The 122,780-nt window shown below is 41.8% G+C and overlaps 2 protein-coding genes across 5 annotated transcripts; both read right to left on the minus strand.

Moving 5' to 3' along the window:
• Window positions 1–35,171: 35,171 nt before the first annotated feature.
• Window positions 35,172–91,160, minus strand: DHX35 (DEAH-box helicase 35). 4 transcript variants are annotated; one of them, XM_060230922.1, is made up of 23 exons: window positions 91,032–91,160; window positions 83,555–83,688; window positions 83,037–83,129; window positions 79,759–79,836; window positions 72,929–73,033; window positions 70,799–70,860; window positions 70,061–70,130; window positions 69,349–69,408; window positions 68,246–68,358; window positions 67,800–68,021; window positions 66,429–66,525; window positions 64,822–64,980; window positions 63,750–63,960; window positions 61,959–62,083; window positions 61,172–61,226; window positions 58,631–58,726; window positions 56,940–57,034; window positions 56,163–56,240; window positions 54,690–54,819; window positions 52,744–52,825; window positions 50,929–51,000; window positions 49,709–49,847; window positions 35,172–36,966 (listed from the first exon to the last, which is right to left on the minus strand). In XM_060230922.1, the coding sequence occupies exons 1-23, from the start codon at window positions 91,069–91,071 to the stop codon at window positions 36,922–36,924; spliced, it is 2,361 nt and encodes a 786-aa protein (XP_060086905.1). In that variant the 5' UTR covers window positions 91,072–91,160; the 3' UTR covers window positions 35,172–36,921. The 4 variants fall into 4 exon arrangements, with proteins under 4 accessions (XP_060086905.1, XP_060086906.1, XP_060086908.1 ...); XM_060230923.1 differs by having other exon boundaries at window positions 49,736–49,847; window positions 91,032–91,095; XM_060230925.1 differs by lacking the exon at window positions 67,800–68,021 and having other exon boundaries at window positions 49,736–49,847; window positions 91,032–91,095.
• A 10,850-nt stretch (window positions 91,161–102,010) lies between these two features.
• On the minus strand, window positions 102,011–121,674 carry FAM83D (family with sequence similarity 83 member D). Its single transcript, XM_060230927.1, has 4 exons — window positions 121,000–121,674; window positions 108,073–108,240; window positions 105,384–105,508; window positions 102,011–103,433 (listed from the first exon to the last, which is right to left on the minus strand). The coding sequence occupies exons 1-4, from the start codon at window positions 121,462–121,464 to the stop codon at window positions 102,371–102,373; spliced, it is 1,821 nt and encodes a 606-aa protein (XP_060086910.1). The 5' UTR covers window positions 121,465–121,674; the 3' UTR covers window positions 102,011–102,370.
• Window positions 121,675–122,780: the final 1,106 nt, after the last annotated feature.

A 122,780-nucleotide genomic window follows, 5' to 3' on the forward strand; every position in this document is an offset into this window, starting at 1 on the left:
ATAACCACAGTCCCAACTCCCCACAGGTGTGCATCTAGCAGTACCCCATTCCTGCTGTTTCGATACATCCCCGATTCTTGGCCAGTTGAGGGTCCCCTTCCCCATAGTCCTCGTTTGTCGCCATTGGAGCCTTCCTTGAAGACTACGATCAGTAATTATCACCCTGTTTGTCCATCCTTATCTTACCTCTATGCATTTCTCTCTATTTTTATTAGGTCTGTATGTATGTTATATGAGTCTATTATCTTGTATGTGTGTGTTCTATATTTTTCTGTAATAAAATCATAATTGTTTTACTTAATTAGTGTTCTTGGTAAAGTTAGCAATAAATTCTGGAAGTAGAATCCTGTATACATAGATTCTAGATCCTTTTTAAGCCAAAGGTGCCCACCTGTTAATTCCCCAACCTCTTTTGAGGGCATTTTGGCTTACAATAGTATGTGGAACTTTATCAAAAGCCTTACTGAAATCGATAAACGATGTCTACAGCATTCCCCCGATCCAGCAAGGTAGTCACTTTCTCAAAAAAAAGAGATCAGGTTAGTCTGACATGACTTGTTCTTGTGAAAACCATGCTGGCTCTTAGTAATCACATCCATTCTTTCTAAATGTTCCAGGACCGACTGTTTGATGATTTGTTCTAAAACTTTTCCAGGTATAGACGTCAAGCTGATGGGTCGGTAGTTACCCAGATCCTCTCTTTTCCCCTTCTTGATGGGGACAACATTCACCCGCCTCCAATCTTCTGGCACCTCTCTTGTTCTCCAAGAATTCTCAAAAATAATAGCCAGAGGCTCAGAAATCACATCCACAAGCTGTTTTAGAACCCTTGGGTGCAATTCATCTGGCCCTGAGGACTTATTTATTTAAAGAAATTAGGTGTTTATGTACTACCCCTATGCTGATCCTAGGTTGGAACTTCATACCCTCCTTATATGTTCTGTTTTTGCCATGTTGGGCACCGTTCCCCTCCGAAGAGAAGACTGAGGAAAAGTAGGAATTGAGCAGTTCCACCCTCTCTTCAATACCTGTTACAATTTCACTTTTTTGCCCTCACAATGGGCCTACCATGGCCTTGCTCTTTTTCTTACTCTGAACATAAGAACCCTTTTTTGTTGTTTTTAGCATCTTTGGCCAGCCTAAGCTCATACTGAGCTTTAGCTTTCCTAACTTTTTCTCTACAAGCACTGGTGATTTGTTTAAATTCATCCTTGGTTATAAGGCCCTCCTTCCAATCCCTAAAGGATTATCCAAGCAATAGCCAATCACCACAGAGAGTAACAGTATCAATATTGGTCTGGCACAGCTGCAAGAGCTAGAACATTGGGTGTATGGGAAAGGCAAGGCATCGGTCATCTAGAAACACCTTCAGCAGCCTTGCTGTCATTGTTGTGAAAGGCATTGAGGTGTGGATAGGCTTGCCAATCCCCAGGTCCCAGCGGGGGTTCTTCCACTTTCCCAGACTCCTTCCTGCCCCCAGTCAGCTGGCTGGTGGGGGGAAGCCCCGCCCCCAGAGGACCATGTGCCTTTCTACCTCCAGAGGCTTCAGTCTCCGATTGAAAGGCTTCCTCTTGGGATGATGTGTCTGTGTTACTTTGAAGAAGTTGACAGCAACTCGTGAGTAGAGAGGCCAATCCCTCGCTTCAGAGTCGCCAGAAAGGGGGGGGGGACATCTGCTGAGCACTTCATTATTCCCTATGTGGAGATCGATTCTCATAGGGAATAATGGGGAATTGATCTGGAGGTTTCGGAGGCTCTGGGGGAGCTGTTTTTGCGGTAGAGGCACCAAATTTTCAGTATAGTATCTAGTGCCTCTCCCCAAAGTACCCCCCAAGCGTCAAAATGATTGGACCAGAGAGTCCAATTCTATGAGCCCCAAAAGAAGGTGCCCCTATCCTTCATTATTTCCTATGGAAGGAAGACATTTTAAAAGGTGTGCTGTCCCTTTAAATGTGATGGCCAGAACTCCTTGGAGTTCAATTATGCTTGTCACACGCTTGTTCCTGGCTCTGCCCCAATGTCTCCTGGCTCCACCCCCAAAGTCCCCAGATATTTCTTGAATTGGACTTGGCAACCCTAGTTGTGGAACTCCCCTGATACCAGGCACACATGATACCAGCTCACATGATACCAGGCACACAAGATTTCATGTTCTAAGAAAAGACATTTTTATTTTCAAACCTTTTCAAACTTCTATCTTGTGGAGTTCTATCAGCTGACAAGTTTTTGCACTGCAGTTGTTTTAGAAGGCTCTTTTTTGGTCTCATTTTAAAGAGTTTGAATATCTTTTCCCATTTTTTTAATATGCTGTTTTACCTTAATTTTATCCACCATTTTAATTTTGTTCTTGCTGTGCTGTAATTTGACTATAATACTTTGGGTTGTTTTGTTATTCATTGTTTTAAGAAGCCTCAGAGATATTTACTCGGAGGAGCAGGTACATTTCAAAATAAATATTTATTATCAATTGCAATAGGACATGCATAATCCAAAGGCTCAGATATACTGAGGAAAATAAATCTGTTATGAGATATTGATGATGTTTGGCTAGAGATGAGTGATAAAGCTGAGAGCAGCAGGGCAGCCACCACAGTTGAGGCCATCCTACTATCACTCTACTATAAAGGGGGTTTGTGGGGCTTGGTTCTGCATGAATAAATAGAATAGGCTAAAACTTTATACAACAGATGCCAGAATAACCCCATCATACCATCTTCAAATCATGGGAATACTTTTTGGATGTTTCTGGATACAAATTGAGAAGGTTTCCGCCCTAAATTCCAGAGCACAGTATATATATTTTCGACCACAGAAATACAAGCATTGCCTTGCTGGGACTACAGAGAATCATGGCTAAAGGTGGCTTTTAAACCTAAAGTCCAGGCTATTTATGGCCCGAGTCTTTTTCTATCTGTGTGTCAATTCTTAAGAAACTATTGTCTGTCTCTGTTTTTTGGAGACAATAGCAAAGAGTCATTGGTATTGGTGGTGCAAAACAGGGTATTGTGTGGACTAACTTTTGCTTTTATGCTATTATTTTATTTATTAGTTATTTTTAAAAGTGCATATCTTTTAATTTCAAGTTGGCTAACAAAAATCTCAAGACAGTGCCAGTGAAACCAGTAATAATAAAATTGCAACCACCACCATCAGTAATCACATATACAGTGCAACAGGATAAAATAACACCCATTAGGAGAAGATATTTCATTTAGAAGTGGGGAGGGGGGTGGGGAGACACTCTATACACTCACATGCACATACACACATAGCAAAATAAATCAGCTCAAAGCCTGAGTGAACAATAATGCTTTGACCTTGTAACAAACATTTAGCAAGACAGGCACTGGATATGGAGTTGTGAGGAGGGAGCCCAAATATGAGGGTCACTAGCGAAAAGGACAATTTCTCTACTAACCCTCCACCATACCTTGGCAGGTACATATACACGAGGAAAGGCCTCATTAAAAATTGGCACACCTAACAGGAGTATGATCTCCAAGTGAATGTACCTTGCTGAAATGCCCGCAATCATCTGCAAGGCAATGCTGATTGGATTAGCTCAGAGGTCATAACCAAAATTTGTCTTGATTTGCTTTGTACCTTCAAGTAGCTACAGGGTCAAAAAACTGCAACTTGCAGCTGGTTTTATTTTAGAAGATTTGAAGAAGAAGATGATGATGATGATTTTGGATTTATATCCCTCCCTATACTCTGAATCTCAGAGTCTCAGAGCGGTCACAATCTCCTCTACCTCCCCCCCCCACAACAAACACCCTGTGAGGTAGGTGGGGCTGAGAGTGCTTTTACAGCAGCTGCCCTTTCAAGGACAGCTTCTATGAAAGCTATGGCTGACCTAAGGCCATCTCAGCAGGTGCAAGTGGAGGAGTGGGGAATCAAACCCGGTTCTCCCAGACTCTTGTCCACACACTTAACCACTACACCAGACTGGCTCTAGGGATGCCAGATTCCCTGTCAGGGGTGGGGATCGCCTGCTGTCAGGCTCCCCCATTTCAGCAATGTGCCTGTGTGACTTGGAAGTAATGTAGTCACATTAGAGACATCAGGGGTAATGTTCTGGTTTTTGGGCAAAAATTCTATGATAGAAGCTAAGTCTACCATAGAATTTTGCCTCAAAACCGCAGCATCACCGCCAACATTCCCAATATGCCTATGTCACTTCTGGGTCAGATAGGAATGTTGCTGAAATGCTCCCTTCTCCCAATAAGTACATTCTCCATCCCCACCAACTGCTCAGAACAACCTGGCAACTCCATTTTAGCTAGGTCATACACTGAATCTTCACTTGACCAAGAAGCAGCATTTATCCCTCAGGGTCATTGTCAGGCCATTAAAAGCCTTTAAAACATGGGATCATCCTTTAAATGTGACATTGGCTTTGACTGTATCACCCAATTTTTGCACATGGGCAGTTAGCAGCACCTATTTGAGAGATGATCATAAGAACTGATTGCCAGAATAGCTGGGTTTATCATGGGCAGATTCTGGAGGTACACAGAGACTCCTGAGTAGTAAATCTCAACTGAAAAGTATCAAATGCATTTTTTTTATACCATGTCTTACAAAAATTGAAAAATGAGGCAATGGCAAATCTGTGGCACAGTGGTGGTGGTGAAAAAAGCAGCATAATCCTGCAAAACAGATATATCAGAATTCATTCAGACCCATTTGAATAGCTTACCAAACAGGATATGAGCTGAACCAGCATACTTAACTAGCAAATCTTAACTGATGGTCTGGTTCATATGGAAGCAAAGTCCCAGGCTACTTAGACCTTCAAAATAATCACCAGCGCTTTGTCTTGGATCATCATCAGGGCTTTTTCTGAGCAGCAACACACAGGAACACAGTTCTGACTGACTTGGTCTTGGGGGCATGGCCTAATATGCAAATGAGTTCCAGTTGGGCTTTTTATTTTAAAAAAGCCCTGTGTGAAACAATTGTAACATCAGGGATATGTCCTAATATGCAAATGAGTTCCTGCTCAGCTTTCCCCCCCCCCCCCAAAAAAGGCCCTGGTCATCATAGATAATAATTCCCCTATGGTGGTGGCCAAATGGAGCTCTCCCATTGGCTTAGAGTTCACAGGACAAACAATTGACCCATCATGGCCTCCCATTCGCTGACTCCCCTGCCACCACCTACTGCAGACGCAGCAATGTTGAACAAACTGCCAGAACAGATACATCTCTGATGCTTCTCTGTGTCCTCTCTGTTCTTTTGCTCAATTCAAACAATTTTTATTCACAAGGGGCAACCAATTAGTCCCGGCAGCAATTAAAGTGTTCAAAGTTAAAACACTAGCCCAAATTCTCTATGGTATCCCTATATGGATCTCTGCATTTAATAGGAAAGTGGAGGACACTCGAGCCTCATTCTTCAGACAAATTCTTGGTTTGCCAAAATGTGTGTCCTACTTTGCTCTCGGCTCTGAAATGGGTCAGTCTTTGGTGGAGAAAAAAGCCTGAATTGCAACATTTAAATTTTGGCTCAAAATTCATTTTTGAACAGATCCTAACAGCCTTTTTGATTGTCTGAAAAGTAATCCATATAGCTCATCTTGGTCAGCAGTTCTTATGTCCAAACTTAACCAGTTGGGGATAGCAGTTGGCAATTTTCTTACATCTGATGAGCCATATATCTTCAGATTATTAAACTGAGATTGCTGGAGCTGGAGGAAATGAAACTAAACCCAACAGACCCTTATGCCTGCTCCCCAGCATCCTTAGGTCTCAATGTTTTTTGTGGTAAAATGCCCCATTATTTATCAGACTTAACCATTCCAAGTCATCGCAGGACATTCCTGTTGGCTAGATTAAACGCAATCCCCTCCAAAGTCTTACAGGGGAGATAACATTACCTTTATGTGATAGGCTCTGTACTTGTGGAGTGAATATTCCCGACTCAATTCAGCATATATAAGGAACTATCTTGCAAGCTTTCTTTGTCCCCAGATCCATCTACTCTGTCACCCTGTCATTATCTACTGAATGACACTGAGTGGGAGGTTACTGAGGCTGTGGCAAAATTTCTGGCTGACATTCTTAAATGTAAATCTGATCTTGAATAAATGCACATATAACCTCTATTTCTTTTTGATTTTATCTCCTATGTTTAACTTTTTACATTCTGCGTACTCTTATTTGCAATTGTTATGCCATTAAAGATTTGAAATTCAACTGGCCTCAGAAAGGGCTGCTACTCTACTGCAGCCTCACAAAAAGTGTCTGCCCCATCAATAGTGCTGCCCCACCAATAGACTTCCAGCACACTCAGCCTCTAAGGGCCACTGAAATAGCCAGGCAGCTGCTACCACTGCTGTAATGCAACTAGGGGTATTTCCTCAGAGGCCATGGCTGCTGCCTCTTTACTATCACTCCCTCTCTTCTCCTCCCCTCAGCTTTGCCCCAGGACAGACAAGGATTGTTGGGCGTTCAATTGTGGAGTTCAGTTGTGATCCCAGGAAATCTTCAGGCTCCACCTGGAGGTTGGCTACCCTAGGCCTTGCTGCTTGCTACTCTTCAGCAGCAGCCCCCTATGACAGTGTGATGTACTGGTTACTGCTTCAGAGCAGGGTCTGCCAGCCCCAGATTCTTGCTGTGGAAGCTGACTGGGTGATTTCAGACCACTCTTGGATTTTCAGCTTCACAGGGTTATTGTACAGATCAAAAGAGGGAAAGGAGACTGATGTAAGCTGCTTTGATTCCCCCACATGCACACTGTGGAGAAAAACTGTCCTTTTCCTAGGTAGAGAGTTCAGAGAGGGGGGAAGAAGATGGAAAGTTGAAGTCAGATCAGTTCCCCTAAAGAAAACAACCACCATGAGGTGCATACTCTATGGTATACCATAACACAACCAAGCCCTGCCCAAAAAACCCAGATCAAGTCACAAGTTCACACCAATACTAAATGCCTCAAGGCTGAATATGACAGGGAAAAGTGGCAAAAATGCACTGCAAACAAAACAAATGCTGAGTTTCAGCATCTGTGTGACTGTCATCATGCCCCTCACATACCCCATAATTATTCTTCCTTATCTCAATTCTAGACTTCTTTCAGGGCTTTGAGCCATCACAGACACAGAGACACATGCACACACATAGTGTGTGGTGGGAGGAGTCAGCATCTGATTCAGCTGTGGGGTGGGTGGGAAGATAGCAAGGGTGCAGATAAATGAATGTCACAGGTGGGGGAGTAGTGACATGCCAAGGGTGTGGGGGTAGTTGAGAAGAAGAGGTGGTTGGGGTAGGTGGTATTACGATGGGGGGTGAGCATGGAAAGTTGGGGGATGGGAAGACACCAAGGGTTGGGATGGTAAATACCTTGACTTGGGTGGGTGGTGGATGGATGGGAAGATAACATGGGTGGGGGGCACTCACCCAGATCTTCTTTCTAGAGCCTGTTGTATTTTTCCTCACAACGGGCCTTATTCCTAGTAAGAACATAAGAATGTAAGAAAAGCCATGTTGGATCAGGCCAGTGGCCTATCCAGTCCAACATTCTGCATCACACAGTGGCCAAAACCCAAGTGCCATCAGGAGGTCCACCAGTAGGGCCTGGAAACAAGAATAAGCAGCTATCACCAACATCCAGTTCCAACTTGCCACAGGAAGACCATACTACAGTTTTGGAAAGATGGCAACAAAACAGGAGAAAAACACAGAAAGTGGATGATTAGGGGAAATCATCATGTGGATGCTTCCATAAAAATCTGTTGTGATGGAGCAAAACCTCAGTGCAGAAGCATCCTTAACATGCTTTTTGAACCATCTTTTCACTGTTGGTGTATACATAAAAAATAAAGAGATGGTTTTAAATGTGTTTTCATTTTCTGATTTATGAATTGATAGATTGCTATGTACAAAAGTTGATTCACAACTGCATTTCAACTGTCCTGAGCTTTATGAGGCAAATGGGACTTTGGTGCAGAAAATTCAGTATACCACGAATTGAATTATTCTACAAATTGAAACACTCATGGCTAAATTTACAATCCAGTCTTTTTCTTTTTCTTTTGCATGTTCCCACTCTATCCAGCATGAGAAGAGTTTGGTGCCTACCCCTTCTTTCTATCAGTAGCCCTTCAGCTGGATGAATCCTGGCTTTTAAATATAGAAGATAGAAGCTAAAATAAATGAGCAAGTATCCACCATTGTAAAGATGGTATAGATGCCATCTTTACAACAGTGGGTATTTGTTCATCTTCAACCCACCTTCTTGCAAGACCACCTTTCATAACCTGGCACTTAACAAGACAAAGGAGATGGTTGACAAGAACTTTCACAGCTAAGCTGTGAGTGTGTGTGTATGTCCTTAGTTTTTAAGACCTTCGCAAACCAGCTCAATCTGCTCTTACAGGCTTCTTGCTGATATGTCTCACTTTATTGGTGAGTTTGGCCTTGGGTGTCTCAGCTGTTTGATCAATATTGCAGGGGGTCAGTGATATTTTCTCCCTTTTAGTGTCTAGCTGCCTTTAACTTTGTCACCTGATGAACAGCGCTACCCCTGGAACGCTTATCTTGTATCGATTTTCTCCGCTCTCCTCCTGCATTTCTAGCTGTCCCACCATTTCCTCCCCTGTCACCGGATGCCCATTTAATGTTAACTTATCCCCTTCTACACAAACTCCTTGTTCTTGCTGGGGAATTTTTTCCCCCCACCACAGCAGATTGTCAAAAAACAATTTCCTCATTTTTTTGGAGGCCTGACTCATTGATATCCTTCAACCATTTATTGTCTGTCAAATGGACTCTTGCTTTTCTCCTTGCCCCAGTCATGATCACTGCAATTTCAAAGGCAGCTATAAATTGAGCTTGTCTTCCACATTTTCATAAATCCAGCCCTGCATACACTACCAGGTTAAAGGACACAAGGCCATATGCATATCCATGGTGGAATTGACACAATCTGTGCTCAAATCTAGATATTTTCAATATTTATATCCCCTTTTTCAGCATGTGCCCAAAGAGGCTAACAGCAGAGAGGAACTATCTCTACTATCTTATGAACTGTGTAAGAATAGACAAGAAACAAAAATCAAGTGGCCAGGCTTGCAAAAGAGTCAGTGTGATGTAATAGATCAGATGCTGGACCAGGATCTGAGACCTGGGTTCAAATTCCCACTGTACAGTGAAATTTACTGAGTGACCTTGGGTCAGCCACACTCAGTCTAATATGTCTCCTTAGATTGTTTTGAGGATAATATGGAGAAGGAGAAAAGTATATACACTGCCCTGAGCTCCTTGAAAGAAGGGTAGGATAAAAATGTACTAAATAAATGCAGCAGTCCCCAAAGAGCTATTTGCAGCAACAAGACCTGGTGTGATGCTGTGGTGGTTAGTCATGGAAAACCCTTTCCACAAAATGTTCTGGATAACCTTGGAGCAGTCACATACACTGATCTTACTTACCTTACCTCACAGGGATATTTCTGAGGATGACATTTAGAAGGAGTTACCATAAAGTCATTATATACTACTTGGAGAAAGGATAAAAGTAGAGTACATGGGCCTTCAGAAGGAACAAGGACTTTTGTCAACTTTGACCCATCTTCTAACAACACAATAAAAAGAAGAAGAGCAGCTGGAATTAATGTAGGAAGAACTCCTCTGCTGATATGTTGCTGAGGTTGTTCAGAAACTCCGTCAGTGGTACCCACTTAGCAACCCATATAGAAACAGTGGCTGCTGCATCCTAATTAAAAATATATCTTTTAAAACACAGATTTTTAAAATATTTATGAACTATTGCTCCTCAACAAGTAGGCCAAAAATATACAATCAAAGATCCAGAAACCTCTTGGCAATAAATCAGCCAACAAGAATTTCAGGTTGTGACCAGTCTTGTTGAAATACCTGGCAGAAAAATGGTAGATTTAACCTATTCCCAGACATTACTAGAGAGAAGAATAATTCAATTCATCAACAAACCCAGGAAAAACCAAAAAAGCAAAGGGGAACATAAATGTTTTAAAAAGGAAACCCCATTAACATAATGTCCCAAGGTTTCATCCACTATTATGCAGTCTGTGTAGCAAACCCAGTAAGGTGGCAACAGCAGCACAAGAAATGCATGCAGTGGGACAGGAGAGGGGGTAGAGACAGACAGACAATGAGAGTGGGGTAGGAGTGAGTTGGGGAGGGACAGACAAGGAGAGATACTCTTATCTCTGAGGTGGAGATGATGGGACAAATGGAAAAGAAAAGGGCTCTCTGGCCCCTATCCCATTGGTGGTTTCTCTCCCTGTTTCCCTTCCCATTCCATTCTCAAAGCCTCTTGCTGTACCACTTGGTTGATGAGCGTTTTCCCCTTCTATCCAGCCCCATCAACTGACATGCAGCAGTGGCAGTTTCAAGCACAGAGAACACAGAACACACTTTTCATTCAGCTTCCTGCATGTTCTCTGTCCCAAGTCCCTGGCTTCTGAGAAAGCACAAACATGTGAGAGTAGAAAGAGAAAAAGCAGCAATGTGAGGGTGCACAAGAAGGGAGGTGAAATGGATGCCCCCTTACCCAGGAGTTCTTGTGGGTCATTCAACATTACCATCTTGTAGTGTCAGGCAATGTTAGTTTATAAAAGCCCTACAGCTCAACAGAGAAGGAAGTTAGGAATATAATATTCTCAACCAATACAAGGAAATATTTTAGCAGAGGGTGATAGGTAGTATTAGGAAGATCTAAGAATCTCAGCTTCCATACTGAAAAAGACTGTGACTACCTGTACCAGGACTTTTTACAGTGACAATCCCAGAACTCTGAAATGGCTTACAAGTAAAGGTTTGGGTTACACCTTACCCCAGGTTTATCAGCTTTTATATTATTGGGATGTTATAGTTTAGAATTATTGAAGTTTGGGCACCGTCTTATATTGGTGTCATTTTTTAAAAATGTAAACCAACTGAAATGGAAAAGGGTGTAAAATATTTAAATAACTAAATACAAATTAATTTCAAAACCTTGCATTACACAAAATTCTATTGTTGCACAGTCATTTAACCAAAGAATATTTCAGCACTGAGCACTTTAATAGAAATTAGGTGCAATGCTTTGAAATGCATGACTACAGTCTGATTCATTTCCTACAATTAATGGGACATTAATATACATGTGTGTGTGCATTATATACATAAATGTATATAATGTATATATATTATATACATCAACCAAATATACATTCACACCAAATGCCATTCACATCAATGGCAGTTACAGTTCTGCATAAGCACCCCTTTGGTGCACATGGAGCTGCTCATGAGTTCAGAAAAAGAAACCTATAGCAAGGGGAGAGCTATAATTGTACTACATATCTACCTTCCTTGGTATTTTCAACAAAAGGTTACATGCCAGTTGAGAATGTTTTATAAATGATGGAGAAAATATGCTAAGTTAAACCAGCTGAGCAACTAGATTCTTTCTGGGCCTGGGCCAGTTCCCACAGGAGTCCTCTAAAAAGCTCAGTGGAGCATTTTTGGGACTTCCGGGGTTGGAAAATGCCAAGCTGAATTGCTTCTCAGAAGGGGAGCAGGCTGGGGCTTCTGTTCGGGGTAGTGGAGGGCAATTTAATGCCTACTGCCTACTTTTCTCAGTCAGAGATCAGTCCAAGATATGCACAGGAAACTCTGAGGAGATTTACCTTGGCTAAAAGGGAATCCCGGGGTGGGGCTCCTTTGAGGCTTTGAGGGGTCTCCGGAGACGAGTTGCATATTCATCATCTGCAGAAGTTTCCAGAGTCATTTATTTGACATAAGCTCGACAGGATTCTAACCTTCTTTGAGACTGCTAAACATCTAAAGCTATACAAGACCAGTGTTGGATCTGGATAACTACAGAAAAAGGTACTGATGACTATCTTCATTCCGGGACTATTTTTAAAGTTAAACAAAATAAAATCAGAAGGTGGGAAATAGAGATTCAGAAAGCTTGAAAGAAGAAGGGGAGAAGGGGCAAAATGTGAATTTGGTAAATTTAAAGGACAGTGCTAAAAAGTGGGAAAGAATGTATTGTTTTGTCTACTTGCGGTTTTGGCGAAAAAGCCCCATTGTCACAGATTTGCAGCTCTCACAGTCAACACAGGAAATACGTCAAACATCGCGAGATCTTTTTACCAGTGAAAACGGGATTTGGTGGCAAGAAAAGCAGGAAGTGTCGGATGGAAAAGGGAAATCATTGAAGCAGCTAGCCTACTCTAGGACTATAATATCATAGAAAAACATCGGCGGCCATTGCTAGGAGGTCAAAATTTAAACAAAGTTTTTAAAGTGTTCGGGACATTAAAAATTGGTGAAGCTGACAGAGGTGACAATTATAAGGTAAATAGTATTGGACATTATCGCTGATAATTATTTTAGAAGCCTTTTGAAGGAAAGTGTCATGGGTGCTGGGGACCCTGCAGAAGAAGCTGAGCCTGCAGAAGAAACTGTGCCCCTGCCACCTGCACCAGTGCCCCTGCCTCCTGCTGGAGAAGATCCAAGCCCCCCTGCCTCGCCCTCTCGGGTGGCTCATGTGCGTGACCGCCTTCGTCAGGACCTCAGGGATCGGAGGAGGCGGCACGCTCACGAGCAAGACGCTCCCTGAGCCCTGAGTTTTGAAAGGATTCTGGCCCTTCTGGAGTGAGGATGCTTGAGTCTCAGCAGGATCCTGGCTGCCTCTCTGAGCCAGCAATTAGCCCAAATGGGCAACAGCCAGCAGAGGGCTATATAGCTGTGGGCTTTGGGAGGAGGCTTTGTGGAAGCAACTAGTCACTTACCTGACGTTCTAGCATCCACTTCGGCTTTTGACTTTGGCTTCTGGACTCCCTGACTTTGGCTTTGACTTCTGGACCCCCTGACTTCGGCTTCTGAACCTCTGACCTGTGGTACCTGGACTGTGATTCCGTTTTGGCACCTTGGACCCTCTTTGCTCACCAGCTACAGACCTTGGACTGCCCCTGGACTTTGCCTGACCCGGCCACAGCCCGTGACAGAAAACATTTTTTAAAGGGAAGCAGAAAGTGGCGACCGCCATTTTGGAAGAAATAAAAACTTTAAAAATTAATATCTGAGCCCAGGAGGCTCTAAGGGTGGCGAAATTAGGCTTATTGAAAAGGGCAAGCCTTACTCTATCAAACCTGATAGTTTAAATTTAATTTGGAGAGGTCAAAATTTTTGGTGTTTTTTTAAATGTCAGAGCATAAGTTAACCCGTGCAAGGACTGCCTCAATGGAGAAAATGCAAGAGCAATTCGAAGCAATGGAAGCCAGGATGATTAAAGGGGTGAGAGACGTGATAACTGCTTCTAAAAAAGAAATTAGAAAAGACATTGAAGAGCTAAGGAACAATATAGAAGATCTCAGAAATGAGACTGTGGTAACATCAAAGAAAGTGCAAGAGGTGGAAGAGAGAGTGAAAGTACATGATTCCACCTTGCTAAAAATGCAAGAAAAGGTGGCAATTCATGACTGCAAATTGATGGAAACCCAGATACGTCTGAGAGGAGTACCTGAGGATGAAGAGATTGATTTGAAAGGATATATAATAAGAATAACTGCAGAAGGAATTAGAAGCATGTATGACTATATGTATAGAGTGAACTCACTATATGCCAAGAAAAATAATCTACCAAGGGATGTGGTTATAAGATATATGACAAAAGAAATGGTGGGAAAAATCTTGAATAAAAATTTTGAAAAGACATTGATAGTGGGAGGCAGCAGAGTAAGAATCATGAAAGAATTGCCAAGACAAGTGATAAATGACAGAAAAGCATACAAAAATTGACAGAAAAATTACATGACAATGAAATGAGGTATAGATGGATAATACCTGAAGGTCTGAGCTTTGAGCTGCAAGGAAAAAGGATTACAATTACAAGCACACAGGAACTGCGTAGGTTTTATGAAGAACATAAAGAATTTGCACCATGATGGATTACAAATTATTATCTTGGAATGTAAATGGACTAAATTCACCACAAAAAAGAAAGGCAATGTTTCATTGGATTAAAAAGCAAAATTGTAATATAGTTTGTTTACAAAAAGTGCATATCAAACAAAAGGATTACAAATTTTTATGGAATACACAATTGGGACTAGAATGTTATTCATTGGCTGAACAGAAGAAAAGGGGAATTATTTTCTATATTAAACAAGAATTGGAGCCGAAATTAGTGTTTAAAGATAAAGATGGAAGATTTGTAGCGGTAGAAATAATATTAAATGCAAAAAAACCGTTATTGGGACTGTATGCACCAAATGGTTCAAAGGATGCTTTTTTAAAAGACATTATACAACAATTTGATGAACTGACTTATGACCAAGTTTTGATAATGGGGGACTTTAATGGAACAATTAACACACTGGATAGGTCTGGGGGTAAAAAAAATAATAAGGAAGGAAAATTGCCAAAGTCTTTCTTTAAATTGGTCAAACAAGAAAATTTGGAGGATATATGCAGGAAATTTAATCCTGAAGTGTGGAACTATACCTTTTTCTCAGCAAGACATAAAACTTTTTCCAGAATTGACATGTTGGCTGGTTAGGAAACCAGCCAGGGAAGCAGTGGGGCCCTTGGATGACCATGGGGTAAAAGGATTACTGAAGGAGGATGGGGAAATGGCTGAGAAGCTGAATGCATTTTTTGCCTCCGTCTTCACCGTGGAAGATGAGAAGTGTTTGCCCGCCCCAGAACCACTAATATTGGAAGGGGTGTTGAAAGACCTGAGTCAGATTGAGGTGACAAAAGAGGAGGTCCTACAACTAATAGACAAATTAAAAACTAATAAGTCACCGGGTCCGGATGGCATACATCCGAGAGTTCTGAAAGAACTCAAAGTTGAACTTGTGGATCTTCTCACAAAAATCTGTAATCTTTCATTGAAATCTGCCTCCGTTCCTGAGGACTGGAAGGTAGCAAATGTCACCCCCATCTTTAAAAAGGGTTCCAGAGGAGATCCGGGAAATTACAGGCCAGTCAGTCTGACTTCAATACCGGGAAAGTTGGTAGAAACCATTATCAAGGACAGAATGAGTAGGCACATTGATGAACACGGGTTATTGAGGAAGACTCAGCATGGGTTCTGCAAGGGAAGATCTTGCCTCACTAACCTGTTACATTTCTTTGAGGGGGTGAACAAACATGTGGACAAAGGAGACCCGATAGATGTTGTTTACCTTGACTTCCAGAAAGCTTTTGATAAAGTTCCTCATCAAAGGCTCCTTAGAAAGCTTGAGAGTCATGGAGTAAAAGGACAGGTCCTCTTGTGGATCAAAAACTGGCTGAGTAATAGGAAGCAGAGAGTGAGTATAAATGGGCAGTCTTCGCAGTGGAGGACGGTAAGCAGTGGGGTGCCGCAGGGCTCGGTACTGGGTCCCATCCTCTTTAACTTGTTCATAAATGATTTAGAGTTGGGAGTGAGCAGTGAAGTGGCCAAATTTGCGGATGACACTAAATTGTTCAGGGTGGTGAGAACCAGAGAGGATTGTGAGGAACTCCAAAGGGATCTGTTGAGGCTGGGTGAGTGGGCGTCAACGTGGCAGATGTGGTTCAATGTGGCCAAGTGCAAAGTAATGCACATTGGGGCCAAGAATCCCAGCTACAAATACAAGTTGATGGGGTGTGAACTGGCAGAGACAGACCAAGAGAGAGATCTTGGGGTCATGGTAGATAATTCACTGAAAATGTCAAGACAGTGTGCGTTTGCAATAAAAAAGGCCAACGCCATGCTGGGAATTATTAGGAAGGGAATTGAAAACAAATCAGCCAGTATCATAATGCCTCTGTATAAATCGATGGTGCGGTCTCATTTGGAGTACTGTGTGCAGTTCTGGTCACCACACCTCAAAAAGGATATTATAGCATTGGAGAAAGTTCAGAAAAGGGCAACTAAAATGATTAAAGGGCTGGAACACCTTCCCTATGAAGAAAGGTTGAAACGCTTAGGGCTCTTTAGCTTGGAGAAACGTCGACTGAGGGGTGACATGATAGAAGTTTACAAGATAATGCATGGGATGGAGAAAGTAGAGAAAGAAGTACTTTTCTCCCTTTCTCACAATACAAGAACTCGTGGGCATTCGATGAAATTGCTGAGCAGGTTAAAACGGATAAAAGGAAGTACTTCTTCACCCAAAGGGTGATTAACATGTGGAATTCACTGCCACAGGAGGTGGTGGCGTCCACAAGCATAGCCACCTTCAAGAAGGGGTTAGATAAAAATATGGTGCAGAGGTCCATCAGTGGCTATTAGCCACAGTGTGTGTGTGTGTGTGTGTGTGTGTGTGTGTGTGTTATATATATATATATAATATATATATATATATATATATATATATATATATATATATATATATATATATATATATATATATATATATATATATATATATATATATATATATTGGCCGCTGTGTGACACAGAATGTTGGACTGGATGGGCCATTGGCCTGATCTAACATGGCTTCTCTTATGTTCTTATGTTCTTATGTTGTGGGGCACTAAAGACTTAGGCCTTATAACAAAGAAAATAGAGATTTTACCTAAAATTGGGCTGACCATAACCCAATAATGTGGATTACAAAATTGTCTAAGAAGTTGAGAAGATGGAGATTGAATGAAGATTTACTACAGAATAAAGGAATAGTGACATCTCTAGAAAATGAAACTAAAGCTTTCTTCCAAATAAACGATAAAGAGGATATAGAATTTCAGATGGTCTGGGATGCTTATAAAGCAGTAATGAGAGGAATATTGATTACATTGAATAACAAAGATAAGAGGGCAAAAGAAAAACAGATGTTGGACATTCAAAATGAAATAAAGAAAAAAGAAGGTGAACTGAGAAAAAAGCCAGGCAAAAAGGAAATTATAAGGGTGATTACAATATTACAAACGCAAATGAGACATTTGTTAAATAAAGAACTGGAATGAATCTGAAAAGACTGCAGCAGAAATCTTTTGAGGGAGCAAACAAACCCGGAAAATATTTGGCCTGGCAATTGTAAAAAAAGAGAGAAAGTAAAATTATTAATAAAATTGTGGTGGATGGAAAAGAGGTGGTAGATCAAGAAGGAATAAAAAGAGAATTCTTTAATTATTATGCCAAGTTATTTAAAGGTGTTAAAATAAGGGGGGGAAAGATGGATGAGTACTTACAAAAGATAAAAATAACACCCTTAGCAGAAAATATGCAAAAAGTTTTGAACGATCCAATTGAAAAAATAGAAATTGAAGCAGCAATTAATGCAATGAAAAATGGAAAAGCACATGGGCCAGATGGATATACAGCTAATTTTTTTAAAACCTTCAAAGGGGAGTTAATCCCGAAACTTCAGAAATTGATGACTATGATAAGAACAAAAGGGAAAATACCAAATACGTGGAAGGAAGCTGTTATTTCATTGACTCCAAAGAAAGATAGAGATGTTACAAATGTAAAAAATTATAGACCAATTTCATTATTAAATAATGACTATAAAATATATACAAGAATTGGCAGAATGGTTTAAACAATATTTGATAAATTTTATAAAGGAAGATCAAGCGGGGTTTCTTCCCAAAAGGCAAATAAGAGACAATATCAGAACTGTTGTAAATATTGTAGAATATCATGAAAGACATCCAGAAAAGGAAGTAGCATTATTCTTTGCGGATGCAGAGAAAGCATTTGACAATTTAAACTGGGATTTTATGTTTGCAGTAATGGAGAAAATGGAGCTGGGAGAAAGCTTTATAAGAATGATAAAAGCAATATATACTGAACAACGTGCAAGGCTATGTATAAATGCTGATCTTACAGAAGACATGATAATTAGTAAAGGTACAAGACAAGGTTGTCCACTTTCCCCACTGTTGTTTATAATGATTCTTGAAATATTACTGATGCAAATTCAAGAAGATAAAGAAATAGAAGAATTAAAAGTAAAAGGATTTACTTACAAATACAGAGCATTTGCAGATGATATAATGTTTATAAATGAAAACCCCATACAAGTCACACCTTTGTTGTTAGCCAAAATACAAGAATATGGGGAGTTGGCGGGACTTTGTATTAATAAAGAAAAATCAAAACTTCTATTTAAAAATATGCAAATAAATAAACAACAAGAATTGCAGAGACTAACGTGCTGTGAAGTTACCTCCAAGGCAAAATATTTGGGTGTGGAGATAACAATGAAGAATATTGATTTGTTCAAAAATAATTATGAGAAGCTATGGCGTAAAATGGATGAAGATATGTTAAAGTGGAATAAACTTAATTTGTCACTGTTGGGTAGAATAGCCACAATTAAAATAAATATTCTACCAAGAATAATGTGTTTGTTTCAAACTATTCTGATTGTGAAAGACAGTAAAAATTTAATAGATGGCAAAGAAAAATTTCAGAGTTTGTGTGGGCGGGGAAGAAACCAAGAATTAAAATGAAAATTTTAACAAATGCAAAAGAGAGAGGCAGATTTCAATTACCAGACTTAAAATTATATCATGAAGCAGTATGGATATGCTTAGTATGGATAAAAGAATGGATAATGTTGTTAAACAAAAAACTCTTAGCGCTGGAAGGTCATGGAAATAAATTTGGCTGGCACGCTTATATGTATTATGGGGGGGGAAGATAAACGGCTTTTTCTCTCACCATTAACATTATAAATATAAGAAATATGGAGATGAGAGAAAACCGTTATGGATAGTGCCAGCCGAAGTGATAAAAATAACAGCTGAGACAGGTGAAGAAAAGTGGTTGTCATATAATCAACTATTAAAAATACAAAGTGGCAAAATAGAATTGAAAACTGCTGAAGAGCTGAATAATAAATATGATTGGTTTCAAATGCAACAAATAAAGAGCTTGGTGGAGATTGATATTAAAACGGAAGGAATAAGAAAAGAGCAAACAAAAATGGAAAAAGTTCTGCTTGGAGACAATGAAAAATTAATTTCAAAATTATATAAATTGCTTTTAAAATGGTCTACGGAAGATGAAGTAGTGAAATCTCAACTGATTAAGTGGGCAATTAATGTAAATTAAAAAATACAGATGGAAACTTGGGAATATTTGTGGAAGAACTCTATGAAGCTTTCGACGTGTCATAGTATTAAAGAGAACTTGTTTTAAAATGATGTATAGATGATATATGATTCCAAAGAAATTGGCAAAGATGAATAATAAGATGCCAGACAGATGTTGGAAATGTAAAAAACATGAAGGTTCTTTCTACCATATGTGATGGACTTGTGAAAGAGCAAAAAAGTATTGGCAGATGATTCAACAAGAAATTTCTAGGATATTGAGATATGAATTTAAGAAAGTTGCAGAGACTTTTCTGTTGGGTTTACAAATGGAAAAATTTGCAAAAGAAGATAGAACTATAATTTGGTACTTGCTTTCAGCTGCTAGGACATTATATGCGCAGTTGTGGAAGCAAGAAAAAATACCAGAGAAATGGGATTGGATTGTAAAAGTTATAACATGGAGTGAAATGGACAAATTAACAAGAATTTTAAGAGACTATGATTTAGAAGTTTTTAAGATGGAGTGGAAAAAGTTCAGAAGATATGTAGAAAAAGAGTGGAAAATAAAAGGACATTGGACAATTTTTGATAATGATTAAGTCTTAGAAAAAAGAAGAATATTAATTTTGGTTTTTATTGGTTAAGGGTACCTTTAAACATTAGTACTTTAAGTAAATAACACCGGCGGGGGTCAAGTAATGGGGGGGGGTAGAAAGTAATATATGGGATAGATAAAAGAAGTCATTAATGATCCAAGAAATATAATTTGTTACCATATGTTACCAAATAAAATTGTTTTAATCATAAAAAGCTCAGTTGAGCATTTAACTCTGTCTGATGCGCCTTAATTTCACCTTTCTTCCAAGGAGTTCAGGGCAATATACATGGTTCTTCTGTTCCCACTGCTTCCTCACAACAGCACTGTGAGGTAGATTAGGTCAAGGGAATATGGCTGGCCCAAGATCACCGGATAGGGTTGCCAATCCCCAGGCGGGGGCAGGGGATCCCCCGGTTTGGAGACCCTCCCCCCCGCTTCAGGGTTGTCAGAAAGCAGGGGAGGGAAATGTCTGCTGGGAGCTCTATTATTCCCTATAGAGATTTATCCCCATAGAAAATCATGGAGAATTGATCCACGGGTATCTGGGGCTCTGGGGAGGGGCTGTTTTTTGAGGTAGAGGCACCAAATTTTCAGTACAGCATCTAGTGACTCTTCCCAAAACATCTCCCAAGTTTCAAAATGATTGAATCAGGGGGTCCAATTCTATGAGCCCCAAAAGAAGGTGCCCCTATCCTTCATTATTTCCTATGGAAGGAAGGCATTGAAAAGGTGTGCTGTCCCTTTAAATGTTATGGCCAGAACTCCCTTTGGAGTTCAATTATGCTTGTCACAGCCTTGATCTTGACTCCACCCCAATGTCTCCTGGCTCCTCCCCCAAAGTCTCCTGGCTCCACCTCCAAAGTCCCCAGATATTTCTTAAATTGGGCTTGGCAACCCTATCACAGGAGAAGATTGTGGAAGAAACCAAGTAAGCTAACAGGGATGTTTCTGATAACCCATACGCAAATTGGAGGGAGGCCCCAGGGTCTTGACAATGTTTTAAAATAAGGAAAGTCAGGGGAATCTCTGGGAAGAAAAAAGGTCTGTTGGAAGTAGTCTTAGTTACCTCGTGGACTGGAAATTTACATTAGATGAATGGAAGCTTGCAATATTCATGAAGGGGGGAATCCCATCTTCCTCCCCACACTTTCTCCCTGGGCATGGTGTGGCCTGTGAGCTTCCCTGCAGCTGACAGGCCCACTGCCTCCCCAGCCCTTGCTTTTGGTGGCTTGCCCAGAGCTGCTCTGGGTCGGTTCAGCAAGGCTTCCTTCCTCACAGAATTGATCCAGGCAGGTTTGCTAAGGCTTCCTTCCCTCCTCCCTTCTCTCAGTGGCTTGCATGGAGCTGCTGAGGTGGGCTTCTTGAGGCTTTCCCCCCACATACACTCTTGGTAGCTCACCCAGAGGTGCTCTGGATGGGCCCACCAAGGCTTCCTTCCCCACCCACAGTGTTGTCTAGCATGGGCCTACGACACTCATGAGGAGATTCCACTCCCCCCACTTTCACCCTAGGCCCAGTGGGACTCCCAGGCTAAGCAGCCTCCAGATACAGCATGAGTCATGGATTGTGCTGCTGACGGCAACATTTCTTATGAGGCTTCTGAGTTGCGTGCCAGCCACAAGGCCCAGTGGGACTCCTGGTCTGCACTGCCACTACTTCTGCCAGACCCAGTGGCTGCACCACTGTTGCTGAACTCAGTGCAGCTCTTCTGTACCACCAATGAACACTGAAGATAAGTGCATTATCTGTGCTTATACAAAGAATGCTACTTTAGTTTGGGGGAAATTACTCCCCCCATGTAGTTTCTTTAAAAATTCACATTTTTCTGCAAACCTGGGGAGTGCCCCAACAGATTTCTGAAAAATCTGTTTAGCCTCCATGAGGCCCTGATCTGTGAATATAGCTAACTGCAGATGGGGCCACAAGTGGCTAATAGTACATAGACAAGTGGTAACCCACAAGAAACCTGTGGGTAGGCTTCCCAAACCTCCCGCCCTGGCGGGGGACCCCCGAATTTTCAGCCTCCTCCCCCGCTCTTAAAAAATCTGGGGGCGGGGGGAGAGAGAACATACCTGTAGGCATCATGTTGTTTTACAGCTTGGGATCCATTTTTAAAATGTGTCCCTTTAAGGCTGCACAGGAAACAGGAACGGCCCCTCCCTTTCTTTTCCTGTGCAGCCTTACTTTCGTTTTCACAGCGAGCAAATTCTGCTGGAAGAAGACCAAGTACGGTAAGTATTTGTGTGTGTGTGAGAGAGAGGGGGGGGGCAGGGAGGGGGGATTCCCTGGTATGGAGGCCCTCCCCCCCCCTTTAGAAAGCATGGGGGGAGGAGGGAAATGTCTACTAGGCACTCTATTATTCCCTATGGAGAACGATTCCCATAGAGAATAATAGGGAATTGATCCATGGGTATTGGGGGCTCTGGGGGGGCTATTTTTTGAGGTAGAGGCACCAGATTTTTAGTAGCAGCTAGTGCCTCTCCCCAAAATACCCCCCCCCAAGTTTCAAAATATTGGACCAGAGGGTCCAATTCTATGAGCCCCAAAAGATGGTGCCCCTATCCTTAATTATTTCCTGTGGAAGAAAGGCATTTAAAAAGGCGTGCTGTCCCTTTAAATGTGATGGCCAGAACTCCCTTGGAGTTCAATTATGCTTGTCACATCCTTGTTCCTGGCTCCACCCCCAATGTATCCTGGCTCCACCCCCAAAGTCCCCAGATTTTTCTTTAATTGGACTTGGCAACCCTACCTGAGGGGCAGCTATCCCATTCCCATCTTTGCTTTCTCCCCTCTCTTCCTACCTCTCTCACATTCTTTCTCCCTTCTGCTACCCCTTTTCTTTCTCTCTCTCTCTCTCTTCCCCCCAATGCATGTCACTTCCTCTCTTTCTGCCTCTTGTCCCTCTGTTTTTCTGCCTCCCCACCCCATCACTCTCTCACTTTCTGCCCCATCACTTTCTCACAAAGATTTCCACCAATAAGGGGCAGTGATTGAGAAGGTATGTTGTCATGTGTTGTTTTCAGTCTTGCCTCCCTCAGCCTGGGGATCGATGACAGTTTTGATTTCCTGATCTAAGTACCATCTGGAGAACATGTGGGGAGAGGTGGTCCCTAAGGTGTTCAGGATCTTCCCATGTTGGAGTTGGCAAAACTATCTCCTCCCCACCCAAAAGCCAACCTACCTTTATCTGCCCCTCTGTCTTCAGCTATTCATCGCTACCCCCTTCCTCCGCAGCCTCTACCTAGGAAAACTACAGTCTTTCTCCATAGTGGGGATCAAAGCAGTTTACATTATTCTGGCCTCCTTTTTATCTGCACAACAACCTTGTGTGGTAGGTTAGGCTGAAAGTATGTAACTGGTCAAAATCACCCAGTCAGCTTCCACAGTAAAATGGGGATTTGAACCTGGATCTCTCAGACCCTACTCTGAAGCTCTAACCACTACACTCTACTGGCTTTCATGGGGTGGCTGCTGTTGAACAGTAGCAAGCAGCCAGGCCTTGTTCAGTCATGCAAGTTGGGTGATATCGGTTGTTTCCAGGCCTAGGGTTGCCAATCTCCAGGTGGGATCTGGCTGTCTGAAATCCAGACAACAGATATCTTTCCCTTTGGAGAAAATGACTGCTTTTGAGCGTAGACTCTGTGGCATTATATTCAGCTGAGCCTTAGGCCTCCTGTCCCCAGACCATATCCTCTTCAGACTCCCCCACAAAATTCCCAGGAATTTCTCAACCTGGAGCTTGGAGCCCTAGCCAGGCCTGGTCCCAGTGCGTTCTCCCTCAGAGGCCAGAATAGGGCTGGAAAGGGCCCTGCCTCCTTCTCCTGCCCTTTTCTGACAGAACCAAGCTTGGAAAATTATGGCTGCTTAGCAACAGTCACTGAGGGAATCCATTTTTTAAACGTACTCCTTTTATCATTTCTTCAAACTGCCCAGTGTATTTTTTTTTTATTTCACATTTCTCTGCAAACCTGGGCCCCTTTTCAGACTTGTAGAATATTCTGTATTGCCTATTCACAGCTCTGTCACTGGATATAAAGATATCCTGACTTGGCTATTAGAAAATAAAATATCTCAGCAATCCAGATTAGGTCACTCAGGAGTGAGAACCTCATAGTGGAACATGCCAGCATAGACTTGGTTCTTTTTTATAGTGGAATGTTAAGAGGGCGGAATTCTTTTGTACAAAATGTGTTCTTAGTAATTCCTGAGAGGTTTTGATTATTATTATTGTTGTTGTTGTTGTTATTAATTAAATTTATATATTGCCCTCCTCCCCCAAAGGGCTCTTAGTCACATAAAGGGAAAAATTTGGTTTCTATCTGAGCTGAGTCTGCTCTTTTTCACAGCTCTCTCTTCTCAGTTTTAATTGGCTGTTGTCTTAAATTATTTACCTGAACGTTTTTCATGAGATGCTTTTAAAAATAGTTTTTATTCTGCTTTTTATTTTGAGTTTGTTTGTAATAGTCTATCATTATTTAATGTGCTAGGCTGCCTTGCAGCTATTCACATGGAGTGATGGGATGTAAATGATTTAAACAAACCACCATTGGGGGTAAAAGTAACACATCAGTGTCTTCTGAACTTCTGATATCCACAGAACACTTTATCTTCACTTTTGTTCCCCACAAGATTTAGCTTTCAGGGATTATTGTGCATAAATTATTCGCCTCAGAGGATTCCTCCCATGTCTCTGCTCTGAATATACATCTTGCTTGAAAAGAGGCTGGCCCAGATCAATGACTTATGTAGAGATACAGCAGACAACCTCCCCTAAAGGTAAGTCATTCTGTTGCATCTAAGTATTGAGTGTGACTGAATTATACAATTGCACTCAAATGCAAACTCACAAGAAATTACTTTCCCCCAGTGTAGGAAAGACTAGGTCATTCACTCTTACAGAGACACGGCAGGTACCCTCTTCTATGGAATGATGTTTTAGGCTTATAGGCTTATTTAATATAACACTAGCAGTTCTGTCACTTGCACTTTCCAGGAATTAATGTCCTACATAGCTTCCAGTCACTGACCTGCAGCAATTCAAAGGGTACAAAATTCAGCAGATTCTCTTAAATGGAGCATTGAAGAAAACCATTATTTGCCCTTTGTTGAAGAAAACTATCCTAGATAAAAATTATGTGGTGAATTATAGGCCTGTTTAAAACCTGCTTTTTCCAGGGAAAGAAATGATTGATATAGTAGTGGCAGAGCAACTCCAACATCTGCACAGAAGTTTCTCTCAGACTTTCCTTGCCTCAGCCCTCTATGACTGCCCTTTCCCCACCACCACTGGAGAGCCTTTTCAGTTTGTCTTAAATAATAATAGTCATAAAATTATAACACTACAAAATCTAGCTATCCATTGCACCAATGTAGGAGCTCCCAGCTTTCCTTCTTTTTAAAAAAAGGCAGTCTCTAGTACCTTTCATTGTGGTGAAATGTGCAGCCGGTACCTTCCCTTTGTAACTCCCACAATGAAAAGGTATACAGTCTTTTTAAAAAGAAAGCTCATAACTATCACATTGTTGCAATAGATTACAATGTTTTAACACTATAACCAGGGCTTTTTTTGTAGCAGGAATTCCTTTCCATATCAGGTCACACACCCTTGATGTAGCCAGTCCTCTTGGAGCTTAGAGTAGGCCCTGTACTAAGAGCCCTGTAAGCTCTTGGATGATTGGCTACATCGGGGGTGGGTGGGGGTGCCTAATATGCAAAGGAGTTCCTGCTACAAAAAGAGCCCTGACTATAGCAATCTGTCACCTATTTTTAACCTCTCCCCCCCGCCCCCGAAAAAAAAAATCTCTCCCAGTGGAGAAAATGATGGCTTTGGGGGATGGGGTAAATGGCTGCAATGCAGATGGGACCTGCAAAAATGTGTCTTCCCATTCACATAATCTCCTTAGGCACTTTGACTAAATTCTTTCCAAAAAGATAATATCAAACCAAACCTGGATTGGGAAAGCAGTGGAAAATACAGAAATAGAATGTATAGACAACGGCATTACATGGATGTTTTAAAAACTGTGCTATTATAATGAAGCCAAAGCAGAGCAAAAAAGCTGTGTTGAAGCAGCTCAGTAAGTAAATGATACTCTGTCTTTGCTTATCTAAACCACCAGAGGCAGAGGTCTCTGTCCTAGGCCATCTCCTGACAGCTGTAGTCCAGAGGCTGGACAAGATAAAGTTGAATTCAAACAGGTAACACTGGTCACAAAGGCAGATGTCCTGGGGGGCACAGTCTGCCAGGCTTTGGATGGAGTAAAATTGTTTCTGTCTGAGGGTCATATTGGATTCTACTTTTCTGATGGAAAAACAGATCAGCTAATAGTGTGTTTTACTATCTTCATTTGCCCTCCTATTGGATCTTAGCTAATCTAGCCATGCTGATCCAGGTCACGGTAACGTCAAAGCTAGACTAATGTAACATGCTCTGTAACATGAGCTCAGCCTTGAAGATAACCCAGAAACTTCAGTGGGCATAGAGTGCTGCAGTTCATCTGCTAACAGGAGCCCACTGGAATGTACAGACTACATCAGTTTATACTTGGTTTGCCTGTTTCCAGATTCAATTCAATATTGTATTACCTATGAAGCCCTTCACGACTTGGGACCTTCACCAGTGAATCATCCCCCCCCCCCAATACACTCCTATGGGGCAGCTCCATTCTTCAGATAAAGGCCTGCTTCCACCACCATTTTGAAAGCATATATGAACCTCAGAGCCAGTGTGGTGTAATGGTTAAAAACAGTGGACTCTAATCTGGAGAATAAGGTTTGAGTCCCCACTCCTCCACATGCAGCCAGCTGGGTGACCTTGAGTCAGTCACAGTTCTCTCAGAACTCTCTCAGCCCTACCTGCCTCACAGAGTATCTGTTGTGGGGTGAGGAAGGGAAGGGTATTGTAAGCTGCTCCGAGATTCCTTTGGGTAGTGAAAAGCGGGGTATTAAATACTACTACTACTTCTCCTCCTCCTCTTCTTTGTCTTCCTTCTCATCTGCTGGGATCAGAGCTACTTCTGCCACAGTATCCATGCTACAGAACAGCCTTCTAGAGGATGAGACTCCCACATTGTTAGTATTCTGACACCTTTATAGGTGCAGGTATTTAGAGAGGCCCTTTCAAACTCATAGCGGCCCCATGGCGCAGAGTGGTAAAGCAGCAGTGCTGCAGTACTGTGGGTCTGAACTCTCTGCTCACGACCTGAGTTCGATTCCGGCGGAAACTGGATTCAGGTAGCCGGCCCAAGGTTGACAGCCTTCCATCCTTCTGAGGTCGGTAAAATGCTTCCTGGGGGGAAAGTGTAAAAGACTGGGGAAGGCAATGGCAAACCACCCCGTAAAAAGTCTGCTGTGAAAACATTGTGAAAGCAACGTCACCCCAGAGTCAGAAACGACTGGTGCTTGCATAGGGAACCTTTCCTTTCAAACTCATAGCTGTTCAGTGGCTACCCTGGATGACTCCTGCTTATAAAACTTACAGTTTGAGTTACTAGTTTTAACATCTTTTTAATCTTAATTTGCACTGCCTGTGATATTCTGTCTTAACTTTGTAACCCTCCTTGAGACCTTGTGGGAAATGTGGAGTTGACCATGTTTAAAGAAACGCCACGAGTCTATGCGATTGGTAGCTTCTAAAAGAGTCCACAGTTGGGTCTATCTATGACTAACACTGACTACCTGTGGCTGCTACATTCTTCTCCCACTCTCATCCTTCCATCCAGAAATTTAGGGCAGTGCTGCAGGAAGGTGGTCTGTATCCTTGAGATTTAGCAAGAGCAGCCAGAGCAATAGCCTATGTACAGGGCCCAACTAGGAAGCTGCAAGCATCGCCAGAGCAGAGATAAGATTCCTGAAACAGGAGAAAGATGGGCCATTATCTCTGGAGCAGCACTAGCTATATACACTGATATATCCCTGCATCAAGCCTTTCTGCTCAGATGGCAAATGTATAAAGGTCCCAGAATCTGTCCTTAAATAAGCCTTTAAAATAACTGGCCTCATATACAGGACTATCTCACCCAGGATAGCTGATTACAAAACTGATACATGTGAGTTCTATATAAATAATGCATTTTATCACATAGAGGGATAGATACATCTATCTATATCATATTTTTCTGTAAGGGAGGCAAACATCATTCTCCTTTCCTCCATTTTATCCTCACAACAACCCTATGAGGTAGGCTAGTTTAAAGGTAACTGGATTGTTGTTCTTATTTTTACTATCATTTCCAACCATCCATAACCTGCATCTCTCAGTGATACTGCAGGCATGTTACAAAATTTGAAAATTTAGTCAAACAGCAAAGATCTCTAATAAACTAAACAATGGCATGAGGTGAAGACCAGGAGTCCCTCCTGAATCCACTTTCTGAACTTCCCTGAATTTTAGAAGTGCCTCTCAACCAGTCCTTTCCAGACTGTGGGATTTATTTCTATTTTTAAAAATTCTTTGTAGCTCCACTGTCTCATAAACACCCAAACAGAGAAGGCAAAGCTCAAGTAGGCAGGCACTGAAATTTCTCAGGTACCTATAAATGCAGTGGATTGTGTGCTGGATTTTGGAGGGAGGGGGGAGCTGGGATCAAATCCATAAAAGTTCAGGTTATCCATACTCTCTCCAGTTCTTAACCTAACCTGCTTTGCAAAGTTGCTTTAGCAAAAAACAGAGGGGGCAAAGTGAACAAACCAGTCTGACACCTTGCAGAAAAGGGATTCTATGCTATCAAGTTGAAGGGGGGGAGGGGGATATACCAGTGACATTCCCAGCCAATGTAGTGTTTTCTTTGTTCATGTTCTACATTGAGCCCAATCCCGCTTTATTCATCCACCACCATACCAACATCCTCCTTCCCTCCTTCAGATGCAATGCAATTATTGCGTCTTGAGCCAACCACAGCTCAGTAGCTGTATGGTGGCATTAAGAGTGGTGATTTAACATACAGGGGCTCTTTTATTCATCTAACGAGTTTATTTCTTTGTCAGGTACTGCCTCGTATCACAGGATTTTACTGAGGTGGGTGCACAGGGGATTTATTGCCGAAACAGGTTTATTCTTGCAACCTTTTATTCATTTATGTAGACTCCCTTTCCCTTTGGCAACTCTGTGCATAAGCCAGCTGCAGGAAGGCAACTGCAAGGCCACAGTGCCCCCTCGTGCTCAAAAGCAGCACACGACAGCCCGAACATTAATCATAGCCGCAGGAGTGTAAAATTCAATTTTACCTCTCCATTCATTCTGAGATGAGTTGAAGGCCGGCCTTGTACATATAAACCGCACTTTACTTCATCAGAGCCTGAGTAACAAATGGTGTGTCTTCTTCAGGGAGTTTAACCATCAAAAAACAGCGCACCATTTAATTCCCCTCATGCCTAGGGTCAGAGCAGGAGATCTTGGCATCAGCAAATGCTTCAGTTCTCAGCTGCGCAGTAAACTATGTTTTAGATATTGTTCCTCAATGTGAAATGATCAGTCCATTTATCTGCTAAAGGAGCCCATCTCTTTGTTCAGCCTTCCAATATTTTTTTCCGCTGACCTGATCTGGACGATAAACCAGAGCCGTCTTAAGATATTCACCATTCAATTTGTTACTCGAGTGCCTCCAAGCCCAGCTATCTCTGTCAGCATCCTGGCTTCCAATTTTCTCCCAACCTGCTCAGTTCTCATGTCGCAAGACCAAGGAGGCTGGAGCCAACTCCACGGGTAGTGAGACGACAAGGCCAGCAACGCTGCAAGAGCTGGGTAAGATCAGCTCAACAAAAATATATGAACCTGAGAAACATACACTGGCACTCTTTGGAGTGGTTTCCAAAACCATCCAAACAGAAAACATGCGCTTCATGATTGCAAAAGCTGGTCAAGTTTTTGAGACTCCAAAGGGAAGGAAGGGGAGCAGGAACATTTTTCAAAAGCTAAGTGCTTTGTGACACATTCATCTCTGAAACTGGAGGCTCCCGTTGGCCAAGCTGAAAGAAAGAGGTTGAGCAGAAGTGGCAGCTATGGCAAACAAACTTGACAAAAGGTCACTGCTGCCTAGTTGGAAGTTCATGTGAACACGTGAAGCTGTCTTCTACTACATCAAACTATTGGGTTATAAGGGTCAGCACTGTTTACTCTGATAAGCAGCAGGTCTCCAATTAAACATCTTTCATATCACCTTCTAAGTGATCCTTTTAACTAGAGATGCTGGAAACTGAGCCTGGGATCTTCTGCAATCAAAGCACATTCTCTACCAATGAGCCATGGCCCTTCTCCATACGTACTATGCTGGGGAAACTCATGACTGGGCTGTTCTATGGATGTGCACTAAAATATATCTGGTCCAAAAATATTCCAGGGAACACCTTGGTAATTTGGAGGTATATTCTGGATCCAGATACGCATTAGAGAATCCCAGTCAATATCAATATCCTGATCCTGAATATTCCCAGAAATATTCAGGAATATCGAGGGGCAGTGTTTTAAAGCACCAAATTTGGTATTGTTTTTGCTTTGTCTTTTTGCAGGTTTCCCAGGCAATGGGGTGGGGGGGAGGCAGCTCTCACAGGCAAATGGGATCTCAAGGGAATTTGCCAGGTTGCTTCTGCTGAGATTCTTTTATTTCACATTGATTTTGTTGGGTTTGTGCTGATAGATTTGCCCTGTGTTCTCCTTGTAGTTTAACATTGGCTCTGCTGGGCTGGATTCCCTTTCTTACATCAGTTTGTTTGACTTGGATTCTCTGATTAGACACTGGAAGTCTTGTGTTTGCCACATTGGTCTGTGCTTCTTCTGGAATTCTGTGGCTTGATGTTGCTTCTGTTGGGCTTGTTAGTTCTGGTTCCATTGGGAGGCTTTTGGCCAGTGGTTGCTTGCTCTTGTGTGTTTCTCTATTCTTTGCCCTGGAGGAAGCATGGAATTTTTTTCTCCCATAGGAAAAAATGGAGGATGCCTGGGGAAGCTTTTTTCAGGGCTCATAGACTTGGACCTCTTTTGCCAATGCATTTGAAACTTAGGGATTCTTTGGTGGACAGACACCACCAGCTCTGCTGTAATTTTGATGTCATTAGGTAAAAAAACCTCTACTTTTCCAGCCCGCCTCAAAAAATATTTTATTTATTTATTTCATTCGATTTATACTCCCCATAGCGAATAACAGACCCAAATAATTTTGGAATCCTGGGGGAGGGGGGCTGAATTTTAATACTGAACCAGTATTGCAGTCCCAAGTAATCCAGAATATCAATAATTATGCCTTCCATCATGAAATCCAGATCTGAAAAATACCATTTTTTCTGGTGTGCATCCCTAAGCTTTACGACTTTTGACTGCATGACTATAGTTCTTCCATACAAATTTATTTGACTACATAAAGCAAAGGCCTGGGGAAAAGTTCTAAAGGCTATCCTTGTCCCCTGCCATCTAATTTCCTATGTGCATTTTTGTAAGTCTCTCTCTCTCTGGAGGAGCACAGGAGAATTCTTCTGACATCTAAAGTTGTGGAACCAAATCACAGGGTTATTTAAATCATTTCTAATCCACTGTGTTCCCAAAGGACCAGGGTTATGATGTGGAGGTAAAAGAACTAAGTAGAAAATATGATATGGAGGAGACAGAACTCTACAGCAAACCATGCAAAGGAATGGCTTACCAACTTCCATTCCCTTTCCAAAGATGCTTGCTGCAAAAATTACATAATGACCAATAAGACCAGTGCTTTTTTTGTAGCAGGAACTCCTTTGCATATTAGGCCATGCCCCTGGCCAATCCTCCTGGGGCTTTCAGCAGGCCCTGTATTAAAAGCCCTGTAAGCTTGTGGAGGATTGGCTACATCAGGGCTGTTGGCCTAATATGCAAAGGAGCTCCTGCTACAAAACAAGCCCTGAATAAGACCCTTGATGGAATCAAACCAAGGATTCACATGCTCAATGAAAACTTAAGGCAGTCACTAAATGCAACAATATACATGGGTCGACAGCAATTACTCTTGTGTTGAATTTTCAGAAATCTTATTGGGCCAAAGCCCCACCTGGTCCTGCCCAGTTTCTAAAAACACTTGGTGGGTGCCAGGAAAGGTGTCATCAGCACCATCTTCTCCAGTTGGGCAGTAGCTCTCTGAGGTCTCAGGAAGACATCCTTCACATCTCCTAAAGTCTGATCCCTTAACTGAAGACTGAAGGAGGGACCTTCTGCAAGCAAAGGAGATATTCTTCACTGAGCCATTGCTCCTCATCTGAGTTAATGGTTTTGTACCATATAGTTTATCAGCAAAGTTTGATCTCAGAGAAGCCCCCTCCCATTTTTAGACACATATAGGTTAGTGAGTTCTAAAGCACTAAGCTATTGTTTTATACCTGTGAAACGAGAGTTAAAAGCGGGCTTTGACATTTATTTTAAATTACAATGTTACCAGAATTGCAAATATAAAGGAATCAATCCCTTTCTGGCAAAGCAAGTTATAACCGGCTCTTTTCCCATCAGTAATTCTTTCTGTACTTCACAAATGGTTCACTGATCAATAAGTGCTAATTCTAAGAAATAGACAATAGTCCTAGATTCTAGATTTTTAAAAAAGATTCCCCCACCACCACTCCCATGTTTCCAGCTCTTGCCAGGTGCCAACCTTACCTTCTCCTGGAAGTCGTGGAGAACTCCATTCACTATTCAGACCAAATGGTGAGCGGTATCTCTCAGCTCCACTGCTTTATGATACTCCAGCTGTATCAGCTTTTCAGATCTGCTGTGACGCTCAGTGTTCTGCAGATCACACAACTTCTATGGTCACTTCACGGGCATCAAGAAAGAAGCTCATGCCTGCATCTTGATTATCACTCTGGCCAACAGCCATTTTCTAAACAACCAGTGGTTTCTAGGCTTCATGATATGGAAGTGCTGACACATTTCTAATTAAGTCTTTGAGAGTTAAAGCCAAGTCTGGCACAAGTTTCACAATCCATTTTGCTTACTCTCTTTAATAAAGGCTTCCCAAGCTTGTTCCAAAAGCTCTTTTAATCCCCATTTATAGCAACCTGTAAAGGCTGTACTAGCAGGCAGTCCTTTGAATGAAGACTTTTATACAGACTAAAACCTGGTAATACAGTGGGGAGGGGGAATGGACTGGACTTACAAGTAAGCTTTTAAAATGATGATTAAGCTCAAAAAATGACATCAAAAATGATAGACCTGTCCATCTCTTCACATAAATGTTCATAAGAGATGCTTGATTTTCTCCACAACAAACCTTTTCCATGTCAAGTATTAGTAGAGTTACAATGACTTGCTGGCAAACCAGAAAATGTGCATATGGACTAAGGACTTTGCACTCAAGACTTCTTCCCTGGAACATAAGACAAAGTAAGCAGTGTGTGGTGAGATACTATTTAATTTGTTCGTAAATGATCTGGAAGTAGATGTGAAAAGGCACACCCTGTCTCTCATACATTCAAACTTTCTGGGAGACTGGTCATTCTTGAGATGCACAGAGTTCAATACACTGTCCTGCTCTGGAGCAAAACTGCCTTTTTAAATAATTTGAGCCAATGTAGTGGAGAGAGAACAGGGTATTACACTTGGCATATATCCAGGGGCCACACATATAAGCAAATTGTAAGTTTTGATAGAGGTCAGTGGCTAACTCCTCCCCCCCCCCCCGTCATCTTGCCATACAATCAGTGTAGCACCTTTCTCAATTTAGTTGTAAAGATGATTGTGGCAACCCCATTTACTCACCTTTTTTCCTGTTATTTAATTCATTTCTCATACATGGCAGGACCTCTTATCTCATTGACCCAATGAGGATAAGATGCCCCATCCACTTCCCTCTCTCAGAGGCGAGTTTTTTTTCCTGTTTTTCTTTCCCTTTTTGACAGAACCACCCTGGGTGCCTGTTCTTTTCTGAAGAACTCTGGTTGCCCCACCCTGTCACAGTATGGTATTTTGACTGTTGGTTCAGCCCATGAAACTGAGGAAAGGACTGAGAGCTCCCTTTTACTTAAATGGTACTCAAGGTGTTTTGAAATTCCAAAGTAACAAAACATTTTATTCAACATAGAGGGAATTGGTCAGATGAAATCAGGGGTAAAATTTCTGAGGTAATGTCTGAGAGGATTGGAAGGTAACAAGTATCTTGCCAATTTGTAAGAAAGTATCAGAACAGATGAAGAAATTTCAAGCCACTTAATCTGTCTGTTCTAGGTAAATTGATGTAATTAAAGGCAGAATTCTTTAAAATCCAGAGGAACAAGCCCCCTTACAGGGAAGAATCAGCATGGCTTTTGTAAAGTGGGGTCATGCCTCATCAATTTTCTGGTGTTCTTTGAGGATTAATGTGTGGATGGGGAAGTCTGGTGGAGATTTGGTACCTTCCAATCTTCTCAAAGGAAGGTTGCATATATTTATTAGATCAAGAATTTCGCATTGAACTCCTTAAGGTGTCACACAGGCTCAGTGACTTCTTAGTTTTGTCTACTAATCCTAAATCTTAAACATTGATCACATCTTTTTCGGCTCAGTACTTCAGAAACTGGCACAGGGACCTGCCTCACATTTCCACTGTGGAAACCCAGGGCTTTTTTGAGCAGGAATGCACAGGAACACAGTTCCAGCTAGCTTGGTGTCATGCGGTGTGGCCTAATATGCAAATGAGTTCCTGCTGGGCTTTATCTACCAAAAAACCCTGTGGAATCAATGCATTGAATTAACTCAGCTTCTCTCCACTGTCCCTGTGAACCTATCGCATACCTTTGTATTTAGTAATATACTTGTTTCAGCCTGCCTTGTCACTTTACCAAATCTACGCTGTTCATTGTTCACTCCATCTGTGTTAAGACTTCCACTTCTTAAATGAAGCCTTCTTGGCTTTTATGGCTTCCTTGACTTTACTGATTATCCATACTGGCATCCTCTTAGGCTTAGAATCCTTTCCTGAACAATGGTATACATGCTATCTGAGAAAGGAAAGGTGGGATGTCTACATATACATTTATGCCTAAATTACCTTCCAAGCAAACCTACTGCCACCAATGAGAAATATACATCATATGGTAAGTAATGCTGATAATCAACTTTTGTTCGTAGGCAGAAACTCCAACATTCCTTGATTCCACAGCTTTATTTTCTTTGAAGTGTTACCATAGGACAAAACGACATGAACGTTTATACATCTTTGTATCCAGGTCTCCATAAGCTCTAAAGGGTAAACAGCTTTAGTTGTAAGTCAAATGCCCATTGTGGAGCATCAACAATATTCTGGACACCACACAGTTCACAAAAATACAGACAACCCCATCTTGAAAGAGCTCACGTACTGACAGAGAGAAAGATACACAGAAAACTAGTCACGTCAGAAGTCCAGAGGTGGGAATGAATATTTTGTTAAGCTGTTTATATATACAATACAAAGTTATTGCGCAGACCACACATTGACAGAACAAGCTTCTTTGCAGATCTGTAGGAAGCAGAATGGGAAAGAAGATCTGAAAGACATAATTCACATCCGGGGCAAGGAAGACCCTGGTCTGTGTAAAAATTGCCATCATTTACATACATTAAAAAAAACTGAAAAGGGACAAGGGAATCAACAAAAACAATGATCTTAAAAAATACATATTCAAATAACATCATTCTAAAATAAATAACATCTGAAAATAAAGCTATAGTTATCCAAAATTATGTTGGTGATACAAGGAGAAGAAGAGCTTTCACAGAAAGACAGCCAAAGCACCGTTTGACTAGTGCATATGACACAGACCACTCTTCACCTTTTGAGGGATGCAGTCTAAACAGCTGCAAAGAGCAGAACATTGTTAAACATGTACAGAGGTGGGTGGATTTTGTGCGTATATTTAACAGATTCATGGGAGCCCACTCTGGTTTTAGCAAACTGGCTGTAAGTAGCACAGACATATGGATTTCACTAGCTGAAATATCACCCCTCCACACACAAATGGGGTTTAATTTATTTGCAGAGAACTGAATCTGCTTGCACCTAGTCTATGTGGTCATATCCCTACCTAAAAGGAGGGCAAGAGAAACTCCCATGTTTGAGCTGCCCATCATTCAGTAGCACTCAAGGAATGGGGCATCCAAGCATAGGACCACCACCTTTTTTCACTGAGCACTATTCCTTCCTATACTGACATAGCATCTTTCAGCAGAATAAGGAATATCCTCTTCTCTGGTCAAACAAGAGATGGTTTTAAAACCATTTATTGAAGGCTCTAATGGCCTCAGGCCTGGAGTTGTTCATTGCCCAACTTCTTAACAGAAAACATCCCTTGAACATCTTGCACCCCAATCTGGAGAAAAGAGAATTCGCCCTTGAATTGGCTCTCCTTCCATTGTTTAAAGGAAGTATCCTCTCTCTTTATTGCTGTGTAGTCACCACTGTTTGACTGTTAAATGACTGTTGGTGATCATGGATCAAGACAAAGGAATGCTTTGCAAGGTCATCCCAGACCAAGTACCGAAGCTTTTGAAGACACATGATTTCATGTATGGATATTTCTGTGAAAGACGGGCCCCAAGTCCCTTAGTTCTGATTCTGAAACAAAAGGCAAGGAACTAGGGACTTGCATAAATCTTGGTTGTGAATGCAAGGCATATCCTGCCCTATTAACCCGTTCCTAAAATAGCCTGAACTACATGGGGAGTTCAGTGAGAGTGAACATATTCAGGTGTGTATGGAAATTGCAGATGCTTTCTAAAAAGCAAAGCCAAAGAAAAGGTGCAGAGGAACAATACAGGGAAAGTCAGTAATAGACTAGAATTCTATTGCTTTAGAGCAACAATGCTAAAAAAATAAAATAAAATCACAGCAGTTAGGCACAATCACAGTTTCAAGGTTTTCTTTGCAACCCATTAAAGGTATTTTCAAGGCTTTGCTTGTGGTCCCAAACCTGTCTACAGTTTGCAGGAAGGTGAAGGATAGCCAGCAGCTTTCACAGTGGTCTAAAAGGATCCTGAGCTCCACTTCCCCACCCCAAGGGCTCAGTGTAGTTACCCAAGCAATTGCAAGATTTCCTATGATTTTGTATGTCTCCTTTTGTACTGCTAATTTCTCTACCTAGTTTAAAAAGGAGCAAAGGCGACCCATGGTAAACAGGAATGGTTACAATTAAGACGGAGGGATAAAATGTCCACAATGCAAGCTCTACGTTAAGTGTTACAATGTATTTGATCATGCATAAATCCCTACAGGATCCTGGCAGGCAGGCATTTCGACATGTATAGTTGATATGGAGTCAAGTTGCTAATCAACTAATTGTGTGATGGGTCTGTAGCACAGTTTTGATTCAGCGGCAGGTTCAGCATCACGCAGCGTGAAACTCGACACCCGCAGACAGTCAGTGGTCATCGACTTTACTTCTTTTGGCTTTCAGAGAAAGATGCTGGAAAGAAAGAAGCAGACAGTCCACAATGTCAGTTTCTTGCAAAAGCTCTGTGCAATAATTTCTTCCATTCCTTACTCAATCAGTTTCCATGATAGTAACAGTCAATCTCAATTTTAAAGTCATGCAGCAGATAAAATATTTCATGTTGAAATATTCCAGAAAGCACACTGAGCCCACGAGCATTTGCCAATACAGAATCAGCACTATTTATAAAGTCATAAACAATTTTGTTGCCTGATACTTAAAAACATAAAGATGCTATTTAAAAAAAAAAAAAAAACTGCACAGTAGTTGAGTTTTGCAATGACTTCTTTTTAAAGGCACTTTTACAGTATTGGCATAGTCCATTATTAATGCTGCCAAAGATAATGTCTTTATTCAGTACAAGGAGAACAGGTTAACAAATGTTTAACACACCTATTTGCTAGCCTAGCATTATAGGCACTAATACAGTTTTTCAAAGAAGACCGTTTCTGCAGTCCAAATTCAGGTGTTTATATATGTCCGAGCTTAAACTATTTCCAAGAGTGACAGCTCATTCTGTTGCTACGATTTATATCACAGCATCTGCTTGATTAGGTACACCGGTGCTGGGATTCAGGGGACTGCCTTACAATGGTTTCCCTTTTTTCTCCAGGGTCAGGGACAGACAGTGGTGCTGGGAAGCATCTATCCCAGAGGCACCTACTTTTATGTGGAGTGCCACAAGGGGCTGTTCTCTCCCCAATGTTATTTAACGTCTATATGCACTCCCTTGCCAGAAGGTATGAGCTGGGATGTCACCAGTATGCTGATGAAACCCAGCTCTATCTGTTGTTGGGCAATCGGTCTGGCTATGACCCAGAAAATCTGGACCTGGCATTACAGACTGAGTTAACTGATATTGAATCTGAGAAGACAGAGGTCCTATACCTGAGTTACAGCAGTCATGGGATGGAGATGCCACTCCCGAATCTTGATGGGGCACGGTTAGTGCCAGCACCAAGGGCGAAGAGTTTGGGTGCGCTCCTGGACTCCTCATTAACCATGGAGGCCCAGCCCAGGTAGCAGCCACTGCCAAATCAGCCTTTTATCACCTTTGTCTAATTAAGCAGTTGGTTCCCTTCCTCAAATCCTGCGACTCAGTGATCCATGCCATGGTCACCTCAAGACTGGACTACTGTAATGCCCTCTACATGGGGCTGCCCTCGTCTCAAATCTGGAAGCTTCAATTGGTACACAATGCTCCAGCAAGGCTGTTATTGGGTGTCTCCTTGTGAGAACACATTCAGCCTGTACTAAAAGCACTATACTGAGTACCTATTGCATACCAGATTCGTTTCAAGGTGCTGGTTCTTCCTTTTAAAGCCCTATATGGCCAGAGCTGCATACCTACAGAACCGACTTTCCCCACATATTCCCCAGAGAGTATTACAGTTGGGGTTTCAACACCTCCTTTCAATTCCTGGCCCTAGAGAGGCCAGGTTGGCCATAACGAGAGCAAAGGCTTTTTCAATTGCAGCCCCACACTGGTGGAACGAGCTCCCCAAGGAAGTTAGAGCCCTGTGGGACCTTTTACAATTCAGCAGGGCTTGCAAGACTGAGCTCTTCCACCAACCCTTTGTTAAATTGGAGATCATCACCTGATCAGACCGAATGGAGTCACCGTGAAGCTGGGACCTTCTATTTTATCTGGAGGACTGATTAAATGATATGAAGAAAGCTGGCTGCACTTTGCAACTGTGGATTTAGCACTTTTAATATTGATGTAGTAGTTGTTTTATTGGCTTTATTGTTTTAACTATCTCAGTTGACCTGTAAGCCACCCTGAGCCCATTTCAGCAGGGAGGGTGGGATATACGTTAACTAACTAAATAAACTTTCTGTGTCATTTGAATATCTGCTTGAATGGCTGGTGTAGTCAAGATTTTCCTGACAGAGAAAAGAGATGGGATTTTTGGAACACACAAGGCTTTCCTCAGCTCATTTCTCCCTTCTCCTCCTCAGGCCCCATGTTCACTAACCAAATTCACTATCCCTTCACAATTCTATTGGACTGCTGTTCTTGCTGCTGTCAAGTCACAACTGACATGACAACCCCACAGGGTTTTCAAGGCAAGAGACATTCAGAGGCAGTTTGCCACTGCCTGCCTCCATGTCACATCCCTGGTATTCCTTGGAGGTCTCCCATCCAAATTCTAGCCAGAGCCGGCCCTTATTAGCTTCTGAGATCTGATGAGATCAAGCTAGCCTGGACTATCCAGGTCAGGGCTTTCTACTGGACTGGACTGGGCTTGTATCAGCCAGTTTGATGGTAGTAACTTCCATTTTTAAAAGTTCACCTGGAGGAATCATTAACACTGATCTGTTCTTATTCTTGTGTAGATTCTTTTGCCTTATGTTTACAGTGTAATCCTAACCAGAGTTACATCCTTCTAAATATGTGAAAGTCAATAAACTTAGAAGGGTGTAACTCGGTTTAGGATCACAGTCCTAGTTTGCAAAACTTCTCCCTCCCTTTACCTAGTTCTGTCCACATTTGTCTTTAGTGATCCAAAAACCCTTCAAAATTGTATATCCTAAAGCCCCCTCTTCTGGAACTCACTGTGTTTTTCAAAGTTGTTTCCCGGCTCCATTCAGGATGCTGGTTAACATCTTCAAAGCCCTTAATTGCCTGCAAAACTCAGGGAATGTTACCTTGCATGTTCTTGCCCTTTCATTATGGTCACCTGAAGAGACTTTGCTCCTCACGCTCTCTTTTAGTATGCTAAGATATGAAAGGGCTGAAACTGAGTCCTTGGCTATGGTGCTGCCCACTTTATGGACGCTCTTACCCAGGAGAGATGGTTGACGTATTTAGGTTACAGTTTCCAACATACCTTAAACATGTTTGTGTTTTTCAATACAAAATATCAACCAAAATGTGTCCATTTCAGCTAACCATACAAAAGGCTGCTAGGATTTGGACCCCTCTCTCTCGGCTTGACTTCGCGAACGAAGATTTAAGAAAGGTGCAGTAGTCCACGTCTGCTGCAGGCTCGCTGGTGGCTGACAAGACCAATGTGGGACAGGCAGGTCCGGCCACAGTGGCTGCAGGGAAAAGTCTGATTTGGGATTGGTGCTGTACCAGTACGATTTTTCCTCAATCTCCTTTTATCCTCAATACCAGCTATGCGTGCGTTCTCAAAGGAAGAGACAGCCTGGTGGATGGTGTGCCTCCATGCTTTGCGATCTGAGGCTAGGTCAGACCACTGGTGATGGTTAATGCAACAGGTACCAAGGGATTTCTTCAAGGAGTCCTTGTACCTCTGCTTTGGTGCCCCTCTATTTCGATGGCCAGTGGAAAGTTCGCCATACAGGGCAATTTTGGGAATGCGGTGGTTTTCCATCCTGGAGATATGCGCAGCTGCATCTTCAACAACAATGCCTCGATGCTTGTAACCTCCGCCTGCTTGAGGACTTCAGTGTTGGTCACAAAGTCACTCCAATGGATGTTGAGGATGGTGCGAAGGCAGCGCTGATGAAAGCGCTCGAGGAGTCGCAGGTGATGATGGTATAAAACCCACGATTCGGAGCCGTAGATGAGGGTTGTCATCACAACCGCTTTGTAAACATTGATCTTTGTGCCTTTTTTCAGATGCTTGTTGCTCCACACCCTTTTATGCAGTCAGCCAAATGCACGGTTTGCCTTTGCCAGTCTATTGTCAATCTCCTTGTCGATCTTGGCGTCTGAAAAGATGATGCACCCCAGGTAGCTGAACTGCTGGACTGTCTTCAAAACTGATTCACCCACAGTGATGCAAGGAGGGTGATAATCTTCCTGGGGTGCAGGCTGGTGGAGAACTTCTGTCTTCTTCAGACTAACTTCTAGGCCGAATAGCTTGGCAGCCTCTGCAAAGCAGGCCGTCATATGCTGCAGAGCTGATACCGAGTGGGAAACAAGTGCAGCATCATCAGCAAACAGTAGCTCTCGGATAAGTTTTTCCATTGTCTTGGAGTGGGCCTTTAGTCGCCTCAGGTTGAACAGGCTGCCATCAGTGCAATAGCGGATGTAGACACCATCGTCGTCATCTAAATCTACCGCGGCTCTTTGAAGCATCATGCTAAAGAAGATCGTAAAGAGAGTTGGCGTGAGAACACAGCCTTGCTTTACACCTGTGCCTATTGGGAAGGGCTCCAAGAGATCGTTGCAGTGTCTGACTTGGCCTCGCTGGTCTTCATGTAGCTGGATGACCATACTGAGAAACCTTGGGGGACATCCTAAACGTTCCAAGATTTGCCACAGGCCGTTCCTGCTAACGGTATCAAAAGCTTTGGTAAGGTCAACAAAAGACACATATAGACCCTTGTTCTGTTCCCTGCATTCCTCTTGGAGCTGCCTGAGAACAAATACCATGTCGGTGGTGCTCCTGTTAGCCCTGGCTCTCTGGGAGGAGTTCTTCTGCAATGGTGGGCACCAGTCTGTTCAGTATTCTGGCAAGGATTTTGCCTGCAATGGAGAGCAGGGTTATCCCCCGGTAGTTGGAGCAGTCTGACTTTTCCCCTTTGTTCTTATGTAGAGTAATGATGACTGCATCGCGAAAGTCCTGTGGTAGTTTGCCTTGTTCCCAGCAGGTGACAAGTACTTTGTGAAGTGTGCTATGTAGTACTATGCCCCCATGCTTCCAGATCTCTGGTGGGATTCCATCAACTCCCACTGCCTTGCCACTTTTCAGTTGCTTGATGGCTTTAACGGTCTCTTTTAGAGTGGGGATCTCATCCAACTCTGTTTTCACTGGTTGAAGTGGGGTGAGGTGGATTGCTGAATCTTGACCTACGCGATTGGCACTGAAGAGAACCTGAAAATACTCCAACCACCAGTTCAGTATGGATGCCTTGTCTGTGAGGAGCACTTGGCCGTCTGCACTATGCAGGGGACTCTGAGCCTGATATGATGGACCATATACTGCCTTCAGGGCTTCATAGAACCCTCTTAAATCACCAGTGTCTGTACATAGCTGGGTTCTCTCTGCAAGCTTGGTCCACCACTTGTTCGAATGTCTCGAAGCTTGCGCTGAAGGTTGCTACATACAGCGCGAAAGGTTGCTTTTTTCCCGGGACAGGAGGGCTGAGCAAGGTGTGATTGGTAGGCAGATCTCTTTTTTCGCCAGTAATTCTTGGATCTCTTGATTGTTCTCATCAAACCAGTCCTTGTTCTTCCTTGTGGAGAACCCGAGGACTTCTTCAGAGGTCAACAGGATGGTAGTTTTTAGGTGTTCCCAGAGTGCTTCTGGAGGAGGATCTGTGAGGCGACTGGGGTCCTCAATTCTTATCTGGAGTTTTGCCTGGAAGGCAGCTTTAACTTCAGCTGACTGAAGGCTGCCAACCTGAAACTTCCTCTGGGGGATACCGCCTCTCCTGGGTGTAGATTTAAAGTGAAGACAGAGATTGCAGCGTACAAGACGATGATCCGTATGACATGCTGCACTGGGCATTACTCGAGTGTGTAAGACATCTCGAAGGTCTCTCTGGCGCACCAGAAAGTAGTCAATAAGGTGCCAATGCTTGGACCGTGGGTGCATCCAGGTTGTCTTCAGACTGTTCTTCTGCTGGAAGATAGTGTTGGTAATGGTGAGCTGATGCTCCGTGCAGAATTCTAGCAGGAGGCGCCCGTTATCATTGCAGTTACCAATGCCATGTTTGCCAAGTACTCCTTTCCAGGCTTCCGAGTCTTTACCTACTCTGGCATTGAAGTCGCCAAGGATGATCACCTTGTCCTCTGTAGGGGTCTTCCGTACGAGGTTGCGTAGATCAGCATAGAACTTGTTCTTTTCTGCAGGATCTGCTTGAAGGGTTGGGGCATACACACTGAAGAGTGTTGCATGCTGCTTGTTTTGAAGTGGGAGGCGCATAGACATGATGCAATCTGAGTGACCTGTTGGAAGGTTTTCGAGTTTAGAGGCAATGGAGTTCCTGACCATGAAGCCAACGCCAGAAAGGCGGCTCTCAGCCTTTGACTTACCTGACCAGTAGAGGGTATAGCCAGCACCGTGTTCTTGAAGACTACCTTCCTCAGGGAAACGGACCTCACTGAGAGCTGCTATGTCAAAGTTGAACTTGTGGATCTTCTAACAAAAATCTGTAATCTTTCATTGAAATCTGCCTCCGTTCCTGAGGACTGGAAGGTAGCAAATGTCACCCCCATCTTTAAAAGGGGTTCCAGAGGAGATCCGGGAAATTACAGGCCAGTCAGTCTGACTTCAATACCGGGAAAGTTGGTAGAAACCATTATCAAGGACAGAATGAGTAGGCACATTGATGAACACGGGTTATTGAGGAAGACTCAGCATGGGTTCTGCAAGGGAAGATCTTGCCTCACTAACCTGTTACATTTCTTTGAGGGGGTGAACAAACATGTGGACAAAGGAGACCCGATAGATGTTGTTTACCTTGACTTCCAGAAAACCTTTGATAAAGTTCCTCATCAAAGGCTCCTTAGAAAGCTTGAGAGTCATGGAGTAAAAGGACAGGTCCTCTTGTGGATCAAAAACTGGCTGAGTAATAGGAAGCAGAGAGTGAGTATAAATGGGCAGTCTTCGCAGTGGAGGACGGTAAGCAGTGGGATGCCGCAGGGCTCGGTACTGGGTCCCATGCTCTTTAACTTGTTCATAAATTATTTAGAGTTGGGAGTGAGCAGTGAAGTGGCCAAGTTTGCGGATGACACTAAATTGTTCGGGGTGGTGAGAACCAGAGAGGATTGTGATGAACTCCAAAGGGATCTGTTGAGGCTGGGTGAGTGGGCGTCAACGTTGCAGATGCGGTCCAATGTGGCCAAGTGCAAAGTAATGCACATTGGGGCCAAGAATCCCAGCTACAAATACAAGTTGATGGGGTGCGAACTGGCAGAGACTGACCAAGAGAGAGATCATGGGATCGTGGTAGATAACTCACTGAAAATGTCAAGACAGTGTGCATTTGCAATAAAAAAGGCCAACGCCATGCTGGGAATTATTAGGAAGGGAATTGAAAACAAATCAGCCAGTATCATAATGCCCCTATATAAATCGATGGTGCGGTCTCATTTGGAGTACTGTGTGCAGTTCTGGTCGCCGCACCTCAAAAAGGATATTATAGCATTGGAGAAAGTCCAGAGAAGGGCAACTAGAATGATTAAAGGGCTGGAGCACTTTCCCTATGAAGAAAGGTTGAAACGCTTGGGGCTCTTTAGCTTGGAGAAACGTCGACTGCGGGGTGACATGATAGAGGTTTACAAGATAATGCATGGGATGGAGAAAGTAGAGAAAGAGGTACTTTTCTCCCTTTCTCACAAAAGAAGAACTCGTGGGCATTCGATGAAATTGCTGAGCAGACAGGTTAAAATGGATAAAAGGAAGTACTTCTTCACTCAAAGGGTGATTAACATGTGGAATTCACTGCCACGGGAGGTGGTGGCGGCCACAAGTATAGCCACCTTCTAGAGGGGTTTAGATAAAAATATGGAGCACAGGTCCATCAGTGGCTATTAACCACAGTGTGTGTGTATATATAAAATTTTTTGCCACTGTGTGACACAGAGTGTTGGACTGGATGGGCCGTTGGCCTGATCCAACATGGCTTCTCTTATGTTCTTATGTTCTTATTCAACCTGAGAAGTTCGTGGGCAACTAGAGCAGAGCGTCGTTCAGGGCGACCACTGTCTACTGTGTCAAGCATGGTTCTGATGTTCCAACACACAAGCTTTAGTCTTTGCACACTTTGTGAGTTAGGTGCATGCCTTTTCTTTGTTGTTATTTTTCGACCATCACCAGTGGTCTGACCTAGCCTCAGATCGCAAAGCATGGAGGCACACCATCCACCAGGCTGTCTCTTCCTTTGAGAACGCACGCATAGCTGGTCTTGAGGACAAAAGGAGATTGAGGAAGAATCGCACTGCTACAGGACCAACCCTAAATCAGACTTTTCCCTGCAGCCGCTGTGGCCGGACCTGCCTGTCCCACATTGGTCTTGTCAGCCACCAGCGAGCCTGCAGCAAACGTGGACTATTGCACCCTTCTTAAATCTTCGTTCGCGAAGCCAAGCCGAGAGAGAGAGATTTTTCGACCGCAAGTAAGGATGCCCGTTGACCGCGGCTAGCCAACTGGGGGCGGGGGGGGGAGACGAGCTTTGTTTAGGCCACCTTTTCTAGGCCCCTCTCCATACGGAGCAAGCAGTGCTGTCCCTAAATAAGACTGCTTGGTTGTTCAGGGTGCTGCCAAAAAATGCTTTCGTCAGCATCAAGCGACCAATACCCTGAACCGCCTACATGCAGGATCGGGACTGCGGCTTCCAGTGGCATCTTCCACCTGCCGTTTCACCCCTTGCCCATTGCTGCAGGACTTGGTATGTTGTGGGTTGTGGATGTGGATACCCTTCAGGCCTGTGCAGAGGAATTTTTAGGTGAAGCGCAGTGCTGGCTCCACCCTTTCACCATGGGGTCATCTGCCATGGCCCAGAAAGCCGGGACGCCGGCAGCGAGTCCTCCAGGTGGTAGATGTTACATTAACGAGCTCTGTCTGCCCGGGCTTGATGTTAGAGTTTTTCTTCTCTTGGCTGGCGAGGTTCGTGAGCCCAACCTGCCCATCCGGTTATACCGCCAGACATTCGGTCGCACCATGACGTGGCAAACTCTGTGAAAACGGGGGGGGGGGGGACCAGCGAGAAGGTGTTGCCACGGATGCAGTGATGTAGGAGAGGCCATTGCAATGACCATCTGCCAGGCATAGCCAGACAGTGACCACGCAGCGTTCACTACACCGGGAAAGGATAGGCGATGTATTGCGCATGCACTTTCCCTGGGGGGGCAGGACACCTGGAGGGAGCCCCCCCCCCCAGGATTTAAGACTGATGGGGGGAAATATACATGTCTCTGCTATCATGACATCATAAATGGCGTGATGCCTACAAAATAATGATAGGGTGAGATATCTTATACAGAGGATTTGGACCAGACACTGGATAATTCACTTTTTTTTTAGGGGGGGATGTGGATCATACAGCTGCATTCTGATACAACTGCTGACTATGTTCCTGCTCAACACCTGGTGTTCCTCAAGAATAGCAGCAATATTCCTACCAAGAGCCTAGGCATGCAAAGTTACTGAATAGTCCACCTGTGCAGTTATAGGACTACCCCCACGTGTAACAATTGGCACACAGCATAAGATATCTCACCCATCATTATTTTGTAGGCATCATGCCATTTATGATGTCATGATAGCAGAGACACATATATTTCCCCCCATCAGTCTTAAATTCCATAAACCTTATAATCAGTTAATGGCACTTCAACCACAGAAGATCTCCATCAGAAATGTCATAGGCTTCTGATACTGCAAACATCCTAAATGCTCCTTCTACCAGAGTGCAATATCATTGATCTATGGATATTAGTGGATATGCTTTTGAACCCACACAGCCATCAAACATTCAGCTAGCTCTTCTAGACTATATGGCAATACTCAAGATTTTTTTCACAGCAAAATATAGCAAATTTTCCTCCATTTGCAATTGAAGAAATACAGAAGCACTGTCCTTCCTTTATGCAGAATAATATTTAGCATTTATATAGCACAACCCAAACTTTCAGAGCACTTCATGTAAATCAGTAGTCCTGACAACAGCACTTTTAAGGTTACTACTCCTGTATCAGATTTTGGGTGAGAAGTGGATGAGGGTGAGGCTTGGAGAATAAAAAGTTAATGTCAACTTCAGCTGGCGTAGACAAGATTAACCACAAGATTAACAGAGGAGATTCACATACATTCACTGTGCTGCCCTTTTCTCCTTATGAGTGAATTCCCTCTCCCCTGATTTTAACCATGGTTAAGAGGGGTACCTATTTAGCTAATAGTACTAAATCAGTATGAAAGTATCCCATCACTATGGTTAAGGCAGGAAGAAGACTTTTGCCCTAGAGAGGGAATGAACCTTCTCATGATCTATTCCTAATCTCCTTGCCAGAGTTGCTAACTAGTCTGGCTTGAGAAATTCCAGGCTGTATTTTTTGGGGGGCAGGGGAGCATGGGGGGAAAGAAGAAGCTCAGTATGAGTGTGATATTACTCTAGAAATGGATATTTCCCCTACACTCTATGGCAGGGGTGTCAATCATGCAGTCTGCGCAGGGCTCAAATCCAGCCCCCAAGCGACTTCCTTCTCCTGCTTTCTTTTCCTGGACTGCTGCTGCAGCTGCATGATAGCTTACTTTTTCCCCAGGTCCCTAGTGGCTTTTTGCTTCCTGTTTCCTGCCTCTTGCCGCCCTCTCTCTCATTCAAACATGCACACAGACACACAGAGAACTGGGAAGGGACGGTGGCTCAGTGGTAGAGCATCTGCTTGGGAAGCAGAAGGTCCCAGGTTCAACCCCTGGCATCTCCAAAAAAGGATCCAGGCAAATAGGTATAAAAAACCTCAGCTTGAGACCCTGGAGAGCCGCTGCCAGTCTGAGAAGACAATACTGACTTTGATGGACCAAGGGTCTGGTTCAGTATAAGGCAGCTTCATATGGATATGTGGGTGACAAAGATGTGTGGCCACTTCCTGTGGGAGAGATACAAAGATAATCCCCCCTGCCTCACACACTTCTGATTCCTTCTCTGGGGCTGCTCCTCCTCTTATGGGGAGGAGGGAGGGGAGGAAAGAGGGAGAGAAAAAAATAAACCTGGAGTACATGGTGGCAGGCTCAAGACCAACAACATTTTATTCCAGGTATAAGCTTTTGTAAGAGCCCTGTGGCGCAGAATGTTAAAGCTGCAGTACTGAAGTCCTGAACTCTGCTCACAACCTGAGTTTGATCCCCGGTGGAAGCTGGGTTTTCAGGTAGCCAGCTCAAGGTTAACTCAGCCTTTCATCCTTCTGAAGTCGGTAAAATGAGCACCCAGCTTGCTGGGGGGAAAGCATAGATGACTGGGGAAGACTATGGCAAAACCACCCCGTAAAAAGTCTGCCATGAAAATGTGAAAGAAATATCACCACAGAGTCGGAAACGACTGGTGCTTGCACAGGGGACCTTTCCTTTCTTTTCCGTAAGCTTTTGTGTGCAACTGCATTTCTTCAGAAGGTGGGTGGGTGGATGGATTCTTCTGACAAGAACAATGTACATTGAAGAGATTTATTTTGGTTTATTCTGAAAAGTTGTTGCCTTAAAAAAAAAAAGGACTGGATTTCTCTCTGCCTATTTGGATTTATTTTCTTTCAAAAAGACCCTGAATAGGAATTTAAAAACTTGAACTGGTCTTTTTATCTTGAAGATTGAAGTGATTTCAGATTCCAAATGATAATAGCACACATTGGTAATGAGCAGGGAAACTAGCTCTCAATTCAGTCTAGGAGGATGCAGAGTCTTGAGCTTCATTATCAACTGCAATTAACAGTCTCTCTAATCTCCCTTTGAAATTCCTTTGTAAGAGCACTGCTACTCTTAGGTCAGCAACAGAATGTTGTGGTTTCTAATGTCAGACTTATGTCCATTTATTTTTTGCATCCTCCTGGACTGAATCTTCCTGGATGGAACCGAGACCTAGGTTTCCTGTCTCGTTACCAGTGCTGGTATCTCCATGCCTATTACCCCTCTGCATATCATACCTAATCCAATCAAGCCCACTATTGCCATACAACACCTGAAATCCCCTTTATAAAGTTTATATCTCTGGTACCTCATGTTACATTTTATGGCATGCATGGCCTGGTCCAACAAAGTCACATTCATATCAGATCCAGCCCTCTGCTCTATATAGAATCAACCCTCCAAAGCTGCCATTTCTTTCAGGGAACTGATCTTCATAGTCTGGAAGTCAGTTGTAATTCCAGGAGAACTATAGGCCTTATCCAAGTAACCCAACTCCTAATTGATAAGAAGCTATCAGATCTACTACATCTGTACCAGCCCCATCCAAAAGGCTTTAAGATGTTGACCAGTCTCTTTTTAAAAAATGTGTTCAAGAAACATCAGAACATTTTTTACTCATCAATGCCCAACATTTTCTTCATGCTTAGCCTTCCTCAAAATGTAAACATTTTACTTTAAGCAGCTAGCACCTTGTAATCATATCCCTGTATTTAATAGTAACAGGGTTTGTTCCCATCCAGACAGGAAAATCTGCATAATGAGGCCAGTCACATTTAGAGTTCTGCTAACTTGGGGGAGCCTCCAGATCTGCAGAAAAATTTGACTTTAAAAACATTGTGTTGAGTCTAAAACCCCAAGTGTTGATGGTGATATCTGTACATCTGCAGATATTACAAGACAAAACAAAAATTCAGCAACCAAAGCAGCACACAAACTTGCAGTTGCTGCAAGTAGAACACAGAGAGAGTGCACAGAATGGGGCAAGTCCACAGTGGTGGAGAGGGTGGAAGCTGAAGCCAAAAGTAAGCAGGTCAGGTGGGATTTATTCTCCCCATGCACCACCATGGGTCATTCCCCGCCCCCTCCACCCACACATACACGCTTTTGGTATAGAATTGTCTCAGATTATTCCATTTCTCATATGCCTATGCTGTTTTTAATAGTGACTTCTACCAGTGTATGGACTGAAACTGTAAAGGAGTTCAATATCACACTGCCTTCTATTGGACAGTTTTGTAAATGATTTAACAATGACTTTTTTGTCTGTTATGGTTCTCTTGGGCCACATTAAATAGACATTTACTGACTAGCACAATTCACTTGAACTACTGCAAAGCACATTCAGTAAGCACAGGAAAAGCGGAGAACAACAAGAACTGCCAATACGGCAATGGTACCGTTTGGAGTCTATGCCAAGCCCATACCGTTCCTTGCTGGTAAAAGTGAGGGGCCAGTTCCAATAGCCAAGCAGATTCAATAGCTGTCACATCTCGCATGTAATACTTAGAGGTCTGGATAACTTCATTGTAGACCACCCTACAAAAAAAAGGGGGGGAGGAGAAAAAGGTGTCAACTAGCAAATAGCACCCTATTTATTTCACCAGAGAAATGGGCCATTATATAAATACTGATAGGGGTATGCACTCCATATAAATTGAGCTGAAAAAATACCTGAAAAATACCTTATCAGTATTTATCAGGTATTTTTCTTAAGACTGTTACTAAGCGGACTGCTGATTTGGCTATCTGAAACTTGCCACCCCAAAACCCCCCCAAAATATTCAGGATTTTTCGGGGCTGCTGGATAGCTAGTGTCTAAAAGGTCTCCCTTCTCTTTAAATATCTTCCAAGTGAAACTGCCCATTCAGAGTTCACTTACAAAAAACATTTAAAAATACTGCCATGAAAACAAATGTTGTAAGAATTATATCCTCAGATTGCAAGTCTCTGGGGCAAAAAAAAAAGAGATAACTTCTCATGCAATCTTAAGGACCCACTAAACCCTCTGACTTAAGTGGACTCTGTTTAGGAATCCAATGCTATTTTTCCAACCTTATACAACTACTACCAAAATGCTGTATTTTACCTAGTTGTTTTTTAAAAAATCTTTTCTGATGTAGTTGCAACATCATATGAAAAGAATAAAACCACAATCTTCTAGAAAAAGTTATAACTCTGAATGATGGTGATGTCAAACTAAGGATGGGCAAAAACTGAATTACAATTCAAAATTCATCATGAACTGCCTGCCGTTTTGAGGTTCTTGAACCTTCTTGTGCCATCCCACCCCTATGAACCTCCCAGGTGGTTTTGGGAAATTCATGTAGTTTGTGTTGACAGAAACACTGGTGCTGGGGCTTGGAGAAGGCATTTTAAAAGACACCATTTAATGCCTTCTGAGTTCACTTTTGAGATGCACCACAATGGCTACGTGGCTTACAAAAGCCATCTAAAGGGAACCCTTTAAATGGGTTTTGCAAACCATGCCACATCACAAACCTCGAACTGGTTCATTAGGCAGAAAGGTTTGTGGAGGTTCATGAGACCGCACAAATCTCCATTTTCCTGGTTTGCACCCACCCCGATGTCAAACCCAATTAAAGCTAATTAAACATACCAACGAGGTGGTTTCTCTGCATACAATACTGAGGTGGGGTGGATATGCAGTTCATGGTCATCACGAATAGTCCTAGAAAAAGGAGCGTTATTTCAGACTTAATGTTTGTTTATAACTATTTAAAGATTAAAAATGAGTGCAGATAACAGCAGTGCATACAGGTATTACACTAGTTAGCTATAGATATAAAGTTCAAACTCTGGCAAGGATTTCCAACATACACAAGTTAGGAGTTTCTGCCTATATCAAAAGAGAAGGAACTGTAGAGACTTCATACCTTACCACATAAGCTTTGTATCTCTCTACATTCAATTGTCGACCTTTGTCTATTATGCAGCAGCCTGGATCCTAAAGCTTACTTCTACTTGCACTAGATTTCCACTTATATCCACCCATGTACTCCACATTGTTCCTCAGGGTCCACTGACCTCCCCCTCCCACACAAATATGATCTTTGGGAGGACAGAAGGTGACTGGATGATGAAGCACCACTCCCATAGACTCAAATGAGTGGCTGTTTTCAGGGGCAAGACAACCTTCTGTCCATCACACCACCCAACTGTACTGTACTTGGGTTCAAATACCAAGTCAGACATTAATAGACTTGAGGAAAGTTACAATCTTAACCTGATATTCTGATCTCAGAAACAGAAATGGTAACACTATCTCCACATAGTTTTTGTGAAGTTAATTTGAGAAGAATTATAAGCACTATTTCGAGATTAGACTAAGCAGGTATTAAGTCAAATAGAAGCCACCACAACAAACAGAAGCCTACAAAAAGGCTCCTAATAGATTTGCTAATTTTAACTAATTGTTAGACAAGGAGGGAGGGAGGAATTGCAATGAAGGTCTCATTCTGGTACACCTCCAGGCAACTGCAGTTAAGTCTCATTCTGGTACACTAAACAAAGCTTTGTCTGTTAAACCTATAGTACAGGGGTAGCCAAACTGCAGCTTGGGAGCCACATGCGGCTCTTTCACACATATTGTGTGGCTTTTGAAGCCCCCACTTCCCTACTGGAGAAGGCAGTTGTATCTTTAAATAACTTCTCCAAGCCATGCCCCCCATCTAGTTGTTCTCCTACCTACCTACTGTTCTTGCGACTCTCAGACATCTGACATTCATGTCTTACGGCTGCTCAATTTATTCTATATGGTTCTTACATTAAGCAAGTTAGGCCATCCCTGTTATAGTATTTATTTAACAAATTGTATCCCATCCTTCCTCCAAGAAATTCAGAGTGGCATACATCACCCTCTCCTCCCCCATTTTCTCCTTACAGCCACCCTGTGAGGTAGATTAGGCTGAAAGCAAGTCTTCCTGCAAGCCATATAGGAATTTGAACCAAGGTCACTCAGATCCTAAGTCTGGCACTACATCAGAATACTACACCACTAGCTCCAGACAATAACTCCCTTAAAATAATGTTAGAAACTTTCCTGGGATAACCCCATTTCCTCCCTAAGAAACTGGTGGAAATCTGCAAAAGGCTCTCCAGTCTCTCATGAGGTAGCCAAGTTGCACTAAGAGAGAAAATGCTCACTTTCTCCAAGCCAAAGATAATCTTCTATGCTTTCAGCAAAATTCACTGACAGAACTCATTTCTTTGTGCTACCTCTTAGCTTTTCTACGACTCCTTCAAAACACAACTTGCGTCTATACGATCTGGCTTGGTTCCTTTTACAATTTTTGACTGAGTACAGCACCAGTGCATCTGTACACTCTCACTTCCCCCCTCATTTACAGAGCTGATCTGTGACAATCAACTTTTTTGGGGGAGAGGGTTACTGTGTGGCAAACCTGAATCTTACCTGTATGCTCCAGTAGAGTGAAATCTGGCTGCATTAGCAAAGAATCCAGCAACTATGCATCTCAGAACAGGGTCTGGATCACCTGAAATAAAGCATATAAGTAGTTATCCTACAAAATTTGGAAGAAAGACCAAGAGCTTACACATAAGAAAATAAACTGCTCAGGCAACAAAATCAAAATTATCAGATGGGGTGGAGGAGGCTGGAGAACACAGATGCTGGTTTGGCTTTTTGCCTGCAAAGGTCCCTGATTGTACGGCAATGTCTTTTTATGCAACATGCAGGGCTGCTGGGAGAAAGGAGAAGGGGAGATAGGCTTTCACCTGTAGCATGTTTCTAGGAAGCAACCCAATACTTTTCCACCCTGTGGATGGAAAAGCAATGGCCTGGATTGGAGCTGAAGATCAGCTGTAGGAACTGTGTCAAGCAGCCCATATCCTTGCCAATCCTCTGCTCAAACTGGCAGCCTCCTGCAGCTGCTTTTTGTATTTTAAAAGAAAAACAAAACAACACAGGACAGGACAGGACAGAGCTGCATGCATCTGCCACACAGTATGCAGTCTGGCCACAGGATGTTCCTATTGGGGCAAACATTTACTGAAAGAGAACACAGTGCTCTTCTAGCAACTGCTTAATACTGAATCAGCAGTTACATTTTTAGCCTTCCTCTCAGATGCTTGGGGCAGTGGACATGGCTTTGTCCTCCTCTGGCTCAATAATTTTGTTTTAAAATACAATTTTTCTAATTTCTGGAGATATGGCAGGGAACACATACGTTTAAATTTTTTTTTAAAGTGAATAAAACACAAGTCTGCTTGACTTTAAAGACTAAAAATTTATTTCAGCACAAACTGGAATGTAAATCCATCAGGCCAATTTATACAAACAAAAAGGTCTGGGGAGTGGGGGGAAGGATGAATGCTACAGAAAAGGAAATTCAAAACAAGATCAAATCTAAAGAGTAATTTGTTCACTCAGAATGGGTATAAGACACTCTCAACTGTTGTAAGATCGGCAAAATTTAAACCTAGGTTGGAATGAATTGAGATAAGCAGATACAGCAGGAAGTTACAGAGGTGTAACTGAACTTATTAAGGGATGGGGCATGGAAAGTATTAGCACCTACAGTGACTGACGAATCCCTGATCTCTGCTAAACTGGGGTGGGGGGGGGGTTGTATTTTGAATGTTAATGAATTTTGATTCAGCAATTTTACATTGGATTCTGCCTTTGAACTTCCTTTATAGGAGAGTCATAAAAAGTACTATGTATTCTGAACCAGAACATTAAATTTTGACCTATGAGAAGGGATCGAAATCCCATTGCTTCTTTGAGGCACCGCAGAAGTAATCTGTATGCTGAGGAGAAATACAGCAGCTAGCAAGATTACCTCATCTGAATCTAAGCTTTTGACTATGGTCTATGACATATGGAACCAAGAAATTTACAAGTGTAAGTCATGCTGGCAATGACTTACCAGCATGTTGTCATGTTATCATGCTGAATGTCAGGTGGAATGCCTTCAGTATGTTTTTGAGGACAACTTGCCATTTGGGTTATCTCTCTGCTGTGAGATATTTGCTAATCAAGCAGGAAGAGGCCTTTGGGGAAAAAAATTACCAAAGAGGACTAAGGTAAAGCATGCTGCAGGTCTCCAGGACCTCTGGATAAATAGCAAAAGCAATAATTTCAGTGTGGCCTGAGAACCTGAGAAAGCTACCCTTAGGAATAAGAGGTGTAAGTATAGTCTGCAACATAGAAAATTTCCATCATACTTTATACTGGCACTATAAATACCCCAGTCTTTCTTGAAACAATTTTAAAATAATGCGTACAAAGAAACCTACTGTGAAGAAAAAGCACAAAGGGACATTCTGGACTCCATGTTGAACAAGGACTAATCACTAGGTGAGAAATGACCAAGAACATGCTTCCGTTGCTCCTACCTTCACTGGACTTTTTTGGTACTTTGAACTTGACAAGAAGTTTTTTCAGCTGTTCTCTCACGGTTGTGGCTCTGATAAGACCTTTGTAATTCAGGAAATGATCCTGACACCACTGAGGACTCTTGTTGTGCTGCAAACAATGAAAGAAAAAAACAGAATGAATTGACACAAAAAAAAGGTCTCCATTCACTTTACTTTCTGATTGTTTCCCTAACCCTTGCTTGTTTCCCTAAACGATGCTGCTACAACAAATGATGTGTGTCTACAAATTATGAAGTGCAGAGACTTTTTAAAAAGAACAGTCCCTACTCCAACTATAACTCACCAAAAAAAAAAAGCCTTGGTAAAGAGTAAAGGAAGTACGTTGTATGGGGAAGGCATACAAAGAGCTGAGCTTTTACATGCTTGAGGAAATTTGCAATGCAACTGACAGAGCAAAGCAGATATCAGGGAACAGGGAAGAGGCATTCCAGTTGTAATGCAAGTACTATGAAATGAAAATTCTGGGCTTTGTGGATTGGTAGCAGATGATGAGAGGGAACAAGGAAGCAAAAAGTGAAAGAAGGAAGGAGATAACATAAGCATTTAATGATATGTAGGACAAGTTTAAATTCAGCATTATCAACAGCCCAACAATTCAAGGAATGGTACTGAGGAATGACATGATTAAACTGATATACATGAAAAATAAGGCAGAAAGCCTCATCCTGAGAATCTGAGCATTCTTTTAAAATACATACACACATTCACCAAGCTCCCAGCCTTTATGACAGCAGTGGTAAGTTTCAAAATGTAAAGCTATGAGGTGAGATCTCAGAAGGGTTGTGCAGGGCTTTAAGTGCTCCAGGATGGGCTTCAACATCTATACAATTCCTTGTCCCAAGAACTGGCTTTGATGGCTCAAGCTACATATCCACCCTCTTAAATCCATGATGTGGCTCCTAGTGTGACTCAAAAGAATCATCAGGGGACCATTCAGGGTAGGTGTTTCCGGAAAACCAGGGGGATAGGGATTAAACAAAAAAAAATTATAAGTGTCAAGATCTTGAGACTATACCATGAGATCTCAGTCTGCATTTTACTTTGCCTAGACAACCCCAAAAGTTAACTGAGATCCTGTAACATTATGTTGTAAATTATCACCAGCCTAGATAATTCAGAACATCACTGAGGTCTCTGTTGCAAGATGATGAGAGGAAAAGTGGAGAAGGCTGCAGCAAAGGTAAGGAAACTTGGGGCAACAGCCAGACATTAGCAGGAACCAAAAAGGAGAGGAAACTGGAATCAGGGCAAGGAGGGTTTCAAAGAGGGAAGAAGCAGAACTGAGTGGGAGAAGAGGCAGATAGACAGATAGGAAAACCAAGCAGGGGCAGGGGAGAAAAAAGTGAGCAACTGGTGGGGGGAGTGCAGGGGGGGGAGAATTAAATTTCCTCTCCCCAACAAGTCCTGTCCTTCTCATATACTTTAGCTTACTTTTATAAAGGCTTCATAGACATTCAGCATAGTGAGATGGTCACCCTCCTCCACCGCAAACTTTCTGTGTTCTCTGATCTGGAGAAAGGAATACAGAAGTAAATGTTCCTTTTTTATAAGAACCACATATGATTTTCTCTTTGCAATAGTTCCACTAACAACAAAATAAATCTGTGAATAACCCTATTTTTGCAATTCTCAGAACTATCCATTCTTCATATGTACTAGTTACAGTTCATCTAGGAACAACATTGCTCTGTGTTATGCAGCACGTTTCCCACTTCAATGATTATATATATCTACACAGTGTTTAAAATACAATATAACTTGAATCAGTCAAACGTACAAACCAATGATTCCCATGGTCAGCTACTGCCACTGTATCACAGTGCAAACCAGCTCCTTATTGCATTACAATAAAACTTCCCATCATTGAGCATAATGATATGTTTCATCTGACATTTCAAGGAGCAATCTCTTCAATTATTAAACACCATCTTTCCCCAATCAACTCTCAGAAATGCTGATCTACAGATATCCTTCTTTCCCACATCCCAAAAGCATTTTTTTTAATTTTTAGACTTTTTTAGAATAAACAGAACAAGTTACTCCACAAGAAAACACATATTGTTCTACTTTTTACTATGCATAAACTGCCGGACTAAAACATTTCACAGTGGTCATTACCAAGCAAAAATCAAGTGCTTTACTTTCCATATAAAAGAGGCTATAGAATTGGAAAGACATTGATGAGAGAGGTATGAAAACTGCACTTACTGCTTGTGATTTCTGATTTGGAGGAATAGTAAAGATATTCTGGATCTGCATCATGGCTGCAATACTCAGAATCTCCTGGGAGCAACCAAAATTCCCTGCAATTTTTTTTTTTTTTTAAAAGGGAAAATAAAGAGCATTCACTTTCATCTTGTCAATGTACTATTGCAATTAAGAAAATAATTCACTCTTTTAGCATGCTACACTCTGCAATACTATGGGTGAGAAAATGTGTATATTTTGCCTCTCCTTTGAACTGAATTGTAAAACACAATTTGGGAATGTTTATTCTAGCATTTGTTTTACAAAGAAGGACACAGGGACAAAAGGACACAGGACAGAACAACAGCTACTGGATGGGCTATTTATTATTTAGCACACATTCTGCATTTTCTGTTGAGAACTAAGAAGTGGACCCTGTGAATTGTTCAGCCTTCCTCCAATAGAAGGAATCTGTCCCTGCTTCTTCTGCCAGAGCAAGGTTCAACGCTGGCAGAAAATATTCACAGGAGCTAACTGGAAATACAGCTGCCATAGTTGCCAAAAACAGGAATGCTGCTTGTAACAACCAACTGCATTGAGGAAAGTCTGATTAGAACCGGTACCATCAGCTTTCTACCACCTTACACATCCACAAATCAATCAGCACATTAAACACTTAACTGTTTTTGGTCTGTCTGCTTTAATGCATCTAAATTGGCTGAAATCCAAAAGCACATTTGTTCATATTCCAATTTCTATCTTGCCCTATTCAAAAAATTCAGGGGGCACATCATAATTTTGAAATCTCATTCCTTTTTTAAAAAAAAAAGCTAAAGTCTAGCCTTTAATTGCTTACCATGAGGGATGGGAAGAAAGGTATTTGCTTTGGCTGAAGTCTTCCCCGCTCCACAGAATCCATTTTTATCTTGCCCTTCCTACAAGGAAGTCTGAGTAGTTTACATGATGCTCTCTCATGTTATTATCTTAAGTAAGGTTAGGCTGAGAGAAAGCAGCTGGCCTAAGGTCATCCAGGGAGTATCATGGCTGAGCAGGGATATGGACCCAGGTCTTGCTGATCCTTGCCTGACACATGAAACACCACACTGTGCTGGCTCTCAGTTTGAATGCTGTTCCAAAGGTTCCCTGAACTTCAAGAGCAGCTTCTTCGTGGCTTTTTCGTGGATGCTCAGGCTTGGGGAGAGCAGGATACCAATGTAATAAATGACAGAGGGCCAGAAAAGCCCTGGTGCTCTCATGGATAATGAATAACAAGTAGTATAAGTTGACGGTCTTTCTTTTTGACCTTATGGCTTGTAGAAGGACAGGAACTGAAGATAAGGCCATTCAAGGCTTTGTCAAATTCTACACTGTAACTCTGACACATTTTGTGATAACTTGCTTTTGAACAGTTCAAGATGGGTAGCTGTGTTAGTCTGTCTGCTAATAGTCCAATAGCACTTTAAAGACTAACAAAATTTTGTTAGTCTTTAAGGTGCTACTGGACTCTTGCTGGGTTTTGAATTTAGCTGGAAAGGCCCCACAGAAAGAAAGCAGAAGTATTCCTACCATATGATCTGAGTGCTTACATACATAACAGAATCCTATAGATAATACTGCCTTCTGGTGATGAAACAGTCGGAGAATTCCACTTCAAATAAGCAAGGAACTGAAAACACATAAGGCAAATGACAGCAGCGTGCCCCTGGCATTACCTGATTCCAGTAACATCTTTGCAAACATTGGATTCAAAGGAAACTCTGCTATTCTAATTCCAAGAGGCTCTGTGAGACGACAATATTTATCAAGCCCTGCAAGAAAAAGTAACAGCAATATAGAACCTAAATATTGATGATGCAGTGTAGCACTATAAAATGTTTTGAAATTAATTGATTGATTCAGGCATTATTGAGGGAGGGTGGAGAGAAACACTACAAAACAGCATCAATTCACCTGGCAAGAGTACACAAAAGCACATCAAAATTTGGACACCCCTTCCCTGAATTTTGTTGAAATTGTGAAAAAACATGAGCATGATTCTCTCTATAGAGGCTTGTGATGTAGCACATATCAATCTACAGAAGATGTTAAAGTTTACTCCTGGTATTTGTTTATTGCCTGAGCAATCACTTTCTGTGCCTACAAGTTAATAAAAAATGATGAACCTCTCAGCAGATAATCAGCTAAACCATTTTGCAACATACAAGGTTTGGTTTGGGTTTTTTTGTCAGAGGGTGAGGCAAGGACATTTAACTGGCCTTGTGCACAAGCTGAAGCTTATTTGAAGCAGTATATTAAAATTCTGACTTTATGACAGCGTGCACCAAAGCAGCCTCTTGTATTTCACCATTTATCCATCCACAAGAGAATTAAGATACACTGCAGGCATGCTTCACTAGAAATACACATCCAGAACACGGTCATAATTATTTTATTGCATAATGTTTTGTGTACAGCATGTGCACTGGAAATAGTTCTAACAGTAGCCCCAGATGGTATCTGGTTGTATAAGGGACTGAAAAAGATCTTAACCAAAGCATATATTAACAAACAAATAAAACTAGAAAGTTCACCCAACTACCATTCTGATACCTGGCATTATATGAACACCTAATCAAGTTGGTTTCAACCATTTTTATATAGTCTAGAATAGTCAATATCCATACAATCAATAAATTTGAAATATAGAAAATAGGCAACAGAGGAATATAACTTTTAAGGACTGCTTTTCTTTTTGGAGATTATTATGGAGGGAGTTTATTAACACGCCTATTCTTGAGAATTAATATCCATCTATGGCTTACCAGTCAGTCAGTCAGAGTATTTATTGCATATAGCCAAAGGATATCAACAGAAAATTACAATGTCATGGTAAAAATAGCCAGACAAAACTAAAAACAATATTTTAAAAAAATCATCATAATATACAAAAACAGATTAATGTTAATTTACAAAACTAGAATACCATTAGGCTCAGCCATAATAGACGTAATTCTTAACCACTGCCCACATGTATTTCTGCTCACTGTACCTCATTCCTTTGTCTGAAGAAGTCTGCATGCATACAAAAGCTTACATTCTGAATAAATGTTGGTCTTAAACATTTGACTCCTACTTTATAAAATTGTACACATCTAAAATAATTTATTTATTTATTTATTTTATTCTATGACTTGTATCCCGCCCTTCCCATAAAAATGGCTCAGGTTTAGTCACCTGAGCCGGTTAGTCACAAAAAATAATTATTTACTGAGGCAGCAGTCTTGGCCCTGATTTTTTTTTTTGCAGCCAGGGCAAAAAGAGACACTCTATATGTGACAAACAGTAGAATCAGATAGTAGCTTATTGGAATGTGATCTTTTTCAATTAGTTTAAACTAAAGGGAAAATCTGGATTTAGAGATTGTAATGCTGTCCAGTAAAGCATCACATCTGTAAACCCAGCTTCATAAACTGGAGTCATTATTCAAAGCCCTCCTGTAAGGTAGGTTAGGCTGAGAAAATATGACTGCCCCAAGGTCACCCAGCATACTTCCAGGACACAGTAAAGATTCCAAACTGGATCTTTCAGATCCTAGTCCAACGTTCTAACCACTACACCACAACATGAAAAACAGAAGTCTTTAGATGAACTGTCCACCATAAAAACACCTTATATTTGCAGTGTAGTACTTCCAAAGGCCCAGATTTTATTGTTCGCCTTAAAGACAGGATAACAAGAAAAATCTGTTTCTAAACTTTTACTAGATCAGAGCATGCGATTTATGTCTTCTCAATGTGACAGAAACATAACACATCCAATGTTTAAGAAATACTTTAACAGGAATTACATCTGCAGAAATCCCTTCCTTATGTTGAGTACTGGCCTAAGTGCAGAATGGAAAGTGATGGGTGGATCCTGAGGCTATGCTCTGTTAATGGCAGTGCTTTCCCACACTGGAAGGATCCTTCCCTGGATGCATCAACAGAAGTTCCTTGTACTAGAGAAAAATGCTGCCATTAGCGGAAAAGATACACAGAATCCAACCTACTGATAATCCTTTGCAACAAAGCGGAAAAATGTTTTTATTCATATCATTCTGAGGCTTTAAGAAACAGCATCTAGCTTGACAATGGTATGATGTCTGCTCTTCTAATTATTTGTGGCAATATCAACAATTAGGATCCTACCAGCCTACACAAGTATCTTGCTTTGGAAAGATGACTAGTCTGATGTTATCTTGCATCATTACTACAGTTACAAAGAAACAATCTCACCTCCTAATGCATAGAGTAGTTCCAACGCTTGCACCATTGACTGAGCGGGTGGAGGCTGGGAAGAAGACATTGTAATAATTAGCTCAGGCTGCAGCAGAGAGACAGAAGTTTCATGATCTATTTAATAAATATTTTCATACAGTCTGTTTAAAATGCAGTGTTTTAAATGGGCTCATCACAAGGGATGAGTATTGGGACAAAACCAAAATTATTACGCTCTGGCTGCATCTAGTGCTGACCTCCTGCTTCCAATGGGGATGAGCAGACAGTGGCTACGGTGTGGTGTTCCCCTCCATGCATGCAGTTGTCTTTACTGTGTAATACATTTCATAGCATCAGCCCCTTTTCTTGTCCTTTATTTGTAGAGCTTTTAGTTTCTGCTATTCAGAAATTTCTTGTTATAAGGCAGCTTCTGCCAAAGCAACATTTAAAAAAAAATCTGAACAGTCAATCAAACCTCCAATAGCCAATCAGAAGCCTTGTTTGGCAAAAGTCCCACTGGTCCTACGCACTTTCTAAAAATACTTGATGGGCACCATGTTGGGTGTCCTTGATTTTACATCTCCATTTCAAAGGGAAGTCCCATGGTCTATAACATCAACAGCAAATATGAAAACTGATCATGTATTTGCTATTGCATTTAGTACACAACAATTATGTGGATATGGTCTGTACAAATGTACGGTAAGTGAAAAGAAATCAGACCTTAAAGACCTTATCAGAATGCAGCCCACACTGTAGTCAAGATAATCACACACTGGGAAATATTAAAGAATCTAATACTTACTGAGAGGAAAGGGAATCTAAGCACATTGTCAATTCCTAAAGCCTTAAGCTGCAAGATGACTGGAGCCAGGTTGCTGCGCTGCATCTCTGGAATTGTGGAGTGTGGCAACTTCTCAAAGTCCTCCTCTGTGGAGAGGGCAAAGCTTTCAGGTTTTAACACCAATCAGTTAAGTTAAATTTCTACTTTAAAACTGCATCGCTCAAATTAAAAGAATGCACAAATCTAGCCAATTTGAATGGTTCAAAAATGCCGAAGCATATATCAGTGTCACCCTTAAGCCAAGTCTTCCACCAAATGTTGCAAAATGGGCTTTTTGCATTGTAAACATGGAACTCACTACTCACAGTATTTGGGAAGCATTTTGACCAGTGTCAAAAAGTGCACCTCAGGAGGTATCACTGCTACAGGCAGAGAGGTGAGAGGCAAAATTCTGCTGTATAAATGCCACTCTACTGTTCTTTGGCTCTAGGCCAAAATCATGTAACCAAACTTGGTTAGCTATGGAGCATCAGAATTTCTTTATCTGCATGCAATCCCCTACTTGGCCAGAATTACTTGTGCAGAGGGCCTAAGAAGCGCTGGTTTCACTGCCAACTGACTTCATTTGCCTTGACTGAGATCACATAGCCCCACATACCAATAGCATAATGTTACCATATTATTCTTTTCTCTAGGTATACCCCAATCAGCTAGGTTCACTCAGGAGATTAATCCATGAAGAAAAGAGGAGTGATCAGAACAACAACAAGATAAAACTCAAGCAACAACATAATAGAGAATCAATGGTAGGGAACAGGATTGAAAAACAATGTAAATCACAATTAGATACAACATACAAAATGGCATCAGCATTTGCCTGTTCCATTTCTGACTTTTCCTTAGTTTCCTTTTAATTCATGCTCATCATATCTTGAAAGACAGAGATTATATTATATCATTCTCCTAAAGACTGTTAAACAATGGCGCTTCAGAAGTAGTTGATCTTCTAACTAACACAATGAGATTTTAAAAAACACTGCATGTCAAGCATGGGCACTCAGGCACAGACAAGGCTCCTCAACTCAGAACTGAATAACTGCTTAACCTGTTAAAGAATGTAAGTGATAACCATGCAGTTTTGGCTATTTCAGCTTCAAACAGATTCTTGGTTCTGGGGGCATTCTTATCGCTAGTTCCCCATTAGCACCTATGTCTGACATAGACGGATAGCTGCCATTATTGCTTGATAATGAAGCACAGAACTGCCTGGGAAATACTTCTTGATAGCACAACTTTGTACACAACCCACTCCTCAAAATAATTGCTTTCAGCTCAAAACTATAAACAAAAGAATATTTGAAACCATCCTAGACTTAAAAGGCTTAACCCACTCTGTGCTATGCAGCTTATCAGAGCTGAAACTGTACTGAGTATGGTATCAGCAAGAATGATGACAATATAACCACCAACATTATACTGTCATCATTCTTGCTGATACCATACTCATTTTAGGTGAGTATGGGTATCAGCAAGAATGATAGCATATGACAACATACAATGGAAAAGGAATAACTAAAGAGGAAAACCTATGAATTTCTTCATCTCTTTGCAAGCAACTCTCCCCACTCTCCAACTTTGAAATGGCAATTCTCTAGGTCAGACAACATGGATGCTCCTCCTGGTCAAACAACATTGCAGAGAATTGAATATATTATGGATCATAAATCTCAAACACATCCAAGACAATGCAAGGCTTCTAAACATTGAAAAAAACATACAAAGTCACACACTCCATCACTCAGCAAACACTACCTGTGTAAAGTCTGTAGCATTTTCCTGAGCGGTTCCTGCCCGCACGCCCTGCCCTCTGGTTGGCAGATGCCTTTGATACAGGGACAACCACAAGGCATTCAATGGCTGTTTTTGGATTATAGGCACGGAGCTTCACAAAGCCACAGTCAATCACAAATGAAATCCCATTGATTGTGATAGATGTTTCTGCGATATTGGTGGCTACAATTACCTAAGCGGAACAGAGAAAGCCAGTTTACTTCTAATGCATTATGTGTACTGTACTGAGATAAAATAACAACCGGAACATCTTAAGAAGCAAGAATAAAAATATGCGGTAATAATTGTAAAGGGCGAGGAGATTACAGTAGAGTTCAATTTTTTTACAAAATTGGAACAAAACTGAGAAGGAAGAATTTCCTAGGGTTGTTTAGGGAAAGAGCAACAACACTTGCCATCAAAAGCTGTGTGAAAATGGAGGCTTGGGGGCTGCAAGAAACAATATACTATTTAATATCAGTCAAAGTAAGTGCAAGTTGAATTGTAATTCCATTAGTTCTTATTTTAAGGCAATATTGCAAGATCCAGTGTGCATATAATGGACTAGAGGAACAAACAGCCTTGATGTAAGGATGGACAGCCATACTACTGTTCAACAAAAGGAAATAGCAAAAAGACACATGACCACTTTGTCGGGCAGTGTTGACAGACAGGAGCTCAATGACAACTGGCATTCCATGCTTTTAGGAAGTAAATGAGCAATCATGAACTAGAATAGTATACCAGGTATGATTACCTCTAGCTATATACAATACAAAAATAAAATCATTTGTGTTGGGCATGCAGCATATCATGTTTCTATAAAGCAAGGGAAGTCATCATTCTTAACTCATGAACAAGGCTCTTCATATAGGTCTCCAAAGCACTGTCATGGTGAAGACATGTAAATAACCTTGAAAATAACGCTACCGATAAAATGTTGGAAAACATGGTTATTCTATTACATAGGAATCCCACAAACAAGATCTCTAACAGTCTCCGCTGCTACCAAGCATGACAACTTCTTAACTCATTTTTATGACAACAGTGTTACCTTTCTGACATTGTGAGACACTCTCTCAAACACCTGCATCTGCTCAGAAGCCGGCAACCCAGCATACATAGGAAGTACACGGAGGTGTTTCTTCATCCCTGTGCGAGCAAGGATCCGTGCCTGTTCTATCAGCATAGAAACAACCGTTTCCACTTCCTCCTGGAAAGGAGTCAGGATCAAACAAGACACATTAAGCTTCAAGAGCATTGGCGGCAGGGAACCATGCTTCTATAAGACATGGATCTGAAATTGGTTAACTTGTCATTGGCTGCCTTTTAAAGATTCTTAACACAAGATCTGAGGCAGATGAGAGGAAGGAGTGATCTTCTCAATACTCAGGGTTATATCCCATCAGATTAAAAATACTATTTCACAATTCGCACCAGAACCCTGATTTAGAGATTTATTTTACTTTGAACAAATAGCAAAAGAGGAAGCACCAGTCACTGTTACACCAGGTTGTGCTTCTCCACTTTTATTGTAATTCTGTGAATTCCCCTGCAACAAGACCCAACAGTCCCAGGAGCTACCTTAAACTCAATGGATCTCAGTGTGAGCTAATCCAAGAACTTCTTTTCAGATTACAACAGAAAGAGGAAGTGAAAGTCATGCACCCTTAATACCATACAGTTTTTAATACCATACAAAGCACCTGTCTTCCTATTACACAAGTTAATTAAATTTTCTCCATATCCATAGCTGCAAAAGGAGCACCATATTTACAACAATTCAAACTCTGATTATCTAAACATTCTGGATGTCCCATATGCATTTCAATTAATTAGGATGTACCTAATTAAATCTCTCTCTCCCCCCTCATTGTTAAGTAAAACTGTCCATGATGACAGCTTTCTTCCTATGAGCATTTCTGTACTGGGGTAAATCCAGTCAACAGGTGAACTGCAATGCACTTTCAAGCACCACAATCTATACTGTACCCTGTACTAGAGTTGTGCCCTTCTGCACTGCATAAAGAGGAATGCGAAATCATGAAACACAAAAATGGACACAGTACTTAAGCAGCCAGAAATAAAGTCAGTGCAGGCCTCTTTAGGGCTTCATCATTCCCTCTTTGTCATGTTCTAATCAATTAAAATGGAAATGAAAGGGCAGGTAGCACCAGTACAGACATGCCCAAGGTTGGTAAAGCAACAAGGATTGAACAGAAAAGACTTTCTCTGAAAGAAATCAAAGAGGAATGTTTAATTTGCACATTAGAAATGTTCACTAGACTGCCTGAACTGAAATCAGTTTAAGCTGCTGTTACAACACAGCCATGCAAAAAGCTGGAAAACATTCACTAATGAGTCATCAATACTTTACAGTGCAATCCAAAGCAGAGTTACACCTAAGGTTTAACTTTGCTTATGACTACACTGTTAGTACCTGCCCAAGACAAGTCAGATTCATGTTGGTACTTCATATTCTGAACAAGAACAAAGGCCCCCAACTGGTATTGGGCTTGCTCTCAAACACGTAAAAATTTGTCATTTAAACAGTGTTTTCAGCTAGGCCAAATAAGAGTTCTTGCATGTAATAAAATTAACATAATATCTTACATTAGTGTAACAATTTCAACAGGACAGAAACTTTTCTTTTGTGTCTACCTGGCCAGTTAAAAATGCCAGTATATCTCCATCGCCTTCCGTCTGATGAATTTTCATGACTGTTTCCACGGTTGATTTTACATAATCTGGAACAGGACTGTTGGAAAAAACATATACATGATCCTTAAGTACAGCAAAATAGGATTTTATTTTATCACCATAAGGAAAACAAGAAAAAAATGGTTAGCTTTCCATAGGAACTATAGATCAAATGCATACTTATATCATCCATGATAACATGATCACAAAATTAAACCTGCCACTCACTTGTCCTTCCGGAATCCAGAAGTACGTACTTCACATTTATAAAAAACCCACAGTTATTTTAAAGAATTTATTTCACAATAAGAGAAACATTACTTCAGCATACAGTAAACAATACTGCTGTATTGCTGCATTTATGCCTGTTAAAGGCATTCTGCAAATGCATATTCAAATGCTTCTTATTATCTAAATATCACATTATAAGTCTACAATCTGATTCTAAGGGTCTGCTCCACAATACTTATTAGCTTAGGAGAACTCTAGCATAAAAGCTTAAGATCTGGCATTAACTTTGCCACAAAACAGGGCATATTAATTTAGTCATAACTCTAACTATCCTCTGAATCAAACATGAAGGTTAATCACTTAGTGATTGCAACATCGAGGGATGACTTGCATATGTAAATACACTCTGTAATAGAACTTTCACATCAACCTCAAACACAATGCTTCCCAAAGGAATTAGGGTCATATATTCAGCTACAAGTTACAGTAATCAAATGTAGGGAAAAAATCAGATTATGTCTGTGGATGCAGAAGGCCAGTCCTATGCAAACAAATTAGAAGCCACCTTTCATTATGGGATCTACTAGCATCAACCACTGCACCTATATTCCTACCAAAGTTTTGGTGTTTCTTTTAAAAACATATATGTATGTATGTGTATGTACATTGCATTCAAATAGAAATCATGGTAGTAAAAAATTCAAAGCTTCAGCTGTATCCATATTATTTAGGCAGCCCATACCAGTATCCCAGATATGGAAAACAGATGAATACATTACTGTACCCATATATACATACATACCAACTTCCTAGACTGCTTCCTGGTGCTAACCCATGAAAGCTTATATCACAATAAACACTAGCCCTGAAGATTCCACAGAATTGTTCTGCTATTTAGCTGCCACTAACTTTTTCAAAACATTTTACCGCTATCCCTCAATTATGCCTGAAGCAAACAGTAGTGGAGTTATAAGAATGGAAAAGATGCACAAACATATGATTATCCACCTATGACACCCACATTTCCTTGCTCAGCACAAGTGCAAAAGCAAGCACTGTGTGTGCAGGGGTAAAAAAACGAGCCCACTTCCGCCATCGGACCTGTCCATCTCCTTCTGTGGAGGAGAGAGGGCACGAAGGTGCTGCCAGGTTTGCCCATATCCCTTCTGTGGAGGGGGAAGGGAAGGACTTAGATTCCAGGGGAGGAAAAGCATGAAGATTCCACCGAGTCCCCGTAGCACTCGTCTGAAGTCTGCTCCAGCTGGCCGGTGCAGAAGGGGACGGGGGAAGGTTCCCGAAGCCCTCCTCCACTGAAGTCCGCGCCTGTTGCTCACAAAATAGGAGAAAGACACATTCAATTGAAAAAAAAAACAGATTTAGGTTTACATCCTTAATGTGCTGGTCCCAAAGCCACATAAGACAATTGTTTAAAAGAATTCCTATGGTCCATATAATAATCCCTTCCACCCAGCCTTTTGTAAAGTAGCTGGGTATCAAAGATACAAGCTCTTCTAGTCACCACTTACGAGTATTAAACAGGAACAGACCTCTGAATATAGAAGACATCCACTGGAAATGTTCGTCCTTCCACGGTAAGGATCATGCTGGTATCTTTGCTTGGGTCACTGGTCTCATTTTGATTAAAGAAATCCCTAAATTTCTATAATATAAACAACATTTTACAAAAATTAAGGACATATTAAAAATTAAGTAAACACCTGCAGAATGCCAAAAACACAAGTAGGGTGGCTTTAAAAATTAATGCCTTGGATCCAGCCAACTGTCAGCAGACATGAGTTTCCCCATCTCTCCATCCCCCTTTCTGATATACGGAACAATGATTCTAGAGTTGCCAGCCTCCAGGTGGGGGCCTGGAGATACCCCGCTTTTACAACTGATCTCCAACTGACAGAGATCAGCTCCCCTGGAGAAAAAGGCAGCTTAGAAGAGTGGATTCCATAGCATTGTACCATGCTACAGCCCCTCCTCTCCTCAGACCCTGCCCTCTCCTGAATCCACTCTCAAAGCCTCCAGGTATTTTGCAACCCAGACTTGGCAACCCTATGTGGGACCTATATATACAAAGAGCCATAGGAGCTGGAGGTTGCAGTGAAAGTGAGGAAAGGGACACAAATCTTCCTTTCTCCAACAGCAGAGCTAAACTAGCAGAACAGGAAGTGGCTGTTGAGTTGAACCCAATGAAATGTATTGAAAGCCACTCATGATGCACTATAGGGGATGTGAAATAGTTTTGGGAGCTAAGCAGGATTGGTAGTTAGATGTGAGAAAAAGAGAACACCAAGAAAGACTTTGCAGAGGAGGCAATGACAAAATACTTCTGCTTCTCACTTGCCTTGAAAAACCCTATGCTGACTTCATGGCACCTTATACACACACACACACACACATGCTGCACTGTACACTCCTGTATGAGGCAAGAAGAATGAACAGGAGCTGTGCAAAAGTATAGCTGTAACTTTAAGCAACTCTCATTCATTCTGGTGAAGCTTGGCCTGACCAAGTTTTGTTCCCAATAGATGGTGCCTCTGCACTTGAGCATGTTGCTCAAGCTACTCAAATTAGAATTCTGAAAGACTGATTACAAGATAAAGCTATCAGTCTCATTTGCTGCCAGAAACAAAAGCTATACCTCTGCATCCAGTGTAGCTGATGCTACAATTAGACGAAGATCCCCTCGTTTCTTCTGAATCTATGAAACAAACAAGAAAAGTCAGAAATTGCTATAATATGGCCACAAGTCAAAATGACATCACACATATGAGAGATGCTAGAATTAATGCAGAGAAAGCAATTAATTACATGATCATGTTTTGTTCTCAAATCATCTGGAGAATGCTCCACTGTACCATTTCATGCCCAGGGACAATCGGTTAGGTATGTGAAAGCAACTTTCTACAAAGAGGTGTGTTTTCCTTGAAAGAATCCACACAATTAAATTCTTGCTTAGAAACACTAACGAAGCCTTTGGGCAAAATGCTTCATTAAATGCTGTAAGAATCATTTTGTCATGAATGGTCAACCAATGTAGTAAGCTGTACTTTGTATTTTCTAAATTTTATTAATGCCAAAATAGTGCCTACTAAAAAAAAGAAAAAACCTTATTTCATCTGGCAAGTCTTAAGGCAGCAAGCATCCACTGCTGAAATCTTCTACCTACTGGGGAAGGGGAAAACTTTACTCTGTGGAAAATGGCATACTGTAGAATCTGTTGCAATAACTGGCAACTAGAAAGGGGTTCTGAGCAAGTTTCAAGACCACAAGGGCATTTGATTTATTTCAAGGGAAGGAATTAAATTATTATATGACAATAAATAGGGAAAGTATAGGCAGAGAATTCTAACCTTTTTTAATAAACCAATGGCAATGTCTGTATACAAGGTTCTTTCATGGGCTTCATCCAACATGATCACGCTAAACCAAAGCAAAAAGAACAAAGTGCCATATGAGGTGTTAATTCATACTGAAATTAAAGCCTCTTGAAAACAGTACATTAGCAAACGTAAGCCACTGTATAATAGCCACCATACAGTCAATTATGAATATGTCATCCAAACAAATCTTCAAAGTCACAGATTTATGGCCCACAAACTTACAATCTCAGCAGAGCTGCAAAAGCCACAGACAAACACTACAAACATTACTAATTTAGGGAAGATGAGTAGTGATAATAGAAGATAGGAATGATTTCAGCCATGTCCTTTCCACAGTCAGGTTCAGGAACTGGGACCTGGAGAGGGTGTGGACTCAGTGCATCCACATACATGGTAAGGATTGTCAAACAAACTGTGAGAAACACTGAGGTCGGGGGCAATACAATCAAATTGTAAAAGTGTGCATGTTATATTCCAACAAACTTTCATTAAAATAATAAACAGTATGCAGCCATCTTTGAACATGGCCACTTTACAGAGTGAGAAGCAGAGGGACAGATCCTTGTCCCACAAAGCAAAGAGTTTCAACAACAGGAGATGTCAGGCATTGACAAAGGAAAGAAGAGGTAACTCGACAGGAACAGAAACAAGATATGTTCACACCATTGTCAGTATGCACAGAACAAAAGCTATCTTCAGCATGCTTACCTGTATCTTGTTAATAGTGGATCAGCCATCATTTCCCTCACCAGCATCCCATCAGTCAGGAACTAAAGAAAATAATAATAGTATACTACTTAGTTTGAGGATATCCTATATAACAAATCTATTGTTTCTTTGCCAGATTTAGCATCTTTACTGGCGTTTCACCTTCTATGGTGCTACATGCAGAAAAGAGGAATAGAGACACCTTTTTCTATTTTAAGTGGCAAAGGAAGGAATGCTAATGCAACTTGCTTTACTTTGAGGGTAGGTGGGGAGTAATGGAGAAAAGGGACAAGGAACAAGGAACAGCAAGAACAGTAGTTCTGCCTGGTAGCTTGAGCTGGATCTAAATCCAGTTCAAGCAGAGCCACAAAGACAATTAATTCTGTGAGCTTTTGGAGCTTTACCTTCTTCCATTCATAACCATCCTTACAAAGAACCAGTGAGGGAAAGGGACCATGGCTCATTGGTAGATCATTTGCTTTGCATGCAAAAAGTCCCTGAATTCTATTCCTGGCATCTCCATTTAAAACACATGGAATTCACTGCCACAGGAGGTGGTGGTGGCTACAAACATAGACAGCTTCAAGAGGGGATTAGATAAACATGGCGCAGGGGTCCATCAGTGGCTATTAGCCATAGCATATTGATGGAACTCTGTCTGGGGCAGTGATGCTCTGTATTCTTGGTGCTTAGGGGGGGCAGTAGCGGGAGGACTTCTAGTGTCCTGGCCCCACTGATGGACCTCCTGATGGAACCTGGTTTTTTTGGCCACTGTGTGACACAGAGTGTTGGACTGGATGGGCCACTCGCCTGATCCAACATGGCTTCTCTTGTGTTCTTATGTTCTCAAAAAACACCAGGCAGTAGAGGATGAGCAAGATCTAGGCTGGATAATTTTTGCCAGTCAGAGCAGACAACACTGTCCTGGAGAACTTAGTCCCATCATTGGTCTAAGGCAACGTCCTGTTTATATGTATATTTATTTATTATTACACTTATATCCTGCCCTCCGTTGATGGGCTCGTTATTAGGTTTGACTTCTAAGTCACCCTCCCCTGACAAACAAGGCTCAAGAAAGTGTACAACAGTAATAAAAAACTATTAAAAATTCAAATTAAAATAATACATAAAATACATTTGACAGCAACCTAAGCCAAGCTTGATGGTGATAATTCACAGAAAATGCTATTGCCTTATAGAGGAGGGAGGTGGAGGAAGAGGAGTGCCAGACTATATGGGGAAATACTGCTTTTCTCAACCAACCCCTGGTGGAATGGCAACATGAGTATGTGTAAAGGGGTTGGCCTTCTGCTGACCACAAACTCTAAGCTTTACAATGAATTCAGTCAGACTGGACGGGAGGAAGCAATAGTGAATCCCACCTGAAATCTATAGGATGCCTAACAGTAACAAATTCTGCATCCCCTCATGTTACTTTAACCACCATTTTGTTCACATAGTGGGTGGTTAAAAAACAAAACAGGTCCCCACAGCCTTAGGGACCCTATTCAGATGTAAAGGAAGGATATAAATGTTCTAAAATAAATCAATAAACCCTAATTTCAAGCAAGTGCTTAAGAGTTTGTTTTCCCAGATCTGTGAAACATCATACACTGTTTCCCTAGATTAATTAACTTGGAAATGTTTTCATGACTGAATCAAATCTGATGCTACATTCTATCAATTAAACGATATCTGGAAATCTGAAACACCTACTCTTGTATAATAATAAGAACAGCAGTCTCAATAGGAGTTTATTCACTGTCATATATGGCAATAGCTTGTAATTGAAAATATTTGTGATTTGACATGTCAGCCCCACCACAGTCTATTAGGCTACAAACCCAGGTCTTCCCATCCAGGATGCTGGTTTCCACCTCAGATTAACCTAGGTACTTATACACAGTAGTGTCCCTATTTTCATTTGTAGAATGAAAAAAGATGTACCAGTCTAAATGCCTCCTCCCACCAATTGATCAGCATGAATTTTCAGTGGTTTTGGAGGTGTTTCCCTCCCCCAGACAAAAAAATCTTGAAGGTGCTTGTACTATTATAGTATCTTTAAAAAAAACTGATCAAAGGCATTAACAAACCATTATAAGGTAAAAACATTTCCTTAAAATATGTTACCTTAATTCTTGTAGCCTGTGGGTCAGTGAAATCATCAAATCGTATGCAGTATCCAACTTCATGACCAAGCAGGGCACCCCTCTCCTCAGCTACCCGGCCTGCAATCTAGTAGAAAGCAATGTTAAATACCTTAAAGACCAAATGAGTTTCTAATTTACTAGACTTAACATTAGGCTGAACTACTGTGTCAGATATTAGGTGAAAGTCTACAAAAAGCTGAATAAAGTTAAATTAATCCCACTTATTGAACCTCCTTTTTTGAGCCATCCAGTGTTGGACTGGATGGGCCATTGGCCTGATCCAACATGGCTAATCCAACATTGGCCTGATCCAACATGGCTTCTCTTATGTTCTTATGTACTTGATTAAATTAATTGAAGTTAAATTAATCCCACATTACTTATTTTCCTACGATCAAAAACTACTACCTCTTTCAATTGTCATGATGTTATTTCATATGATGTTATCCAGCTTCTTTTGGGGATGGCTGAAGCTATAATTCCTCTGCTTATAGAAGTCCAATGATACCATCTTAAGAGTCATTCACTTGCTTATTGTCTAAGGTAATACATGCCCATCATGTATTAATACTGCATTCTACCCTCTACACTGGACAAACAGGTCAAGACAATGTAATCCTCACCATCTGAAAAGGGACTTCAGATTCTTAACTCACTATAGATTTTAATATTTTGCATACCCTACCTATTATTGATGTTAATTATTTTAGCACTACATCAGCTTTCTCATTTAACCCTGCACAAGGTTTTACATTTTGCCTATCTATCAGCATTTGAGAATGCCACACACCCATTCTAAGGAAACTGATTAATCTTTAAATTGGACCTTGTTTTAAACCGGCTTCTCTTTGTAATGTCCCCCCTTTCCCTGTCTAATAACAGTCAGGAGTGTCTCTCATCCACTCCTTGCGAACTAATTACTCTGTGGCCTGAATCTTGTTTTTGAACCAGCCTCTCTTTATAACATTTCCCACCCCACCTGTTGTATATATAAATCAGACTGATGGATTTACCCTCCTATGCATCTGACAAAATGAGCTCTAGTTATGCTGAAAGAAGCTTTGTCAGTATTTAAGATGCCACTGGACTCCAGTTTTATTCTGCTGATATAGACTGCTACCCATTTAGAATTATCTCCATATACGATGACACCAGCCGAACTCCAATCTTTATTTGAGAACTCTACTTGCATAACTGAAGGTTGAAAGTGCCTAAACATATTCAGAAAGCCAGTCATCAGAAACTTTGGCACTTCACTGCAACATGTGCCATTCATACTGCAGGCAGGGTATTTACAATATCTATTACTTCTCAGCAATTACTTTACCTGGGTGCTAGCCTACCAGCTGTTAGTCCAAAATACTGGTGTTGTTAGCAGTTATCCTAAGATAATTTTGTGGGAGTTGCCTGCTGTAATCTCCCCCATATGCTTACATGTATACCTGGCCTTCTCAAAGGCTCACTAATAATCCCACCTCCTCCCATGGCTCACACATGCAATGACCTGGTGAGTGGCTAGAAATGCAAAGGGGAGGAGGAAATCAAGATTACATGCTTTGATTCCCAGCTGTATGAGCTTGCTATTAGCTGTGCCACCTGCTGACAATTCATACATATATAAAAATAGAGCTCTGATTATTTGCACCTTACGGCGGTAGGGAAAAGGATGTTTGGTAACAGCCTTGCTAACCTAATAAGGAGGGCTTTAAACTAAATTGTATGGGGGAGCGAGACAATAATTCAAAGTCTCGTATGATGCCAGAAACTGGGGATAAGAACATTAAAGATTTGCAGAGAGTGGTGCATACGCTAGGTAATGTTAACTTGCAGGCTTGTACAGAAACCAAACCCTCGGGATGCATAAAACGTGGACTCCAATGTGTCTACACTAATGCACAAGAAGAAGGCAATTCAGAAAGGCAAACTTCGATAAACTTAGAACTATGCTGGGTAAAATCCCATGGTCAGAAATACTTAGGAGGAAGGGGGTTCAAGAGGGGTGGGAGTTTCTTAAAAGCGAAATACTGAAAGAGCAATCATAGATGATTCCTATGAGAAGAAAAATGGAAAAAGCCTAAAGAAGCCAAAGTGGCTCCATAAACAGCTCTTTAAACACTTGAGAAATAAAAAAGACTCCTTTAGGAATTGGAAGGAGGGCCTTATAACCAAGGATGAATATAAACAAATCACCAGTGCGAGTAGAGAAAAAGTTAGGGAAGCTAAAGCTCAGTATGAGCTTAGGCTGGCCAAAGATGCTAAAAACAACAAAAAATGGTTCTTTTCTTATGTTCAGAGTAAGAAAAAGAGCAAGGACATGGTAGGCCCATTGCGAGGTAATTGTAACAGGTAATGAAGAGAGGGCGGAACTGCTACTTTTCCTCAGTCTTCTCTTCTGAGGGGAACGATGCTCAACATGGCAAAAAAAGAACATATAAGGAGGGTATGAAGTTCCAACCTAGGATCAGCATAGGGGTAGTACATAAACACCTAGTTTCTTTAAATGAAACTAAGTCCTCAGGGCCAGATGAACTGCATACAAGGGTTCTAAAAGAGCTTGTGGATGTAATTTCTGAGCCTCTGGCTATTATTTTTGAAAATTCTTGGAGAACAGGAGAGGTGCCGGAAGATTGGAGGCAGGTGAATGTTGTCCCCATCTTCAAAAAGGGGAAAAAAGAGGTTCTGGGTAACTACCGACCCATCAGCTTGACGTCTATACTTGGAAAAGTTTTAGAACAAATCATCGAACAGTCGGTACTGAAACATTTAGAAAGGATGGATGTGATTACTAAGAGCCAGCATGGTTTTCTCAAGAACAAATCATGTCAGACTAACCTGATCACTTTTTTTGAGAAAGTGACTACCTTGCTGGATAAGGGGAATGCTCTAGACATCGTTTATCTTGATTTCAGTAAGGCTTTTGATAAGGTTCCACATACTATCCTTGTTGACAAGTTGGTAAAATGCGGTTTGGATCCTGTTACCGTTAGGTGGATCTGTAATTGGTTGACAGATCGCACCCAAAGAGTGCTTGTGAATGGCTCCTCATCCTCTTGGAGCGGAGAGCCTCAGGGATCTGTCCTGGGACCTGTTTTGTTCAACATCTTTACCAATGATTTGGATGAAAGAATAGAGGGAATGCTTATTAAATTTGCAGATGATACTAAATTGGGAGGGGTTGCAAACACGGAAGAAGACAGAAACAGGATACAGGATGACCTTGACAGGCAGGAAAACTGGGCTAAAATCAATAAAATGAATTTTAACAGGGATAAATGTAAAATTATGCATTTAGGTAGGAAAAACCCAATGCATGGTTATAGAATGGGGAAGACTTGTCTTAGCAGTAGTATGTGCGAAAAGGATCTAGGGGTCTTAGTGGATCATACGCCGAACATCAGTCAACAGTGTGATATGGTGGCTAAAAAGGCAAATGCAATTTTGGGCTGTATCAACAGAAGTATAGTGTCCAGATCACTCTGCTCTGGTAAGACCTCAACTGAGTATTGTGTTCAGTTTTGGGCACCACAATTTAAGAAGGATATAGACAAGCTGGAACGGGTCCAGAGGAGGGCGACAAAGATGGTGAGGGGTCTGGAGACCAAGTCCTACGAGGAAAGGTTGAAGGAGCTGAGGATGTTTAGCTTAGAGAGGAGAAGAAGAAGAAGAAGATATTGGATTTATATCCCGCCCTCCACTCCGAAGAGTCTCAGAGCGGCTCACAATCTCCTTTACCTTCCTCCCCCACAACAGACACCCTGTGAGGTGGATGGGGCTGGAGAGGGCTCTCACAGCAGCTGCCCTTTCAAGGACAACCTCTGCCAGAGCTATGGCTGACCCAAGGCCATGCTAGCAGGTGCAAGCGGAGGAGTGGGGAATCAAACCCGGTTCTCCCAGATAAGAGTCCGCACACTTAACCACTACACCAAACTGGCTCTCCTAGAGAGGAGGCAGCTGAGAGGTGATATGATCACCATCTTCAAGTACTTGAAGGGCTGTCATATAGAGGGTGGTGCGGAATTGTTTTCTGTGGCCCCGGAAGGTAGAACCAGAACCAATGGGTTGAAATTAAATCAAAAGAGTTTCCGGCTCAACATTAGGAAAAATTTCCTGACAGAGCGATTCCTCAATGGAACAGGCTTTCTCAAGTGGTGGTGGGCTCTCCTTCCTTGGAGGTTTTTAAACAGAGGCTATATGGCCATCTGACAGCAATGAAGATCCTGTGAATTTAGGGGGAGGTGTTTGTGAGTTTCTTGCATTGTGCAGGGGGTTGGACTAGATGACCCTAGAGGTCCCTTCCAACTCTATGATTCTATGATTGGAGGCAGAGCATATACTAAAACATGGGTGCCTATAAACCAACATTTTTTAAAACAAATCTTGGAAACCACATCAGCTACCTGTGAAAAATTAACACTGCAGCAGCATCTCTGATGTTATTGAAACTTCAAGGACAGAAGGTTTGAGTTAACATTTAGACCAGCCTCGTATTTCAAGTGCATGAGCTGAAATCTCCGCTGCTTCTGTTAGAATTCTGATAGAGCAGACGTATATGGTTTGGCAGTCTACTGCATATTACAACCTTGCTCAAGTAGCTCTCTTTTAGGGCTTAACCAGACAATCACAGAATGCGCATTCCAACCATATTCTAGCCTTTGAATAACAATCTCACCAAGTCCACATTCCAAAACAACAGTACAGTGATCAGGGCAAACATTACAGATGAGGGAATGGATTAATAGATAAATAGTCCTGGGAAGCAGCCATACCATCATTCACTTTATACAAAATTATGGTATGTATCCCCTATCCTGGACAAAAGGAATGCACAGCCTTCAAAAACTAAAAGTAAAGCAAAAGGTCTTGCTAGTGTACACCTTTAAAAAAAACCCTACATGTCTGCTTCCAAACTAGGATACTATAGAACAAGGGTAGCCAAACTGCAGCTTGGGAGCCACATGTGGCTCTTGAAGTCTCCACTGTCCCATTGGCCAGCTTGGAGAATGCATATTAAGTTAAAGTTGCTTTCTTTCTACCTCTTCTTCCCCCCCTTTCTATTAGCCTTCCGTCCTTCATGCTCTCAAACATCTGATGTTAGTGTCTTGCAACTCTCAAACATCTGACAATTATTCTGTATGGCTCTTACATTATGCAACTTTGGTCTCCCCTGGTATAGAAGGTAAGCACTCAACCTTTAAAGCAGTACGACATTTGATGAGTTAGAAACTTAAAGAGTATGATAAGTGAAATGTCTTTTAAAACAGGGTAGACATAATTGCTGTTCAAACACATGTGGCATAAGCCTGATATATCCTACCAAGATTTTTCATCAGTTTTGCTTTCTAAACACTCATCACTCTCAAGAACTTGGTCACGATGCAATATTTTATTTTTGAATAAGGACATCACAACCCTCCATTTACAAGCAATGCCTATATAAAAGAACATTACAAATACTCCTGAAAAAGTTTGCCGTTGCCTTCCTCCAAATAATGCCAATATTCCTTGCTGGCCTTCCATCCGATTACTAACTGTGGCTGACCTTGCTTAGCTTCCAAGCTCTCGTGAGCTTGGGCTATTTGGGCTGCTTGCACATAAGCAGTACTTTCCCCTGCTCTTTTTGTCTCCAGGTATACTCTTGGGCACTGCCAGGGGTGCAATTTCTTGGGCACAAGCCAAGGAACAAGAACCAAAGGACCCTTGATCCACAGCTCATGTCCTGTGACACTGAATAAGCTGGCCTACTGAATTCAAGACCAGCCTAAACTATACACTTGGTTACTTTCTGTTTGATTTATATAAACTGTGAATTTAGGGGGAGGTGTTTGTGAGTTTCCTGCATTGTGCAGGGGGTTGGACTAGATGGCCCTGGAGGTCCCTTCCAACTCTATGATTCTATGACTGTATTTTTCCTATTGTATTTTTATTAATATTATAGGATCCCCTTCAGAGAGAAAAGCAGTAAACTAATAATTTTGAGGGAATAATAATGAGCATTAATGAGGGTATCCAAGATTGGTAAAGGACAAACAGACCCTATTGTGATGAATAACGTTCAGCCCAAGACCTGGAGTATCTCTGAGATTTTGTTACTGTTGGTTAGAAATAGTGGTTTTCATTTTTTTTTAAAAAAGAAGAAATAAGCTTCTTTTTCTTAAATTTGCAGAGATGGCTTTGAAAACAAGCAGCTTTATTATGGTTTGTTTTACAGCCCAAGGATTTCTAAATTTATACCCCAAAATTTCTGCAGGGATTCGATTCTTCACACCTGAAAGTAAGCTTTACAAAGTTCTACACATCCATCAGCTATATGACAAAATCTAACATGGCCATAAAAATGATAAGCAAATTACACTTATAGCACACACTTTAGCATCCAAATAGCTCGCATTCCTGTGTCAGGAATACTATGTCAGTTCCTTTGTATTTAAGCTACATGCACTTTCAACAAGACATTAACACAGCGATATGAGATGAACAAAACAGCAATAAGGATACCTCCACCAAGCCCCATAGCTGATCCTCATGGGTCACTTAATTCTTATCAAGCAAAGAATTAGCAGCAGAAAAACAATATCTAAGTAAGTTCCTAGTATAGGACTGTGTGACCTAAAAGTCAATGACTGACAGACTTGACTCCTCATGAATCTCAAGAGGGATTAAAAACCACTTAACTGTGCTTTGGTTTGTGCTAAAAGTTGATAAAACTGTTTCCACATATCAAATGTTATAATGTTTCACCCATCAAAATATCTTCCAAAACAAAACAATAATTTGTGTTCAATCCAGATATTTTGAACGGAAAGTACTCACTGAAACACAAGCAACTCTCCGAGGCTGTGTCACTCCCACAACTCTCCCTTCAGCGGCCCACCCAGCTTCTGTTAAATACTGTAATAGAGTAAGGGGAAGGAGGGAGAAAAATATCATCACGAATCAGTTCTGAAACTGGGTCAATCTCTATTTTAACAAGCTCTTTTTCCTCCATATTGGAAATAGTTAAAACAGTCAAATGAAAGCAAATATACCTTTCCTATTTGTCTCCACAGCCAAATGAAATAGGTCATCGTACATTTAACAGTGCTAATAAAATCTTGTTTTTAAATACTCATCTCAATTGAAAAAAACATTTTTTTTAACAGACTTACAACTGACTGTCTCAGCCTAGCCTATTTCACAAGGGTGTTATAAGGATGAAGGGGAATGGGGGACCATGCATGTAATTCTGAAATCTTTGAAAAAAACTGGTTTGGGGACTCCCATAAATTCCCATTACAACAAAATGCTATCAAAATTTAATGTCCCAGTATGTTAATCCAAGACAACCAGTGTAACTATTTGCAAATGTTAATGTTAAATAAAATTCAAATCAGTGGGGTGGAGGGAAAAAATTGTGTTTTCAGTTTGCATCTCTACCATAAACTGCAAAACTGTGAGTACTATTTCACATTTGTAGCACAAGAACTAACCAAAACCATGAATTTTAAGCCTACTGAATTTCAATGGAAAAGACCTAAGCACGTGCTTAACTCTGATTAAAACCAATGAGAATTAATCAAGATTAACACTGGATTAAGCATGTCCAAGTCTTTTGTACAGAACTATATTAATCAAGCAGGAGACTTGCAAGGACATGTAGAGAGCATCTTATTTTTCCCTCCCTTACTCTTTTCTTTTTCCTCCCATTCCTGAAAGACCCCGCAGCTTCTCTCTTTTTCCTCTTTCCCCTTTCCTTTCCACCCACTAGTCAATCTACCTTTATCTGCCTCCATCTTAAGCATTCCCTCCTTCTGTCAGCCTATTTATTTATTTATTTACTTTATGAATCACCTATTCCCTACAATGTAAGACTCTAGGTAACTTACAACCAATAAAAATGCTAAAAACAAAAATCCAAAAAGACAGCTACATTATTTCAGATGGCATCAAATATTTCTTTGGTGCCCCACTCTAGACGGTATCATAAACTTGCTGGCAGGTGAAGAGTTGGTAGAAGCAAAGATGGAGGAAAAAGGAAGACAGGAGGAGGGTGCTGGTTATGATGAAACTATCACATTCCGCATCCAAATGGTGGAAAATCTCTGCCTTACAGGCCCTGCAGAATTGCATTAAATCCTGTGAGGCCCTGATAGTATTTGGCAGAGAGTTCCACCAAGTCAGTCAGGGCCAAAAAAGTCCTGGCTCTAATTGAGGACAGCTGGATATCTTTAGGGGCATGGACCACCAGTAAATTGTTCTCAGCAAAGTGTAACGCTCTTCCAGGTACATACCAGAGAAAGTCTATGGAAAAAGCCTGGTCCAGTTGCCCAGAGCCAGCCACTGGACTGGGTCAAGTTGTGCGGTACTGGCTGGGTCCGGTTGCATAGAACAGAATTTGCAAGGATTGGAGGGGGCATCTCATTTCTGCCACAACCACCCTTCCACAAAGTATTTCCTATGTCCTTCCTTGTGGCAGCTCTCACATCCTCAACTTTTCCAGTTTCCTTCTCTCCTTCCCATCTACCAAGCAACCTACCTTTTATCTGGCCCTCTTCTTCAGGTATGTTTACTTCATATATGCCCCATCTTTCTCCCCAATGGGGAACCTAAACATCATTCTACCTACCTCCATTTTATCTTCACAACAACCCTGCAAGCTAGGTTAGGCTGAAACTGTGTCTGGCTCAAAATCATCCAGTAACCTTCCACAGAACAGTAGGGATTTGAATCTTGGTCTCCCAGATACCAATCTCAAACTGTAACCACTGCACCATACTGTTTTTGTGGGGTGGCTACCATTGAACAGTAGTAAGCAGCCAGGCATGAGTAAGTCACGCAAGTCGCATGGTAGCAAGCTGCCCATCAGCTGGAGCTAGGGGTATGCAAACAAAAATCAGCATGTTTCATATTGAACCAAAAAAAATCGGTATTTTCCTAAATTCCTGAATCACAATAAAAAGGTAAAGGTAGTCTCCTGTGCAAACAAGTTTTCGACTCTGGGGTGACGTTGCTTTCACAATGTTTTCATGGCAGACTTTTTACGGGGTGGTTTGCCATTGCCTTCCCCAGTCATCTACACTTTCCCCCCAGCAAGCTGGGTACTCATTTTACTGACCTCAGAAGGATGGAAGATTGAGTCAACCTGGAGCTGGCTACCTGAACCAGCTTCCGCTGGGATCAAACTCAGGTTGTGAGCAGAGGGCTCCCACTGCAGTACTGCAGCTTTACCATTCTGTGCCATGGGGCTCTTTGAATCATAATACTGGTATGTTATTTGGATTCTGGGTTTTCCAGAAAAACTTAATTTTTTCAGGTCTATTATAGTCAATGATGCCCATAGGATATAATAGGGAATTGATCCAAGGCTATCTGGGGATCGGTGGAGGGGAGTGTTTTGTGAGGTAGAGGCACCAAATCTGCAGCATAGCTGCTGGTGCTTCTCCTAAAAAAAACCCCCACAAGTTTCAAAAACACTGGTCCAATTCTATGGGCCGCCAAACATGGTGCCCCCACCCTCCATGGAGGGGAGAAAAGGTGTTTAAAGGGATTGTAGCCCTTTTTAACACCTTCTCTGAGCCGTGAATGACCTCCAAAGGCATTTAAACACCTTCTCCAAGCAGCAAGTTTACCCAAAAGATGTTTAAAGGGACTGTAATCCCTTTAAACACCCTTTAATTTCAACTATCCAGCAGTCCTGAAAAATCCCAATAAGGTATTTTCCAGATATTTTTAAAGCTTGGATATAGCCAAATGCACACCCCTAATCGCAGCCAATTAGTCCCCCCTCAAAGGCCAAAAAAAGTCCTGGAAAGCTCTCCCCTCCCACCTTTCACCAACAGGAATCAAGACTAGAAGACTGGCAATATTACTGTGCTTGCCAGCAATGGCCACAAAGGGCATTCATTTTTTAAAAAAGAAACAGGTACTGTTTCTATCAAGGGCAGGGAAGATTACCCCTCCCTATTTGTTATTAAGATCCCAGATTTTTCTGCAGACTGGGGACTTTTCTCAGGTTTGTAGAATGATCTGTCTTGTCTGCCCACGACTTTCAAAGTATCCACAGATGGGGCCATGTTAAGAATTAGATATATTGATGTCATTTTTGTACTCACTTGAGGAATCTGTGTGCTCTTTCCACATCCTGTTTCTCCAACAATTACCAGTGTCTGATAATTCTCTACTAGGTAAAGGATGTGATTTCTAAGCTGAAAGGGGAAAAGAGATTTAATTGTTATGAATAAAGATGTACAAAATAAATTTTAATATGTAAATTATAAGGTGTATATAGTCAGTGAAAACAATCTGTGAATATTTATTTATGCCACAGCCCAGAACAAAGTTAGGTAACCATAAGACCATTAAAATTCAAGGCACACTAAACTCAATGACAAATTGCAACAAACATGATTTACTTCCAGCTCAAAATTATTATGGACAATAATTCGCCATAAATGGAAGGTTTAAAAATCATTTTGTCAGAGGATAAAGACATACAATCGGTTCTGTTACAGAAGTATTTTCTGTGTTGCAAGGCTAATTTAAGAGATTAAATGGTTAAAATTTGAGAACCAATAAACAAAAGAAAAATAATATGCATAAGTCAGTGCAAACAGCAAAAGATAATTTATACCTTAAAAACTGGTAACTTTTGTCTCTGCTGTTCAATAGAAAAGGAAGCATAGGGATTATAGATGACTGAAACCCCAGAGCTTTCACTAGGGTTTTGTCTCTCCTCGGACAGGCTGACCCCTGGTCCTTCTGTGCCTATATAGTACAAACACACAAACACAAATCAGCAAGGATAAGATAACCTTTAGAAGAAGTTCACAATGGATCCAAAGAACTGCAAATGTGCTGCCACTATCAGATGAGATCCTTCCCGCTTCCTCCCATCTTCTGCAGCCTCGTTACACCATCTAAAAAAATTAATGGACTACTTCTTGCACCAGTGGAACTGCCTTCCACTCATATAAAACCATGTCAGAAACCAACACAAAGAAGGCTGAAGAAATAATTGTATCAGAGGTAGATAAGGGTGCTCTTGGTAATACATCATCTCAAAAAAAAAATCTGTAAATAAATGGTAGTGCATTGTTCTATCACAAATTCTTGAGATATATTCAAAGTAATATCACTGATGCAATCTGAAGCTTAAACTGCATTCCTACCCACAAATTCAGGGGAGTAAATCCTATTTAATTCACTGGGGTATAGGGCATCTCTCTCTCTTGGCTTATAATTTCACAAGCTCACTTAAGCATCATACAGAAGTTATAAAAATGTTTAATCAATTTAATATAAAAGCAAGATACATCATTAAACTGTTGTGGTTTTGTTGCAGAATACTAAACCATGGACAATAGCAAGTGCTGAATCATGCAACTGATCTTACAAGGAAAGAAAATAAATTCATTATGGATATGCATAATTTGCAGTTTTGTCCTCCAATCATTCATTGAGATGTCCTTCATTTAGTAGGCATCATGCCAAACAGTTGCTAACAAGAACAATGGCTCTCATCATGCAGCCTGCAGATTGACTTAGGCATATATATTGAGCTGATACAAGCAGTAGTGCCAAGGCATGTATACGTACACATCTTCATATATCACAATTAGCAAAGATTGCCATGAACTCTCAATTACTGGAAAAATTGTTTTGGCATTTGGTTAATCTGCATGGAGCATTTTTCATCTATATGAATGTGCATGCATGGTTATGTATGTGTCATGGTAATTAGACTGCTTAACAATCAAGATGTTATTACAGAACAGCAGTGTTCATTTATTTACAGTCATCTTGACATTTTCAAGAATGCAAGCATTAGCTCCAGGGCCACAACCGACTGTACTGAGGCATGGCTGGGCAGAGTAATTAATCCCCAACACTGCACTCAGCAATGAGTTTCCTGGTGTCCGTTCGCTTCTTTACTCTTGGGGATAAAACCCGAGGAGTCTTCAGTGGAACAGAAAAGGGGAGTTTTAGGTCATTCCTGATCAGCTAATTGACTAGCAATGCACTGAATTCATCTTAGGCAACTGACCTAGCCACAGACACAGACTTCCTTATGTTTATGGGTTTGGTAATCTCTCTCTGTGGTCACAGGAGGAACAGGCCTGACATTTCCTTGGAAACTAAATAGGATCTCTTCTTCCAAGCCAATAAGTAGATTTCAGCTATCCTCTGCTTCCCAAGTTGAAGAGGTGACTCAGAACAGCCCAGGTGACATCTTCTCTGTATTTACAGGGACCACCCAGTTGGAAGTAGTTGCATCCATCAAATGAGGATCCTAGGCTTGAAACTTTCCAACATTGCATGATTGGCCTGCCCACTGTAGCAGCCATTCTGCATTGCTGTCCACAACCCTTTCCCCAAATCCAAAAATCCCCACAGGTTTAACAAGGTCAGATCCCCTAGTCTAAGAGTATAGAAGGAATCACCAATTGTGACTTGCTTTATGGGCACATTTTGTATATATTCCACAACATTTGGGGCAAAGGTTCCTTGTCCATCCATTTAAGAGGAGCTTCTTAAATTGTACAATAATTCATGTCAACCAAAATAAATACTTCTGTATCTGCAACAAGAGCCTGTGGAATTTGGGGGAGAGGGGGAGGAGAGTTACAATAAATTCCTGCACCATCAAGTAGACACATAATTGGAGTACATGTCTCATCCACTATCCTAATGCAATGTTTAACCCCCAAATTTCTGAAATCCTCCATGACTCCTTACACATTTGAATTCTAGAAATTTCCACTATTGCTTTGCACACCTTTGATACATAAGAAACTGTGCAGGCAACATCTCCAATGAGTTCTTCTTTTATTCTGCATGGGTTGACATGCAAACAACAAAGCAGCCCTTTTCACAGAATCATAGAGTTGAAAGGGCCTTCCAGGGTCTAGTCCAATCCTCTGCACAATGCAGGAAACTCACTAATACCTCCTCCCTACATTCTGCCTAAATTCAAAGAAACAGCATTACTGTCGGATGGCCATCTAGCTTCTGTTTAAAAACCTCCAAAGGTGGCAATTTTTCCAAAGATACATTTGGGCCTGGATATAGAGAGCCTTAACCCCCACTGCAAAGACAAATCTCCATAACTCACCAACTCCAATGTCTGTGCAGCACCAAACAGCCCAGCCAAAAATATCAGCTTTTCTCACACCAAACAGATGTTATTTGGGGAGCAGTATAAAATCCAGTATGTATTATTGCGAATACTTACCAAATTGCCATTCTACATTACTGTGACAAATTTATAGCTTTTCTACAATTTCATTTCCAAAATTACTTCTATAGAAGCAGTGAGAGCCACGACTTTAATATTGCCTATTTAATTCCTCTCACATTAGAACTTGATTCATACTTAGGATCAGGGAAGCAACCTATCGTGCCGCTCAAATTGTTAAAGTACACATGGCTATGACATCCTGACACTGATCATGTATGCCACTTCTCCAAATGCAATTTTCTTGCCAGCAGCTAAGAAAGCACTGGTGAGCTATAATTCAAATTAAAGTTACTACAGTAGCCAAGGTCATGTGTATTGAAACATTTAGTTCAATGAACTACTATGTAATAAAAACAGTGATTGAAGTCAAACGCTGTCAGAAAAGGAGATCAAATTAAATTTGCCATCCGCAAAGCTGGTATGCCAAAAGAAGTCTTATCTGCAAGTAAATAGCAATCTTCCCAATATACTTCAACAGTGGAAGGCAAAAGCAAACACCACCAGGACCTACCTTCTTCTTTAGAAGAAAACTTAACACGTACAACACGTCTAGTTGACAAAAAGTATTAAAATATTGCTAATGAGACAGCAATGCATGTGATTGAACACATTGGGAAAAAACTAGTACCTAAGATAATATCCTGCATCTCATTTATCAGGCTGTATGCATCCACAAAGCACTTCTATAGTGTAAAAGCCATTACGTTAGCAGAACTGTGCCTTTTTAAAAACTGTGGCATGCTTGTGCAAAGTCTACACTGCAGTATCCAAGTAATTAGTGCAAGGCATAGCACTAGCACATTGTTAAATTTGTGCAAGTATCCAAGCAATTAGTGCAAGGCATAGCACTAGTGCAAAGTTAAATTTATATATATATAAATTTAACTTTGCAGTTAAATAATAGTATTTAAAGATGGGAAATACTGTGAGTATGACTGTGAAAGAGTCTCTGTGTTTAGTATGTTCCAAAAATTCTGCAACTTGAAATTCAAGAATTCAAATGATAACTTTCAGAGAGAAACAACAGCATGTATTCTAGCATTCTGCATAACACAGTTGTCCACATTCCTCCAACTGAAGTGGTTTATCTGCCAGATTAAAAAAAACACATATTGGAGGAATGCTTCAAACTATGCTGAACAAAATGGAAGGATAACATGCTGGTGAGACAGTCATCAGGACCTACCTTCTTCTGTAGAAGAAAACTTAACATGTACAAGAAAAGCAGCAGCACTAATTACCCCAAAAAAGTTTACAAGAACTAATTATTTGACCCAGTGTGCATCCTGCTCCACATTCCAAATCAAGGGGTTCTTATTCTTTGCAAAACTGCTAAATACAGAGTAGGGGGATCCAAGGAAAAGCAAGTGATGCTGAAACCACTAGTGGAAGCTCTATGAACAGTGAAGTCAGGGTTCACTGCCTACATCAAGTTGAAGTACACCTGCATTTCTATCTGCCTCAATGTATGGGGGAACAAGGCTCAATTCCTACAGGACCCTTTAAACATGCGAGCAAAGAGATAAGCATTCTGTCTGTATGTCAATCTAATTCATCCAGTGCTGAAACCTTTTGTTCAACAGAGATGTACACATAGGGATCAATCAAGCTGAAGCTGAGCAGTTTGTCCTAGTGATTTCAAAAGAAGCAGTTTAACCACATGATTAACTCTCATGGAAACAGGTCCTAGAAATGCTATAAATTGCCTTTGATAGTCACTGGGCAAACTGGATGCTCTACTTTTGTTTTAAAGGGTTAATTAGTAATATCAATAACTACAGGATAATAGTGTGTGTCACAGCTCTGAAATTTTATAACAATGAATCTTTACACCACAAACTATCAGAGGAGCACAAAACTTGCTTTGCATACAATATCTGCAAAAGCATGGTGTAGGAAAACTGCAGTATGACATATCATACTGGAGAAGCAGATTTGGTTGCTTCTATGAGTGTACAGGAACAACTCTCACCTCTCCCCCTTTCTACTTTTCTTAGTTGTGAAGGAAGCAATAAATAAGGTGTATTTTATTTGAATACATACGTATATATAAATTTAATGACACAATGCCTGTGTCTGAGGCAGTCAGTTGCAAGGTCAGAATATACGCTGTATAAAATTGTTTCCTGACTCAATCATATTCACAGTATTTCCTAGAAAGGTTGCATTTTCTCTTGAGATTCTGAAAAACAACTTTTGTTGAGTTTGTGTGAACAATTAGTCTTATTAATGTAATTCATATTCTCCAGTAAGCAGTTAAGTGGTTTTCTCAAGAAAATACGAATTGAAATTTTTTTCACTTCCAAGTTAAGTAAAATTAGTTAAAGACTACAAATACAGCATGTATAGGCCTGATCCATACATAAGCACTGGAGTATGTCTATGCTTTGTATCCCACTTATACAAACAGCTACTATATTTATGCACGAGAGATGGAAATGTTTCTACAGAAAAATATATCAGAATTTTTCCACATAGAAAATGTTCTCCTCCACAACACTAATGTTAACTTCCACACAGGTGGACCCTTACTAATAGCTTTTACTGTAACCATAATACCCTATTCTCATTGGACATTAAGTACATATTTACCAAAACAAACTTTGCAGCTTAATACTATATATCTTTATTCAAAAGTTAGTGAGTTCAAAAGACTTATTCCCCAGCAAATACACATAGGATTGGCAAGCAAATATACATAGAACTGCTGTACATATCTTGTGTCATAGTACCATATTAAGGGCTATGGGCTGTAAACAGAAGAGAATCAGCTGTAAATAGGAGAGTCAGAAGGCAGTATGGAGATTTCTCTGCAACTGACAGCAAGTTCAAAACTTCTTCCATTATGTTGACAATTCTTAACCCTTTTTTCCTCCCCAGATAAGCTAAAAAAAACCTGGCTAAGGAGAAAAATGGAAAATCAACAAGAAAGAATGCTTTAGCTATGCATACTTAGAATTAAATTAGCCTGTTTGCTTCTGAATAAAATATGAATTATATGATCTGATTAAAAAGAGAAACAGCATATAAAAACTGCTACAAAACTCAGAAGAGTTACAGGAATTCATAAATACAAAAAAAAAATAACCCTCTACAAACATCAAATGCTATTTGGGCCTTGGCATGAGCAAATACCCCCCACCTGCCACCACAAACCAACCCACAAACAAGTGGCATATAAACTATGGCGTTCTCAGACCTACGCTATAAGCCACACAATGAAGCAATGTGTGAAGCTACCACATTATTTATGTTGTGTTTACCAAACATGAATACCATGTTGTATCTACCAAACATTAACTTAAGCAAATTCATGAGCTGGTTTCAACAACAGTTTACTCTCAAAGACAAACTCACAAGATATTACAGGACATTATTTGGCACTATATTAACATGGAGGTGTAACACTCTCCCTCTCTACTACTTATGTCCTCTCAAAGCACTCTCAGAAAGAAACAGTAAGAAAGCAACACCAATAATTAGTTACTATGTATAAATAAATGCATATTAAGGGAAACTACTGGTACAACTAGCATGGTTCTTGAATATGCAGTTTAAGTCCAGACCTTGAAACAACGAGTGATTTAAATTTTAATAAAGTACAGGTCTATTAAATGTCATGCTTCATAGAGGAAGACAGTGCTCTAATTAACCTTCATGCTAGAACAGTCACCTCAAGAGAATAATGCAGATTTTACAGCAATGGCAAGCAAAATGCTTAGTACTGCAAAAAGATTGCTACCTCCACATTAAGTACTCATTGCTTTACAAGCTGCAACGGGAACAATATCTGATTTCACCAGAGAAGAGAATTTTGACCTTGTTGTTCTTTGAGTCATATGCAACCTTGCTTTACAGTTTACAGATGCTCTCTACTGTCCTTTAATTCAGTTCTTCACAACTCTGCATTTTACTTTATACAAACAAATATAACATACCATTTATCCTAGCTGTTGTGCTGACAGGTTAGTCAAAATAGACAATGTCTTCAGTTCTGTTTTCTTTTTATAAGGTGCTGATGGAAAAGTTGCAAATTCAGCTCTAACTACAACTTAACTACTTGAAACAGTTCACTACTACATACTTTCTAAAAGAATACACCCCAAAGCAGGAAAGTGCACACATCCATTAAAAAATGCAAACACCTGAGTGCATTTTAACTAAGTGCATTCTCCCTGACTTCATTTTAGGATAGAGTTAAGAGAAACAGAAACATAATAAGCATCTTCAGGATTCCAACTTGATTCTATACAAGTTAGCTTCCAAGAAAACCCTCAAAGTGCTCAGTGGAACTTACTGCCTGCCAAGTCACAAGTATACTTCAAATTGCTACCTTAAAAACTCTTAGAACTAGCAAACAGGGTAAGCTCAGTCAGCTATACCGAGCTGTCCTCAACAGCATGAAACTCCTCTCAGCAATAAAGCCATTAGGGATGCCAATTAATAATGAAGTTGCAGCAGCGTCCACGTTTTTCAGCTCACGCATCAAACAGGACCACCAGCTAAGGTGATAAAAGTGAAGGTGCTCTTGAACATGTGCAGAGCGCTTTCCCCCTCACCAGACTATTAAAAGGAGGGAAAGGTTTCAACGGGTGTCAATTACGGGTTGAAGGAGAAGGAAAGTGAAAAGAGAGAGGTCCCGAATCACTGCCGCATGTGCCCTTTGCAGTACAAAGGAGAGGAACCGGGCAACCGCCTCTCCTCTGACAGCTTCACTGCCAGAAAGACCCCGCCCCCCCGTTGCTTAAGCAGCCTGAAACGCCTCAGTAAAGAAATAAAGCAGCCCTCTGGATTCCACCCGCCCACCTTTCTTCTCCCCCTGCCTCCAGCTTCTTCCAGCCCTGACCCTCCTGCAGTGTCCGGTCCTTACCGGGTTTCCAAAACTTCAACGGACCGACGGGCGCCGCCATCTTGGGGTGAAAGGTCGAAAGGAAACGAAAGCGCCCCCTCCGGAGCGGCAGCGCCGCCAGCTCACGTGACGCCCGAGCGGGGAGTCTGTGATTGGCCGGCGGTTACCATGGTTCCGTTTTTCTCGGGGCTTGCGGTGTCGCTTGTTCCAACCGCGTGCCAAGGACAAAGCTAGAGCGCGCTGGCACTTCCACTCTGGGAAGCCGACACGTTCCTGTGCGCTATGGAGGAGGAATGTCTGTACTCTGTAGCCTTCTTGTCGGGCATGGAAACAGATCCAGTAAACGACAGCTGTGTTGTCGGCGTTTGCGATTACCAGCAACCAGATGTTGACGAAGCAGAAAGGCTGGGTGGTTTGCCAGTACAGCCCCTCTTGTTTTATTACGTTTGCAACACCTTCTGGTCTCCATTTCAAGAAAAAGACAGCAGACCTTGGATCTTCCCGTTATGGAGAGGAGCGTACCCCCCCCCCACTTGTCTTGAACATCCCTCTGATGAAGAGCGCTGGGGGGCTCAAAAGTTTGCTGAGCGGCTGATTAGAAAAATTGATTTGAGTCTAATAAGAAGAAGCAGTACAAGGTCGGAAAACATGGAGAGAGCAGGCCCATATAATTGCCAAGAGTCTTTTGTTAACTCTCTCCAGTTCCTCTGGACAGCCACAGCAGGGCTTAGAGGCCAAGGCCATCTTCTGATGTTGCCTCCTGGCTCTGGGATTCAGAGGATTAACACCTCTGAATTCCCCTCAATCACCATGGCTAGTAGCTATTGATACATTTATCCTCCATTAATCTCATCCCCTTTTAAAGCTGTTCATTCCTGTTCCCATCACTACATCCTCTGGCAGCAATCCCACATTTTGATCACTCTGTCTAAAGTTGTATTTCCTTTTGTCCAACCAGAATGCTACTGCCCATCAGTTTAATTGGATGCCTCAGGTTTTAGTATAAAGAGAGATGGAGACAAATTTATCTTTTGTTAACTCTCTCCACCCCATGCATAATTTTATAAACCTCTACCATGTCTCCCCTTAATCATCTCTTTTCGACATTGAAAAGTCCCAGACTCTTCCGCCTTTCCTCATAGGGAAGGTGCTTAAACCCCCCAGTCATCTCTGTACTTTGTCCAGCTCTGCAGTGTCCATTATGATATAACAGTAACCAGAACTGTGCACAGTATTCCAAATGAGGCTGCACCATAGATCTATAAGGGGAGATTACAATATTGGTCATTTTATTCTCAATCTCTTTCCTAATAATCCCTAACATAGACTTTGCCTTTTTCACCGCTGCAGCACACTGTGTTGACACTTTCCCTGAGCTATCCATTACAACCCTTAAAGAGTCATATTGGTTTTCCTGTGGCATAAACTTTTGTGGATGAGAGCTCACATCATCATGGGATTTGTTAAAAAGGGCAAAGACACTTCACTTGCTTTTAAAACATTTTTATTCCAGAATTTAAAGCGAGACTCATAGACTCATTTTTACTGAGTCCCTAGTAATATACCCAAGAGGTCTCAAAATAAAGCTCTTTATTATTCCACATTTACGTTAATGGGAGCTGTTTACTAATGATGGAGAAGTAACAAGCTCACTGTGTGTCATGCCGGCACCTTAATGAGGGCAGGCTTTGCTCTTACCTTATGGGCCTCTCAGGCTCAAGCAACATGTTATTTTCTTCACAAGTTCTCCATAAGAACATGCAGCTGCAGGGCTTTTTTGGTAGAAAAAGTCCAGCAGGAACTCATTTGTATCTTAGGCCACACCCCATGATTTCCCACTGTTTTACATTGGGCTTTTTTGTACAGAAATTCATTTGCATATTAGGCCACACCCACTGGTGTCAAGCCAGCCGGAACTGTGTTCTTATGTGTTCCTGCTCAAAAAAAGCCCTGTGCAGCTGTATTACAACTGCAAGTCCTTATGGCAACTTGCATGCAAAAACCACAGATGGGCCCAATTCTGATCAGGACAGTCATATGGGAGAAGGGACTCCTGCCTCCACACCACCATTTTGGGCAGCTAAAATGATCCAGGGCCTACAAGGGCAGCTGTTATTTGTATTGTTGGGAGGTCTACCCCTGCAGCGTTGGGTTATTTTGGTTGCCAAAAATAGCAGTAGGGTTCCCAGCTCCAGGTTGGAAAATGCCTGGAGATTTAAGGGGTGGACCCTGACGGGCAGGGGGACTGGGAAGGGGTGAGACTTCAGAGGGATATAATTCCATATTGTTAACCTTCCAAAAAGGTCATTTTCTCCAGGTGAACTGATCTCTATAGCCTGGAGATGAAGTGTAAAAGCAGGCGATCTCCAGCCACCACCTGAAAGCTGGCAACCCTAAAAGGCAGTGAGGAGGCACCTACTCCTCCATGCTGCTATGATCCCAGAATCAGACCCATGTGTACTTTTTACTCATAAGTAGCTAAAGGGACGTGCAGTTGCCCATATGGTTTGCAAGTCTCTGCAGAGAACTCATGAAAAATGCAATATATAGTTTATGCCTGAGTTTGGCCTGTGAAATTCAAGTGGAAGAGAGTAACTTGAAGAGCAGAGTATAAACAGACAAACAATGCAACCATAAGCAGAGTTACACCTTTCCAAATCCATTGACTACAATGGACTAAGAAGGGTGTAGTTCTTCCTAGAATTGCATCGAGTGCATGGAAGTTAGGAGAGAACCTGTTCCCTGCCCTATTTCTGAAGCACATTTTGCTTTCACCTCAGTGATCAGCAACTTGCTTCAGATACAATAGCTTCTATTCATTCCTACTATCAAAAGTTCCTTGGATTTCAAGAAGATGCACATAGAATGATCACTGGGCTCATAAGGAATGTAAACACATGTCACCCAATCTCACCTTATCCTGAAGCAAGTGGAAGCAAAGCAGGAGCGGGGTGAATCATGTGTAGGAATGTACATCTGGGTCTTACATCACTTTTTACAGGCAGTGAAGGACACATGCCACATCTTCTTCAGGTGCTAGTTGCCACACCTTGATGTATGTACAATGCCCATTGCTGTCTGAAGTGTTCTCAGCTGCCCGCCTAGCTGCACTCTTTCCTTTTTCACCACAGTCAACACTGCAATGTTTTGCTTGCATTCTAGTATGAAAGATGAGCACTAAAACCTCATACTTTAAAACTAGATGGCCTCACGGTGCTAAGAACTTCACAAAACATTTAGACTAAAGAATGTGGCAATACTATCCAGCCTTCACCATTGTATAATCCTGTGTTGTCCAAATGATTCATCTCTGTTATTGGTGCAGGCAGTTTTATTACTGTGTTGGATCAACACTGTGCATCTTTGAAAATGTGCACTAGTGTTCACTTTTCATGTTTCCAGCAACCATTCCAAGGTAGGGAAAAATCCATTCTCAAGATGTTTCTTCTGCGTAACTCATTGAAGGGTATTACTTTCCTGAAAAACCCATCAAATGGATCCTTGTTACAAGCAAGCGTCAGCTGCATTTAATATTTGTATTGGCAAGCTTTGAGTATGCATAGGGGATCCAGCATCACAGAGCAGTGTGCCACTGTAGAACCAGGCAGGATTAAAATATTGCTGCTGCTGCTGCTCAGAATTCTATCATTCCAAATAGGAAAAGTGTAGTTGGCTAATCTGAAATTTACAGAGTAAATATTGCGCTTATTTGCACTTTCCTATTCTAATGTCTCTGGACGGGTTGGAATATGCAGTCATCAGAAACAACAAAAATAATGGTGATAGCCATGTGGTTACCAGGATGGTGTAAAATGTGTTGGCTAAAAATACTGCCCCATGGTGCAGTCAATCATATACCCTTCTAAACCTACTGAAATCAATGGGCTTAGAAGGATGCAACTGCTTATGATTGCACTGTTAGAGTGCATGCCTATGCAGAGTTAGTCTCTCATTGATTTCTATTAGCATAGACTGGAATAGACAAGGAACTGAGTATCACAACACCCAAGTTTATGTTGGTTCTCACTGTTGTTTCCATTACTGCACCACAATCTCATGATTTTCGAATCCATTTTAAAGGAGAGTATGTCTATAGAATTAACCTTTACCAAAAGATAAGAGATCATGGTGTGCATGGAACCATATATTACCAAGTTTACCAAATGGTTATGACATGCATGCTGCAGTAAATCTGCATTCTTGCAAGCTTAAGATCAAATGTAAAAAAACTGTGAATGAGAATAGTTTAGATACTGGAGACCTGTTAGGGGAAAGACAACCTGCTGATATGCCTTTCAAAAAAGTAGCTCCTCTGAAAGAAATCACATGCAATTTGCTTATTGGAAGATACAATATTCATGTCGGAAAACATAGCTTTAGCTGGTAAGTGACCTTGTCACTAGGGATGGGCATGGACCAAACCCCAAGTTGAAGTGACTTCACATGGACTGAACCAGTCTGGCAAGTTTGGGATGTGGCATGATGCGAGGGAGGGGAATCTCCTGGGAATGGACTTCCCTTTCCCCTTTCTCCCAGCCCGAGAGAGTCAAAGCCAGGAGAATTGCGTGTGTGTGTGTGTGTGGATTGCCTGAGAAGAGGCTTTCCTTCTCCTTTTCTCCTGGCCATGGTAAGCTGCAGCCAGGAGAAAAGGGGGAGGGATCACCTGGGAGGAGGCTTCCCTTCTCCTTTTCTCCTGGCTTTGGTGAGCCACAGCCAGGAGAAAGGGGGGATCGCCCAGAAAGGAGCTTCCCTTCTCCTTTTCGCCTAGCCATGGTAGGCTGCCTCCAGGGGAAGTGGGGGAATCACCTGGGGAGAGGTTTCTTATAATCTGCTAGTTTTGCTCCCATTCCCTACAAAGAGGCAGGGAGGAAAACTGAAGAGTTAAATGGTTGGTAGTTAAACCTAGCATCTGAGCTGTGGACCCCAACACTCAACTGTTAGGTTTAAATGGCTGCCTGCTAACCATTTAACTCTGGTTTTGCTCCCTACTACTTTGAAGGGGGGAAGCAAAACCAGAGGGTTAAATCTGGGGGTGAAGTGCTTCCCAGGGTGCATTTCTCCCCCTCCTTTCTGCTGGCCCAGCAGCCTGTTTAAAGAGGCAGCACAAGGTAGCCCAAGACAGCTAAGTCCACAAAGAGAGATTGAACAGCCCCGAAAAGCCAAACCATATAAGCCAAATTTTGGTAAATGATCAGGGCGCACATCTTCCCCAAACATCACTTCCCAAGGCCTGAACTGGCCCAAGTTTGGCCCAAATTTTGGCTTGTGGGCCATTCCTACTTGACACACTCAGGAAGACAACCAGAAGAGAAGGGTGAAAGGCAACCTGCTCTGTCTTGACCAACAGAGGCAGACTGGTAGGTTAAACTGGCACAGAAGCAGGCCAGGCTGGGTGGCTCCTCTGGCACAGGCACAGCTTCTGGAGTTCAGCCCTTGTTGCTCCTGGCTGCCAGGAGTTTACCAGGGCACTGGCCCACCTAGAACATTCCCTGCAAATTCAGTGAACAGTTCTTCCTTGTTTGCCTAGTTAAGCTTACTGCTGGGGTTGCAAAAATGCAACAGCGGCAGGCAGTGCTGAAATGAGTGGGAACAGTGTATATGTGCCTTGCTCCTGCACCTTGCTGTAGCCTTGTACTGGGCTGGGCTCCTACCACCGTGTTCTCCAGACACAGTGATAAGCTGGAGAATAAAGCAACGGAAGCACACCCAGAAGCTGCCTTCCCTTCTTGGACTCTTTCCCTGCACCTCCAAATCTCCCATGTTGTCTCAAGGACACATGAATCGATGAGTGGCTGAAACAGCTGGGGCACAGAATTCAATTTTCTCATGTGTTTCTCTTCACACCTCTCTAACCCAACATGCTTGCGGTGAAACAGAACCATTTAGTCCACTTTGATTTAACTTGTTCTCAGATTGCAGCCCCAGGCACCTTCCCCTTGGTGAGAGCCAAAGGTGGAGAGGATCCGAGTCAGAATCAGATGCCATGAAACAGAATATGGGGTGGGGAGAAGAGAATGCATCAACTCCTCTGCCAAGTCGCTTTCCTCACCGCTCCAAGGCAGAGCTTGAGCAAGAATAAGGAGCTCACAATCAAAGGCACATCTCAACTTGCAGGCCTTGGGAAGCACCAATGGAACCTGACAAGTTCAAAGGGCTCTCAGTGAGCATTCAGTAGCTCAGGGGAAATTCTCCACCCCTTGCTGGTATCTCCAGCTTCACTTACCTGTTGCACAGAAAACTGCCATCAAGAAAACCACATGAAGCATTTGAGAAAACACAGGGCTTGTTTGCACATGTGAATTCGTAATCACAGAATTCAACAGCAACTGCAGGTATGGCAGAGCCATGTTGAGGTGTATTCCTATACTTTATGACCACTGCTGCTTATTTCATGTATTTGGCTGCCTGGGTACTATACTCAAGTAGTGTGGCTACACATGCAAAACACCTCTCCAGCTTTTCCTGTGAAACAGGCCAACCGCAGTTCCTTCTGCACAACTTGCTAAAATCAGAGATCTTACTTTCCCAGTTACAGTGGGTGGCAGTATTCTTTCATCCACAAGGACTGACTATAAAAAGGGAGGGCAGGGCAGTATCTGGAATGTATTAGTCTTGAGCATCTACGGTAAGCTTCCAACACTGAAATTTGCACTCAGGAGAGAAATACTGATATGTATATACACACCTTTCACATTTTGAAGTTACAGCATCAACATATGCTAGTACCAAAACTGTCTCATTCTCTATCCAAATGTGTTTGTTTGTTTTTTAAAGATGAACATGTGAATGGCTTTGCATTGTATCTTTCCCAGCTCTCACCACCAGGATACAATGTTTTATATTGACTGGCAAAACTTCCAATGTTTAGTTTGTAATGTTAGATTTTATATATTTTAATTTGGTTTTAACTTGTTTTCTTTCATTATGCAATCCTCCCTGAGCCTGTTCTACGGGAATGGCGGGCTAGAAATCAAATAATAACCCTGCTAGACTGGACCAATGGCCCACCAAGACCAGCATCCTGTCTCACACAGTGACCAAACAGTTCCTCTAGCTTTCCAACAATAGGGTGGAGGCACTCCTCCGGTTGCCTCCTGACTCTCAGATTCAAAGGAGTAGAGCCTCTGATTGTGGAGGTTCCCCTCAGACACCATAACTAGATGATATTGGATTTATATCCCGCCCTCCACTCCGAAGAGTCTCAGAGCGGCTCACAATCTCCTTTACCTTCCTCCCCCACAACAGACACCCTGTGAGGTGGGTGGGGCTGGAGAGGGCTCTCACAGCAGCTGCCCTTTCAGGGACAACCTCTGCCAAAGCTATGGCTGACCCAAGGCCATGCTAGCAGGTGCAAGTGGAGGAGTGGGGTTCTCCCAGATAAGAGTCTGCGCACTTAACCACTACACCAAACTGGCTCTCCAGTAGCCAGTGATAGTCTTGTCCTCCATAAATCTAAGCCCCCTTTAAAGCCGTTTATTCCTGTAGTCAGCACTACATCCTCTGACAGCAATCACTCACTGTGTAAAGTAGTATTTCCTTTTGTCTGTCCTGAACCTACTGCCTATCAGCTTCACTGGACGCCCTCAAGTTCTAGAATTTTGCTAGAGACGAACTTCTCTTTTGTCAACACTCTCCACCCCGTGCATCTTATCTTAAAAGGAATTGACTCAATTCAGCTCTCCCGTTGGCTGTGGTGTGCACTGTGTCAACCATTGGCCCATCAAACATCACTCAAGTGCACTTCTGTGGCACTGGCTGACTACTCTCTCCCACCCACTGCTGGCCCCAGGAGAGACAAGTATTGGGCCACTGGGGAACTGCAAGGCAGTGGTTGTTGCTAGGCAACCAACCTTGACTCAGTAAAAAGCAACCAAGCTTCATTCTGTCAGTTAAAGGTGGGGGAAGAGGCTCTTTTCAGGCCTATTTTTGCCTTTGAGGAAGAACTCATTGGGCCCAGTCCTGACTAGGGCTGCCAGTTCCAGGTTGGTGGGAAATTCCTGGAGATTCCGTGAAGTCTACAGAAACCAGAGTTTGGGGAGGAGAGAGGCCTCAGCTGAACATAATGTCATAGAGTCCACTCTCCAAAGCAGTTGTTTTCTCCAGGGGAGAGACCTGTTGCCTTGAGTTCAGCTGTGATGCCAGATTTTCAGACTCCACCTGGAGGTCGGCTATCCTAGGCCTGGCTGCTTGCTACTTTTCAGTAACAGCCAACCACTCATTTCCTCCTAGGGAACCAATGTTGTTAATCTCCAAGTGAGGGCCAGAGATCACTCAGAATTACAACTGGAAAAAATGGCTGCTTTGCATGGTGGACTCTGTCATACCTTGCTGGGGTCACTTCTCTCCTGCTCTGACCCACACTGTGATTTCAAACCAGTCAGACTTTAAGCCTAACCTACCTCACAGGGTTGTGCAGATCAAAAGGGGGAGAAGAGAATGATGTAAGCTGCTTTGGTCCCCACTGTCATGAAAGACTGTACTTTTCCTAAGTAGAGGAGGCGGGGCGGGGGAGGTGGAAAGTTTAAGTCAAATCAATTGAGAGTTGCCAGGTCTGTGTTGGAAAATACTTGGAAACTTTGGGGGGGGGGGTGGATCCAGTAGAGGGCAGGGTTTGGGGAAGGGATGGACCTCAACATGGTTCCATGCCGTCGACTCCATTCTTCAAAGCAGCCGTTTTCTCCAGAGGAGCTGATTTCTGCCAGCTGGAAATCAGTTGTAAAAGCAGATCTCCAGGCCCCAGTTGGAGGCTGACAACCCTAGATCAATTCCCCTACAGAAAATTGCCACCTTGGGTGGGTAGGAAGACAGCAGGTGGGGGCACTTGCCCGGAGCCTCTTTTTAGAGTCCATTGTATTTTTCCTCCCCATAGGCCTTATTCCTAATCTAACTTCTATCATGCCCCCCTTAGTTATCCGTTTTCTAAAGTCCCAGACTCTTCAGCCTTTCCTCATAGGAAAGATCCTCTAACCCCCAGTCATCTTGGTTGCTCTCCTCTGCACTTTATTCCAGGGACCAGAACTGTATACAGTATTTCAAATGAGGCTACACTATAGATCTGTATGGGGGCATTGCAATATCAACCATTTTATTCTCAATCCCTTTCCTAATAATCCCTAATATAGTTTGCCTTTTTTCACTGCTGCAGCACACTGGACCAACATTTTGTCTTCCAAAATATAGTTTAGCCATTACAACTCCAAGTTCTTTTCTCCTTAGTCTCAGCAAGTTCAGATCCTATGAGTGTATACTTGAAGTTGGGATGTATCACTTTACACTTACCAACCCTGAACTTCATTCTCCACATTGTCACAAAGATGTCCTTTGCAGCTTGGAAATCTGGGGGGGTTAAGTGGGTTGCAGGACTCCATTGTAAGCCTATTAAATTGTTTATGACTTCAGTTAAAGCATGAGCCTTCCCACTTGGGGAAAAGTATAACACTAATAAAACTACATTTTGAAAGATAGCTATACAAAATGTATTTTGGCTCTAATGAGGCTTTACAGAGATAAAAAAATGCCATTTTACTCATTCAGCTGTGTTGTGTGACATACTAATGTGGTAGAAAATCAACATATTTCAGAGTGAAGTTTATACAATTAAAAAGTTTGAAGGGGCATAAAGAGCATCTAGTCCAGGGGTGGCCAAACTTGCTTAATGTAAGAGCCACAAAGAATAAATGTCACATGTCTGAGAGCTGCAAGACATAAATGTCAATTGTCTGAGAGCTGCAGGAAGGAAGGATATAGATGGTGAGGAAGAGGCAGAAGGAACACAACTTTAAGTGCTAGCTGGCTTGGCTTGGAGAAGTGATTTAAAGAGACAAATACCTTCTTAAACACCTCCAAAGAAGAAAAACTCACAACAGCCCTGGGCAACTGATTCCATCACTGTGAACTGCCCTTATGATTAAGAAGTTTTTCCTAATGTCTCCCCATGTGTAAGTTTAACCCATTATTATGAGTTCTATGGTCCAATACTGAGATAGTGGCCTGCCCTCCTCTAAATTACAGCCTTTCAAATACTTAAAAATGTGTAACCATATCCCCCACCCCACGTCTTCTCTTCTCCAGGCTGAACATTTCCTAATTACTGCAACCTTTCTTTGTAAGGCTTAGTCTCCAGGCCTGTAATCACCCTCATTTGCAGCATTATGACTCCATAGGCACAGAATCCCATGTGGAATGTGTAGGGGGCTTGGCACAAGAGTCAGCTTTCTGTATCTTTTATTTTACTCCAAAAAGCAAATCTCTAGTCATGTTTTCAGAAGTATGCTTAGAATCTTAGGAAATACCTGCATGGCTGTATGAAGTTTCTAGGAATGTCCACACACTGCTGAGCTGTTTGCACAATTCTGACTTCTGCTGGTTTTAGGGATGGCAATCTGGCAAGTTCTCTTGAAAAATTAAGGAATTTTTGCCCCCATGTATGCATAGATTAAAGTGAAGGTGGAATGGTATAGCAGCCTGATCTCATCAGATCTCGGAAGCTAATCAGGGTTGATATAAGAAAGACTCTGCAGAAGACGACAATGGGGAATTCACCTCTGCTTCTCAATTGCTCAAAAGCCCCCTGTTGAGATAACCATAGGTCAGTTGCAATTTGACAGCACTCATGTATGCATGAATCACAGAACTCACCCTTTTTATTACTTTTCTTGCTTCAATAATAATTGAACGCAGACTCCACCTAAAATAAGCAAGTCAAATTTGAACTGTGTGCAAAGTCCTAGAGCACCTTCAGGGGTTTTTTGGCTAATACTTTATTTTCAAAGTTAAACAGACATTTATCAGCACAACATACACAACTTTAGGAAACAGACAATAAAAACCAACAGGGCACAATTCGGGAACTCATCACATTTTTAATGTTGTGTCCCCAGTACTGGAAGTTGATAGCTATCTCTTAATAATCCATCTATTACACTACAAGTTGTGCTGTCAGTTAAAATTAATTTTAGGGTGCCTAAATATTGGGAGACAAACAAAATAGGAGGCACTCGTGAGATTTGTATTTTTTTTTTATAAAAACCTTGCCAGTATTTCAGTGCATTGGCAAGCATCAACTCAACCAGACAAAGCACCAGGAGGCAACGTTAACTTCTGTTTGTTTTTTAAAAACACCCTACAGAATTAAAAAGATTTAAGTACAAAGAAAATACAGCTGTTACGATTGATGCACGCAAAGCATAAACTACATGGAAACCTCTTTACTCCCTATGGTATTATTTTAGTGTCACAAACCATGTGCCCACCTTGCTATGCAAGTAATTATTCTGAATGTCTATTCAGTTTCTCAGAAGTGTCCAAAATGGTTGGTGACTAAAGCAGCTTTGTGCGTACCAGCGCTCACAAGCCATTGCTTAGAAGCAGTCATTTGACGAATACAGTGCAAAATCTCTGAGGTTTATTAGGCTGGTGCTGATCTGCCGTCTAGGTTTCACATTGCATCTCACTGGTCGGCAGTAGTTTTCAGCCACATTTCCCCTTCTAGACAGCATGGAAACCATGTGGTTAAGCTTGGACCGGATAACAGAGTAGTGGAATTCCCTCTCCTTGTTTAGCTTGCGGAAATAATCTGCTCGGTGGCTGCAAGGGTAGTCCAGGGACCTAAGAGATGTTAATGAGCCAACAGAACTTGCTCGCGAACACTGGGAGGACAAGGAGGAAAGAGACCGTGCACTGGAAGAAGTGGAGGTGGACTTCCTGTAAACAGGAAGTGCTTCTTTAGGAGAAGTGGACTTCCTATAAACAGGGGCTGTTTCTTTAAGTGGTATCCTCTGAATATGTACTTTTTGATCGGGAATCTTCTGAACATGCACTTTCTGATTGGGTACCCTCTGATCCAGAGCCACTTCTGTAGCTTCACTGTTGCCAGTCTGTGTCGTGACTGTCTTTGACATAACTACTGTCTGAGTACCCACCATTCTTGATCGAGCAGTGGTTTGGGTGCCTGCTGTTGCTACTGAAACACTGGTTTGAGTGGCAGAGTTAAGTAAAGTTACTGTGGACTTTTCAAAGGGTTCAGTCTGTGTTGACTGACTTTTTCTCTCTTTAGATATTTCTAGAGTTTCAGGACCATTCAAAATGCATTCTTCATCTCCAACAGAAGACCCGCTAAGGTGTGGTCGTTTTGCACTCACACGGCCTCCTTTAGCTACTTCTCTCTCAAGCTTTTTGGGAGAGCTTGAGAGCCTAGCAAATTCTGCTCTCAGAAGGTTACCCACAGTGAAGTCTCTACATGGTGTTGTCCTATTTGTCAAGTAATCAAGAGCACCATTGTCCTTACAGCTGGATGGCAGCTTTGAGTTAATAGGTTTTGATTGTGCGTAAAGGATTCGGAATTCCAGATCGAAATGTTCAACCACTTGGCCTGAGAGCACCAACAGGTTACTGCTGTTCAGTTTTCCATCAGTCCACGTGAAGCTACAAAGGGAAAGAAAACAAGAATACTACGCTATGATAAACCAGAGCATTTGTCATTAACTTTTCAAAGTTAACAGATGATCAAAGATGGCAAGGACAGAGTCCTATGTGCTGACTTTTAGAAAATGCTGCAAGACAGAACAACTTTTGAGAGTTTCTTTGAGTTCTTTATGGACTGATAGCTGTTTTGTTTGTAGTTTAAAGCCTGTAGTGTGTTGTGGCCTTTAAACTAATTATGTATTTACTTCTAAATATTTTGTCCTATAAAAAGAAATAAAATGGGGTTCTATGATACCTTATTCATTATCCTGCAAAATAGAAAGTCATCCTTCCTATTTTGCAGGCAATAAACTAAGGCTGAGAGAATATGACTCAACCAGGAGCATTTAATAATTCTAACTGTGATCTGAACTCCAAATCCACACCCACTCTATTTACCAGCATGTGTAGAACAACTGACTCCAGGGATGGAGAAACAGTTGCAACTGCTACAAGGGTTTATCAAGATTTCTTATAATACATTTGTCTTACACCAAGCTTCCCAGATAATTACTTGGCATCAGCCCATTTAAGGGCATAGGCACCCATGATCTTTTATCCAATGATCAGCAAACATTTGCCTGCATGGAAAACTGCAAAATTCAAAAGAGTTTCCATTATCAGTAAACTTATCCAATAGCTTAGGTATATGTTAGAACATGTGTGTTCCTTAATAATTCCACAAGCAGCCTCATGAAGCTGCATTATATGCAGTGAGAGCACTGATCCATCATGGTCAATATTGTCTACTTAGACTGGCAACTTCTCAAAGGTAGACATCTTTCACATCATCTACTAGAATCATAGAGTTGGAAGGGTCCTCCAAGGTCATCTAGTCCTGCATAATTCAGGAAATTCACAAATACCTCCTCCCTCACACACACCCAGTGACACCAGCTTCATGCCTAGAAAAGCCTGATGCTTTTAATGCCAGGGATTGAACTTCGGACCTTCTACATGTTAGACAGATGGCTCCGCTGCTGAGCTGGTTGAATTACCTAACAGTCTGGTGCTGCATGGCATGGTTCAGATCAAAAATGGGTGAGGGGGACAAACAGAGATGGAGAGACCAGAATAATATAGCCAGTCTGAAGCAGTGGTTACAGGTTCTCCCATATCCTAGTCAAACAACAGTGTAAATCTTCACTCTGCCATGAAAGCTTACTAGGTCACTCACACTCAGCCTAACCTACCTCACTGGGGTGTTGTGAGGCTAAAATGAGGGACAGGAGGATGATTTTAATCCCCATTGTGGAGAAAAGCTGGGTATAAATATTGTAAACAAACTTCTGGAATTTGTAAGCCCCCTCTAGACCATTCTTTAGGGGGAAAAGAACATGCTTTCTATACTAGTTCTATACCAGCTTGTGTATGATGAAAGCCTTATAAACTGTGCATTGGTGCCTAGATTGGCAATCAGTTCCATTTAGTGCTGTAACAGGACTGTATCATATTGTGGTAAAAGGCATTTATAAGAATCCATTCCACCTACATGCAAGACTGCTTTCACTTTTTCAACCATACTGCCTCCTTTGAGGGTCTGTAGCATTTTATAGCTGACTAAATTCTGGTATTACCCAACAGACATAACTTCCTTTCTGCATTGCCACACAGGGAAATGAATCTAACTGTATTTCAGCCATAAGGTATAGCACCATTTTAAAATAGGTTTTAAAAGGCAAAGATATATGGTCAGTTTCCAGACTGAGCTGCTGACGCTATGGCTGACTTCAGGCATCCAATAGTGCCAATAGGCATCCAATAGGCATTCAAAGCAGTTACACCCTTCTAATCCTTTGAAGTAAGTGGACTTAGAAGGGCATAATTCTATTTACGATAACACTGCATGACTAGTTCTCACAGTGTTTAACGCAGAATTCTATGTAGTACAAAAGGCATCATGTTACTTACCTGTAGGAGCCTGTAGTTACTTTGATGCCATCAATTAGCATGAACTTCTCATGGACACTCCCAATTATTTTTGCTCCTGATCTTGCATAATAAGTATTTCCAGCAATAGTTCGGACTCTCATTAGCTGTTTGCAGAATGGGAAACATTTTAGACAAATTAACAAGGAAATATCATGAACCAGACTGTTGGCTGGTACAAGCCTATTTTCATTTGGGACTTTTACAGTCTTTCCTTCTTTTAGTGTTTGGCTTTAGTGTCAGAATTGAGGTGTTGTTTCCCAAGAGTTATAGGCCTAGGATCATCAGTAGACAAACTGCATCTCTGAAAGAATCTGTATAACATATGCCATCACTGGTTTGGACTAAGTAAACCAATGTTGCTACCGACGCTGTTGAAGAAAGAATACAGTGGACATTAGGGCTCATTTTGTAGGAGGAGCTCCTTTGCATATTAGGCCATACCCTCCTAATGTAGCCAGTCCTCCAAGAGCTTACAGTAGGCCCCGTAAGAAGATCCCTGTAAGCATTTGGAGGATCAGGGGTGTGTGGCCTAATATGCAAAGGAGCTCCTGCTACAAAATGAGCCCTGCTGGACACCAATGAATATTATGTAGTAGACAGATCTTTTAGTTCAGTCTCTTCCAGTAACATCTCAAGCCACATTATTCAAAGTTCAACCATGGGCCTATCATGGTCAACATAGTCTAGTAGTGACTCTCCAGGATCTCAGGTGAAGACTTTCATATTGACTATATACCCTTTGACTGGAGATGCTGGGAATTGAAACTGGGACCTTCTGCATACAAAGCAGCTGCTCTGTCACTGGACTATAGTTCCTTCCCCAGCATCAGAGGAGGTGAAAACATGAGTTATGTTGTAATAACCTAATGGACAACTTGCCAGACCTTTTCTTGGAATTCCTAGATTTATAGCCTAAAGCAAATCATTCAAAATTAAAATTGTGCACTTATGGAAATTAATGCTTCGCTGCATACTAGTCACATGGATTAAAAGAAAAAGCTAGGCAGGGAAGGCAGAGAGACATGTGATTGCAGGAAGTGATTAACAGGTTAGTTTTCTTTTTTGTGACCCGTGTGCAGGCTCACATATGGGAAATTAAAGAGCTCTTACATGGCAGAATGTTTAGATGCAACATAGCACCAAAATGTTCTGCTAATGCTGTCTTCTAGCCATATTCTAGTGCTTACATTCCTCACAGGCCAATCCTTGTATGTGATAAAATGGCAGCATCATCCACATAAAGTAAAATTGGGACACTAGTGTTAAGAGGAATGGCAAGATTTGTTAAAATTGAAAACAAAGTCATTTAAATATAAATTGAACAGCAGCAGAGCCAGTAAACAACCATGTCTAACTCCTTTCTCCAAATTAAGTGAGTTCCCAGAATGCTCCAAGCCTACAGCTACACCCCACTGAGAGTGGAACACCTCTCCCTATGCCCTGTTGTTGGACCTCCAAAGAAAATGGTTGGCCAATGTGTGAAACAGGACCACTGGCCTGATCCAGCAGGGCTCTTCTTAAGACTTCCTTGGGAACAACACAGATGGATCCTGAAGTTTTTAAGTCCAATTTTGTTCTAGGAGATTATTGGGGTTTCTAGAGTTTGATGAGATGGTCTGCTATGCAGACTTAGGGTTGTCCAGAATTCCTGGGTTTTGAGAACCAGACCCTGGTCTTTTCAGTGGGGGTTTTGACAACCAAGTATCTGTGGCAGACAATGTAACAATCTGGACTGACTGCTCTTGCCTTTTCTGTAATTTTTTGGTAATTATCACAAGCCTTCACCTGCACCCAATAGCAGATAATGAGACTGGACACAAATAAATGGAAATGGCCTTCCATAAGTAGGGACTTTTTTGTGTATTCTTCCCTGACAATGCAGACTCCAACTTTGCCCACCATCCCATTCATGATGGCTCCCTGACTTTGGGAGCCAAATTCTGAGGAGGCTCAGGAGACTGCAGAAAGTCCTACTCTGCGAATGTCTCACTACTCAGTGTACTGGAAACAAGACAATCATATACACGCTACAATTTTTGGAGTCCCCACTGAGCTGAAAGCTCACAATAAAGATTTGTGGTCATTTTCCTATGAACAACTGAATGGCAAATAATGGTGAAGGAGTTCAAGAAAAATGAAGAAGATGATTTTGGATTTATATCCCGCCCTATACTCTGAAACTCAGAGCGGTCACAACCTTCCCCCCCTCCCCCCCACAACAAACACCCTGTGAGGTAGGTGAGGCTGAGAGTGCTTTTACAGCAGCTGCCCTTTCAAGGACAGCTTCGATGAAAGCTATGGCTGACCCCAGGCCATTTCAGCAGGTGCAAGTGGAGGAGTGGGGAATCAAACCTGGTTCTCCCAGATAAGAGTCCACACACTTAACCACTACACCAGACTGGCTCTTCATTAGATACTTAATTAGATCCAAGATGACCTTCCCTACATTGTCAAAAATAACACTAAGTGAGCAAGGCACCAAAAAAGCTAGACAAAGGAACGGCAACTATTCATTCTATTCACATTCAAAGTTCTGGAAGTTTCTATTAGGCCTGTGCAGATTACATATGCAGAGGTCACAAAGGAAAACAGTGGAAAAACTCATTACCTGTTACCTAGGGTGAACCCACTTCCCTCTCTAATCAAACAGAGGCATTCCTCAACTTACATATTCTTGTTCAGGAGAGAATTCCAAATTTTTGCACATTTCCATGAAGTGACACAGACAGGCCTGATCCAAAAGGATGTAAACAGGAACCAGCCTCTTTCTACAGGCATCATGGAGGTCATAGAAGATGTCCATATCTGTGAAGGAATCCATAACGATAGCAATGACCTGGGAGATAAAATAGAACAAATATACTGAAGCGTATTTTACAGAAGCTATTCAGTTTTCATACCAATAAATGAAAACAATTTCCCTAAGTTGTAACAGGTATAGTTAATTGAAACCTCCAGCACCTCTCATATTTTGCTTCGTCTGCAGATTCCTGTGTATAAAAACTATTGCCCCCTGAGTGTGAAGCCATATCATGGGATTCTTTCAAGTCTCTGCTCAGTTCAGCAAAGGCCAACCTGAAACACCATGTCTCAATTTTTGCTGCACCTCCTGTTATAATATACCAAGCATCACTTTGTTTCAGCCTTGACAATCTATGCTATTTTAGCCTCATTTCTCCACCCCAATTTCAGTTTCCATTACAGTCTCTAAAATCATAAGGACATGTAAATGCATAGATTGTACTGGACGAAAACTCAAGATGGTTACCAATGTCATCTTCCTTCCTCTAACTCCAAATCCCTTCCGCCCCTCAGCTAGTAAAGCACATACTTGCATGTCCCTCATGTTCTATACTGAGCATGTATGTGTATACATCACACCACCTTATAGTATAAAAATTCCACTACACCAGGAATCGGTGAGTGTTGACTAGCTCTGAAGAAGCCAGATAGTGTGACCTTGACACACACACGGTCTTAAAATGCTACCCTACTGCAAATTAAAAAAAAAAATCTACAGGAAATTTGAGTTTAATGCAGAGGCCCTGGGAGGCCTCTTCCCTTCCACCTGTTATTTGTTCTCCACAACCTTGCAAAATCTAATTATTTCTTTGCTATGGTCACACCCTTCACCTTCCTCACAACTGGTCAACATTCACTCAATCTGTATTTAATGCAGTTTTGACACAATAATGTAGTGTGTGATAAAAGCACACTTTAGGCATGCTTCATGCAATCTTCCCCTTGCCTTTGAACTGTTCCAATGAACAGTGCTTTACTGCATGATGGAAGAATGGGTAGCATGCAAGGCAATAATTGGCTATGTGTGCACACACATATACAGCTCCTTCAACTGCAGACTGTCATTTCAGCGTCACTTCTGTATAGTCCACTGAGCGATCACTGTGCTCAATTTTTAAGCAGGACTAGAGTTGCGCAAATCAATCCTGGGAATTTGGGGGGGTGTATGTGGGGGGGTGTTAAAATGCTGATAGATAGTTGTTGCTATAACCCAAAGGGTATGTTATGGTCTTATGCAGATTCTTCATCCCATTACTGTAGAGGCCTTCATGCATCCCTGCAGTTTTCCTTGCTTCAAGGCCTTTTGCAGTTAATCTCATTTCAGTGCCACAACTGGTCTGCAGGTACAATCAATCAGCAGTCTTTCCAAGATCCCTTCACTTTCTTCCTCACAAGAAATCAGGATGGTTCAGGCTGAGCACCTATTTGCCGCAGGCCTCACTTGGAAGGCTCATGTGCCATTACAAGATTTAAAGTGCCAGTCCTAGGTGGAATTGGTCTAGTTTAAGACTAATGAGATTAATGGACTTAAACTGGAATAAATGCACAATTAGGCAAAAACACAACACAGTGACCAAGATTTTTCTACTACTGTACTGGCAGGGATAAGGAAGTTGTGGTATCCCACTTATAGAACCAGAAATGATCTACTGCTTGCATGTATGCTTCCAGGACATATTACCAATAGCTTCAAGGCTCTTTGCCCAAGATAGAAAGTCAATCAGTATGAATAATGCTTCTTCCACATACCTTTGCCAGGTTCACAATAATAACACCTTCACTGCCATCACACCTCTATTAAGATATATTGGAAGAAGGTTACTGCTTCGTCAATAATCTTTAGACCACAAAATCTCTGAGGAAGAGAGTATTTATTTTTATTTAAAATTTTATTACTCACCTTAGTACCTTGTAAAAGCCAAGGCAGCTTACAATATAAATAAAAATTAATTTATTCAAATGCAATCCTAAACAGGCCAGGTGAACTTTCCTGGAAAGGCTGTTTCATAATTGTGGCACTGCCACCAAAAATGTCCTCTCACTTGTGTAACTGATAGACCAGCTTCTTTGCTTGGTGAGACAATCAGGGGGGCCTTTTCTTGTGATTTTAATTCCCAGCAGGAATGTATAGGAGAAGATGGCCCTTCAGATACTCCAGTCCCAAGCTGCATAGGGCTTTAAGGGACCAAACCAACACCTTGAATTGGGCTCAGGAGAGGGATCAGTAGCTAGAGTAACTGCTGTAGTATTGGGGTCACATGCTTCCGGTGCAGATTCCAACAATTTAAGGGTAGAGTGTATTACAATAGTCCACTCTATATGTAATAACTAAGGTATGAATCACTGTGATTAGATCTGACTGACACAGGAACAGATGTCACACCAGCTGAAGCTAGGCAAAAGCACGTTAAACCACCAGGTTCTCTAAGGTGACTGCTCTGCCAAGCAGCACTACTGAGCTGTGAACCTGGCTTTTCAAGAGCAGTATCTCTCCATCCAAGATCTGAAGTCCCCAACCTATCTTTCTACTAACTAAGAGAATCTGTCTTGTCAGAATTACTTTTTCAGTTTTTTCACCCTCATCCAGCTCATGTCATTCATTTCACTATTCTACAGAGCACATGGTACAGTGCTGGCATTTGACATTAAATGTTTGTAGAATTACAACATTAATGCTGTAATCTGAAAAGAGCAAGAACCATTCTCATATCAATTCAGACCCCTGGCTCACCTAGCCCCATACTGTCTACTCAGAACAAGAGTAGCTTTCAGAGATTCCTTTCTTAGTTTTGCTGCCCAAAGTGCTCTAAACTGGAGATGCAGCCCTGACCTGGATAGCCCAGGCAAGCCCAATCTTGTCAGATCTCGGAAGCTAAGTAGGGTTGACTGTTGTTAGTACTTGAATAGGAAATACCCAGTCAAGAAGACAGGAGCAGGCTCTATTCAGCCACCTCTGAAAATCCTCCAGACTCCCAGTAGGGGTCAGTCACCAGAGGTTATCATGACTTCCAGGTACAAACACACATATGTGCACACACCAAATATATACAAAATACCAAAAAGATAAATAAATTGGAGACTGAAAGCAAGACTTTATGCACAGAAACTCTTTGCTACTGAACAACTACTGGCCTCTCCAGTTAAAGAGATCAGATAATAGGTGATGTAAAAGACCTCTGCCTAAGACTCTGGAAAGATGCCAATGGACAATACTGACCTAGATTTTTATATACTGCAAGTTTATGTGATCAACGATTGGCTCTACATACCAGAAGTCAGCAAGGTTCTTTTCAGCCTCAGGTTCTGCTGTCAACTTAGAACAGTGGTAAATGTACTTTCAATATCACCAGGCACCTAAGTTTTCCCACTGGATAGCAGATGATGAAGCCATCAACACAGAAATCCTCAGTGTATCAGCTATAAGTAAAACTTCTATAGAAGTGGTTATACAGGTATTACAGGTATGTTGGTATATGTCAACATACCTGTAATGTCAGGCTTACGAACACACGCACTATACCACACACTCAAAAGTGTGTGAGGCATGCTATGCTAATGTACAGCTTGACCCACTGCCAATTCTCACAAGAACTGACTGATCTAGGTTCTCACTGCTACACTCTTAACAACTGCATACCCAAGATTTGGATTGTTACACCACCAATGCAGTGTATTATGAGGAAAGGCGTTTAAAGTGAATGAAGCAGGTGGCATATATCCCTTTCAAAACTACTGCAATAACCCAAAACTGATTTATACCTGCTAAGGGCAGGACCTGCTTTACTTTCATACACATAAACACACCCCTTGATGCTTAGGTAATGCTTTAAATGTTCACAAGCCATCCTGTTTGACAGAGGATTTTTCCCATGTACCAATCAAGAACTGAAGTAGTTCAAGGCCACCCAATATGAAGACTGGAAACATGAATTTGAAATTCAAATTCATTTTCTTTAAATTGATCTGCTTATCTATACAGGGTACATTTGCCAACTCTCAGGTAAAGGGTTGCTGCACATATTCACAAAAGACTGCCACAAGAAAATGAACCTCTTTTCTAATGGCAATCACTGGAAGCCAACTCCAAACATCAAATACGTTGCACTCAGGTAGAGCTCAAAGCCCTTAAATGCTACCATGTTTACACTCCTCAGAACTAGATTGTTGTTTGTTTTTTAATCACAATTATTTCTTCCCAGTTTACCAGCAGACACTTAATAACTCTCTACCAAAATTGGCACAAAATCTAAAGTCACTAACAAATTCTAGATGTTCTGCAATTTTGTTATTTATTTAATTTATATCCCGCCCTCCTTGCTGAAGACAGGCTAAGGCCAGCTCACAGACCAAGGGTTGACACAAGCACATTAGTGTGACCGATAAAATAAATGATAAAAACATAAGACATAAAAACAATTTTAAAACATTTGCATGTATTACTATCATGCTTTCAGACAGCGATTTAATTCTGGTGGTTAGCTGTTATGTACAGAAACAACTCAGACTCAATGGCACTGCTCCCAAACCAATTGGCACTGCCCCCCAGATAATCGGAGGTCACATTTGTAATAATGTGTCAGCTACTTGGCAGGCAGACTTCAGTTTCCTCTTTTAAATACACACAGTACAATCATAAACTTGCTTACAAGTATGCTCAGTTTAAGCTTAGTGGTCTTATATCTGAGTAAGCATGTTTAGAAGTGCAGCCTAAATGGTTTACCATAGCCACCAAGCTTCTGTGTTAGAGTTTCCCTATTGCTGGGTCACTCTATGTCAAAAAGGCACCAAGAATGTGGAGTTCAGGTGATCACAGATAAATCTCAAAATTAACTGGCTGTCGTGTTGGCCCTGAAGCTCTGAAACATGGTGTATTTTATTTTAAATATTTATGTAACTATATCGGAGGTGACTTATGATTAAACTAAATACATTTGGTACCAGATTCACAGGGCCACCCGAAGCAGTTACGCCCTGTCCATTGAAGTCAAGGGTGTAACTGTGCTGAGGATGTCACTGTCAGCCGGTTAAATAAGAGTAGCAGTCATCATATTTTATTGCTTATCATTAGGTCACATGGTCTCAGGTGTTCTGCAACGCAACCACCCTCTACTCAACTGACAACTCCCAAGTGTTCCCTTCTCCAGTTCCAAGAACATCTACACATCTCTTCTTTTACTGTTTTACTTAGCTTTTTAAGGAGTTTACCATGCAGTGAAGACTGTTGTAGCACAGCAAAAGTCTAGCTGCAAAGTATTTTGGATTAAGATATACAAATCCCCATTTTCCATACAAAGAGTAAAGGTTTAAGGCTGATTTGTACATCATGTTCACCTACTGATTTCAAACAAGGTAACAGGGAGTTTCAGATAAAGTAATTCCTGACGTATTTTTAGTATTATTGTCTTTGAGGTTGTACTTTGTCAGTCTATAAGAAAGCCAACAAAAAGCCTTACTATTTGCTTGATTTAAATTTTTTTCCCCACAGCTGAAAAAAAAGGGCAGTTCCAGTTTGACAGCAGCTAGAATTCCATCAAAAGACAGTAGCTTGGTCACAGAGCTAGGATGACTTACAGAGGACAACTGCCAAACTCAGAAGCAGGGCACCCCTGAACACTATGTGCTGTGTGGAACAACAAAGGGAGGCTTTAGTCTCTCTTTCAACCTTGCCACTGTGAAAAACTGGATGGCGGCAAAAAGATTTATGAAGGATGGGTCTATCAGTGGATATTCATGATGATTATCAAATAAGGTCACCATGTTCCGAGGCAGGATGAGCCCAACTGTTAGAAGTTGGGGAGCAGTCAGCATTTGAAAGCTGATGTTTGTGGGCTTCCCAAAGGTATCTTATTGGCCACTCTAGGGAACAGGATCCTATATCAGAAGGACCACTGGCCTGATTCAGCAGGGTTTATTCTTTTATGTTCTATTCTTTTAATAGGTATATAAACAAGGAAATTCCACCATGTCCATGCAAAGTGAAAGACAGAGGCTATGCCCTCCCTTGCAACTGGTCACCTTAGTCAGAGTCCCATATTTATCTTTGACTCACGTGACACCATACAAGCAGCAACAGGTTCTTCAAAGCTTTGTGACAGGCAAGTCCAATGTCAAGCTCAAAATTTGTGGCTTTGGGGTGTTTCATCCAGTACAGTCACTGAACAGAAGTCCCAGGGCTAAATTAAAGCTCAAATATTGACTCAGCTGTCACAAAGCAGAAGTAAGCCGTTACTATTTGATTATTATCATGTCACTCACTTGTTAATGATGCCTTGTTTAATAGCTTGCACACCCTTCCCTTTGGTTGGACTGTGAATGACCTCTGGCTGAACAGCTATCAGTGCATGGCACCCTGGCCAATCATTCTACACCTCACGTTTTTCACTGAAGTTGTTGAACAGAGGTGCATGATGTGGTACAGCCTCATCAAGAGGATCCTGTGCACTGACCCATGATAAGCCATCGAACAGGAGACCTTACACAAAGCATCGAAACCATGCAGTTTCATCCACCCTATCAAGCACCCTTTCATTCCTCAGAAATCAAATTTCAAGAGCTACGGAGGGAAAGAAGGAACAAAACTGTTTAAAACATGTAAATCAAAGGTTGGATTCAATGCAAGGATCATGAATCTTCTTGGTTTTCCCTTCCCCTTCCCAGAAGCCATTTCTAACCCAGGGAAAGTTGACCCTAGGACCCACATGGAATAACAGCAGCATGGGTTAGGAAGAGGAAAGGCGATAGAACTGTCTCCTTCCTCCCATCAGCAGGAAAGTTTGATGCCTGTCAGTGCCTCTCCTGACCGACTGCAACTGGCAGATGTAACCCTTATACCAATGGAAGAGGAGGAAGTCACTATTGATTCAAAATTTATATTAACCCCTATTAAAAACTTTGGTAACAAGAATAAGTTATCAGCATATACATATGTTAACATACAAGAACCTATCAATTTTATACGACTCTTCATCCTAGAAGCTGAGGTTCAATGTACAATGGTTTACCCTTCTTCCATTTTACCCTCATCATAGCTCTGTAGGGTAGATTAAGCGGAGAAAGCATTTGGCTCATGATCACCCACATTTTATCATGGCTTAGTAGGGATTTGAACCCTATGTGAAACTCAATGAATGGGGAAGGAAGAACCATTTTATTACATCTTGAATTCTTTGAGGACAGGTGGAATAGAAATATCTATTATTTATACCCCACTCACCGCCCCCCCCCCCCCCCAGTGAGCACCCAAGTGGCCTACAGCGATTTCTCAACTTTATCCTCTCAACAACCTGTGAGGTAGGTTAGGCGTTCTGCGTGTGTGTGTAGCTCAAGGCCCCCCTGTAAGCTTCCCGGGCAGGCTGGCAATTTCCAACCTAGGTCCTCCCAGTTCCTACTTTGACACGAACCACTGCACTATATCTTTGAGATACTTATGCAGCATGTAAAGTTAGCACAGTAAATATAAGCTAAAGAAAACACCTAAGGTAAAGTTCAAACTTAATCAGTTGAGAGCATCATAACATTTTCTGGGAAATCCATTTCATTGTTTTTTCCTTGGGAGATGGGTTCTACCGGTTTGATGGTCCATCACCTCCTCTCAAGATCATTTTAGTCTACCACTGCACAAACATTGAATTGTTTTAAGCCCAGATTTGAGCATCTTAAATAATCAAATATGTAGACACCATCTGTTTCAGTCTCTAATACAGAGACAGTGAAATCTTAGTTGAACTTGCTAGTTAGAAGCAATTTGCCGGTCTCCTCACACTCTAAGCTACACAAGACACAACTGCCCCCCAACATTGTAGCAACTGTACTTGTTCTTAATTGTCACACGCAATAGTGTACAAAGCATTATTCAACATACACAGATATTAGTAAGAAAGAAATTATGATGACATATTCCTTAGCAAGACTGAGAGCCCTACAAGAGAAGTCTCTGCTGGAATTTTGGGTAGGGTGGGGGGAGAAGAGAAAAACTATGATTAACTTGTTCTTCAAACTGAGTGTAAATAATGTTAAGGGGGAAGACTGTTTTGATCTAATTAGGTAGATCAGTACTTCCAGCCACAAAGCTAGGGTTCTTGATTAACTAGTTGAATATTGTGGTCAAATATTGTGTAAACATCTATTCACTGACAGCCAAAGAATGATTCACATTTATTATAACATTGTCCAACACAGTTAAATATCACAATAATTCATTACAGCATTTTAAAAGTGGATATTATTGTTTTACAATAACAGATAACCACTGACTGATTATTAAAGTATCATTGTGGATTTTCTAGTAAAATTACTGCTACTGTATAAACTCTTGACCTAACCAAATTTGATAACATCTTAAGTAATCACTGTGGAAGTCAGGTCACCAGCTTTAAGCCACTGCTGCCTTATGGAATGCAACAGCTGGCAAAGCAAGTGCTTTAAAAAAAGTAGAATCAAGGGCTGGGGTTATAATTTGAACCAGTTTACCCATTCCCAAGTACAATATCTTAAACAGTATTAACACCAGAAACTCTAGGCCCTTTCTGCTGCTATTCTTGCTGCAAATACAGAGGTAATCTCAACCAAAACAGCTTGCCTTAATTCACAAGCTTGTTAAAGAGTTTCAGAGGGTAGAGGAGCAGTGCCTGTCTGCAGTAGAAGAGCTTACACAAGGGGTGTCAAACATGCGGCCTAGGGGCCAAATCAGCCCCCTGAGCAACTGGCTGTTGTCTGCTTCCTTCTGCATAACAGCTTGCTTTGCAAGACTTGCTCAATCACACGGGAACTACAGAGCAAAACCTCTACTTCCTCAATTAGCTGATGCTCCTCCCTTGGGGAGGAAAGGAAGGAGGGATAGCTTGCTTTGCCAGGCTCTCCAAATTGCCCAGCAGAACTACTGAGCCAAGCCTCTCTTCCTTCTATTGGCTGAGGCTTCTCCCTTTCCTGGTCCCCTGTGGAAGGAAAGAGCCAGAACTTCCTTTGCCCAGTTCCCTGGATCCCATGGGGGAGCTGCAAAGAAAGCACCTTTAAGACCAGTTAGTGTTAATGTTTTAAACATGTTTTAAATTTTTTTAAACCCTTTTAATTGTGTTTGTGTGTCTGCTTCCTAATCTTAAATAGGTATGCACATGGCCCAGTCTGACATGACCTGGCCCAGCCCTACAAGGTCTCATTTATGTCAGATTCGGCCCTCATAACAAATGAGTTTGACACCCCTGGCTTATACCTTGAACATCACATTTGTTTCTAAGGTACTCTAACTCATTGAAGAGTGTTTCTTGCATGCAGTGTGACTTAATTGCAAACACATTCACCTTGTTTTGATACAAATTTTCTTTGCCATCACAATACCATTTTATTCAACCTATATGGTTTGTCAATAATATCCCAATGATATCAGGAATGCTACTAAACCAGATTGTGTGAGTTTCCACAGACATATCAACTTAGATGTGAACAAGTGAGACCCAAAAGAAGTCTTGCCCTCTGGTTCAGTTTGCCCATTTTCAGGTGAAGCCAGAGACCATAACTACTAATGGAAGAGTCAAGAATGGGGAAAAGATGGGTTACAGGAATTCGCAAACGTGATTGTTGAGGACCTCTAGACCTCACTGGTCTAGTCAATTGTTGGTGCTTTAAGGGTTCGTAGCACCAGAAACTTAACTGCTCGCCAAGAGTTATGTTTGTGTGTGGAGCAAGGGACAGGAAACAGTTTACCTGCTAAGTTAGTGGTCAGAGAATCTTGGGTCTAGTCTCGATGAGCCCTAGCAGAACTGTGCTACACACAAGGCAGCTTTCTTGCCTGTAGCCTCCCACTGCAATGCTGTGCCCCCCAAACTCTGCCTTGAGAGTCAGTGGACCCTCCATTAATATCAATGGAGTAAGTTAGTGCAGGAAGTTAACCAAATCCATCCTTCTTTTGCTTCTGATGAAGGTTAGGATCCAAGTTTATATTTTTATATCCCCAGTATAGAAGAGGCAGTCAGCTGGCAATACTTTTTAGTGGCCTATGTCACACTGCAGAATCACCAAAGTAAACATACCACAATGTGTAACAAGGACTAGAATTTAAAATATCTTGCGTACAAGACACTTATTGTCATCACAGGTATAACCAGGGTTATATCTGCCAATGACATTTGAACTATGCAACAAACATTATTTTAAAAAATGGTTCCCAGACTTGCACTTCCCATTCTTAGATGGAGCCTGTGATCCTAAGCGTACTTATTAGGAAGCAAGACCCACAGAGCTCAGGGATATTTCTGGGTAACCATCCTTAAGATTGCAGTGTTTCAGGAGTAAGAAGAGACAATCTTCTATATTGTTCTTTTACTTTTCTGGTTATCAAAGAAGCTAGGATATTGATATTGCTGGGGAAACCAAGGCATTCAGCTAGCTATGGCCATAAATCACAAGGACACACTCAGCACAAGAAAATCACTTAGTTATTGGCTTTGAACAAAACCTCTAGTCCCTCTGTTTCAATATTTGTCACCAATACTATGACCAAGTAATTTAAAACAAACTAGACCTCACCCAGACCCATGCCAAATATAACTCCATTGTATGGGACGGGTCAACATTACTGATGGAAAGTCACCATCAAGTTTTGCAGCCAACTTACTGTGATTCCATGGGATATCCAAGGCAAGAGACTAATTAGATGGTTTGCCATTGTCTGGGCTTCCTTAATAGGCTCCCATCCAAGTACTAACAAAGCTGCTCCTGCATAGCTTCTAAAATCTGATAAAATGGGGCTAGCTTGGGCCATTTAGGACAGGTGAGCATTACTAGATGCTCTTTACCTTCAGCTACAGTCCTATTATAACATCACAGTATCCAGTCTCCTCTCACCTATGGCTCAGTTACTGAAATGCTGCAGAGCCATTTTAATTACTATGGTGAGGGTCAGTCATAAAACTTGGTGGGGGGGGGGGGTGTAATAGGCTCCTGGCTAGGAAGGAGGTATATTGATTTGTATAGGGAGATAAATCCATTAGCCATCTAAAAATGAAATAAACAGACCTGAGGCACGAGGATAAATGTGCACTACAAGGCAGCTGATGAGCCTGGAAGCTTAAGGAGCAACAGATTAGATATGAGCTAGAAGTGCTCAGGAACCAGATGGGGCCATGGCATAATCTAGACCCAGATTACGCAGGTGGGATGTGTCTGTTGCAAGGAGCGATGCAGGCTCATGATTAAGAATTTAAAACTAAGCACTCGGAAAGTCTGCTTCAGATATCAAGTTACGTATTAACTCTTAGGATGGCCTTAAGCAAATCACTTTCACTCACCCTGCACTGTATTATTCCATCTGCAATATGGGTACAATACTGGTTTGTTTTACAGAGTTGTGATAAGGACAGTAGTCTGAACCAGAGCTTATATTGACCTTGAAGTCCTGCTTTGGACACTGCCAGCCCTAAAGGTTTGGGGGACAATGGCAGCTTTTCTTTAACGGGGGCACTCTTGAATCCCTCCCTTATTTGTCTTTGCCCCTTTTGACCTTCAGGAGGATGTCCCTTTTCCATCAAGCTCTTGGGATAGCAGACTGCTGTTTGGTTGCTTATTGCTGGGAATTTTATTTCACAGATTCTCTTTTAACTGTTGGATGGCTTAGTTGTTGAATATGAGATTTTACAGAAATGGAAGTTATGCTGAGGGCACTCAAAAGATATATCCCTCCATCTAAGTAAAATATTACAATATTAAAAGTTTATGAAATGCACTTCCAGTATAGGGTAAGAGCACTAAGCATTATAACGCAAACTGTATATGCAATAACCAGCACCTAATTATCCTGCTTCAAAAAGGATGCATTGTATACAAGCATACAACAGTGCCCATGTTGGTGCAACTACAAAGTCAAAGGAAGGCCACAGTTCATCCATGCTCAAAAGCCACCTTTGCTCACACACCTTAAGACTTCACAAACCGCAGCCTGGTTTGGACAAAGTAGATGATCACTTATGGGGGGAATGAATGGGTTAAAAAGGTTTCTTGCAGTGAACCAGTTAAGTTCTGGAAATAGTTCAACTGGAAAATGCCCATCAATCATAATCAGACTCCAAATAACCCTACCTTTTACTGATTTCTTTTTCAGTACTGTACAATAAAAGGGGGCTGCTTACACAGATCATCAGAGTATCTAGTTGCCATGTAAAAGGTTTTGTTCCCATAAAGCTGGTACTGTAATATTGGATGCAAATCGCAGCCTTAGAGATTTGATGGGGAAATATTTTGATCAGCTGACCTTTGCATTTCATACCTAGCAGCAGATCAAGGATACTAGAAAGTGGGATACAATGGCAGCCACCACAATTTTATTTCCACCTAAGTGACTTATTCATCCCCTCCCCCTAGAAGGATGCTACGCCTCCGAGGATACATATTTCATAACATTCTGCCCTATCCTTAGGGCAAATTAGGAGGAGTGTCCAGGAACCCTAGCAGCTCTCAAGAACTTGGGCAGCGCAGTCCTACACAAATTTATTCCAGCCTAAATAAACCGATTTCAAGGGGAGTAACTTTGCGTAGGATTGCACAGACTAAAGGTAACCAAATTCTTATAATGGAATCAAGATATTCTTCTTACAAGGAGAGATCACTGGCTTACAGCTCAACAGATTTACTTAGAAGTAGGTCGCACAGAGTTAAACGAGAAAGGACGCATAAAATTCCAGCTGTGTTCTATATTGCCGTTTCAGGACAAACCAAGAAACTCAGTTGCCGCTGGGATCAGATTAGGCGTATCTCGCCGACTTCACAAGCCAAAAAGCGCCAGTGCTCGACTTTCATCACTCACCTCCCGGGCCGCTCGGATATGCTTGCGCACCACCTCCTTACAGGGGTAGATGACCTCGCCGAAGCTGGGCTGGAAATAAGTTTCCACCCGTGTGAGTCCTCGGTAAGAGCCACTCACGAAAGCCGGCCAACCCAGTTCCAGCACTGGCGGCTCAATGTCCGATTGCAGAGGGAAGTAAGTGAGCGACGAGCAATCCAGAGAGCCGTTCAGCGACTGGTCGCTGGAGCCTTCTTCAGCCCCGGGCGGCGGCACTACAGCTTGCAGGATAGCGTGGATCTCGGGCTCGGAAAGGAAGGAGCGCATCTTCTCCCGGTGCAAGAAAGCGCGAAAGGCTGGCAGGCCGGAGGCGACCAGCACCTCCAGCGCCAGGCGCTGCGCTTCGCTGTAGGCTTGAGCCGGGCTGGGCTCCCAGCCCAGGAACCCCCTGAGAGGCGCGTCATCCAGGCACTGGGACAGGTTCGCCATGGGCCACCCGATACCCCAACCGAGAGCGCAGTCCCCGGGGAATAGAACTCCGCGAGCGATATTTACTATTTATAGTGCGTTTGAACCTAAACTCGCGTCCGCGCTTCGGCGATAGGCCGCCGAGACTCTCGCTCCTCCTATAGGATTCAGTGATTGGCGAAGTTTAAAGTTGGTTTTCCAATCAAGCGTGCAGGGGAAGAGAGGAGGAGCTGGGCGGGGCGGAGTGTCAGGAACTTTAACGATTCAGCGGGCTCCTCTCCTCGTAGCCCGGAGCCTGGGCGCGGTGGCAATTTCAACTGCTTCTTCACCGACAACCGCTCTGGCGATCGGGTAGGTAAGAAGGCAAGCTACAGCTTCAGCTTCAGCTGGATCCGGCTGAAGATCAAGTGCGGCTAAAGGCAGCCTTGCGGGGCCAGCTTCTTCACAGAAGCGCTCCCGCCCCCATTTTGCACCGCTTTTGTGCATGGGGTTTTGGTTGGTGGTGACTTTCCTCAGCCTTGGATATCCAGTCACGTGTAAGGATGTCCTGCCTCATCTCTCTCACGCCTTCAGTCCCGTCTTTGCTAAACATTAGTTCTCGTCGAGAGGAAGAGAATATCCACTTGGCAGCCTGTCGCACACCAATGGACTTCGAGAGGGAGAATTAGCGTGTAATAGCTCGCAGTCTCCCAGTTAGCATATGATTTGGGCTCGTCCCATGGTGGAATAGGCAGGTTCTTTCTCTCCTCCAATAATCCTGTGAAGAACGTCAGACTCAAGAGAGTGTCCTTAGCCCAAGATCACCCAGTAAGTTTCGTGGCAAGAGGAGATTTAAACCTGGGTCACCCTGGTCTTAGTCCTATGCTACAACCACATCCAACCCTCTCTGGGAAGGGGAGAACAGAAGAGAATCCTGAAGGATGTAGGATCAAACTCATGTGTGCACTGGAGAGCACAGGTAAAATGAAATGTACAGGTAAATTTACCTTCCTGTAATGCCGTTGGTTGATTCACAGTACAGTCTTAAATTGCAGCCCTCTGTCCATCCAGAAGTACTGTGGCATCGGAAACCTTAGTTAAGCTCACAGTGCGTTATCTGTTTTTTATGTGGGTGTGAACACAGTTTAAACTGCCTGTCTGTTTTTCACTCTAAAAGCAGAAGAGAGGCTGAAAAACCTTTAATTGTCAAACACTGATTCACTGTAAAAGTTCAAGGCCACCACTCTACAGTGATGAAAGAGCAGGCCAATCCCAGCTGTGCACAGTGCAGATGTACATACCACATCATGTTTGCAGAGAGATCTGCATGAGATTGAGCCTGAAGTAGACATCTGAGG

The sequence above is a fragment of the Heteronotia binoei genome, chromosome 2 (assembly GCF_032191835.1).
Source record: "Heteronotia binoei isolate CCM8104 ecotype False Entrance Well chromosome 2, APGP_CSIRO_Hbin_v1, whole genome shotgun sequence".
NCBI classification, from domain to species: Eukaryota; Metazoa; Chordata; class Lepidosauria; order Squamata; family Gekkonidae; genus Heteronotia; species Heteronotia binoei.

Coding starts and splice junctions, on each gene's coding strand:
- DHX35 (XM_060230922.1), bottom strand. CDS start 91,071: ATGGCGGCGCCCGTCGGTCCGTTGAAGTTTTGGAAACCCG. Junction 68,359..69,348: donor CAGCTACACTGGATGCAGAG/GTATAGCTTTTG, acceptor TTTATATTATAG/AAATTTAGGGATTTCTTTAA. Junction 68,022..68,245: donor GATGTCTTCTATATTCAGAG/GTCTGTTCCTGT, acceptor TGTGAGCAACAG/GCGCGGACTTCAGTGGAGGA.
- FAM83D (XM_060230927.1), bottom strand. CDS start 121,464: ATGGCGAACCTGTCCCAGTGCCTGGATGACGCGCCTCTCAGGGGGTTC. Junction 108,241..120,999: donor ATATCCGAGCGGCCCGGGAG/GTGAGTGATGAA, acceptor TTTATCTCCCAG/GTCATTGCTATCGTTATGGA. Junction 105,509..108,072: donor TCTCTCCTGAACAAGAATAT/GTAAGTTGAGGA, acceptor TTCTGCAAACAG/CTAATGAGAGTCCGAACTAT.